Source organism: Crinia signifera, chromosome 7, assembly GCF_055691185.1.
Source record: "Crinia signifera chromosome 7, ASM5569118v1, whole genome shotgun sequence".
NCBI lineage: Eukaryota > Metazoa > Chordata > Amphibia > Anura > Myobatrachidae > Crinia > Crinia signifera.
Genome location: NC_139223.1, coordinates 132,332,146 through 132,476,324, shown reverse-complemented (window position 1 = coordinate 132,476,324; position 144,179 = coordinate 132,332,146). Strand labels below are relative to the sequence as shown.

At 43.6% G+C, this 144,179-nt stretch overlaps 1 protein-coding gene and 2 long non-coding RNA genes across 3 annotated transcripts; 1 reads left to right on the top strand and 2 right to left on the bottom strand.

The window, feature by feature from the left end:
* Window positions 1-10,554: 10,554 nt before the first annotated feature.
* On the bottom strand, window positions 10,555-11,753 carry LOC146019550 (uncharacterized). Its single transcript, XR_014450597.1, has 2 exons — window positions 11,672-11,753; window positions 10,555-10,732 (listed from the first exon to the last, which is right to left on the bottom strand). It is a non-coding gene; the product is annotated as an uncharacterized LOC146019550 (long non-coding RNA).
* Window positions 11,754-32,911: 21,158 nt separating this feature from the next.
* Window positions 32,912-88,527, bottom strand: LOC146020597 (uncharacterized). The gene is made up of 4 exons (XR_014450814.1): window positions 88,476-88,527; window positions 85,437-85,564; window positions 36,916-37,042; window positions 32,912-33,512 (listed from the first exon to the last, which is right to left on the bottom strand). It is a non-coding gene; the product is annotated as an uncharacterized LOC146020597 (long non-coding RNA).
* Window positions 47,163-132,703, top strand: LYPD6 (LY6/PLAUR domain containing 6). The gene is made up of 6 exons (XM_083153840.1): window positions 47,163-47,287; window positions 87,188-87,321; window positions 106,312-106,479; window positions 109,258-109,356; window positions 123,075-123,205; window positions 126,572-132,703. The coding sequence occupies exons 3-6, from the start codon at window positions 106,362-106,364 to the stop codon at window positions 126,740-126,742; spliced, it is 519 nt and encodes a 172-aa protein (XP_083009966.1). The 5' UTR covers window positions 47,163-47,287; window positions 87,188-87,321; window positions 106,312-106,361; the 3' UTR covers window positions 126,743-132,703.
* The last annotated feature ends 11,476 nt before the right edge of the window (window positions 132,704-144,179 follow it).

Here is a 144,179-nt window from a genome sequence, read left to right as displayed (position 1 = left end):
TAGCGGTGAACAGTTTTGGACGGGATTTGGCCGAACTGGTACCGAGTCAAGGCGTGGCACATGCGCGTAGCGTTCTCCACGCATGCGCAGACGTCATAAAGACGCGATCCGTAAGTACGCGGTAAAGTCCGCATCAATCAGAATAAGGGCCTGAGTGACTTGCTTAAAGGGGATAAGGATTTTATCACTTAAATATAACTTCCTACTGAAGAGGGAGACAGACAACAAGACAGGATCATTTCCAGCTGTAGGAAGTCTTTAGAATCTTCCGAATGAAATGCTTGTGGTAGAGTTATCGCATAAAAACTATGATGGTTGTTTTTGAAAAAAGTGATCCAACACAGGAAACACAGAAAACACATACCGCGGGACAATTCTGTAATTACAAACATAATAACATGAAGAAGCACAATAACATCAATCACTAGTACAGTACAAATAGGACCATTTACTAAAATAGGTGTAAAGCTGGCCATACACTTATGTGAGTTCTCGGATGAAGAAGTCACATAACATTTCCCTTGAACCACCCATGCGGCAAGACTGCATGCAATATATCGCAAGCGGTATGCTTGCGATATATATTGTATGTGATGCTATTCACCTCTACCGGAGGTTGTCCGATCCGACAGATCTTATATGTAGTACAATCGATCTCTGACTCCGCTCCAATGTGCACGGGATCACACATTGGAAGGGAATAAGAGACAAAACACTACACAATTTGCTATTTTTCTTTTGGTTTCTTGGCCCTGAATTGGTTTCTGAATTGCTTGAAAAGTGGCCAAATTGCACTCGTGTACAGCCAGCTTTAGGGCCAAATATATCAGGCTTCAAAAAGTGATAAAATGGAAAGTGATAAACAGCCAGCCAATCACCTCCTAACTGTAATCCTACAGAGCTGATTGGCTATTTGTTTATCTCTCTCCACTTTATCACTTTTTGACGCTTGATACATCTGGCCCTCAGTGTGAAACCGGTCAGCAATTAGATTTGTAGAGCTGGGCACACATATGGCAATATTGCTGGGCAAATGGCCCTGTGGTCCAAAAATAAGTGCAGTAAAAAGATGTAACGAGCCGTGGCTCTTCCGTGTGAGTTAGGGGGTAACTGGCTGCATGGCCTACGATAGTACTCAATTCTGAAAGAAAGGAAGGGGAGGTGGAGCGCTTGCTAAATGATGATCAATTGGGTATTACTATTGAAATTTTTATTGAAGGTTTATTAATACAATGACATCGTCTCTAATATTGGGCCTTATTTTGGTTCATTCTTTCTGACAAAATCCTTCTTAGATGGGCAAAACCATGTGCACTGCAGGTGGGGCAGGTGTTACTTGTGCAGAGAGAATTAGATTTGGGTGGGGTTTTACTTCAAAGTGAGATCTATATTGCAGTGTAAAAATAAAGCAGTCAGTATTTTCCCTGCACAGAAACAAAATTACTCACCCAAATCTAATTCTCTCTGCACATGTTACACCTGCCCCCCCTGCAGTGCACATGGTTTTGTCCATCTAAGAAGGATTTTGTCAGAAAGAATGAACCAAAATAAGGCCCATTGTTATGACGATTAGATAACATATAAATTGCTAAATAAAATTAAATAGAATAAAATACAATAGTGCACTTTAAATGGTTAAAGGTAAGGGTTGTTCTCAATAGGACAATGGAAACAGGTATACTTATGGTGGAGTCCCGCTTGTTCCTATAATGCTCTCTGGGTGAAGATAATGCTGGTCCCCATATTAGAATCACAATCTGCTTTATTTGGCCAGGTATACTTGTGTATACTAGGAATTAGATTTGGATTGCTGTGCAAAAGCCAGGGTAGGAACAATTAAGCAATGAGAGTACAGATATATATCGCACAAACAGATATGTTTATCCTGATGAGGGACACGGACATGGGGAACATACATTTGCTGAGCTGCACAGCACCCAGACAGCCATTCAGTGGTGCCATCTTGACTTCGCTATTCACAGATCAGCAGTGAAAGGGCTAACAGGCCATCTCCCCTACAGCACACCATAGCCAACATAAACATAGATGGGTCCTGTTGTGGGGCTGGGTGGTGGGCCAGCATGTCAGGGGCCCTTGCTGGAGCTGCGGCTGGAGGGAGAGCCAGCATGGGGTCGGGGTGAGGGAAGAGAGTCCGTGAGATGGGGGGGGGGAGTCAGTGAGGCCAGGGGCCATAGTTGGGCCCTCTTTGGGCTGAAGTCCATTTCTGCTTCCCCCTGTTGCAGGAGCAGTTACCTCCTCCCTTGGGGGTCCTCCGGGGGGGGGGGGGGAGGATGGGGGTGGGCACTACTAAGTTCTCCTGGTGCAGCCTGGAGCAGGAACATCGATAGGGGGTTCCAGCAGACCTCGGCGGGGGCCTGCAGGATGGAGATTTCTGCCAGCACAGCCGGGTGTCCTGCTGGCCAGGATGCAGCTGGTCATCTTTCCTCTGGGGTTCCCCCGGACTGATGATGCTGCCGGGGGGGGGGGGGGCAACACTGCCCGCCTCCGGTCGGGTGTCGCCACGTCCTGTGCCAGAGGACACTCGGTGCTCGCTTCCTCCAAACTCCTCCCCTCCACTCACCTTCTCCACTCCACTCGCCTCCTCCGCTCGCCTACCGCCACGCTACTCCGTAGGCACCGTGGATGGGAGATCAGAGATCGACATGTATGCAACCATTCACGGCCCCCAACCGGAAAAAGTCCCTCTGCCTAACCGTGGTCTCTCCCAGCATTTGAAAAAAAGTGTATATAGAGAGCGCACTGTATTGATCTATTTTATTTATTCAATATAAAAAACCCTATAGATATATATATATTCAACTGTCTACAGAAGTCTCCCGGAAGACCCGACTACAAAGTTCAATATGGAATTGGACACTCTACTCAGACAGGCTGTTAGCCTAGAGATCATCTCGGACAGCACCCGTAGAGCCTTGTTCCAGGAAAACCCGGTAGCCCCGGTGTTATACACCTTGCCCAAGCTGCACAAGGACCCTGTCCAACCGCCGGGGCGGCCGATCATAGCAGCTAGGGACTCAATCTATTACACTATCTCAAAATATCTTGATTCATTCTTCCAGCCAGTAGTGCAGTCCCAGGCCTCTTACCTCAAGGACACGACCACCCTGATCACCAAACTCCAACAGTTACCATCCTTACCTGATGATTGCTGGTTATGCACTCTGGATGTGGTCAGCCTGTATACCAGTATCCCTCATGATGCTGGTGTGCAGGCGGCACACAGATTGCTGACCAACCATCCCTTGTACAAAGGCCCTAAGATTGAGTTTTTTATACAGTTGTTAGAACTCACACTCAAAAGGAATTATTTCTTTTTCGACAGCAAATGGTACATTCAACTGCAGGGGTGTGCAATGGGATCTTGTGTGGCGCCGGCGTTCGCAAATACGTTCATGTTTGATGTGGAACATGAAATGTTTTTGTCGAGCCCGGACGTCGCCACCAAGATCCCATTCTTCATCCGTTATATAGATGATCTGCTGCTCATCTGGTTGGGCAGCGAGACTGAATTTCGGGACCTCATGGAAAAGGTGAACCCATCGGACACTCCGATTAGGTTCACATATTGCATGAGTAGGACCAGTGTAAACTACCTGGATGTGTGTGTTTCCCTGAGGGAGAACCACATACACACCAGTTTGTATAAAAAAGACACGGATCGCAACACGATTCTTCACTACCAGAGCTCTCACCCGGTATCCACCAAAAAAGGTTTACCATATTCCCAATTTTTAAGGATACACAGAATTTCGGATGATATCTTGAACACCGAAAGAGAAATTGATCTCATGATCGACCAATTTCGGGTACGCGGATATCATCTGAATGATCTGCTTCTGGCCAAAAACAAAGCTTTATCTGTACCCAGAGAACAGGCCCTCAAACCCAAGGGTAGACAGGAAAGCACGGGCAAAAAATTTCCTTTTGTTCAGAAGTTTCACTCGGGCAGTCAAGATATCAATAACAAGATCAAATCCTTTTGGCCCATGGTAACCTCTGATAGGGACATCAGAGGCCTTAGAGAATATAGCATCATGCCCAGCTATGCACGCACCCACAACCTCAAAGATTGGCTTGTGCATAATGATATATCTGCCTACAAAGCCCCCCAGCCCAGTAACTTCCTGACCAAGAAGCCGGGCTGCTACAGGTGCACAGGGTGCACCTGCTGCAGCTTCATGGAAGTGGGTGAGACATTTAACCACCCACACTCGGGCATTAAAATTCCCATCAGGCAGGTGGTGACCTGTACTTCGACGCACGTCGTCTATTTCCTGCACTGTCCTTGTGGTCTATACTACATTGGTAAGACCACAAGGCAGTTTAAGGAGAGGATGGCGATGCATCGCTCTTCGATTCGCCAATCATTAAGTGGCAAGAAAATCGATACCGAACAGCCGGTGGCACGCCACTTTCGTGAGTGTGGCCACGGCTTATCCACTCTACGGTATAAAATTATCGAACAGGTCCCCAAAAAAATCAGAGGAGGGAATAGGCCCAAAACCCTTTTACAACACGAATCAAGGTGGATCTTTAAGTTGAGAACTGTAGCTCCAGAGGGCTTAAATGAGAATTTACCCTTATCGTGTTTTTTGTGACCATGTCTGGGATACATGTTCATGTTTCATTGTGTTGAATTTCCTCTCTGCTGAGGTCCTGTGTTTTTGCTGCTTTTTTGTTTTTCATGTACCTCCATTTATCTACTTTGACTGTAGTTATCGCCTTTGTATGTTTTTGTGTACTTCTCACCTGATTACTGCCAGCTAGGCACATCACGTGTTTCATGGACACGGTTATGCTTTTTCCAGTGGGCACTTTTTGCCTGCATTTTTTGTTAAGTGGACAGTCTCAGTGCTTAGTATACAGGCACTGGGCATTATTTAGATGTTTATGTTGTTGCGCAAGAACACACTGAAACATTTTTTCATCAGTGGTGCTTCTCTGCGCTCTCATAAAAACCGGCCATCCTATCTATTGTTTTGGCCGATTATATAGTTATATCACTGTCCCGCAGTGCAGGTTCCATGTACCGGTCATTGGATGTTTACATGTTTTTTAAATGTATGTATTTACGTATTATTTCTTGTTCACTTGTTGTAGTGTGGTTGCTAGGCAACCCGTCTCCAGATCCCGGAAGTCCCTGGCTGTGCATCAGCACAACAGTGAGTGTCATCACGTGCACCCCACAGTGTGCGTCGCCGGCTGGTGACGTCGATGGACCCGGAAGTAGGAGACGTAGGGTAACACACGGTGTTTGGCATAAAAGGTATGTCTTTTCATTATTTGAACGATCTTGACAAAGGTTAATAAACCGAAACGTTGATCGCACGCTGTTGCTATATTCTGTGTTTACTGAGTCCACCAAGTGCCGCTCCACCACCTCCATTTACCGGATCACCCTGCTATATATATATATATATATATATATATATATATATATATATATATATATATATATATATATATATATATATATATATATATATATATCAATTACATACACATAAAAAGAATTCAAATTTACTATTTAAAAAGTTGCAATTGGTAATACAATGCTTAATATAGGTCAACAGTATCCACTAATATCTGTATATAATGTGATCTGGGTGCCTCAAATTATATACAGATATTAGTGGATACTGTTGACCTATATTAAGCATTGTTTTACCAATTGCAACTTTTTAAACAGTAATTCTGAATTCTTTTTATGTGTATGTAATTGATTTATATATTTATGTTTTTTTATGGTTTTTTATATTGAATAAATAAAATAGATCAATACAGTGCGCTCTCTATTTACACTTTTTGATATTCTTTGGTCCAGATTTGTTTCTGTTCTGGGAGCAGCCATTACAGCTGTGTCTATTAATTATTAAATTTATTTTTATTAATCATCAGTTGAGCCTGATTATACTTTTCAAGTATTTTTTCTTCTTCTCCCAGCATTTGCCCTGCTGCCGATCATTTCTGATCTGTCAACACGACGGGACCCCTGTCCCAGCGGCTGCAGACAATAGCAACCGCTTAGGAAGTGTAAATCCCCCCCCCCCCCCCGGCTGCCCCCTTGTGTATACATGGGGTGGTTATGTTTCCCACCTATATATCAATAACTGAACTTGTGCTGAACTTTATGACTGAAAGCACAACGCTATAGCAAAGTCAATGGAGCATGACGTCCCCAAGTAACAATTGCAGACTGGAGAGGTAATTGAGGAAAAAATATTTTCAGCATTCAAGTAAATTGGTTACGCAAACAGAACATGCCATAGCACAGAAACAGACCACACATCATGCTGACCTCTCCCTCCAAGACGTAAGTCTAGAACCCTGTATTGGAACACTGACATGACAGCCTCGCCACCGCACCTATCTAGCAGAAGCATCTTGTGATCAGTCAGTTAGACGGCGCCCGCCCAGCACTCTGGGTGCTAGTTCGGTAGAGCAGCCGCTCTGTGTTAGAGGAGCAGGAGACAGAGCACCGTGCAGCGGCAGCATCAGGATCTCTCGGCCATTTCAAATATGGCGCTGACTCGTGAGCCAATTGGAGCTCGTGGCCTGGCAGCCAATGGCTGTTGGTACACGAGCTCTGATTGGTTCAGGAGCAACACTGCATCTGAAATGGCTGAGAGCCGCTGGAGGGGTGGGGGAAGACTGCAGTGCTGCACTCCACTGTCCTACTCGCCTCTCAACAGTGGCGGCAGGCGCAGAGTGGTCAAGCGACCCGGAACGCTGCCAGGAGCTACCAGTGGCTTGTGAGCGACGGGTTGGCGACCACTGTTATAGACCTGTTAAATACAGTATCCAATGTATCAAACGACCAATTTTCAGGGCTGTTACCGCTCCCCCCAGACTGTTACCACTCCCCCAGATTCCAATGCGCTGTAGAGAGGGAGATTTTAGATTACATTTGGAAACCCCCTCTAAAAATCGAAATGCTACAATTTATTTTGAAGATTCTGGATTTTAATAACTAAGATGCGAGTTCTATTGAAGATGGGATGTTGTCCATAGCAACAATCATAATCTACGTATTTATTTAGCCCCTTCTAGAAGATATAATGTTGTTGCTTGCCCATAGCAACATCCCTCTTCAGTAGAACACTCTTCTTAGTAGTTAACCTTAGTAAACCCAAGGGTGTAACTACCATAGGTGCAGGGGGTGCAGCTGCTATGGGGCCCAGAGCTGAAGGGGGCCCATCTTTACTGTCTAAGTAATAGGTTTTACATACATTTATCACCATCCGTTGCTAAATAGGGGGCACAAACAAACTTTTGCTATGGGGCCTACGAATATCAAGTTACGCCCCTGAGTAAACCCAAACAAATCCCTATTAGGATGATACAATTTATACTCTAACTTATAACTCTGCTGGATCATTCATCGTGTTTGATAGTTCATCACTATCATTGTGACATGGAAATGAAAACATGTCCAGGACTAGCTAAGTTTCCCACTATTCTAGTGGGGAATGTAGTATAAGACAGTACACTGAGATCTAAGTGTCTGCGGTCAGAGGTTACAGTAGTTCACGTGACAGAAGGACACCTGAGGCTGAAATACTGAGTAACCATAGACCAGATCTGAACTTGAGCTTTAGGACTACAAAGTCTTTAGAACCTGTGTCTTTATACTATAGCAGAGGAGACATGAGGTGAGCTAATGAAAATAGCAGAAAATGCCTGAAAAATTGGCTTGTACTCAACTCTGCAAAAGCCTTATTGGGCCTCATTCTGAGTGGAATGCAGCATGGATGTTGGACGCAGTGAATGTGGCACACTGAGCCTGCGTCCCAATAGTGTTTGTACATAGAGGCAGCACAGACTTGGATGCACGATCTCTGAAATATATTGCTCATTCGTGGTTAATCAATACAATACTAACAAGATACTCCTCCAGACCAGCAATGCAGGAGCTGTCACCTATATTAAATATGCTTCAGCTGGCAGAACCCTTCAATTTTAAAGAAGCTTGTAATTATTCACTGTCAGCTAAAAAATTCCAGAAATGATTTAATGCTCCTAAAAATTACTGTTGGTGTCTACAATGTGGGAGAAATTTCAGTTAATATGATTGGAGTGGTATGGTATGTCGGCATTCATGATGTTAACATGGTTATTCATCATGTTTACACTGATGTCTTGGAGTGGTATGGTATGTCGGCATTCATGATGTTAACATGGTTATTCATCATGTTTACACTGATGTTCTCAAGAGCTGCAGCAGATCCAGCTGAGACTTCCGGGTTCTGGCGGTCATTTGATTGTCTGTACCAGCTGAGTCATTGGACTGAGTTGTGTCCAGTGAGTACACTGGCCCTAACCCCTCCCCCCTACAGGGGTCAGGGCCAGTGTACTCACCGGACACAAACTGAGTTGTGTCCGGTGAGTACACTGGCCCTAGCCCCTCCCCCCTACAGAGCCTAACTTTAAACCCCCTTTTCATAACACCCCTTTCAAATCTCAATCCCAGGTCCAATCCAGCATCAAACTGGTTCAGGCGCTTTCACATTAAACCCGGGTCGCCCACTATACAGAGGGTGACCTGTGTTTAACCTTTCTTATAACCCGGGTCGAAGTGCCAGGTTGGTCAACACATCATCAACTGGCAATTCCCCAAGTCCGTGGTGCAATGTGAAAGGGGTATAAGTTAACCCTCATTTTCCCCTGGTGCCTAACCCTCCCAGCCTGCAAAATACCCGTAAGAATTTCTGAGAATTTCTAAATTTTATATATCGCCATTTCAGTTGTTATTGTGAATATGTCACAATTCTGAGATGTCAGCATCATAACTGTCAACATTGTGAATAAACCTAATGGACGTTCTTCTTTCCTGGCTTCTTGCTACATTTCACAGGCTCCTAGATTTTCTGAGGATGTCATGAATTGTACATTCCATGAATCAGCGATATTGTGATCTATAATGCTCACTTGCACACTGCGCTGTAACTAAAATATACTGTAGAGTTGATCCCAAACTGTCTGTAATTGCTCCTGCATAGCATTCATGGAATGCATGGAATTGTCTGCATGCAGAGAGCTGGAAGCATTATTGCAAGTGGATCACCCCTATGGGCACAGTCTTATCAGAATTAGTGCACACTTGCTCCAGCAATATCTCTGGTGCAAAAGATCCATCTGAACCAGAAAACGGGTGTAAAGTATGGGCAGTGCAAAACCACACAAATGACGCTGCCCGATTGTACTTGAATTGAACACTGCATTAGCTACAATGTATTTCCATTAAACCATCAGCACTTTCTTCCTTCCCTCCCTCTATGTACAGGTACTTGCTGAAACTGAAAGGATTGTCTTACTGCAGTGAAATAACAGGCTTGGCCAGTTGCAATCGCCATGGTTCACTGGGGACATTGAGGTTCCTGTGTTCCTAACAATATGCTGCACATCTTCACTCAAGCAGCAAAGTTATTAAAGACTTTTTGTGATTTGGAGAAGAAAACATTAGTTCTACAGTTTGCCGACACTATTATCCTTTGGCGACAATTCATCACAATAAACCGGATTCAGATGTGGTTGGCAGTGCAATTGTTTACTTGGAAGCTATTTATGATAATGCATATATAAAGATGTAGCCATGCTCATCGTTGCCAGATCACCACAGCTGGTGCCCTTTTGTCACGCCATGCTGTGACATCGACACTCAATCCATCTCTATGAGCCACGGGTGCAACTTAGATGCACGCCAAACACCACACACGTTGCACATGACAATTGGTGCTGCAAGAATGAGCGCGGCTAGATCTGTATGTAGACAGCTCTGTTTTGGAAAATGGCAGCCATTGCCGCCACCTCAATCACTGGGTGGAATTGAAATGTAAGAAAGCGATCGGCTGCCATTGCATGCATTCCAGCATGCACCCCCCATCACATGCATTAGTTTGGGGTCGGGTTGAACCACAATGCAGTGGCCTGGACATTCCAGACAAATTTATGCTATTTTGAGGAATTGAATACAGCACTAAGGCCCTTATTCTGATCGGTGCGGATATTCCCGCATTCTTACGGTGCGGTCCGCACGCCACGGTGTTTTGCCGCGTGCGGCCATCGTCCGTAGAAACGCCCACGTGTCCTCCGCATTCGGACGGACTCACTCTTTAAGAACAGGGCGTGTTTACGGACGACATACAAACCATGCGTGTGCGGGAGAAACACTCCGATTCTGCACGGTATTACTGAGTATTACAGAGTATGCTCGGAAATCCCGCATCCGAACGGGAGCCAAGCGGTGCTACCGCCCGTAAGCGGAGTATTTACGCCAAACAACCCACTATTATGTCAATTCTGCAATACATCACATGACCCACTTATTCAATTACCTATCCTCATAAAAAACAGCTTATTTGGAATTGGAATCAATTAGATGCCAATATATCCTTACAAGCATGGCTTACACATCCATTGCACACATTAACCCTTACAGCAATGTAAGTGCAATGGTTTGTATTACACCCTGTGTAAAAGATTATAAACAATCTACACATATACTGTTTCAAGTGCAAATAAAACCAACAACTGTGAACTTGCATAAAGAATTTATTTTAAATCAACATTAACATAAAAAATAAAATATAAAATATAATAAATCAAAGCAGCAGATCGCGGATGTCCTGCAGGTCTGCTAGAAGGAGCCTTAAATGTTGCTCCGCTCGCAGGACGGCCCCACGCACCCCCTCATCTGCCGGTGTGGTGTCATCTGTGGGCATGTCAAAGGGGCAAAAATTAGTCATGTTATTCATGCATACATTTCACATACTGCGACATAAATTGCACAAATGCTAGGTGACATGTGTGTATATATATATATATATCTATCTATGTAGAGAGATAGAGACACACATAGATAAATAGATATGACACATACATATATACATACATGCTAACTTATTTACTACATACTGTCTTTTTTGGCCTCTACCCTTTACTCTGCAGAAGACATAACAGTCATATTGTTTCTTCTCAGTCACAACCCACCCATGACTAACCAATGACAAGCATGTCATGGCCTCCGTCAATAAGAACTTGTCACAATCTGCTCAGTCTAAGTTCAGTGATGGTTCGTGGCATGGGAGTTATGCAAATGTCAGGAATGCACAGTACACATCCTCAAAATCATAATTCTGTCTAAACCAACCTACAATTCTGTGAGGGCAAAAAAACAATCTGAACTACAGGGGGTGTTTAGGTAGAGGAGGCTCCTGGGACACTGGCAACTTCTGACTCCATTCCAAGGTAGGCCGGCCCATACTCCATTTATAGCATACATCCTATAGTTTAGAAATAACATTCACCCACAATATAGATTCCACTATTTGATGGGTCATAATCAACACTTGCAGCAGGTGAATTTCATCCACAAATGATCCACTCATCCCTTTACTCCAGGATCCTGTTTAACTACTACGGTTATGTGGCAGTCAAAATGGAGCTCCAACCCATCCCACAAACCTGTGTAATTCAGAGGTGTCCTGGATGAAAGGGATGCCTTGGACACCCCATCTAACCCGTACCTGTATCTGTAGCTACCCACTTTGGGGTCTATATGAATAGTATGGGCCAAAAATTTGTTATCACCAGTGCTACATAACAAATACCAGTACAACTACTTCATTAATGATGCATTATGTTAACATACCGATCTGATGGTACTCCGGGGCCTGGCACGCCTCCTCCCCCTCGTCATCAGACTCCTCCGGGGCAACCGTGGCCTCCTCAGCCCCCTCCTCCGCCAGCTCCTCTGCCACAATAACCTCCTCCTCCAACTCCTCCTCCACCTCCTCCTCCTCCACCTCCTCCTCCTCCTCCTCCTCCTCCTCCTCCTCCACCACCACCACCACCTCCTCCACCTCCTCCTCCGCCACCAACACCTCCTCCTCCGCAACCAACTCCGCTTCCACATCCTCCTCCACCACCTCCTCACGCACCTCCTCCTCCTCCACCACCATCTCCTCCTCCTCCACTTCCTCCTCCTCCACCCTTGCCGCCACCTCCTCCTCCGGGTCTTGGGCCTCCTCCTGGCCCAGGGCTGCCTCCGCCTCTTCACGGGCCTGTCGGGCTTGGGCTCGTGCTGTGTGGTAGAAAAAAAAATCATGGTCAATGTCGGGTCATTGGGGCACATGTATTAATCCATAACAAGACATACATGGAAGGGTGATAATGATGGCAAACGATGCAGGAAAGTAGCTCCTAACTGTTCATGGATTCCAAATTGTGACATGTAAATTATTATGTGATTGTTAGTAATTTGTTCACACATTACAACCCAGGCATTTATCAATGTGTAACACATATTAGATCTGGCACATTGTATGCATCAGAATCCTCAATGCTATGGCATTACATATAAAAGCCACATGACTGCATGTTAACCAGGAAGAAGCACACATAACAGTCTATGGACTTTTAAACCCATGGACACCCAGTTATCATGAGACACATTTTATTGTTTATATATGCTATGTTGTAAGTGCGAAATTTCATAGCTAAAATACTCACAATCAGCAATTTCGCTCCTGAGTTGCTGGAGCAGCTGGGGCTGGCGCCTGCGGAGGTCCGACCACCGCCTCTCAAGCTGCCCGAGGGACCTCCGCACCCGAGTGCGGGCGTAAATTCGGCGCCCTGCCGCAGCATAGGCCCTCCGCTTATGGCGGTTTGTGATAAACGGCCCCGCACGGCCCAGCCTTGTCTCCATGACGGAGACAAGAACCCTCAGCTCCGCATGTGTGAAGGGTTCTGCCCTTCGTGTCTCCGCCATGTTGACAATGGCATCTATCAACCAATCAGGTGGTGGCATTGGTTGATCACAGTTATTTGTGTTAATAACTTTATTGTTCATCTTTACATGAACAGCGTGTCTGCGCCAACACAAATGGTGACAAATTCGCATGCCTTCAAAACAGTAGTGTTGATGTATGGCAATGAACAAATCTGATATATATAAAACACAGTGTGTATGCACTTAGCAAATCCAATGACGCCTCGCTCCGCCAAGCAACGCGTGCTATAGCTTAGCAACGCCTAGCTGTACTTAGCATTATTTACTCTATGCATCTATGTGTATGCGTACATTTATGTGTAAAAGACACATACACACACTTGCAGGTATCCTGAGACCAGCATTATACACCAGCCCTGCCTGCCTGCCTGCTTGCCTGCCTGCCTGCCTGCCTGCCTGCCTGCCTGGCTGCCTGCTCCTTGAAATGTTGAAACATGTGAATAAATTCTAATAGCATATATATATATATATATATATATATATATCTGCAAACAAATCAGACATCAACACATGAAAAAATCCCAAACACATTACAGAATAAATCAATGTACTCACCAGTCATCAGGGATAGTATCAACTACAATAATGAAGATATAACAAACACATAAGATCCCTTGAACAAGGTATAATAATTAGCACCTATATTTAACTTCCCCCAAAACTAAGCACATATGATAAATATCTCCTATTTCTTTGCCATTAGGAGGGCAGGCTGGCTAATTTTCGTGTTGTAACACTGACAACTAACACACTGTACTTATTTGAAGGGGTGATTTTTACAATAATTGGTGTGTTCTGTCAACTCGATAACATGTACCTGAAGTATCTTTGCGCCACAGAGTCCCGCATCTGGTATCCCCTCCGGCATTCAGGGGCGCGGGATGGGCGCATGGGCGGATCTTGCGGCTCAGATGGTACCTCCCACTCATCAAAGGGTATCTCACGCCGCACAGCAATGTTGTGGAAAAATATACACAGGCCCACGATCCTCGACACCATTTCAGGCGCATATTGTAAGTCACCACCAGTGCGGTGGAGCACTCTAAATCGACCTTTTAAAAGGCCAATTGAGCGCTCCACCACTTGCCTGGTGGCAACATGCGCCCGATTGAATGCCTCCTGTGGGCCCGGTGCTGGGTAGCTGTACGGCGTAAGTAGCCAGGGCGTACATGGGTAACCGGAGTCACCCAGAACCCACGCATCACGGCCTTCCAGCTCTTGGAGTCTTTGCCATATCCCGGTTTGTCGGATGACATGAGAGTCATGGGCACTTCCGGGAAACTTCGAGTTGAAGGCGAGAATCTCCATGGATGGGCCACATACCACCATCACGTTCAGTGAGTGGAACAATTTGCGGTTCCTATATATCTTCTCACTTCGAGATGGAGGCACAAATGGTACATGGGTGCCATCCACAGCCCCTATCACATTAGGGAAGCCAGCAATTTGATGGAAGGCCTGCTGGCTTCTGCGCAGGGTCTCGGTGGCAAATGTCATGGCCATGAAGTGCCCCTTGCGCCTGAACATGGCCGACGTCACACGCCTCAGGATTCGGCAGAAGGCCGGCTGAGATATTCCAGCAAGTACTGCCACTACTTGTTGGAATGATCCTGAGGCGCAGAAATGCAACACCGCCAGCAGCTGTGTGTGAGGCGGAATTGCTGTCGTGATCCCGTGTAGAGGTTCCAGATCGCTCTGAATTAAGGTGAGCAGATCCAGAATTACATGTGGCGGTAACCGGTACCTAGTAAGTACCTCATCATCGGGCATAGCAAACAGAGTCACCCGTGTGCGATAGATTCTAGCACGTCCTGGCCTCCTTGGCCGACGAGTGGGGAGAGCCGCAAGTGCCCTTAGCCTCCTCTCCATGTAGCGCATAATAGCTTCAGCAACCTATAAAGAAATGAACATAAATACTGATGCACCTATGCACATAATGGCCATATCCCACTACAAATAGATTTGTAGCCTTCAATACGTACAATAGATGGCCGCCCCGTGAAATCCCGCAGATCCATTTGACTCTCTAATGATGACACAATAATATGAACTCAATACACACCGTCCAAAACACACAGATAAAGGTGTCAGCATTTTTTGCCGACATCATGTACTATGACACATTTCATCTATTGCTGGGACATGTTGTCCTGCAATAGATGAACCCACACAGGTTGAAGACCTGTGAGTGAAATAGTGAACATGTGACATGTTGCAATAATGATACACCACTTTGCTGGCCCAACAATCTGTAGTCAGTGAGGCAATGGTGCATACATTCATACACTTACATTGTTAATGGATATCATATCTACAAGGAGCATGGAAGAGCTTACCTTACACCCTGACAAGTCCAGATCTGGAGACAAATGATTCTAGCAGGAAGTCACTATTTATAGGGCTCTCACATGTGTGGTCTATAACAGTAGAGATGAGTATTGCATGACTTGTGGGCTGGATTCTCTAAGGGATTGGGCTACTTTTAGCTTGCACTAAAACGCCACAATACCACAGTAGTCATGAATGAAATGTCATGTCATGCTAGCAAATAGCATGTGTATTGTGCAATAGTCACAGGTGTATCAGAAGATTCTATGCAATGTTAGCATTGGTGACCAGTATTTCATGTAGAACTTTCGCCAGGTTTTACACAATGGAATTTCCGCCACCGTATGCGGCGCGAAAAAACAGCGACGTACGCTCACGCACGGAACGCAGCTGCCGCTGATGTCCGCCAAACAGATTACACAAACAGTATATAAAGGTGTATTAGAAGGTGACAATGTTGTTGCTAACATGTCTGGATCCCAACCAGAGGTGGACCCAGTGCTGCAGCAACTATTTGACCAGATGGACTCCAGCACCACCTATGTGCCACTGCACATGCGGCCAGTGGGTAATGAGGAGGCTGCTGCCCCTTCTACAGCAGGGGAACCTGCACCTGACCATTCTACAGCAGGGCAACCTACACCTGGCCCTTCTGCAGCAGGCCAACCTGCAGCTGGCTCATATCCACCATCAGCAGAATTGTTTGGAACACAACAGGGGACTTCACAAGGTAGTACCATGGCCAGCACTTCAAGTGCAGCGACTGGTGCCAGGGGGCGTGGCCAGGGACGTGGCAAGGGGCGAGCCAGTGCAACAGCGGAACCACCCAAAAAAAATAAGGCATATGAAGCACAGGAGCTGGCCATCCTGGTTCCCCGAGCACGTGATTGGATAGAGTGTCCATCCGAGAAGCTGACACACACACGCAGATGGAAGATTTGGGAACAGATAACGGCAGAGATTAATGAAGTAGCGCCACAAGTTCGTGAGACGGACCATGTGAAGAAGAGGCAAGTTGTTTTGTGATACATGTGGCCAGTAATAGCCAAGTAATGATTGAATTGATGCTTAGATGCATTTAGCAAATGGGCCGTGAGGTTGTTACGATACACATACATTATTGCCATGTTATTTCGTTGAGAGTTAGAGTAGGGTGATTGTGAATGTGTATTGTAACGGTTGATATCATAGTTGCATGTAATATTATATATGGGACATTAATCACATGTTGTAATATGTAGCACAGAGCAATGGCTGCAACAGCTAACATTGGGAGTGACATGTATTAATATGTCAACTTACATTGCAGGTGGCAGGACTTCAAAACCAACCTGAAGAGGAAGATGACCAAGCGGTGGGAACACAGCCAGACATCTGGGGCCGGCCCCATGCCATCAGGGCTAGAGCTCACCCCCCTGGAGGTGATGGCCGAGAGCTGTATATCAGTTGAGGAGATCAGGGGGGTGAGCACGATGGATAGCGAGGCCCCAGCTGAAGTGTTTGCGTCTTTTCTGGAAGGTAAATATTGGTCATGCCATAAACTTGTGCAAGTAATTATCGTAGAATGTCTCCTAATTGTGTTTATCTTTTCCCACAGACACCCCACCGCTTGGTGACGACTCTGTTCAGGAGGTGGAGGAGTCCGTGCCACCTGGCCCCAGAGGTAGGCATGTGCAGCAGCAGGCATCGGGCCAAGCCGATTTGGCCGCCTTGGCCGAGGTGCTTGGGGACATCAACCAGCAGGGAGACTTGGCATCAGAACGGGTGCGTAGGACCGAGGAGATCCTGGCGAGCTTGGTCAGCACCCAGCAGTCCATGGCTGCGAGCATGCAGGCCATGGCTGCAAGTGCTCAGGTGCTGGCCGAGCAAGCCACCCGCCAAAATGATCTCCTCCTCCACCATAATGAGCTTATGGTGGAGCTGGTTACCAGCAACAGGGTCCTAATGGCATCCGTTTCTGGTGCATTACCACCGGCAACACTCCCTGCTGGCAGGAGGGGTAGACCAGCCAACCCCTCCACATCATCTGCTCCACCTGCCCCAGCATCTGGCCGTCCCCGAAGAGCTGCTGCACAGGCCAAGGAGCCTACCAAGGCCAAACGTGGTCGGAAATGAACTTGTGGCTGCATTAATCTCCGCCGTTATGTGTTCCCAAATCTTCCATTGTGCTGTGTGTGTCAGCTTCTTGTGTCCAATCACGTGCTGAGGGTAACCAGCTGAGCCCTTGCTTCATATGTCCTTTGTGGTTCCCCTGTTGCCCTCTTTTGCCTGCCATTACTGTCAGCTGTACTTGAAGTGATGGCCATGGTACTATCTTGTGAAGTCCCCGGTTGTGTTCCAAATGATTCTGCTGATGGTGCATATGAGCCAGCTGCAGGTTGGCCTGCTGCAGAAGGGCCAGGTGTAGGGTGCCCTGCTGTTGAATGGTCAGGTGCAGCTTGCCCTGCTGTAGAAGGGCCAGCAGCCTCCTCATTTCCCACTGGCTGCATGTGCAGTGGCACATAGGAGGTGCTGGAGTCCATCTGTGTGCAATTATATTTGTTTTGTATTATTATTTATTTTGCTGCATTCCTGCCATGTTGTTTATTGTTTGTATGTATTATTTTATGGTCATTGCATCACACTGGCATTGACTGTGACATGAATATAAATAAATGTGTTTACTTTACCCAAAATGTGTGGTTTCATGAGTACATGTCAAATACACATGTGTATTGCTAGTATTAATATTCTGTCATGTCCATTGTTAGCAGTTTAAAAGTGTCTGACAAGTACAGCATATGTGGGGGACTAGTAAGGTTTCCTTGAAGCAGCAATGGTTTCAATTAAAGCACTGACAAGCGGCCTATTAGTGAGTAATGAGTAAAGGAGTAGATTCTATTGGGTTCAGGTGTTAATGGTTGTAGTCATTAGGCGTACGTTCGCCTACCGCATGAACGAGTGGTGTCCGCAAAGCAATAGTACACTTGTGGACACCGCACATTTCTGCCCTTTTTGATCGCGTGCATTCGGAGTGGTTTCCGAATGTACGCCCCCCAACATAAGTGTACTCCCCCGTGTCCGCCCATGTTTCCGCCCCGTTTTGCCCACTTTGAAACTACGCCCATGTGTCATTCCGCATGACGCCCATAATACGCCCCTATTTCCCAAATGATAGCGGTGAACAGTTCTGGACGGGATCTGGCCGAACTGGTACCGAGTCAAGGCGTGGCACATGCGCGTTGCGTTCTCCACGCATGCGCAGACGCCGTAAAGACGCGATCCGAAAGTATGCGGTAAAGTCCGCGTCAATCAGAATAAGGGCCATGTTTAACACTGTGATGTACTAAAGTTCTGTTTGTTGGAGTCTAATTTATGTAATAAACCAGTCGCTAGCCAACCTGTGGCACCTTTTGCCTAAGAGATCCTAACTAGTCCTAGTCACAAAATGTCTTCAGCTCCACCCTAAATACTACCCCTAAACCTAATTGGCTAAAACTCCCTAACTTGCTAACCATATAAACTCCTGCTTCACCAATCCCCTACTCCCTAGGAGTCTATATTTGCACCTGCTCATCCCAGCACTCGCTCATCAAACTATGGGGGCAGTGGCGTAATTATAGAGGGTGCAGGGGATGCAGCTCTTATGGGGCCCGGCGGGTTGGGGGGCCCGAGGACCCAGCACGCACCCTCTTGAACTTGTATTGTGGGTTGTGCAATGAAGGGGGAGGAGGGCCCATTTATCCAGGCTCTCCTGTCCCATTTTCTACACCCTCTGGTGGTGCTGTTGCCCGGGACTCTACATCACGATCTAGGGACCAGCCCTGGCGCGAAACACAAAACATCCTGCTGCCAGGCAAGCCTTGTGACGAGGAGACCAGGTGCTGTGTATGCGGAAGACCTGTAGCTATGTCCACGGGAGACCTGCCGCTACGTCCGCAGAGGATCCAGCCCTGAGGCAGCGGGAGACACAGCCCAAGGCAGCGGGAGACACAGCACTGTGACCTGGAGACCCGGCGGTGCAGGTAGCTAAACTAATGGGGAAATACAAAGGGGAGGGGAGAAGGAGCAAGGAGGTCTTTACCCTGCCTTCTCTCTCTTTTTTTCAGTCCCCTGCACTCTTTTTCCTCTTGCCCCTCTCTTTCTCTCAACCCTCTCTCCCCTCCATCTCTGCACACAGTCTCAATGTCCTTATCTCTCTCCTCCCCACCGTTCCCTTATCTTCCCTCCCTCCCCAGTTTATCTCAACCTGGCACTATCTCCTCCTTTCTCTTCAGGACACCATCTCTCTCTCCCTCGCAGAATGTAATGCCGCACGAGGTCGGTGGATGTGCAGGAAACAGACAAGCGGAAATCGCTTACAACATGGGTCCTCAAACTGCGGCCCTCCAGATGTTGTGAAACTACAAATCCCATCATGCCTGGCCACAGTTTTGCTATAAGGGAGTGTTAAAACTGTGGCAAGGCATGCTGGGATTTGTAGTTTCACAACATCTGGAGGGCCGCAGTTTGAGGACCCATGGCTTACAAGGTAAACCGAAACCATGCCTTGTGATTGTCCCATTAAAAAGAGTAATAGTAATAGTTTGTCCAGAATCCAGCACAGCCACCATTACACTCCCTGTGCCCCCACCCCCAACATCCCCTCCCCTCAAACTGCCATTCTCGCTCACTAGTGCTCACACACCTCCCTTTCTCTCTTGCTCCTCACTACAATGCACCCCACCCTAAGCGACATTGTAATAACAGTAGGGGGGCCCTTTTCAACATTTTGCTATGGGGCCCACAATGTTCTAGTTATGCCCCTGTATGGGGGTTATTCAGACCTGATCGTTGCTATGAAAATTTCACAGCTCGTCGCACAACTGCAAATCCATATGCAACTTGCTCACCATCCATTTTCCACTGTGTGCAGCCTGTGCGCAACTCAGGACCTACTTGCCTGTGCGATAGAAACAGGATGATCGAAGCCAAAGCTGATGTCACACACCCTCCCAAAAAACACTTGCGCACACCTGCATTTTTCCTAATATTCCAAGAAAATGGCCAGACACCACCCCCAAATTGCAACTTCCTGTCAATCAAACTGCAGCCATCTGCGATTTTAAAAAATGCTGATTTTTGTCACTGGATGACATCGCAGCCAAGACACATGGGCAGTCTTCAGTCTCTTAGCAGTAACAATCATGTTGGATTGAGAAGATAATACAAAAGAGATAACTTCTGATGCAAGAAAAAACTGAAATAAAAATACAGTGTTTACACTTGCAATACTGTACAAATATGAAAGAATAAATATATGACTTTCACTGTGGAAATTCAAAAACGAAAAATGTGCATCAAATTTGTAGGACTTTAGGGGGATTTAGGAAGCGCAAAATTCTGCGTCTGCAGAGTAAATTCCATTTTATGATGGTGTGCAATAATGTCTATAACCATAAGTAGTTTCTCCAATATCCAGCACTAACTATGGTATTTGAAACTACAATAACATTTATAAACTCTTTATTGGGCAATCCTGCATATTCAATATTTAGCTATGTTGTAATTATATATAATAAAAATATATAAAACTACAATGACTTAGCGATATATTAACTAATAGAAAAGACACATAACAGTATTTTAGGTACTTGTTTCCTAGCACGGCCACACCGATTTAGATCGGGGTGGTCGTGTCGGAAAAATCGGGTCGATCGCATCGCATGCGATTTGGTCGCATGCGATGCGATCGACGCGACCGACCGATTTTGGACCCGATTTTTTTCATTGAATCCAATGTAAATTGGGTCCCTGGGACCCAATTTTACATTGGATTAAATGAAAAAAATTCCAAACCCCCCCAAATGTAAGCGCGTAAACTCCAGCCCACGATAGACGCCAACCCGAAGCGTGGCGAGCGCAGCGAGCCCGCGAGGGGCGGCGGTACGCGTCCTCCGACCTTTTCATGCCCTACTATCCACTAGGGCGTGGAGTGAGAATAGAATAGTGTGGCGAGCGCAGCGAGCCACCGAGCCCGAAGCGTGGCGAGCGCAGCGAGCCCCGCGAGGGGACGCGGATACCTTCACAGGTAAACGCGTCCCTTCGCGGGCTTCACAGGTGTCCGCGTCGCCACGGACACCTGTGAAGCCCGCAAGGGGACGCGTATAACTGTGAAGGTATCCACGTCCCCTCGCGGGGCTCGCTGCGCTCGCCACGCTTCGGGCTCGGTGGCTCGCTGCGCTCGCCACACTATTATATTCTCACTCCACGCCCTAGTGGATAGTAGGGCATGAAAAGGTCGGAGGACGCGTACCGCCGCCCCTCGCGGGCTCGCTGCGCTCGCCACGCTTCGGGTTGGCGTCTATCGTGGGGTGACGACGGGGACATCTATAATGTGAAATGGGTCATATTGGCCCATTTCACATTTTTTCACAATTTTTCACCATTTCAATGTTAAAAATTTTTTTAACATTGAAGCCTATGCAAAAATCGGGGGCATCGCGTCGCATCGCGTCGGGACCAATGTTAATGGTCCCGACCGACGCGATGCCCCCGATATTTTAACTTTCCCGACAAGATTTCAATGTTAAAATATTTTTTAACATTGAAGCCTATGGAAATATCGGGGGCATCGCGTCGGTCGCGTCGGGACCAATGTTAATGGTCCCGACCGACGCGATGCCCCCTATATTGTATCCTAGCCAGCAAAATGGACCTGATTTCAAAAGAAATCGGGTCCATCGGGGGTAATCGTGTCCCTTAAGTAAGGGACACGATTACTCCAGATTGTGGCCGTGCTAGGAAACAAGTACCGTATTTTATTTAAATTCAGAAATCACAGAATATAGAAACAAAATCATAAAATAAAATCACAAAAACCATTAGGAGCAGGAAATAAAAATAAAGCATAAAATAAAAAATACTAAATCTTACAAACAATGTATTTGCAACGCGTTTCACAGACATGTCTGCTTCCTCAGGCAGTGAATGTAACACTGACCATTTAATCCTTATATAGGCAGAAGCATAGAGCCTAAGTGGTAATTGGAGGGTTGAGTTTGAGGTAGGAAAATGGATGGCAAGGATTGCTAATAGAGAAAAAAATCATTGTCATCCTTTTTCTATTAGCATTCCTTTACGTCCATTTTAATTACGGTTATAGAACTTTGGTGGGGTTGTCAGGAAGTCCCTATATTTTTGTTGTGCAAGTTGTCCTGTGAATCTTGTTTGTATAGTAGCTTTATAATGTAGCTTTCACATCACACTTTTAAAACGGTATATTGCCGTTTTTTTGCCTTTTAAAACGTTTAAGGCTGCAGTGTGAAAGTGTCATAGTTGAAATACCATTTAAAGTTAACTGGTATTTCAACACGTTTAAAAAGCAGAGTCCTACCCATTTTAAAGCCAATTCAGAGCCGTTTTTTGTGCTGTCTGAATGGCACTGAAATGGTATTTAGTAAAAAATAAAGGTTAGAGCACTGTGATAGGCTGTCCCTTGTCTTGTGTCCCTTCCCTGAACCAGGAAATAAGCTGTGGGTGTTCAGAGGTTAAACGGCTTGACTGGTGATGTGAATGGTACTTAAACTGTATTTTTAAATGGTAATCTGCTGCAATATGAACACTAGACCCGTTTAAAATACCATTTAAAATTACAGTTTTTCAAAACGTTTCAAAATGTTTTATGTGATGTGAAGTGTGTCTTATTTTGAGTTTTTGTCATTTTTTATTTGCAGTCTTCAGTCATTGTTTGTGAGTGTGTATATATGTGTGTGTTTGGTAGTGTGTATATATGTGTGTGTGTGTGTGTGTGTGTGTGTGTGTGTGTGTGTGTGTGTGTGCTTAATGGCCTATTACTGTATAAGCACACACTTGTGCATGTGAGTAGTTGAAGGCTAATATGTGAATACTTTCACATGTGAAAATCTACAACATGTGAAAAACTCCTCAAATTTTGTATTTATTTTATGATTTTCTATTGATTGTGTTTGTTTACACATTTTATACACACATTTTTTTAAATATTAATAAATTTCAAGTGATGTAAAATACAAGGCATATTTTTCAATGGCGTATTTATTCGTATACCTACAGGAATATGAATGCAAATGGTATTATCGGCCGTAAAAAGGCAAAATAATAACGTACTTTCACATTAGTAAGTTTCAAAATTACGAATATGTGCCCATATTTCTAATATGACTGAATACAAATATATCAATTCCTACCTTATTTTACTTAGTACATTTCCACCATTGAATTTGACTGCTAAGCAATCATTTTCTTGCACATATCTAGTGCCAGTTACATATAATGTCCAGCGTAGTGCTGTTACAGATTTACCCAGTACAGGTCGAGTATCCCGTATCCGAATATCCGTTATCCGAATTATTCCGAAAACCAGACATTCCAGAAAGTGAAAATTTTTTTTTTTTTGCTAAAAACTCACTGGGGACATTTGTAACAGCCCTACTGAGGATATGATATGTAACTGGCACTATATATGTGCAAGACAATGATTGCTTGGCATTCAAATTGAGTGCTGAGATAGTACACACATTTTGTTTCACGTTTTGAAACCTTGCTTTTTGAACAAATAAAATATATTTGTGTGTATTTTATGTGGTAATAAAATATATTTGTGTGTATATTATGTGTTTATACAGCATAAATGCAAGATACTTCAAAATACATCATTGAAATATTAAAATATTCTGAAATACGGAATAATCCGTTATCCAAAATTCTCCTGGTCCCGAGCATTTTGGATAAGGGATACTCAACCTGTAGTACACTTTACAGTATGATCTTGCAGGGGTAGTTCCTGCTCGTTATGATGGATTAATAATAATAATAATAATAATAATTTTATTTATATAGCGCTCTGCCTGCAAAGGTAAGCTAGCTAAATAAGGATAAATATCTAAAATATTAAATGTTTTTATCTATGTTCTCAGTAAATGAGGACCAAACTATCAAACAAGATACCCATAAAGTATATAGAAAGTAAGTACTCATACATAGATATAACTTATTTATTGTTTGTTTGGTTATTGCATGGCACTGAGATATCTTCTATAATTTGACAGGAAAATTATTCCTCTATTATCACCCTTTAAAATGTTCAAACAAGTAGCTGATTTTGACCTTTTATGAGAAATTCAGTAAGTAAATCCTAATGAGTCTTACATTAAAATGTTGAATTTGTATATATACTATGACATTTCAACTTAGTATTTCATATGACAACTTTTTAAAGGTCATTAATTTAATTTTGTTCTATGACTATATGGTCAATCCATTAAGAACTATTAATTGTCTATCTGGTTCAATTGTCCATTAGGGACACATAAGATTGTTTAAGATTTTTTGTTGAGTTTTTGTTTTTCTTTAATCCATCAAATGCTGGATAAGCTGCCAGTAAGTTTTCATGCCCTAGTGGCGAAATAAGAAATATAATCATTGGTGTTTCCAATACTATGAATATGAACTTATTTTAATGTATTTTTAGATTAAATGTACTCAAAGACTGGTCATTAACCTCTTCGGTGGTATGCCCGGAAATTTCTCGGGCTGAGCTTCACTGCAGGAACGGGCTCTCCCGAGAAATTTCCGGGCATGCCACTGTTTAATAGGGGTGCGCCAGTTTTTCCACCAGCTATTTCCCACTGGAATACCACCATCTGGGAGCACGTTCGGGGGCACTCGGGAGTGCTTGGGAGTTTGGGCGCCCGAACACATGAATGCCCAAGCTCCCCCAAACCTCCCCGAGCGGCTGAGAGAGGGTGTATATAATTAGCACAATATTGAGGGTACCAACATAAACATCAGGTCTATGTTTTTTTCATCACATCCACAAGAGAACCCGGTGAGGCAGCCATGTTTGGCGCACTGAAAAGATTACACTGTTAGAGATAAGCTCTACAAGGACCAAAGGCATATATGGAAAAATTGACACATGTTTAATAGGACATAACCTGTATGAATAGATCAGCATATATCAAAATATGAGAGATGAGCAAACCACAGTGAAAGAAAGGCAATATTGAAGCATTGGATAGGACAGTAGAGAAATGAGTCCAGCATTCCAAAAGATCATAGAGTCCAAAATTCTTACAGTGGGAGCTGATATGGGGAGGTAGGGGTTAAAACAGTAAAAGTAAAGTAAAATAAACAGCATGTTGCAGAAGAAACCGCAAGTCCAAATGTGTCCTGCCGCAGCCTTTACCGTAAGATGCTCGCCCGTGCACTCTGAGGATGACTGAGCTTGATGTCTCGAATGGTGAAACGTTGGAGCATTAGGCTATTGAGATTGCTATACCACTCACACTGCTGAGCAAAACATAAAACAGACCTCTACATTTCTCATATGACGTAGCTACATTCATTATACGCTCTTCAGGTCCTGAGATAATACTCACACCCGTGACCCAGCTGTAGTCATTATTTTGGCAGCTAATCCCACTGCCGGGCCAACTCCTTTCTGATTTTCTGCCTGGCTGTGTTGAAAGCCTATCGCCCCTATTTAAACCACTCATTAGCTTCCTCATTACTTGTCATTCCAGTAAATATAGCAATGGATTCTACCAGCAGTTAATAATTAGGCAACCAGTCTGCCTTTCATGTCCATCATGTTTTCTCTTTGATAGAAAGAAGCTTATGGAAAAATTTAAAATTTCTTTATTCTTTTTAAATCTGTTTTTAATTCCTTCTGCCTGGAGCTAGAATTCCACTCTGGTTTCCAATGCTCCATTTGGGGTTCAGTCTTTACTCATTATCTAAAGCGCAAGTTATTTTGTATGGTGAAGATTCCATTAGCTGTGAATCCACAATTATTTGAGCTTCCAAGTAATCCAACAATGAAGTCTATGTATATATTATATACCGTATATACTCGAGTATAAGTCGACCCGAATATAAGCCGAGGCACCTAATTTTACCCCAAAAACCTGAGAAAAATCATTGACTCGAGTATAGGCCTAGGGGAGGCAGTGGTGGCCCCTGGAAGCTGTCTAAGGGGGACCCTTTTTATACCCCCACTATCCACGTCGGCGTGGAGTTGATTTTATAAAGTGTGGCGAGCCCGAAGCATGGCGAGCCCCGCGAGGGGACGCGGATACCTTCACAGGTATCCGCGTCCCCTCGCGGGCTTCACAGGTATCCGCGTCCCCTCACGGGGCACGCTGCGCTCGCCTCACTTCGGGCTCGGTGGCTCGCTGCGCTCGCCACACTTCATAAAATCAACTCCACGCCGACGTGGATAGTGGGGTATGAAAAGGTCATAGGATGCTTACCGCCGCCCCTCGCGGGCTCGCTGCGCTCGCCACGCTTTGGGTTCACGTTTATCACGGGGGTGGCGTGGGGGTGCATTTAACATTGTAAGCACCCATTAACATCGAGTATAAGCCGAGGTGGGATTTTTCAGCACAAAATATGTGGTGAAAAACTTGGCTTATACTCGAGTATATACGGTAATTGTAGGTTACATATTTTTCTGTGTGTCCTACAGCTCAGCCTTAATGCACATATATTTAGTCAGGAATACCAAGGTGTGTGTGTGTGTGTGTGTGTGGGGGGGTACGAGCTGCACCTGGGTGTCACCTTTCCAGGGATGACATAAAAATGGCTGCTCCTTCACAGTGAGAGGAGCCAGGTATTGCAGTGAGACATTATCCTGCTGACTTGTATCAGTTGAAAATAGCCTGCAGCAGTGATGTGCAGTCAAGGGAGGCAGGTGAGGCACTGCCTCAACTGTCATACTCCAGTATACTCCACAGGGGTCTATTTACTAAGCCTTGGATGGAGATAAAGTGGATGGAGATAAAGTATCAGTCAACCAGCTCCTAGCTGTCATTTTTCAAACACAGCCTGTAATATGGCAATTAGGAGCTGAGTGGCTTGTACTTTATCGAAATTCTCCATCCACTTTATCTCCTCCCATGGCTTAGTAAATAGACTCCTATATTCTGTCCTTGTTATCTCTTTATCTTAAGCTGGCCATACATAAGAACGATATGAGGCCCGAATGCAAGATTTCAACGGGTCGTGCGATCAATTGTGTGGACTTCTTGTGCACATTGTGCAGTATTTCTGTGTTACGCGGTCCCGCGGATCGAAAGGTCACTCAACTGATCATATGTGCTGCACATATCATCAGTCGGGATGGCTTGTGGTCGTAGGCAAATCATATGTGTTTTATAGCACATACGATCGCTCATTTAATCGATCATACAACCTGCATATGATTAGCATCATATGCAGGTCAATCTAATGTAGAGCCAGTTCTAATACTAGATACTGACACTTTGAGTCGAATTCAATGCTGCTGGCGAGGGGGTTTGTACAGCGAGGATGGCTTTTCCTCAACGAAAATAAACTATCATTACCATGTAAGGATCCCCTTACAAGGTAAGGTTTGCCTCAAATGCAAACGCCTCCTCATTTTACTGGCCACACTCGCAGCTTCCAGCTCGCCTCAGGGAACAGGCGAGGAGGCAGACAGCAAGTGAACCTCGCCTCAGGGAACAGGCGAGGAGGCAGACAGCAAGTGAACCTCGCCTCAGGGAACAGGCGAGGAGGCAGACATCGAGTGAACCTCACCTCAGGGAACAGGCGAGGAAGCAGACAGCAAGTGAACCTCGCCTCAGGGAACAGGCGAGGAGGCAGACAGCAAGTGAACCTCTCCTCAGGGAACAGGCGAGGAGGCAGACAGCAAGTGAACCTCGCCTCACGGAACAGGCGAGGAGGCAGACAGCAAGTGAACCTCGCCTCACGGAACAGGCGAGGAGGCAGACAGCAAGTGAAACTCGCCTCAGGGAACAGGCGAGGAGGCAGACAGCAAGTGATCCTCGCCTCAGGGAACAGGTGAGGAGGCAGACAGCAAGTGAACCTCGCCTCAGGGAAGAGGCGAGGAGGCAGACAGCAAGTGAACCTCGCCTCAGGGAACAGGTGAGGAGGCAGACAGCAAGTGAACCTCGCCTCAGGGAACAGGCGAGGAGGCAGACAGCAAGTGAACCTCGCCTCAGGGAACAGGCGAGGAGGCAGACAGCAAGTGAACCTCGCCTCACGGAACAGGCGAGGAGGCAGACAGCAAGTGAACCTCGCCTCAGGGAAGAGGCGAGGAGGCAGACAGCAAGTGAACCTCGCCTCATGGAACAGGCGAGGAGGCAGACAGCAAGTGAACCTCGCCTCACGGAACAGGCGAGGAGGCAGACAGCAAGTGAACCTCACCTCAGGGAACAGGCGAGGAGGCAGACAGCAAGTGAACCTCGCCTCAGGGAACAGCGAGGAGGCAGACAGCAAGTGATCCTCGCCTCAGGGAACAGGCGAGGAGGCAGACAGCAAGTGAACCTCGCCTCAGGGAACAGGCGAGGAGGCAGACATTGGATGAACCTCACCTCAGGGAACAGGCGAGGAGGCAGACAGCAAGTGAACCTCGCCTCACGGAACAGGCGAGGAGGCAGACAGCAAGTGAACCTCGCCTCAGGGAACAGGCGAGGAGGCAGACAGCAAGTGAACCTCGCCTCACGGAACAGGCGAGGAGGCAGACAGCAAGTGAACCTCGCCTCAGGGAACAGGCGAGGAGGCAGACAGCAAGTGATCCTCGCCTCAGGGAACAGGCGAGGAGGCAGACAGCAAGTGAACCTCGCCTCACGGAACAGGCGAGGAGGCAGACAGCAAGTGAACCTCACCTCAGGGAACAGGCGAGGAGGCAGACAGCAAGTGAACCTCGCCTCAGGGAACAGGCGAGGAGGCAGACAGCAAGTGATCCTCGCCTCAGGGAACAGGCGAGGAGGCAGACAGCGAGTGATCCTCGCCTCAGGGAACAGGCGAGGAGGCAGACAGCAAGTGAACCTCGCCTCAGGGAACAGGCGAGGAGGCAGACAGCGAGTGAACCTCGCCTCAGGGAACAGGCGAGGAGGCAGACAGCAAGTGAACCTCACCTCAGGGAGCAGACGAGGAGGCAGACAGCAAGTGAACCTCGCCTCAGGGAACAGGCGAGGAGGCAGACAGCAAGTGAACCTCGCCTCACGGAACAGGCGAGGAGGCAGACAGCAAGTGAACCTCGCCTCAGGGAACAGGCGAGGAGGCAGACAGCAAGTGAACCTCGCCTCAGGGAACAGGCGAGGAGGCAGACAGCAAGTGAACCTCGCCTCAGGGAACAGGCGAGGAGGCAGACAGCAAGTGAACCTCACCTCAGGGAACAGGCGAGGAGGCAGACAGCAAGTGAACCTCGCCTCAGGGAGCAGACGAGGAGGCAGACAGCAAGTGAACCTCGCCTCAGGGAACAGGCGAGGAGGCAGACAGCAAGTGAACCTTGCCTCAGGGAACAGGCGAGGAGGCAGACAGCAAGTGAACCTCGCCTCAGGGAACAGGCGAGGAGGCAGACAGCAAGTGAACCTTGCCTCAGGGAACAGGCGAGGAGGCAGACAGCAAGTGAACCTCGCCTCAGGGAACAGGCGAGGAGGCAGACAGCAAGTGAACCTCATGGAACAGGCGAGGAGGCAGACAGCAAGTGAACCTCAGGGAACAGGCGAGGAGGCAGACAGCAAGTGAACCTCGCCTCAGGGAACAGGCGAGGAGGCAGACAGCAAGTGAACCTCGCCTCACGGAACAGGCGAGGAGGCAGACAGCAAGTGAACCTCACCTCAGGGAACAGGCGAGGAGGCAGACAGCAAGTGAACCTCGCCTCACGGAACAGGCGAGGAGGCAGACAGCAAGTGAACCTCGCCTCACGGAACAGGCGAGGAGGCAGACAGCAAGTGAACCTCGCCTCACGGAACAGGCGAGGAGGCAGACAGCAAGTGATCCTCTCCTCAGGGAACAGGCGAGGATTCATAGAATACCCTGACTACAAGTAATTGGCACTTCTTTGTGCCGATAACTCGCTGTCAGGGCATTGAATACCCCTCTGTGTGCGCATGCACAGTGCCAGATTACCCCTGAGGAGTTTCAGAGCCATTTCAGGGAAACATAACTAGGACATAGCTCAGTGCATGCTTTATTCCAGTAGCTAGCTCAGTAATACATTTAGAAACCCTTAAGAAAAGTACTGAACTAACCTAATTTATTCTTTGTTTTATTTGGGATTTGAAAGGATAGGAAAATCCACATGATCATTTTCCAAAAAAAAAATGTGGATTTGGATAGTGCACTGTGGAAAGAAAAGAAGAAATATGAGCTCTATAGCACCCCCTGTGGTGACATGTCAGAATGGTGCCTGTGGGAGTGCTGTAATATCTGAGATGTCATACAAGCTCAACATCATGTATAGTATAGTGATTAACAGCCCCGGAATTGACTGATTTCTGTGTTTGTAGGTACATTAATGACATGAATTAATGCATTAGCAGATGATGAAGCAATTTCAGTGTTGTGATCCAGGACCATTGATTACAGGAATTCCAACAATCCACTGGCTGTAGGTTTCTTTCATCTCAATACAAGAGTCTTCCAAATGTCACATTTCTTTTAATAATGCAGCAGTTTTCCCTCAGTGATAGAGAGTGTTATTGGTGGCTGCTAAAACGTGACAATAGCAACCCAGACATGAGATAATAGAAGCAGATGCAGCCACAAATCACTACTCCCAGGGAGGTACACCGGCATGTGCAAGCTTTCATTCCTATAAAGAGTAATCACAACAACTAAGGAAGAAAACAAACCCAATATGTGTCTGTAATAAACTCCCTAAAATTTCTTCTCGCAATCTTTACCTATAGTAAGCAATATTTTCTTTAAAGCTTAATATCAGTGGTGCAAGTAGAAAAACTTACTGTGCCGAGTGGCTGAAAAATAGGTGTGGTAAGGGGTGTGGCCGCATGACATGATGGGGAGTGGCTACATGGCAAAAAGGGGCATAACTAAATTTACAGCCCCTTAACCATTAATTATTTAATCCCTCCTAAATGTTGAGTTTTGGGGACTTTATTGCATTACCCAGGACTTCTGAGAAAATCTCTTCCTATTTGCCACCCACTTTACCTTGGAAGTGAGTGGATCTGTGGCAGGATGTGCTTATTCATGGGGGTAAATTTGTGATGCCCCACTCAGGTGATGCCCCTGTATAAGAGTTTAAATTACACAGCAAAGGCGCATGAAAAAGGAGGAGGAGTTACCAGAGACACGAGGAGTGAGGAGTCGAGCCAGAGCAGAGTCCGTGGCATATGAAGAACATAGAGAACGGGGGCAGCCAGAGGCCTGACCGCTCCCAGCCACAGCCGGAGGAGCAGCGTGGTGCGCAGGAATGGGCACTGACTTTGCTGCTGTAAGTGGCAAAAAGACACAGAGAGTGCTCACTGAGCATTTGCAGGTTTGCGCTGCCTGAGATCCACGCTCTCTGGGTCATTTGTTATGGTGGTACGGTGTACTGGCACAATATGTTCTAGTGATACGCTGTACCACCCCGTACCGAAACACTTGTGCCACTGCTTAATATGCTTATTGGAACTTGGGTTCCCAATGGTCTGAAAGTTTCAGATTGAATGAGACTTTTAAATCAGGGTATTGCCAACCAGTGGTACTTAGGTTAACAAAATACTTTTGGTGTAAGAGTATATGTGCCATGTGCAGGATATTGGCAAACAGAAAATGACATATGTTCATAGCACACAGTTCAGTGAACAAGCTAAGGTCAGGGCTGGCTGCACGCAAGGCAAATGTCAGTACACAATATTTAGTCATTGCAAACAATAGGCAAGGCTATGGCCAATATACAATTGGAAGCAGACAAACAGAAGCAGATTTTGTCCCTCAGCACATAACTGACATTTTAAATTTTTAATTTTTACATTTCTCAATAAGAAACTTTTGGCCTAGGGGTGCCAGTTCGAAATTCTGATACTCCAGGGCACAGTGATCCAAAAGGTTTGGAAACCGCTGCTGTAAGGTTTGTGGGCAGTTCTGCAACTTACAACGCAACATTCCCATAACATTGGTCTACAGCAAAAATGCTTCTAAAGCAAATCTAGGTTTTGGTTGTTTTTCTGTGCTAATTCTGGGTCACTGGGAATAAGATCGATGGTTGAAATAGTTGATTAGCTCCACTTCTTCAAAATAAAGTACTGTCAATAAAGCTGATTTGCCTCATAATGGGAATAGTAAGCCATTGATTCCATTGTATTATGCTACCCGGTTTAAATACATTTATGACAGCATAAAGCAGTTGTGGAGGTGCATAAATCAGTGGCAGCTCTGTGGTGATTTGAAGGTTGTTGCACCTGTGATGCATTTACAGGGCGGTTATATGAAGTACTGGTGTTTCCATTCCCGGTATGTCAACAAAAACTGGTCACTACTTTCATGATTGGAGCCTGGGAAGAAAACTGTTCAGCGTCTTCCACATGTTCAATCAAGCAAGATTTTGCTACCAACCTCAAGGCACCAATACACTAGGGTGAGCTACCGCATGCTAACCTCTTGAAATGACCAAACAGCTCTCCGCCTGCTAGTTCGCATATGATACATTGTATGGGATCATTCTGCATACAATGTATTGCTGGCGATCCCATTCACCTCTGTATATGTGTATGTATATATATACTGTATAGTATACGCTGTATACTTGGTGCAGCGGTGATAATCTCCGGATCTGATCCAATTAGCACAAGACCATGCATCGGATGAGAACCATAAGTAAATGACATACAATTTGACACTTTTCACACAAATTATCGACCCTATGCATCGAAATCATGTAAAAAAAAAAAAGGGAGAAATATGGCCACCGTTGCATATAAAACTGGGCCTGATGAAGAACTTTACCACAGCCTTGGACAAAGAAATCAGACTTTCATATACCTTGTGTACCTCACTTCAGAATTATATGATGCTGCAATTTCATCTCAGACAACTTTTCAAAAATTGTTGACCAGTGTAATCTATGAATAGAGCTGGAATAATGACATTCAATTAAGTTTGCTGTATAGTATGATTGGTGTAGGGCTGGGAACACTTCCTTAGAACATCAACATTTCTGGTTATTTATGAATCACTAATGGCAGCATATTCTGACATTTGTTCATTTTCTGACACATGCTACTTACCGTGACAGCAGTTGTTACTGTTTTTTTATTCATTCAGCTAGTGTGATTAAGCCCAAAGCTACATGGGTCTGCGACTCTGGTAAAGCTTTGCAGCGTAGGTCTCATTTGGCATGTATTGTATATGCACTTGCTTGACTTATAGAAATGGCACGTAACTGCTTTCAGTATGTCTTATCCTTTTCATCTTATAAACAATTTCTGGCATTATCATTTTCTAGGAACCCAAAGAATGTCCATTGATTCCCTTAGACTGTCAGCTGTTCTTTAATCTTCCTTGGAATCCAGTGATTTTGTTGACACGCTGACAAACTTGTTCCTGAGCTGGGGTTGAAGCTGTTCCCTTTACCCCTGATTGGAAGAAAGCATTTTGCCTACAGGGGAAGAAGGAGTTAGGTGAGAACCGTAATACAGCTTCCATTGTGTTGCTCAATCCTGACTTTCTTGATTAAGTGAAAAATCCTTTGTTTTCACTGATGACTAATTTACCAAATCAACAAGAATTAATGTAGTTCTTTCGTTGACTTTTAAGGGAAATCTAGATACATTGCTGATAAGATGTCTATAGCTCATTAAGTACTATTTCCTTATTAAATTGCCAATAAAGATAATGCTAGTGTAGCCGTGTAGCCACAATGACATCTGTCAAAGCAACGAATCCAGAAATCTCCCTAATTTAATTTGATTAACTATCTAAATAGATATTTGGGCTTATTTTAACATTGTTCACTTCATTCGGAATGTTAGGGCATTATTTACTAAGATGGGAGTTCTATTGAAGATGAGATGTCGCTATGGGCAACCAATCAACTACTTATTATCTACTTCTTATTTATTTAGCAACTTCTAGAATATAATAGATATTCAGTTGTACTTTCGGCTCATAATAGCTTGATTTGGAAATTCTCTAATTAGCAGTCACGTCTGAATTAGGGCCCAAGTTTGTAAATCTACTGATTGATAATAAAATCAATGAAAATAATAATAATGTATTTTTTGAACATAAAAAAAAATCATCATCAATCATAATAAAGAATTTTAAAAGGTTTCATAGCTGCAATATACATACTGTCATTAAAACTTATGATGTAATGATCTATTCAATTAAACTTCAGACACCCAGGTCTAATTATTTATCATATGTAGAAATCTGTAGCAATGATTGGATTATTCTTGCTAGCGGCTAGCTACTACATGTTCTGTCATTCTATACTAATGTATGTGTCTTTGCATTATGCACCTGTGGCAGATATTCATTTACAACCCTGCTTAATAATGAATCCGTACGTAATGTTTCACACTGTAGATGTAAAGGTTCATACACAGGGTGCAATAACATGAGCTATATTGCTCATTATTGTCATTCATTGTTTACGACTCCTCCATCTGTACATGCAGATCGTTAACGAGGGCCATGCAGAATGCTGCATGGCTCCCACTCTTCTGTCACTGTCGCTCGTCGTCCGCCAGCATCAGCAATTGTGAATGCTGGCACCACGCCGGGTCTCCGCGGCTGCCGATACATCGGTGGAGGCGGGGATCTCAGGTGTATACACACCTTCACATAAGTGCTAATGGTAATTCAAATTGGATCGGTTCCAGAATCCACAGTTCATGATTCAATAAAATAATAAAAATGTATTTTGCAAGTTGTATGATGCCCCAAAACTTTTTAAATCAATGGTTTGCAGTTTAACCTCACTTTGGGCCTTATTTTGGTTCATTCTTTCTGACAAAATCCTTCTTAGATGGGCAAAACCATGTGCACTGCAGGTGGGGCAGATGTAACATGTGCAGAGAGAATTAGATTTGGGAGGGGTTTTACTTCAAAGTGAGATCTATATTGTAGTGTAAAAATAAAGCAGTCAGTATTTTCCCTGCACAGAAACAAAATTACTCACCCAAATCTAATTCTCTCTGCACATGTTACATCTGCCCCCCCTGCAGTGCACATGGTTTTGTCCATCTAAGAAGGATTTTGTCAGAAAGAATGAACCAAAATAAGGCCCTTTGAGATCTGTTCTTATTTCAGTGGCATGTATGAGAAAATGAGATGGAGTAGGAAACTCAGTAGGCATGCTGTGAGTTGAAAGAGTAAATGTGAGAAATGCATGTAATTACAAATGTTAGCTTCTGCTTTATAGCACAGATAGACACAGCATACACAGCTTCTTATACGGCCACAAAATGCACAAGCAACATACAATGCAGGGAAGGATGCTTCTTATGTGTCTATTGCACCTACCATGTGGCATGTGTAAGGGCCAATACTTATCTTGTAAGTGCCAATACTTATTCCCCCCCAACCACCATTAGTACTGAAGCCAAGTATGAGTCTTGGCACCCCTGACTAGCATAAATGTTTAGCGCAGTGTATTTGTTTTGTTTTTTAATTAAATCTTTTGTTCAAATTTTCATAGTAATAAGAAGGGGGTAGACTGGAAGAATAGCTACATGTAGCCCGTTTAAAAGTAGATTACACAAAACATAAATAATTTAAATGGGGAGGTAAGGCCGGCAAACTATTGGCCTACATGGAACATCAACAAACTAGAAGAAAATTAATTCCAAGATTAAAATATGAGGGAAATATTTTAACATCTCATAATGACATTGCAACAAAATTCCATTTGTATTTTTCTAATCTATACTCTGTGGACGCAGATAACACCCACCTTGATAAACCTTTCCCCACATTCAATCTGTCTCCAAATCATGTTACATGCATCTAAAAAACATATCCAAAATACGACCCTATCTCACACAAGACACTACTAAATCTCTTATCCATGCACTCATTATATCCCGCATTGATTATTGCAATAGTCTCCTAACTGGTCTTCCCAAGAACAGACTCTCGCCACTGCAATCCATTTTAAATGCTGCTGCTAGGCTGATCTTCCTAGCAAGATGCTCATCGTCTGCTGATCTGCTCTGCCAGTCCCTCCATTGTTTGCCTGTATCTTAGCGTATTCAATATAAAACACTGCTACTCACATATAAAGCTATTAACCATACTGAACCAGCATACATCTCCTTACTTATCACAAAATATCTCCCATCTCGACCACTCCGCTCTGCACAAGAACTGCGTCTCTCTTCTGCACGGATCACTAGCTCCCATTCACTATTACAGGACTTTTATCGGGCTGCTCCCACCCTATGGAATGCCCTTCCACGCACAATAAGACTCTCCACTAGCCTCCAAACTTTCAAGCATTCCCTGAAAACTCACCTCTTCAGGCAAGCCTATCATATTTAAGTACCACAAGCATAACCCTCTGAGGCACATATGTATTATTTAGCTTTTCTTCTGGACTTGCAACTTGGTGGGACTGCTATGCTATTACTGGTGCCTGTCCTTGTGTTTCCCTCCTATGTCCCTATAGATTGTTAGTTTGCAGCAGGGCCCTCCTACCTCTAAATCTGTCTGTTGTTACCCACTTTGTTTTATCACTTTTTACTATTGTAAAGCGCATCGGAATCTGTTGTGCTATATAAGAAACTGTAAATAAATAAATAAATAAATAAATAATGATGTAGTGTCTTTCTCCAGAAGACTCAAAAACTCATCTGCATAGTAACTCTAGCATGATACTTGTCTTGTAGTAGCAACAACAATTTTTTATCCTTAGAACATCAAGTCTGACTCAATGGTTTTTAATTGACAGATTTTTGTTGTACTTGGCAGAATCCAGCCTTGCCTGAGGTGTGTGACTCCAAGTTCTATTACAAGCCTCTCAAACAGTAGTGTTCCATCACAGCATTCCTGCTTACCTCATTTTGTTTCACATAGTCTACACTTGTCAGACTGGGCCTACTGGGGAACGTAGTTATTGGGGCACATGTTTAGGGGTATGTGCAGCCGCCAGAGGGGGTGTGGCGAGCTGCCACAGAGGTTTGCCTAACCATTAGAGAAAAAATAGTAAAGTACTGTAGAAACATTATAATGTACCAGATTAACAATGCAGTATAATGTAGCATTCACTACCATACAAAACGTCCTTATTTTTTAAATAAAAGAACTGTTTCTGTCAACGAAGATAACATTAGATTAATCAGAAATACACTCTATACATTGTTAATGTGTTAAATGACTATACTGGTTTCAAAGGTCTGGTTTTTAAAGGAGTATCTACATGGGTGTATAGAGACCCATTTCCAGCAACCATCACTCCAGTGTTCTAAGGGTACATTGTGTTTGCTTATTGCATTAGAAGACTAATTGATCATTAGAAAATGCTTATTCAATTATGTTAGCACAGCTAAAAATGAGTTTGCTTCTTAGAAAAGTTATAAAACTGGGCTTTCTTTGAGCTAGTTGAGTATCTGGAGCATCACAATTTTGGGTTCGATTATACACTCAACATGGTCAGAAAAAGAGAACTTCCATGTGAAACTCGACAGTCTATTCTTGTTCTTCGAAATTAAGACTATTCCATGTGAGAAATTGCCAAGAAACTGAACTTTTCATACAACGGTGTGTACTACTCCACTCAGAGAACAATCTCTTCACAAATAGGGTCTAACCAGAGTAGATAGAGTTGGTGCACAACTGAGCAAGAAGACAAGTAAATTTGAGTCTCTAGTTTGAGAAATAGATGCCTCACAGGTCCTCAACTGACAGTTTCATTAAATGGTACCCACAAAACCCCAGTGTTAATGTCTACAGTGAAGAGGTGACTCTGGAATGTTGGCCTTCTAGGCAGAGTGGCAAACAAAAAGCCATTTCTGTGACTGGCCAATAAAAGGAAAAGATGAATATGGGCAAAAGAACACAGACATTGGACAGAGGTAGATTGTAAAGAAGTTTTATGGACAGACAAATCAAAGTTTGAAGTGTTTGGATCACACAGAAAAAAAATTGTGAGACGCCCAAGGGTGGATCGTAGTGGGATAAGGTCATTAGGTCTACAGGCATTAGGTCGACAAGCATTAGGTGGACACCACTAGGTCGACATGCATGAAGGTTGACATGACTGAAGGTCGACATGCAGGAAGGTTGACATGCCTGAAGGTCGATATGGGTTTGGTCGACAGGGTCATTAGATCGACAGTAGTACAATCCTCTCACTTGGGCTCTTTGCAAGCATTAGGTCAACATGGGGAAGGTTGACAGTCAAAAGGTTGACATGGGTTTTTTTTTTGGCCCGAATGTGGACACAGTCAACATGGACACTGAAACGTAGCCTGTTTACCATCCCAGCTGTAGATAGGAACAGTACAGAGTATTGCGGTCCCCAAATTCTCCATTAAGGAGCTGTATACATTGCAAACTTTTCCTTCCACAGGTGTCGCGTGAAATAAACCTTTATACATTTTTTATTTTATGATTTTCTAATTATATATTTGTTTATTTATATTTTTCTCATTTTTATTCCATCACAGGTACCCCACCCTCATTTTCTTACTTCTCTATACTTTATATCATCTAATATTTCCATTTCAGCGCTCAAATTCAAACTCACAATCAAGAAAGACAACCTAATTAATATAGCAGCTCTTTCCTTCCTTTTTTCTTTTCAATTTCTTTTTCATATCCCTCTTTTATTAGAGGAGTTCGCACAGTGTCAAAATCCCCCAATGTAGGACAAGTACAATTTATATAAGCTTGGCTATATCAGCAAATGACACAGAAAATTAAGATAGTTTAAATAAGAGTAGGAAAAGTACTTGAGGGGAGAGGGCCCTGCTTGGGAGAGTTTAAAGTCTTAAGGGAGATGTGGGCAGAGACAGGGGTGACATGGATGGGGTAGACTGTGAGCATGGAACAGGGGGTTAGAATGCAAGATGGCTGGGTTTATTGAAGAAGTCGGTTTTGAGAGCCCATCTGAAGTTTTATAGAGAGGTGGAGAGTGTGGTGGGGAAAGGTAGAGAATTCCAGAGAAAGGGAGCAGCACGTGCAAAATGTTGGAGGTATGAATGGGAGGAGCTAATCAGTAGGCAGGAGAGTCGGTGGGCATTAAAGGGCTAGTGAAAGTGTAAAGTGGAGTAAGGTCAAATGGGAGAGGAGTGGGTGAGAACTTTGTAAGTGAGAAGTTGAATAAGATTTTGAAATGGAAGAAGAGCCATTGTAGGGCTTGTCAGAGAGTGGAGGTGGATGTAGCACATTTAGGGAAAAAAGATAAGGCACGCAGCAGCAGCATTGAGGATAGATTGAAGTATGTCAAGGATGCCAGATAGGAAGATATTACAGTAGCACAGTCTGGAGATGACCAGAGAGTGGCTAAATATCTTAGTAGCATCCAGAGTAAGAGAGTCTGATTCTGGAAATATATTGAGATGAAAATGGCAGGCTTGTCAGAGGTACTAAGGGGTAGATGTATGAAGCAGTGATAAGGAAGAAGTGATCCATAGGAGAAGTGGCTCATGGCAACCAATTAGCTGCTCTGTATAATTTTATAGTATGCAAATTATAGATGTTACTTCAATGCTGATTTGTTGCCATGGACCACTTCTCCTCTAGCTCACTTCTCCTCCGTTATAACTGCTTCCTACATCTACCCCCTAAATTTGTGATTTGAAGGAGAGGGAGGAGTCAAGGATTACAGCGTACTTGGGAGCTAGAGGTGATAGCAGGGATGGACATCAGAAAACACACCATAAAATGAAGGCTAGGCTTCCGCCATCTAATCTTTAGATGCAATGGTAACTGACCATTGCATCAAAATAATTCAATAGAAAAAAAAATGAATATGATTTCTGCATGTGCAAAAGAAAAACTCTTGTTCCCGTGCGCAAATATCTTCAGCATGGCCACGCATGCACAGAAATGCTGCATCATGGCAGGCTGGAGGATCGAATCACCATCAAATGTTTACCATTCGATGGCGGCAAACATCATAATGCTGCCATCGAATGGTAAGAGTAGTACCATCAAAACAAAATCATCGATGGTTTAGAAACATTGCATTGCGATGTCCATCCCTAGGTGATAGTTGTGCCATCAATAGATAATGAAATTGTGGGAGGTGGGGTTATGTGGATGCTGGGAAGTTGTTCAGCTCAGTCTTAAACATCTTAAACTCTATCCACACTCCCTCCCGTCCTCTTCGCTCCATCGCTGACCGCCGACTGACCTCTCACCTAATCACCTCCTCCCACTCCCGTGTCCAAGATTTCTCTCGCGCTGCCCCCCTGCACTGGAACAACCTCCCGCCACCCATCAGGCTATCTGATTCCCTTACCTCCTTCAAGCGCTCCCTCAAAACCCACTTTTTTCGACTAGCCTATCCCTCCTCCTAACCTCTTTTGATCCTCCTATCCTGCCTCCGTTCCCCTCCGTTCCTACTTATCCTATTGTATTTCGTTCGTCCACCCACCTATTTTTAGTATGTTAACTCTTATGAGCAGGGCCCTCCTTCCTCACGTACTCACCCTACCTCATTACCTCACCTGTGCTCCTGTCCTGTTCTTCCCTTCCTCTACTTCATCTTCAGTCTCCTTGACAATTTTGACACCTACTTCTGAACTGATGCTGATTTTAGTTCTACCAGCTATACCCCTATTTATACTGTATCTTTCAACACACCCTGTACGTTACCTTGTAATTTGTTTTTGTTTTTTGTTTGCTATGTACGGCGCTGCGGACACTTTGCGGCGCCTTATAAATAAACGTACTACTACTACTACTACTACTACTAAACATGTTGTTGAGTTTATGAAAGTGCTGGGACATCCAAGAAGAGATAGCAGAGAGTCAGGTATAACCCTTTCTCACCAGCCTAAAATCCCGGCGTCCAGGGTCTGGTCAGCGGCATCCAGGCAGCAGGGTCTGGACAGCCGGGATCCAGCCAGCAGTGGCAGGGAGCTTGTAGCGCTATTTGCCGGGCGGCGGAAAGCGCTGATGAATTTGAAAACATTTCGAAAAGACTGGCCGGACGCTGATTGGCTGAGAAAATTACACAATGTGCTGGCCAAAGCAAACCTAGCTGATAAGGTCTTTTCATGCAAGACATCAAGGTCTTACCTTTTTATGAACATGCACCATTTTTTATAATGTCTATAGGGGATATTTGGCATTTTTTAACTGTTTGCACTGGGAGCCAAATTGCCTAGAAATGGCCCTGTTCGTTGTAACAAAATGCCATGAGGGAAGGGGGTCGGGGTAGCCACAGAAACTTTTTTTTGATCTTTGATAAAGCCGCCAACACACGTGGGCGGGGAAACGCGTCAAAACCCGAATTTCTTCATTCATATCAAAAGGAATTGCCGGCCGGCTCCTTACAACTTGCTGATTGCTGATTTTTTTTGTCTCCAGCTACCCAGGATGTCTTGGTAATTACTGCTGACACAGCACACCACGTAATCCTTATAAAAAGGTCTGTGAACCAAAGTGATATGACTGTTCCATTATCAACCTTGTACATATCACTAATACGATCACTGACTAACCTAACTAATTGGACCAGTGACAGTGCTTAAAACAGCTAACCCAGACCGCTTGCATCTCTGGACTGCTTATGCATTAACCCTCAGGAAGACTGGATGTTCCCATAGCATTAATGCACTTATTCTGACCTAATACTAAGTAGTCTTTTCATTTGGGATTTTTGATTGACATTACCCCTCTGCAATTATGAAGTCTTTATAGTATAATTTTTTTGGTACTTGTGTATTATCACATCGCATCGCATGCCATACACCCGATGCACAGCGATGCGATGCGATTTTAAATTGTATAAGGCCCCTATATGATTTTTAATTGTATAAGCAGCACCCTAATGGGGGCTTAAAATGTTAAATTCACCCCCATGCCACCCCCACTATGAACGCCAACCCGAAGCGTGGCGAGCGGCGGTACGCGTCCTCCGACCTTTTCATACCCCCACTATCCACGTCGGCGTGGAGTTGATTTTATATAGTGTGGCGAGCGCAGCAAGCCACCGAGTCCGAAGCGTGGCGAGCGCAGCAAGCCCCGCGAGGGGACGCATATTACTTTACATATATTATGCATCCCCTCGCGGGTTGCGCTGCACTCGCCGCACTTTGGGCTCGGTGGCTCGCTGCGCTCGCCACACTATATAAAATCAACTCCATGCCAACGTGGATAGTGGGGGTATGAAAAGGTTGGAGGACGCGTACCGCCGACCCTCGCGGGCTTGCTACGCTCGCCACGCTTTGGGTTGGCGTTGATAGTGGGGGTGATGTGGGGGGGCTTTTAACATAATAAGCAAACCATCACGTTTAATTATGTTATAGGGGGCACTTTTAACATTGAAAAACCCATTAGGGTGCTTATACAATTTTAAATCACATACCATTGTATATGTGATAAAATGGCATACAATGCAATACAATGTGATGGTATACAATTTAAAATTTTATAACATCGCCTGCCATCGCGTAACATCGCATCGCATCGCATACCATCACATGCCTTATGGTCTGCGATGCGATGGGCGCCGTGCTAGTACACAAGTACCAATTTTTTAAATTTTTTCTTTATAAATTGTATTTCACATATGTTTGGTATCGGCCAGTACCTGCTAAAATCATTATGCTGTGTGTGATTGTAAGTTAATCTATGTTTTTATTGTGATATAAACTTTAAAAAAAAAAAATTCTCTAACTGCCATTTTTTCTAAAAACACCTGAACCAGTGCACTTTCTTTTTTGTTTGTCTTTGCTGTAATGGGATTGGTAGTCCCAAGTAGTTAGCAGCCGGGTACAGGTTTATTGGTACTTGTGTACTAGCATGGCGCCCATCGCATCGCAGACCATATCGCATTCGATGCGACGCGATATCGGCCGATGTTGTACAATGGCATACAATTTTAAACCCATTAGGGTGCTTATACAATTTAATATCGAATATGAGTTAAAATCGCATCGCATGCCATCGGGTGTATGGCATGCGATGCAATTAAAAAATCGGGCGACTAATTATCGGGGCGCCGTGCTAGTACACAAGTACCGGTTTATTCATTAATAAACTGTCATAAGCACTACTCTGTTTTTTTTTCTTTTTATAATGTCTATAGTGGATAGTTGGCACTTTTTAACTCTTTGTACTGGGAGCCAAATTGCCTAGAAATGGTCCTGTTCGTTTTACCAAAATGCCATGCTCAGCAGCCAACAGGGGGACTCCCAACAGCCCCCACCTTGCCGCGGGACACTGCCAGCCGCGGGAGGGATGCGGGAATGTCCCCGAAAACCCGGACATTCCCGCAGTATTCGGGACTGTTGGGAGGTATGCTTCCCTGATATTTTCCTTCACACTCCCTGGAAACGGCCGAGTGCCACCCCCAAACACCGGCTGCCTGTCAATCTCCCTGCGTACAGCCAGCGATGAAAAGCCAACGCGCTTGTTCATTGTTTCGATAAGTGATCGGGCCAATGGTTTTGTCCATTTGCTAAAAAAGCAGCTTTGCAGTAAGATCTGAATTAGGCACAAGGGGTAAAATTTTATAGGATGAGAGATTCAGAAAGTGAGAGATTTGGTAAGAAATCTCCAGTTTTTTTAAATCATTTACACTGCAAAATCAAACTGGTTTTGCCATGTAAATGATTGCCGCTTTAAAAAAAAACTCACTCACTTTCTGAATCTCTCATCATATTAAATTTCCCCCCATGTTTCCAGTTCGGAAACTTTTTTTGTGAAACTATAGCTTTCTACATTTACAAGCTCCGGTACAAATCCAGATCACTACAGCATGTATCCAAACAAGAGCAATAATTTTATCTTTTTAATTATAATAGTGAACTGTTAGATGCTATACATCAGGGGTGTCAAACTCAAATTCATCGGGGGCCGCATCAGCAGTTTGGTCACCCTCAAAGGGCCGGTTGTATCTGTAGGTCCCCCTGTATAATTATAATGCCATGACACAACAGGCTGCTCCCCCTGTATAATATAAAATGAATGCCATGACACCACAGGCTGCTCCCCCTGTATAATAATAATAATGCAATGACACCACAGACTGCTCCCCCTGTATAATATAATAAAAGTAATGCCGTGACACATAAATGATTATACAGGAGGAGCAGCCTGTGGTGTCATGGCATTATTATTATTATTATTATTATACACGGGGACACCTCAGGAAACAGCAGATATATATATATTTTTTTATTGTGAGTGTGATCCTCATCCTCACTTACTGTTTCTCCGTCTGTCCTGCAGCTGCTGCGGCTTCCAGCTTTTCTTCACTGCTTGCTGCGGCCACACTGTCCCCGACTCCCGGTCCAGCTTCCCTGCCTGCTCCTACTTCTCTACAGACGCATGGGCGGGCGGCGTCATCGTCATGACGTCCCCACCCAGTGTCTGTCACTGCCGGGCATCAGAGGGAACAGGCGGCCGGGCCCTCCTCCACGTAGCTGTGGAGGCCGGCGGCCATGTTTCTGTAGCCAAATACATATGTGCCTACAGGAACATGGCCGCCGACAGTGGAGGAACAGGTAAGGCGGCCGCGGACGTGTACTCCTGTTTTAGACACACTGCCCCTGCGTGCTATCTCCTCACGCGGGCCACATGACGAGGTCTGGCGGGCCGGATTTGGGCCGCAGGCCTTGTGTTTGACACCCGTGCTCTACATCATTGGTGTCAAACTCATGGCCCTACACATCCCAGCATGCCCTGCCACAGTTTTAGCAATCCATTATATCATGGGTCTTCAACCTATGGCCCTCCAGATGTTGTGAAACTACATGTTCCAACATGCATTGCCACATTTTTCCTATAACAGCATGCCAAAACTGTCAGGGCATGCTGGGACATGTAGTTCCACAACATCTGGAGGGCCACAGGTTGAAGACCTGTGCATTATATAAAATCTGTGGCAGGGCATGCTGGAATGTGTAGTCCCACAACAGCTGGAGGGCCATGAGTTTGACACCACTGCTCTACATACATCATTTGTTTCTGGCCAAAGCAAATAATATCGGACCTTTTTGCGGCATTGATGGACATGACTGGTTTAACAATGACTAGACAGCAATGATATAATGTAAAATGGGCAAGCTTGCTGATGTGCACAGCTTCTGCCATCTGGTTTATGAACAACTGGGACCTGCGATTCAATATGGAAAAATTGGAAAACCAGAATTGTATTGCTTCTTTGCGCTTGCCCCCCTATCGGAGCACCGGCAGTCAGGATCCCGACGTTGGGATACTGACTGTCGGAAAACCCACTGTCGGAGGCACATACCAAACCCGTTGGTACTGGAACTGATTTCTCCATACCTTATTTAAATGTTTTTTTTTTTGGCATCCACATTATTTATACCCCTTTCACATTGCCGCTGCAACCCAGGTTATGGGCGGGTTAACCCGGGTCATAGCTAGGTGTGAAAGGGTCCCTGAAAAATGAACCATGTCCAGTGATCTAGGAACCCAGTTCGGGTTGGTCGGGAAGGACCTAGGTTACATTGTGAACAGGTAACCCACAGGGCCTGATTAACAATGGGAATGGGAATGCATCCAGGCCTCCACATAACAATAGGTCCATCACCATGACAGCATGATGATCACTAGACACTAGACCACACATGGTTGGCCACATGAACAGTTATGTTCATATCCGCTCTAGATGATGCACCCCCCCCCCCCCCCTCCGCTGACTTCGCCGATGTCCTGGTCCGGGTCCCCGCCACGGGGCTGACGCATGCATAGTAGCTTCTTCGGTACTGCGTATGCGTTGGTCCCCTACCTCTATGGGCTGCTTTTGTAGCAGTCCACAGAGGCATATTCAGGATGCTGGGTCCGGCGCATGCGCAGTATCGGCCTCGTACTGTGCATGCGTAGAACCCGGTTTTTATGGGCTGCCACTCAGAAGCCCATATAGAGGCATCCCGGAGGAAGTGAACACCTCCCAATGAGACTTCCTTGGGTGAATGGAAGTCACTGCCAGTCACAGTGAAACCAGAGCATTCTCACATACTGCATGTGGCTTCACTTAGGCAGAGAACAGATTTTGCCTCTAGGAGCTGCAGTCCTGCAGCAAATAGGTAAAAACCGCCACTGCCCATAATGGTTAGCCAAGTCAATCTGAGGTGGTTGGCCACACCCCTCTGGTTCTGACCACACTCCTTAAACTTGGGCTTCTACCACTGCATTACCTGGTCGGGCTTTCATGCCCCAGTCCTACAATTGAGTCAGGTACCATTACATCTGATTAAATCAAATGTAACATGGCTATTAAGCATATCTGCCAACTTCTGGAACTGGAAATGTAGAAGAAATGCAACTAGGGACGAAGTCACATTCACAGGGGAGTGTCCACCACTTTTATGTACTGGGTTATCCATTGTCCCATTCCCTTCCACAAAATACACCATTTTGACTGTGCACACATCATGGCTTGTTGCACCAGTTCATGTGCTGACAGTGTTTGACTGGGACATGGGGTGAAGCAGTAGTATGGGCCCATACTTTATCATGTGACCAGTCTCCAGGGTGGGTGTGGCAAGCCATCATAGTGGCCTGGCTAACAATCTGAGTGAATGGTCAGTCATTCGCTGCTTAGTGAGCGGCTTAATGCCGGAAGGGGGCCTGCACATGCGCATTTGCTGGACCCCCCACACCATCAGAACGGGGACAAATTTGCCTCCTTTCGATCCATACTGAATCATCCCCCCCCCCCCCCACACACACACACACAGAGCGAAGGCACCTTTTTTCTATTATTTTGGGGGGTTGCTCTCTTTCTATAATTAAAAGTTAACTTTAACAGCCACTAGCTAACACTACATTCATACAACAAAAATATCCTACAGATAATCTGATCATTGTGTTTAGCAAATATACCCGTCTATCGTTATTTTAGTAGATATAAAGAGACGCATATAAAACACTCTGAGAGTTCTGAGTGCGGGCAGCAAACTTTCCACGAGTTGAAGATGAAACTGATCCCCCTCCCTGATCTCCTCTTTGTCAGAGCACACAGGGAGGGGCAGACTGGTCTTGTCACTGAGCCAATAGCGATGTGACATTGCCTAGATGACCACGCCCGCTGGTCAGAGATTGGCTGCGCTGCTGTAGATGCGGAATGCCTTGTGTCTGCGTGTATGTAATGTATTCTATTCAGCAGTGCGCCAGCAGCAGCCGGGCTACAGCTGCAGCAGCGCTCCCACCATACACACTGTATCCTGCGTGTATGCCCTCTGCCTACTGTAACACTGCAACCTATGGAGTGACAGCAGCAGGGTGAGTGAGACACTGCGGGGGGATGGGCTCTGTGCTGCCACTGAACTATTAGCTGTATTATTATACACTTCTCTGAGTCTTTATGTAACTAATATCTCTTCAGTGTAAAATAAAGTATGTAATTTAGTAAATAGCTTAAAGCGTCTGGGGTCTGCACCCTTGTAGCAGACTGTGTGTATAACGTTTGTGTGCCGGCGGGGGCAGCAACAGGTGGTCCCTGGAGGTATACCATGGGGCAATTTAGTAATATAGATTATTGCCCACTTGGCAGAGGTCTGGGATCGTCCCCAAACCTGGGACTGTGATCATGTGTAATGTAAATGCAGCATCACCTCACTGTAAGATTTCTCACTCAGTTGAAGTTTTGTAGTTTATAAAATAACATTGCAACCTATGCCCAAGTTGGGGCATTTAAACCCGTATATAATGTAATATTCTTCAACTCAATCAGTATGTGTATTTGTTCCATTTAATAGTAGGATGTTATTTAGGTAAATAGTTTTTTTCTGGATAATAGTGACCACAACTGATTCGGATTCTAACTTGGTTGTGAACATATTATAGTAACATTTTTTTTATTGTATACTTCCTGTATAAGATCATCCCTTTTTGTGATCATCCTTTTAGTACATCCCTACTGTATATGTATCTCTATACTAGCCATAAAGGAATTCTGGAATGCTGATCACTTCTGTCCTGCTTGTGACACATATATTATGGCATACCCAGTATCTTGGATAAACATGGAGTTGACATTGGATTTTCTTAATATTAATATATCGTTTTCTGGATGTTAATGAATTATGCTGTGATACATTTTTTTTAGATTACAGTCATCCAAGCTCATTAACTAAAGTACCTAAAGTAGCAAAACATCATCTACAGAATGCACTAAGTATTTTGTGTGTTTATACTGATATATATATATATATATATATATATATATATATATATATATATATATATATATATATATATATATATATATATATATACACACACACACACACAATTCACATTCACAATTCAAGACTGACATTCTGAGAGCTGCTGTATCAGTTTTGCTTAATCGGATAAAATGCTGTCTATTTATTTAGTAAGGTGTGTGTTTGTTAATGTTGTGTTCACATGTTGATAGTTCTCTCTTTTTAGTGTTGTTACCTGTTGTGATGTGTGAGTAGTATTTGTCATTTTTTTAAATGTATTGTTCTGCAATGTTTATCTAAAGAGTTGATGAGCCACAACTTTATACTGTAGATCTAAGACTTTATACATAAGTATTGGATTAGATTGATGGTTTTATGTAACAATACAGTATGTTCTGAGCCTGATAGTTCATTCTGTGAAAAAAAATCCACAACATCTGATTACTTATTGGTAGTGGTGGAGTTCTGATGTATGGTTTTATTCCCAAACATGTCAATAATAAATCGTGTAACTATTATCTTTGTATCGGTGTGATATTTTTGTTTTATATTAAAATGTAATAGCGCTAGGGAATTCTAAACACAATGTAAATAATGATGTGGCAGGTGTAAACAGCCACCACCCCAAGCACTGTCAGATCTATTACATTTATAAAATGCATTGACACCTTTTGCTCTACGTCACCCATCTGACAAAACAAAACATTGTTCATTCAGCCAGCCACAGGCCAAAGGGAGAGCAGTAATACCACTTTCACATCGCCGACACGTTTTAAAAACCGGTATTTAAAACGGTAATTAAAACGGGTCAGAGCCTTACATTGCCGCAGATTACCGTTTTAAATACCGGTTTATACCCCTTTCACATCGCACTTTTAAAACGGTAAATTGCCGTTTTTTTTTCCCTTTTTAAAACGTTTAAGCCTGCACTGTGAATGCATAGCATTGTACACATTCACATTGCACAAAAAATTGCAAGGAACCGTGTAGGACTCTGCTTTTTACACGGTTCGAAATGCCAGTTAACTTTAAACGGTAAATCGGCTGTGGTGCATTCACAGTGCAGGCTTAAACGTTTTAAAAAGGGAAAAAAACGGCAATTTACCGTTTTAAAAGTGCGATGTGAAAGGGGTATTAGAAGTATGACATTCTTTCATTTGCAGTTTGTAATTAAATGTTTTTGTTTTTTTTGTTTTCACTTTAAATTTGTCACAAGTTTCCTAAGAGATGTTTTTGTCATATGGAGAGCACATCAGTGGAAATAAAGTTATGTGAAAAGTGAAACATTCTGATTTTATTGTTGTAGAGAATTTAAAGAATACATTTGTAAGTCTAAATGGTTGCTAGAGGTTACTGCAATGTGTGCAGTTAACTCAATATAGCCACTGCTTTTATTAGTTTTGTCTATGATGTTCCAAGTTTATAACACATACACACACACACACACACACACACACACACACACACACACACACACACACACACACACACACACGTATTTAAAAGATAATGATTTCAATTCAAAGATTACCCTGCTGATTGGAAATGTAAACTGTGTTTAATCAGGGTTCATGCAATAATAAAAAATATGTTTACTACAAGATATTCGTCATGATATTTGAAGGGAGCAATTTGCAATGTTACTGTGGCAATAATATTAGGAGGAGATGAATGTTTATTTTGGGAGCAGTTGAGGAACACCTGCTGCAAGTGAGCAGATGACAGTGTAGAGTTCTCATAGACTGTGGTGTAATTGTCAGCATATCTTTCCTGAATTATATCATACTCTGCCATTAGCGTTCTTTGTGAAGATATTTTGTTGGAGATTATGTTTGACACAGACTGAAGTATATGTATTTTTCGGTACTTGTGAGTTATCCGGGCTGCCGATTTTGTCCTTAAGTTTGGTTAACTTAAGGACACCCGACCGACGCGATGCCCACGATTTAGCTCCAAATCGGGGGCATTGCGTCGGTCGTGGCCGTTATAAGGGGCCGCGACGCGATGCCCCCGATTTCCCATAGACAGTAATGTTAAAAGACACGATATCGGGGGCATCGCGTCGGTCGTGGCCGTTATAAGGGGCCGCGACGCGATGCCCACGATTTCCCATAGACAGTAATGTTAAAAGACACGATGGACCCGATTTCCCATAGACAGTAATGTTAAAAGACGCGATGGACCCGATTTCATATAGACAGCAATGTTAAAATAAAATTACAATGTGAAATTGGCCAATATGTTTTTAAAAAAAATGTTTCATGGCCCCCCACCACCGTTAACGCCACCCCGCTATTGACGCCAACCCGAAGCGTGGCGAGCGCAGCGAGCCCGCGAGGGGCGGCGGTACGCGTCCTCCGACCTTTTCATGCCCTACTATCCACTAGGGCGTGGAGTGAGAATAGAATAGTGTGGCGAGCGCAGCGAGCCACCGAGCCCGAAGCGTGGCGAGCGCAGCGAGCCCCGCGAGGGGACGCGGACACCTGTGAAGCCCGCAAGGGCACGCGGATACCTGTGAAGGTGTCCGCGTCCCCTCGCGGGGCTCGCTGCGCTCGCCACGCTTCGGGCTCGGTGGCTCGCTGCGCTCGCCACACTATTCTATTCTCACTCCACGCCCTAGTGGATAGTAGGGCATGAAAAGGTCGGAGGACGCGTATTGCCGCCCCTCGCGGGCTCGCTGCGCTCGCCACGCTTCGGGTTGGCGTCAATAGCGGGGTGGCGTTAACGGTGGTGGGGGGCCATGAAACATTTTTTTTAAAAACATATTGGCCAATTTCACATTGTAATTTTATTTTAACATTGCTGTCTATGGGAAATCGGGTCCATCGCGTCTTTTAACATTACTGTCTATGGGAAATCGTGTCGGAAATCGGGTCCATCGTGTCTTTTAACATTACTGTCTATGGGAAATCGTGGGCATCGCGTCGCGGCTCCTTATAACGGCCACGACCGACGCGATGCCCACGATTTCGGGCGCGATGAAAAAATCGGCAGCCCGGATAACTCACAAGTACCTATTTTTCTAACAAATAGAGAATTAGGAGCTATGCACTATAGCAGGGGCCTGGAGAAATATTCGGGAATAACCAGAGATTGTTTCCATGCAATCTGATAATGCAAGATCGCAACAGACAATCAGCAATTTACACTGAGAAGAAGAGTATGATAAAGGTGGCCATACACACGCAGATTTATCTTCAGGTCTGGCTGGTTGGAACAAAAATATGGTTATGGATGAGAGCAAACGACAGTTGACCATTTGCTTGGAAATGCTGGAAAACTGACAAACTGTCACTTGTTTTTGTTCCAACCAGCCAGATCTGAAGATAAATCTTACTAGTGTATGGGCACCTTAACACCTGTAACATCTGTAAACAGGGCAGGATTAAGATTTCTGCGGTTTGCTGGGCAACTTTGTTTTAGGGGTCACTGACTTTATAATTGTCAATATGATATGCAGACTGTGTGGTGAAAAAGTACAATACTCCCAGCTCTGCCCATTGTAGATCCCTCTCATTATGCCAAATAGAACCAAAAATGATATAAGACATAGTGCTCCCCTGGCTATGTGTGATGTAGCTATGTGTGTGGGGGCACCTGGCCAACTGCCCGGACCACACTTTTGGTAATCCGGCATTTTGTGAAAAAAAAACCCAGGAAACAAGTTTACGCTCATGTGATGAAGGCTGCTTTGGTTTTTAAGTTCTGTTATTATCGGATTTGTTTTGTAGGGAACTTTAATTACAAAAACGTGTGAGGGCTCAAAACGTGTCATCAGTTATTATAAAAGTTCTGACACATCAATTTAATACAACAGAAACAATCATTTGAGAAAGAACAGTAAACAACAATATTTACAGGTGTACAGAAATCAATTTGAAGAATAAGTATAAATATCATATTTATTTTAAATGTAGAACATGGTGGGTATTATTGCGCAGGACATGACACATTGTAAGTAACTTATATGTCACCTTGTTTTTTTTGCACCAAGGAGCACCACCTGGCCATTAACAGAGACTGAGGTATTATTTATTTATTAACAGTTTCTTATATAGCACAGCATATTCCGTTGCGCTTTACAATTGGAGACAGTGATACAACAAACTGGGTATTTACAGACAGTCAAATGGTATGAGGGCCCTGCTCGCAAGCTTACAAAGGTATTAGATTGAATTAGATTTTTTGAATGGACTGATCCAAACTGTCTGTTTTTAAGAACTAATTCATATTTACATCATCTAAACCGAAGCACTGGCGGTGCATCCCTATTTTGGACTTTTATTTATATTTATTCATCTTATAACCTATTTGTTTTTTGAGAATTTAGTAAAGTGTTTTTTACCTCGGCATGGATTTCTAAAAAGGAAAAAGAAACCTTTGTGTATTTCAGTCACTTTACTAAAGTGTGAGTTGGGTACACATTATTCTATATATAAAAGAAACCGTTACATGTTTCATCTCCTCCCACTTGAAGTGAGTGAGAAGTATGTCAGCTAATCACTCCACTGGGTGAACCTGGTGAAGGTTACAATTAAAAAGATACCACCTTGGTGCACTTGACTTTGTACCCACTTTTTGTGAGTACGGTAAGTCCTAGTATGATGAATACTTAAAATAGACCCTTTTTTCATCAAAAATATCCTTTAATCCAGGGGTTCCCAATCTTTTTCAAATCACGGCACCCTAGAGTAGCAGAATTTGTCCACGGCACCCCTAGGCCCCCAAAAATATATATAAAATTAAGTAGATTGTGTTTGTATGTGCTTCTTAGGTTCAGTTATGAGGTAAAAGGCATGATTTGCTTCTGATTGTACACATTTTATGATTGGCAGCCACCAGCACTGGTTTTATCCATAAATAATTGATCATAAATAATTTGAATTGGTCCTGGACCACCAACCCGAGGCACCCCTGCAAGTAATATATATATATATATATATATATATATATATATATATGTTCATATACAAACAGGGCTCTAAAACATCCCACAATTTTATTTGTTGTAGATGTTACCTTGGCATGGAAGGTTTTTTTATTTTTGTATTTTTTTTTAAGCACAGCAGTATTGCTGATATTTTTCCCTATATCCGTTTCTTGTTTTTATTGCATTCTTGTGGGAAGCTGTCACATAAAAATAAACATATTGTATAATAATATTGCTTTTTGTGTCAATCCCAAAATATACCGGTTATGCAGAGTGCAAAAGATGGCGGCTATATTCAGGTACTGTTCCTTAATTTAGTAGTCGCTTTGTCACATTGGTGTTGTTTAAGAAAAGTGAACAACCCCCCCCCCCCCCCAAACCCTGATTTGTGTATTGTTGTTTAGTTATGTTCTACTTAGCTCTGGTTTAGTCAGATCACTCAACTTAAAAATTAAACTGAATGTTCATCTGAAATTAATTTACTATGCGGCAGAAATGTAGCGTAACTATGACACGTAATATTGCTGGGTATAATTATGTGTGCATAAGTAGGTCATTGTCACATATTGTGCGATTGGTTCCCTTGTATTACAGCACCTGCATTCAGCTAGTTTTAGGGCTTGGGTATATTATGAGTATAGTCTTTATGTTGTTTATTATTTTCTGCCTTCTTCCTCTTTTTGTCCCTGCCTGTTTTTCTGGTTTTCTTTTTTTTCTATGGAAATATCTTTTGACTAAAGGTTACAAATAGAAAATCTCTACACAACTATTACACTTAAACAATTATATAGCAAAGGAAGTAGCAAAAATAGATTGTGTGCAAATGCAACTGGAAAAACTACAGCAAATCCATCACTGGTTCTCAACTCCCTTTTCTGCAATGTATGTACATAAGCAGGTTACAGCGCTGATCATGTCTGTAAATATCACAGCTATGAATTAAATGAATTTTGTGTGACGGACGTAGTGCTGGAATGAATGAAAGTACAGTATCATATTGTACTTGCCGTGTGTGGCTGTGTTACCCTTATCAACAGGATACACTCTGTCCTGTTACATTGAATGCTATGATAACCACACCAGTGTATAGCACCAGTGATTACTATATAATCAGCAGTACATTTATATCATGGGCAAGTTACTCCATGCGTCACCTAAGCCGTCCCTCCTGGGTTATGGTCTAAATGGTATACAGTGCGTAGGTGGGCAGACAATAGGTCAATAACAGTCAACATGCACAATGTCAGCATAGACAAAACCTCAACACAAGCAACAGGTCAATATGAAAATGGTCAACAAATGAAAAAGCTCACATGGGTTTTTTGGTGTCAGTTTGAGCATTTCATAATGTGGACCCCAAATTAGCGTACTGCATACCCTCGCATGGCTCGTTTCGGGACATTCCCATTCAGAGTCCACATGGATGATAAAGTATGAAACAGTCCTCCCAAAAAATGAACCAACCTCATACCGTCCATTGCCATATAGAACTTTTCTCTATTTTGACATTGTGCAATGCCGACCATTTGGTGTCGACCTATAAACTGTCTACCTTTTAACTGCATTCCCCTCCTGAACAGTCCCTACACTGACCCCCAAATCATGAGAAGTGCTCTGCATCCTTTCTCACCAACTATCACACACACATATAGATTTTTTATTTGAGTATACATTGTAAACTTTCTAATTAAGAGGCATGTGGGTGTTGATATTGGTTCAAATGATTTTTTGGGGTATGCAGCCTAAGGGCGGTATTCAATCCGGGATACCGACTGCAGGAACCTCCCAACTGTCAGAATCCTGGGTCATTTTCGCTCAGCTTGACAGAAACTTGACAGCCATAATTCAGTGTTCCGGCTGTCGAGGGTCGGATAGTGGGCAATCTGTGGCCATTTCCAACAAAAAAGATCCGAATTGTTTTAAAGTTGGACCTGTTTTGTCGGAATCTGCCTTTAACGCTGTCGGAAATGGCAGCATTGAATAGGCGGGGGCCACTATTTCCCTTGTCAGAAAAAGCGTCCAGCATTGAATACCCCCCTAAGTATATATTCATTTGCTTTACCTTGATATGTGTTCTATAACAAGAATAATAGTGTGGTGGCTAAAAAATCTCCTTGTCTAGGAATTTCGACAGAACGGTATTGATATCCTGGGTGGTCTAAAAACTCCTTGTCTCCACCAACATCTCTTCAAGTTAAGGGTCCTACACACAGCGAGATTTGCTGAGTGATCTGAGCGATGCTAGATCACTCAGAATGCTAGGCAAGATTGCTCAGCGCACAGCGCTGTGTCAGCGCTGTGTGTTGAGTGATTTTTCAGGGCCAGTGCTCTCCGGTGAAAACACTGGCCCTGCCTGGTGATTAAGTAGATTTATTCAGCATGCTGGATATTAATCCCCAGTCGCTTAAATGTCCTGAAATCGCTCTGTGTGTATGTCGCATTGGAATGGAGCAGGTCTCTACTGCTGTTCTTGATCTGAATGACAGGCAGGTTGATCTGTGTGGTTCCAAACATTTTTGTAAATTAAATTCAGTGATATGAGCGTATACTCTGGCAGGTAGATCATTCATCCATTCGTCAGTGTCAAAGCTCATGGTTGTACAGTGAAGGCGAAAATGTCACTCGTTAATTAAATCCAAATACAACATGTTAGTTGCCTTATGGCAGTCATTCCTAGGGCTAGTCAGGATGTGTTGCCAGAATGTAGTGTAAACAAAGGTGAGATTTTGATATGGTGTAACTATTGTGAAGGATGATCAAGGCATTACTATTAAATGGAATTTGTAAAGTAGTAATGATAATAAATATAAAAGTGATTTTGATTCCTGCAGGATTTTTTGAATCAGGGCACTCTAGAGTATCATCATTTTTTCATGGCACCCCTAGGCCAAACATAAATGTAGATAAAATATTATACAATTAAGGAGATTGTGTTCACTACGCTTAGCACACTATTTTGTTCGCCCTAGTGGATGGTAGGGCATGAAATACCGCCTGTCGGTACATGTTGGCCAAAAAAAAAAAAGTGAAAAACTTGTGTAGACATTTTTGACTATCGACATTCCCATAGTCGACCTTAAGCTTGTGTCGACCTTTTAATCCTGCCGACCATGGGTATGTCGACCATTCATAGGTGTCGACTTACTGGCTGTCGGCCATTGGATGTAGACCTAGGGTCCGGATACCCCTGTGGCATCCCTGCAAGTGTTCCGAAGCATGCCCGGATTCCACAGCACCCAGTTTGGGAAACACTGTAAGGATTTTAGTAATACATTTTGTTGCTGTGATTTGTTGATGCCTTCATAGAAAGTGTATCAAGGAATAAAGGGTTACATCATAATAAACAGTTACAAGTCACACAGGCCTATTTACTACACCTTGGAAGGAGATCTCATTTTTCACACACAGCCAGTGACATCGCAATAAGAAGTTGATTGGCTGCTGCTTTATCTTCGTCCATTGTATCTCTCTCCAAGGCTTAGTAAATAGTCCCCTGTGTTACGATAAAGTGACAGGTGTCTGGGTCGGAAAGCATTTGCTACGGGTCTGGATCATTTGGTCTACAGCATGATGGTCAACAGTCATTAGGTCGACACCATTAGGTCGACATGGGAATAGGTTGACATGGGTCTAGGTCGACATGGTTATAGGTCAAAAGGTCATTAGTTTGACAGGTCGTTAGTTCGACAGATCATTAGTTCGACTATGTGTAGGTCGACAGTCAAAAGGTCGACATGGGGGTTTTTAACTGTTTTTTTTTTACCTGAATGTCAACACAGTAGACATGGACACAGTTTAAAGTGCACCGCATCCCCTCGTTGCGCTCGGCACACTATTTTATTCTCCCACCACGTCCTTGTGGATGGTAGGGCATGAAATACCGGCTGTCGGCACATGTTGGCTCAAAAAAACGGTGAAAACCCTCATGTCGACCTTTTGACTGTCGACCTAGACACTGTCGAACTAATGACCCGTCGAACTAACGACCTGTTGAACTAATGACCTTTCGACCTAGAACCATGTTGACCGTTTCCCATGTCGACCTAATGATTGTCGACTAGCATGCTGTAGAACAAATGACTGCATCCCTTTGCTACAGTGGAAAAATAATCACTGAGAGGAAATAATTAGTAAAAGGTAAAATATGTTGAATGTGGTTACTAAAGACCACCATACATTATGTGACTTTGGTGGAGAAGTCGAGTCCAATTCCCCCGTGAGCCCCCCTGGAAGCTTTCTGGGAGGCTCACATGCGATTTCGGACTTGATGTGCCATTTTGTACATGCGATAAATCACATGTGAGATATCGCATGGAAAGACTCCCATGGAGCTTCAGCAGTGGTGGGGGGCAGGAGAATTACGAAAACTCTAAATGAATGGGTGGCAGCTGATTGGCTAAAAGAGCCAATCTTTTAGCCAATCAGCGGTTGACCATTCTTTTCAATGTTTTTTCCTTTTTCAAATGTCCTGCCTGCAGCTCGGAGGTCAGAAATGTAGATGTGTGTTCTAGTGGTGCGGCACCGCTGGCACACACCTACGGACGGAATAGAACTCGATAAAATGCACCCGCAATGTGCTGCTGATGGACCTGATTCCGATTCATCGGGTCCATCAGTGTGAAATCAGGCCCAAATCGCAAACGGGGCCTTTAGACTAGTGGTGATGGATTGGTGGCTGAGAGAGTAAAGCATTTATAATGTATTTTAATCACGTTTTCAATGAGCTGTCCAGCAGTGCAATATATTGTGCTGTTATCCCTTATTAATCCTTGAGAGAAGAGAGTGTTCTGTGTATTAACATGTTAAACACCTGTAATATGTAATTGGTGGGAGCGCCACTACTCACTGTTATTACCTCTTTTACACCAAAATCCTGGATCCGACCCGGTATTTGGAACACGGTTCCAATCCTGGTTTGGATCTGGAATTTGCCCCGTTTACACTGCGGTGCCGACCCTCAGTGTAAACGGGGTTGGCGCTTGGAGATGACATCACCTCCAAGCGCCAGGACCGCCGATCGCCACGCTCGGGGAAAGTCCAGCACCAAGGTAAGCTGCTGGGCTGCTCCCAGCTTACGTGCACCCTCCCTCTAGCCCCCGTCCGCGAGGTGAATGGATGCCATACACAGGCATCCTTTCACCTCCTTCCTGCCACCGCTGCTGTCTGCACAGTACAGCAGACAGCAGCGGAGGCTGTGTGTGCCCCCCTGCCCAATGTCCATAATGACCACAGGACACTGTGGTCCGGAGGTTGTACTCCCCCATTGCTGTAAACGGGAGCCGGGTCGGATGACCAGGCATACCTAGCATTTACACTGCCCCCACCTGGGTCCTAATTGTGTTCCACCCTGGTCAGGACCTGTGTAGTTTTCACGGGGAAATGGATCCAGGTTTTTTCCAGCTACCCCTTTTACACCGACGCTGACACAGTTCCACAAGGCAAAAACCCGGGTTTTAGCCTCAGTGTAAAAGGGGTATTATTTAACCTATTTCCAATGCACAAATATACCTTTGGTTGTGTTTAGGTGCAATATTCCCATTAAAGTCTGTGTGCTAACATCTCAGGTGCTTTTTATTGATTTAGAAGTGTGTGCCTCAGTAAGTCAGGGGAAATGACTGATCATTAAGATTATTACTTGCAATAAGTACAAATAATGACATAATTATAGTGACATTAGTTTTTTACTTATGATAAATACAGTACTTAATATTAGGTTTAAATATTGGTCTGTTGATTAAAGGCAAAGGAAGGGTGTGTGCCAATTTAAATATGTGTGTTGACCATACTGATAAAGTGATGGGACACAGAGGGGTGCCCAGTCACATTGCATTTAGTCTAGATAACATTCTTTCTTATGATAATAAAACGTAACGGCTAAACCCCAGTTATATGTCACACCTATAATCTAGTAGAGGATTTACAATCCTTTGTGTGGCCTTTGGCAGGTGAGGTGTGGGACAATGGGATCTGGAATGGTGATTACACAAGTTTACTCTAAGAAAGCAATTTAAATATGTGTAGGGTAAATAGACATGGCCATTCATCAAACCAATTGATTGTTATGGTCAGGTTATTTGAAGTGCAGCAGACATAATTCCTGGGGTTCAACTCATTAAAAACAAAGGCACAACAGTGATCTGTGCAACAATTATAATACCTGAGGAGTTTCTTATAATGTATGGCACTAGCTGAGTTCTTGCAAACTTTAATTCAATAACTGATTTATAGGAAAATGTTGTTTTCCATAGAAACATAGAATTTGACAGCAGATAAGAACCATTTGGCCCATCTAGTCTGCCCCTAGATACAACATTAAACATTACAATTCCATTGCCATTTTGCTGGGAAGATATTCAGTGGGATATTCTTTTCAGTGGGTAATGCAGCCATGATATTTAGATGGACACTTATCGGCAATGCCAGCAGAACAAAATGTGCCATTCCAGAATGGCACATGCGGCAATCCAGGGAATTGCATTTCCCCATTGATTTCATTGATTTAATACAATTATATTTTCATAGTACTATAATTTTGATATATTAAGGATATCTTTTTAATTTTCAATATGTTTAAGGCATTAAGCCTTTGAGCGTCAAGTGAATTTGTCAAGCAAACTAATAACAAATAATGCACACGCGCATAATCGCGGATGCACAAACCCTGAACATCGGGGACGAATTCTGACCCAAGCGAATGGATCTGAATGGGCCCCTCAGCGCGTGAGAGGTAAGACACGTTATGGTTACTTTCTTTCAAAATTGAAAGATGTTCAGCAGTGCCATCAGAACTGTCAGAAACAAGTGGGAAGAAGTCTGACCAGACGTGGTCTTCATGGAAGAATTGCAACCAAAAGCCATTTTGATGTAGAAAAAGGGTCAAACGACTCATCTATGCACAAAAACAAAAGCACAGGGTTGCAGGAAAATATCAGCAGGTGACCTGGACTGATGAGTCAAAACCACGATTTACGTAATTCTGCGAATGTGCACATGCCGTAGTGTGAGAGCCCTCAAACTGCGGTTACATTCTGGAAAATACAATCGCAGTCTGAGTGCTGAGGCAGCGTTGGGAGGGTGGCAACGCGGCTTTGGGTGGGTGTGGTCTGGACAATGGAGGCGTATCCGTATGTTTGCTGTGTGGTTCATGGCAGCTGCGTGACATCACAAGCAGCACCAAAACATGGTGGCCCTGCCCCTGCCTTTGCAGCTGGCCTGCACAAGCAGGGGGCTGCCATAATTATGTGAGCCCTTTTCTATTCATGGATGGTTCAGGTATTTGGAATTTTGATCTGTTTGTTTCTTATTTTGTGTTCTAATTTCACCCAGTTTTGTAACTGAGGTAATCTACTACCTGTCTAGAGCACATCTTACAAGTAAATAATATCTTTGATGTACTGATAAGGACTAGGAAACACCCGTCATTGTTTAGCAGAACTTGCAGAATTAGCATCAGAATGCTGATTTTCCCTGTCAGGTTGTTGGGTGAGTTCTGTGCACTCTCCATGTGACCTTGTCTTTTATGTGGACTTTAAACCTCTTGTAATATTGCTAGAAGGATTACAGTGGGGAACATGATGCCTTATTGCCCTGGTATTTGCATATGGATGTCCAAATGAGAAAATGTAGTCTATATTCCCTACCAATAGCTATAAGATTATTACATCATTTATGTAACAAGTGTTCTCCACACCTCTTGGATTGTAAACTGTTTGGGGAAAGGATCTCTTTACCTTGTTTCATATCATTATACACAACTAGTAATATTATACGGGATGCGGTCATTTGGTCTACTGCATTATGGTCGACAGTCATTAGGTCGAATCCATTAGGTCGACATGCTAAAAGGTCGACATGACTCTAGGTCGACATGGGAAAAGGTCGACATGATTCTAGTTCGAAAGGTCATTAGTTCGACAGGTCATTAGTTCGACAAGGTCATTAGTTCGACATTGTCTATGTCGACATTCACAAGGTCGACATGGAGTTTTTCACTGTTTTTTGAGCCAACATGTGCCGACAGGCGGTATTTCATGCCCTACCATCCACTAGGGCGTGGTGGGAGAATAAAATAGTGTGCCGAGCGTAGCGAGGCACCGTGCCCGACGCATAGCGAGCGCAGCGAGCGATGCGAGGGGATGCAGTGCACTTTGAACTGTGTCCATGTCGACTGTGTTGACATTCAGGTAAAAAAACAGTGAAAAACCCCATGTCGACCTTGTGAATGTCGACATAGACAATGTCGAACTAATGACCTTGTCGAACTAATGACTTGTCGAACTAATGACCTTTCGACCTAGAATCATGTCGACCTTTTCCCATGTCGACCTAGAGTCATGTCGACCTTTTAGCATGTCGACCTAATGGATTCGACCTAATGACTTTCGACCATAATGCAATAGACCAAATGATCCCAACCCTATTATACTTGTATGTATAGATATGAGGTAGACGATAGATAGATAGATAGATAGATAGATAGATAGATAGATAGATAGATAGATAGATAGATAGAATTGTGTATGTATAATACTCCTATAACCATGTGGGTTGTGGATTGATAGATCTACAGTGTCTAGATAGACTGTCAGTAGGTCGACAGCAAAATGTCGACATGCAATAAGTTGACAGGTTCAAAATGTCGAAAATCAAAAGTTCGACATTCAATGTCTAAATATTTTTTTTTTTTTTTTTGGAAAAAAGTATGTCGAATTTTGTTGACCTTTTGACCCCTGTCAGAGCCTGCACATTGACAGAGTATTATGGCTCTATATAAGTAACTGTTAATAAATAATATAAGAGATAATTATAAATACATTTTATTTGCAACCCTCTTTAGGAAATGATTTGGAGTATTATGACAAATAATTGCAATAAATAGTTATAAACTGAGTACATAGCTACAACGCGCATGCAGCGCTGCACACAAGTCAGACACATTTGCGATTACATGGTGCACAGAAATAAATGCAATTATTTGCCTGTGTAAAACTGCATGCATCTGGGCGGCTGTACTGCCAGAGGAAGCCACTTGTAGCCATCATTATAAGTGCATACTTGGAAAATGCCTGGGGCAAGAGATCCATGTGCTATCAGATGGATATCTGTGCACTTGCTGTACTGCTGCCATCACTGACCTTAGCCGCTCAGCCACAAGTAAAGTTTTATATATATATATATATATATATATATATATATATATATGTGTATGTCGGAATGAAGCAAGCAGTGGCACTCTTGGGATTTTTCAAAAAAAGTGTAATAGATACAACAGCCAAAAACCAACGTTTTTTGTTATTCACCAGTGCATGCTCTTTTCATTCATAGAACATTGCTCCAACCCACAAGGCCGACCAATCACACCAGTGCCTGGTTAAAGACCTTTCATCCTATCAGGTACCAGCGCAACTGACTTCCTAGTGACGCGTGCGTTCCACACACCAGATGCCTAAGCGCCTGGAACTCATAGGGCAGTATTCAATGAGAAAAGTTCTCCGTGTTTTGTGGAGAACTTGTGCTTTATTCGCCTTGGACGGAGCATTTTGCTCTCCAAAAGCGAGCAACCCTATTCAATGTGAAATTCTCTCCGTCTTTCTAAGTGATGTTCTCCGTGTCTCTCCGTGTAGGAATTCTCCATCTTTTGATGGAGAGCTGGAATGTGAACTTTTAAACTAAAAGGTTTTTTTCTTAAATTTTGGTGTCAAAAAATCAGTTTTTTTTTCTGTGAAGGGGCATGTTATTTTTATTCATGTGCTTATAGCACATGAATATATATTTAATTTTAAAAACAATATATTTTTTTAAATTTTTTTTTTTTTTTTTTTTTACACAGTGCAGCCAGCAGGGGGCCGGAGCGCTCGAGCCGCTCATTACATATTCATATATTCACTGCACCCGATCGATAGTATGCACGAACGGGTGCAGTGAATACTGGGTCCCCCGCTGGCTATAGGGGGGGCAACCTGTGCTGCCTGGGTCCCGGAGAGCCCCCCTCCTCTCCACATTCCTCTGGAGCAGCCAGGGAGACTTTAATCTCTCTGGCTGCTTCCGGCTCCCTGAAAGCTCCCTGCTCCCTGCAGGGGTTAAGACTCTCCGCGAGTGGCGGAGAGTCTTAACCACATTGAATAGAGGGAGCAGGAGTGGCAGAGAGCCCTCCGGAACACGGAGAGTGCATGGAGAGCGAAATAAAACGCTCTCCATGCACGGAGAACTTTGACATTGAATACTGCCCATAGTCTCTCTGGCACACAGCGCCCAGCATTTTACTGACACTTCCGGTTTCCAGACACGGACGCGCCAGTGGGAGGGAGCAACGCAGTTCTGATTGAATGGGGCTCATTATTCACCTCTATTTAAGGTACGCTCAATGTTTTATTCTTGTTACTCACCACACCTTGACAAAGGGGCGTGCCAGCCCCCAATCGTTGGTTTTTGGCTGTTGTATCTATTACACTTTTTTGAAAAATCCCAAGAGTGCCACTGCTTGCTTCATTCCGACTTTATACACCGATCCAAAGGGCACCTGGGTGGCTGCAACGTTGAAAGGAGTGCCAGGCCGCCACGCATATGTATATATATATATATATATATATATATATATATATATATATATATATATACAAAACTTGTGTATGCTCGGCACTCTCACAAACACGACAACTTGATGCGGTGCCCGCTGAACCCCTCAACAGGGAAATGTATGCATGTGGACCTGCAGCACTGTTGATGGTATCAAGCTTTGCTTCCTGTCGTTTTTTCGAGTGACGAGTGCCGCAGGTCCACATGCATATATATGTATATATATATATATATATATGACATGCATAGACATGTATGCTCAGCTATAGAGCATGTACAATATGAACATCTCTATGCATTTCAGGTGCATTTAAACTTGCGACTAAATGGGCATAACTGACCTGCATTGGGGGACTTCATGTAGACAATGCTCTGTGAGTGCGTGTCACCGGAATTGCACACAATGCAGAGTTGTACGGAAGCGTAAATACTCTTGATTTAAGATGGATCTAGTTCACCAAGGAGAGATTATGAACATGCAATGCAAGGCATCCAGTGCTGTATTTTTCACCTTTGGGTAGAAAACTGTGCTGGGGACAGGGCACAGTGGATACACTCTGGCACAGTGGCAGAACTTGTGGGTTGTGAGCCCAAGTGCAAAAATATAATTTGTGCCCCCTCCTCCAACCCATACCAATTTCACAATATCCAACATGGCAGAGGGTGACAGAGATAGGCAAAGGGTGACAGGGATCGACAGATGACAAATCCTTTATTGTGTGGTCTTAAGCTTTAGAACGACCTGCACACAACCTGATTGTATGCAGGTCGTAAGACTGATCAATCGTATGTGCTTTAAAAGCACATACGATCTGCTTCCGACCACAATCAAAGCCGATAGATCATGCGTATAGTACGTATGATCAGAGGACGACCTCTTGACCTACGGGAACGCACATTGTAACGATATACCCTTCGATGACACGACCCTATGAAATTGTATGTTCCGGCCTTATATCGTTCTAGTGTATGGCCACCTTTAAGCTTTGTACACATGGGGTGATTTGGTCAAGAGATTTTGATTAGTCAAAGTCGCCTAGAAGGTTAGCCGGTATTGCCCAGTGTGTACACAATGTTCGGCCCTGCAGCATCGCTATTGCCCGTCCAAATAGACTGTATGGGCAAGTCAATTTTGACTAGCAGCCACACTCTGTACTTGGCTGTACATGCGGGCTGAAGCAGCTGGGGGTGGCAGCCGTATCGCCGGTGGCTTCATATGATTTTGACTAACCCAAATGACTTGGTCCAGCCCGAGCCCCTGTGTACACCTCTTTAGTAAAATATCTAACAACATAATTTAATTTGCGGTGCCTTGCTTTGGTGTATTATGTTTATGATGCATTCAGTAGCCAGGCATTCTGTGTTATACCGCCTGCTCCATCAAATATACAGCTTGATCTAATAGCAAAGTATTAACTACTTGACAAAGGACAAGCAGGTACAGGCCAACTGCAATGATCTATCATTATGGAACCACAAAGGCTTTTATCCTGTGATGACTACTTGTTTAACCTGCTTACGTAAGACATTTGTCTTCTCCACCTGCTCAGTGATGGCCTGAGTGCGATATACCATTATCATTAACATCTGTTTATATTACAGTTCATAATAATATGAGTACATGTGAAACACCCATATACCAGTCCAGCAGTATCTGTGACTTTGCAATACCATGGAGCTTTGCTTTGAAGATCAAAGAGATAGGTCACAGCACCTGTGTGTGTGTGTGTCTCCGTAGACATTTTGAAAACCCCACATAACTGTTTTTAATGTAAGAGCATGGTATCGATGACTCCAACATGACCCTAACATGCATCATTGATACAATCTGGATTAATAAGGAGGATCAAGACTTTCTTTTAAGAAGGGTCTGTTTGAGGGCCAGTTCTGGATGACCCAGAAGCCCCACCTATGGGTGCTGTCCTGCCACTGCCCCTCAGTGTCACCTGAACATCTTAGTGTGGAGCAATGTATCTCTAGGCTTTTACATAATAGCCCAGTGCCCCACCTCCAGCCCATTAGCAGCAGCAGGCAGCATCACAGGTAGAAAAACTGTTTCCCCTAGGTCAGTGGTTCATAAACTTTTTTTTGAATCATGGGGCCCTTGAGCATCAAAACAATTTCACGGCACCCCTAGGCCGAATGTTAATTATTGATAAAATCAGAAAAAAATGATTAAATTAAGTAAATTGTATTTTTATGTCATCCTTAGGGTCCGTTAAATGGCAAGAGACAGGATTTGCTACTGCTTGTCCATGACATTGACAGCACTGCTTTCACCTGTGATATTGATCATAAATAATTTTAATTGGTCCTGGGCACCCCTGCAAGTGTCCTGAGGCACCCCAGGGTTCAACAGCACACAGTTTGAGAACCACTATCCTAGGCAATGATTATCTAGAACAAGGAAAGCTAATACAAGCGGACTTAGGCAGGCGTCGATAAGGTCTATCCAAGGGGTGCAAAATTATTTTTAGCATTGCTTACAGTCTGTGCAGCTGCAAAAGCAGGCACAACGCTGCCATGTTTTGGCCCACATCGTCCCCTTGTGATGTCACATAGCTGCCATGAAAATACCCCACAAAATATCAGGACACGCCTTTATTGTGCAGACCACGGCCACCCAGTGCCGCATAGCTGCCCTCCCAATGGCTTAGGTGCACACATACAGTATATACAGCACTGTTATCAGGAGCCCGACAGTCAGAATACCGACTTACAGGGGCTATTTTTACCTTGTAGGGGACCATGACACCCATAGAGGAAGAATATAATAGGTGGCAAGCCAAGCTCGCCATTAAGTCTGCAGCGTGGCGGGCACAGCAAGCCCACAAGGGGCTTCAATGCGCTCACCCCATGTAGGGCTCCTGACAATTCCGATATCGGAGAAACAATCGTCAGAATCCCGACTGGTGGGGACTTATACAATACCCAAAATCCCAGCAGTCAGGGTCCCAATAGAAGATTAACAGCAGGATCCCGATAGTTAGGAGATCGACAGCAGGATCGCGATGGCCGGAATCCTGGCACATCCTAGTAAATATTTAAATCCCCCTCCTGCAGCCTAGCCCCAACCACCCTCCTTCCCTACGCAGCCTAATTTTATCTGCAACAACTTATCAATATGCATTAATGTTCTGTGACCTGTCATAAACAAAATGTATTGGAGTACAGTATAAGCAGAGTCGCGTGAGAAACTTTCACCTTGGAGCACAGCTCACAACACTAAATTTATGAAAATATTTTTGCTGATTTATGTTTTTTTTTCAATCTGATTTTAGAATCTAAAAATATAGTTACTTTTCCTGGAAACAATGGTGCAGTCTATCACTGTCTGCCCTAAACAGTGACTGGGTGGAAAAGAGCAGAGCCTCGCAAGACTATGTACCCTGCAGCTGCAATTACAGGCTGTCTGACAGCACATCTGATTTGCTGCCAAGGCTGCCTCTCACAGACATCATTGCTACCTGGGACCCACCCTGACAAATGACTGCCGATGACTAAAGCTTTCACCACTACCTGGTGCAGAGTGCATTGCAGCAAATAATAATCTCCTCTCTAGGATGGTGGTCTGAAAGTGGACTGAGAGGTGGAGAGGCCTCATGCAATGAAGCCAAGCACCGCAGCTTTGGTAAAGCAGAGGATTGTATACAGCTGTGGCAATTTCATTGTCATAGCTTGGAAGAGTGTACTATTTGTCATAGAAAGTGTCGGGGGATGTATTTGTTTTTATTATAGTAGAAAAGTCATATAGTTGCTACAGAAAGTTAGAACTGTATTCACCCTTTAGCGATACTGCCTCACAGCACTGAGGTCTTGGCTTATTTTACTACTTTAGTCCAAACAGGGTGGAGTTTGTATTTTCTCCCTGTGCTTGTGTGGGTTTCCCCCAGGTGCTTCGGTTGCCTTCCAGACTGCAAAATATACTGGTAGGCTAATTAACTTCTCATAAAGTAAAAGCCGCACCTGCTACCGATGCAAAGCAGGAGCCAGCTGCCGCCATTGTTGCTAATAACAGACCACTGAGGCAAATGAGCGCTAAAGGTGCCCATACGCGGTGCGTTTGCACAGTGCGATGCGCTGTGCGCTCCTGTGGGCATCTCATCGCACAGTACAAAAAGTATGTGCCGCATACTTTTCTGCCTTCTGATCGCATCGCACGCAAATCACATGCAAAACGCAGTGCGATCCAGCCCATAACTGGTGAGATCATTGCACAGTGTATGGACACCTTGAGTCACCCCACCGGGGGCGGTGCAGGCGGACAGCACAGATACTGGACTCACACTGGGCCAGATGTACTGAGCTTGGAAAATAATAAATTGGAGAGTGATAAATTGCCAGCCAATCAGCTCCTAAATGCCATGTTAAAGGCTGTGTTTGAAAAATTCCAGATAAGAGCTGCTTGGTTGGTAGTTTATCACCCTCCATTTTATCACTTTTCAGGGCTTAGCTTAGTACAGCGGTTCTCAAACTGTGGGTCCTGACCCCAAAGTGGGTCCCGACCTTCTCAGCATTGGGTCAAGACTCCATGTTACTGACCATTAGGCTGATGACTTTTCTAATCTCAGTCAGTGATTCAAGAAGTCTGAAAAAAACTGTTGAATTGTCTGTTATTTTAGACTCCTCCCATCATTCTTGTTGAGAAAACTACATCAGATGAGACTTAAGTTGCAATTACACTGGAGGGACAGCAGGCGGTGCTGTCACATATGTGTTTGTATGTCTTACAGTCTGTGATGTATGTATATACTTGTTTGTTGTTGTTTCCTGTGTCTGAAGGTTACATGAAGGAGAAAGACAGATGCAGTGAGAAGTTATTCATGTACAGTTACCTTGTTCTCATTACAAGTTCATGTTATGACCAGTTCCAGTTTATATAAAACCAATCATACCACAAAGACCTTTCCAATGTGTGTCTACTGAATGAAGCTTGATACAGAAGGTGATCCTGACTGCGTGGGTAAAACTCAGTTGCCAACAGGTTATGGGCCCAGACACAGACAAGAGGATCCCAGTTACCAGGAGTAAAGCTTACAAGGATTAAGGCACCAGAAACATCTCTTAGAGATCTGCAAAGCAACTGTGAGTAAACCCAGTATTACAGTATAACTCAAGGGGAATAGCAGATAAGCAGAAGAGATGGCAAGCAGCACAGATCTTAGACTTGCAGTAACCAAGCTGTCTAATGATAACTACCAACTGTGGAAATTTAAAGTTGAAATGCTGCTGACTAAAGATGATTTGTGGGAAGTCATAACTACAGACAGACCAAGTGATAATTACCAGGAATGGGACAAGAAGAACAGACAAGCACGTGCAACTATAGGCTTATTAGTTGAGGACGATCAATTAGTCCATTTAAATGGAGAAAACACTGCAAAGGGCATGTGGGAGACATTGCAGAAGCTACATGAAAGAAGCAGTTTAAACAGCAAATTATTCCTGCTAAGAAAACTGTACCAGATGAGACTTGGCAAAGGGCAGACTATGCAAGAGCATATAAGTAAATTGCTGGAAATGGTAGCAAAGCTCAGATCTATAGGAGAAGAGCTGAAATGCAGTCACATAGTAGCCATACTCCTGTGCAGTCTTCCAGACACATACAGTGCACTGATAAATGCCTTGGAAACAAGACCTGAAACAGAACTCACACTAGACTTTGTGAAAAATAGGCTTATAGATGAATATCAGCGCAGGAAAGAAATCACACAGGATTGTATGGACAGTGACTCTGAAAAATCTCTCAAAGTTACAGACATCAGGGTGCATAACAAAGAAACAAGAGCATGTTTTAGATGTAAGAAAATCGGGCATTTAAAAAGACAGTGTTCCATATGGAAAGAAGAACAGCAGAAACTACTTTTAAAAGGGTCCAAGCAGAAAGTGAAAGCTGCACTCACAGATATATGCACAGATAAGTGGAATGGAACTTTTAAAGCGACAGTAACACATACAAACTTTAGTTGGTTCATAGATTCAGGAGCAACAAGTCACATGACAAGCGACAGAGATTTCTTCACCGAGATTGACACAAGTCATAGAGAAGCAATCTATCTTGCAGATGGTACCAATATCACTGCAGAAGGTAAAGGGCATGGTATGCTCATATGCTCCAGTACTAATGAAAGTGACAAAACAATACCAATTAAAGATGTACTATATGTTCCCAGATTGGAAGGCGGACTAATATCTGTAAAGTGCTTAACGAATAAAGGACTTACTGTTAAATTCCAAGACAAGATGTGTCTTATCCAGAATGGAACAGAAACAGTAGCCACAGCCAAAGCAGAGAAACACCTGTATCGCCTAGACACGACAGTACAACAGGTGAGATTAAGCACACACGAACACAACGACTGTATTCACATGTGGCACAGACGACTAGGACATAGGCATCCAGACAGCATTAAGGAACTACAAAAGAGAGGTCTAACGAAGGATCTCACAGTATCAGACTGTTCAACAACCATGAGGTGTGAATGCTGTATAAAAGCCAAAGCCACAAGAATGACAGTTCCAAAACAAAGTGAGAACAGAGCCCAGAGACCTCTAGATCTCATACACAGCGACGTGTGTGGCCCAATGCAAGTACATACACCAAGCGGTAACAGATATATAGTGACTTTCACTGATGACTACTCCAGATACACAGTCACTTATCTCATCAAAAGCAAAGATGAAGTACTGGACAAGTTAAAGGATTATATAACAATGGCTACAAATAAATTTCAAAGAAATCCACTAGTGTTTCGTAGCTACAATGGAGGTGAATTCACAGGTCACAGAATAGAACACTTCCTGAGACAGCTCGGTATAGAGCACCACAAGACCGTACCCTATTCACCGGAACAGAATGGGGTAGCTGAAAGGAAGAATAGGACTCTGACAGAAATGATCAGATGCATGTTAACAGATTCAGGACTAGATGATAAATACTGGGGTGAAGCCGTAATGACAGCCACGTACTTACAAAACAGATTATTCTCAAGAACAGTGGAGAAAACACCATATGAGTTGTGGCATGGCAAGAAACCAAATCTGAAACACATAAGAGTCTTTGGATGTAAAGCATTTATGTACATTCCAGCAGAAAAACGAAGTAAACTGCAGAATCGCGCAGTAGAAGGAATCTTCGTTGGATACAGTGAATGTTCCAAAGGATACAGAATTCTGAACCCAAAGACGGATAAGATAACCTTAAGCAACAGCGTGACCTTTGTGGAGGAACTAAGAAATGAAGTAATGATTCCAGCCGATCTGGATAAAGAAGACAACGCTGACTCTAGTGACACCATCACAACAGATACCATCAAAGAGGTTGAAGTCGGTCTGGAACCAATTACCAAAGGTATGGAAGAGTGCACAACAGGTGAAGTAAGGCGCTCGAGCAGAGAGAACAAAGGCAAACCACCAGTGCGTCTCTCATATAAAGCTAGCACCACTAGTATATGTGAACCCACATCCTGGGAAGAAATATCAAACTTACCAGAAAGGGAAGCTGAGAAATGGATAGAAGCAGCAAAAGAAGAAATTAAATCCATGCATGACAATCAGACATGGATACTAACAGAACTGCCATCAGGAAGGAAAACCATAGGCAGCAAATGGACATTCAAAGTTAAATACAACACAGATGGAAAAGTGGAGCGATACAAGGCCAGACTAGTAGCCAAAGGATACTCACAAAAATATGGAGAGGACTATGATGAGACATTTGCTCCAGTAGTAAAGCACACAACCATCAGGACATTGCTTACAGTAGCAGCCGCAAAGGATATGCAAGTAAGACACTTCGATGTAAAGACAGCGTTCTTACATGGCGAGCTAAAAGAGGATATTTACATGGAACAGCCACCGGGTTTCAAAGACCCTGAAAGTCCAGACCTAGTGTGCAAGCTCCAGAAAAGTATATATGGTCTGAAGCAGGCGGCAAGAGCCTGGAACACAAAATTAAACGAAATCCTCATACAGGTAGACTTCGTGAGAAGCAAAGCAGATCCCTGCCTATATGTCAAGAAGATAACTGACAGGTGGATCTACCTGTTAATCTATGTGGACGATCTTCTAGTATGTTTCGAGCAAGAAGGGGATAAAGTGGAATTACTGCAGATCCTGAATAAGGAATTCGAAACAAAAGACCTAGGAAATATAACACACTATTTAGGTATTCAAATATCAAGAGAAGAAAACGGCGACTTCACCTTAAACCAGAAACAAAAGATACAGGAAGCCATTGAAGAGTTTGGGATGCAAGATGCAAAACCGGCAAGTACTCCCATGGAGACCAACTACATAAAGGAAATGTACAATGAAGGTACATCATTACCAGATAATCACCAATACAGAAAGGCAATAGGAAAATTGCTGTACATTGCCACTATTACCAGACCTGACATCGCTACAGCAGTATCAACTCTAAGCAGAAAGGTCTCCAAGCCAAGTCAGATGGACTGGAATGCTGTGAAAAGGGTAATACGTTATTTAAAGGGAACCATTAACTTAGTGCTTAATCTTCCAGCAAGCAGAAATTGGGATCTGATTGGATACGTGGATGCAGATTGGGCTGGAGACTCTAATGACAGAAAGTCTACAAGTGGACACATATTTCTACTTGGTGAAGGACCGATCAGTTGGACAAGTAGGAAGCAATCATGCGTTGCACTTTCTTCAACAGAAGCAGAGTATGTTTCAGCAGCTCAAGCAAGTCAAGAGCTAATATGGCTGAGACAATTGTTAGCTGATTTGGGACAGAAACAAGTAGAATCTACAAAAATCTTTGAAGATAATCAAGGATGTCTCGCATTAGCTCAAACAGAACGGGTAAATCCAAGGACCAAGCACATCGATGTGAAATACCATTTCTTGAAGGATCTACAGGAACAAGGTCTTCTTAACTTGGAATATTGCCCAACAGAAGAGATGACTGCAGACATTCTCACCAAGCCATTGGTTGGAGAAAGACATCACAGACTATGCAGAAAGATGGGTCTCGTGGATCAAGCCTCATCTGTTGAGAAGGGGTGTTGAGAAAACTACATCAGATGAGACTTAAGTTGCAATTACACTGGAGGGACAGCAGGCGGTGCTGTCACATATGTGTTTGTATGTCTTACAGTCTGTGATGTATGTATATACTTGTTTGTTGTTGTTTCCTGTGTCTGAAGGTTACATGAAGGAGAAAGACAGATGCAGTGAGAAGTTATTCATGTACAGTTACCTTGTTCTCATTACAAGTTCATGTTATGACCAGTTCCAGTTTATATAAAACCAATCATACCACAAAGACCTTTCCAATGTGTGTCTACTGAATGAAGCTTGATACAGAAGGTGATCCTGACTGCGTGGGTAAAACTCAGTTGCCAACAATTCTGTGCCTCCACAATGCTGCCATGTATGTGCTGTCTGCTGCCTACACATGTGATGTGATGCATAGGTGCCGATTTATATTTTTGCTGGTGGGTGCTCAAGCCGAAAATATAGAGGAGTGACTTCACGGGGAAGGGGTGTGGCCACAAAATAATACCGATTTATATTACGGAACACAGTTGTCTCCAAAATTCTAATTATGGCAACAGAGTTCCACATACATAAATGCCCCCACAGTGCAGGAACATAAATGCCCCCACAGTGCAGGTACATAAATGACCCCACAGTGCAGGTATTCCATGGACACACCCTGGCAGCCATTGATGATGATGATTACCATGTATGATGGCACAGGCCAGCATTGTATATATTACTGGCATTACTGCCCACCATGGGTTAAATTGAGCCGTAACGGGGCAGAACTGCGTTCCGTGAGTTCATTGTCTGTTTCTGCCTGCATTGTTTCCACCTGCAGAGCGGTGGTAAACCTGGTTGTCTTAGAGCAGGTCCAACCATCCGCTGTGCTGCTATTTTGAATGACTCGCCTGCTTGCAACTCTCGAGCCACCATTGCCTGATTGGCTGCGAGTCGGGGACAGATGGACCAGCTCTGAGACAGTCGGATTTCCCCACCGCTCTGCCCGGCGGTCTCCTTTAGTGATGCAGACAGGGACTGACAGCAGGGCAAGGTGAGTGGAAGGAGGCAGAACCACACAGTGCAGTGCACATAGCATGTTACCCCTGGCACCGTGCATGAAAACCCTACCAATGAGCATGTAGGTAAGCGTCACTTATGTGGCAATATATGTAATGGGCTTTACAGTGTGTGGCATATGTGTAATGGGCATTAAGGTATGTGGTATATGTGTAATGGGCATTGCAGTGTGCATAGTCCCCTGTCCCACAAAGCCATGCCTTACATTTTTTGCAGGCCAGCAATGTATGTTACCACTGCCACTGCCCCCCCAATGTATATTTTGTTATGGTGTAACATATACATTGCTGTCGCTATGCAATGCCGTCCTCCCCCTCCGTCGGCACCGGGCAGGGGGAAAGCCGCTCATTGTGTATGCACTGAGCGGCTTTCCTGGCAGCGATGATTGACATCATCGCTGTCCATACATGACGGACTGTATAAAAAAGGAAAGGGATATAAAAAGATATCCAAGCAATTGAGAATGCCAATCAGCAGAGTTCATACTCTAATTAAGAAGTAGTAAATGAGGGATTCTGTGGAAACCAAATCATGGTCAGGTAGACCAACAAAAATTTCAGCCACAACTGCCAGGAAAATTATTAGGAATGCAAAGAAAAATCCACAAATTACTTCAGCTGAAAGTGGTTGTTTCAAGATGCACAATAAGGAGGCATCTGAAGAAAAATGGGCTGCATGGTTGAGTCGCCAGAAGAAAGCCATTACTACGCAAATGCCATAAAGCATCCCACATACAAGACTCCAAACAGCACAGAGACAAGCCTCAAAACTTCTGGAACAAAGTCATTTTGAGTGATGAGACCAAAATTGAATTTTTTGGCCACAACCATAAACGTTACATTTGGAGAGGAGTCAACAAGGCCCTACCTACTGTGAAACACGGAGGTGGATAGCTGATGTTTTGGGGATGTGTGAGCTACAAAGGCAATGGAAACTTGGTCTAAATTGATGGCAAGATGAATGCAGCATGTTATCAGAAAATACTGGAGGGAATTTTGCACTCATCAGCCCGTAAGCTGCGCATGGGATGTACTTGGACTTCCAACATGACAATGATCCAAAACACAAGGCCAAGTCTACTTGTCATTGGCTACAGCAGAATAAAGTGAAGGTTCTGCAGTGGCCATCTCAGTCTCCTGACCTCAATATCATTGATTCACTCTGGGGAGATCTCAAACGTGCAGTTCATGCAAGACTGCCCAAGAATTTACAGGAACTGGGGGCTTTTTGCCAAGAAGAATGGGCAGCTTTACCATCTGAGACAATAAAGAGCCTCCGCTACAACTACCACAAAAGACTTCAAGCTGTCATTGATGTTAAAGGAGGCAATACACGGTATTAAGAACTGTGGTATGTAAACTTTTGATCAGGGTCATTTGGGTAGTTTCTGTTGTCATTATGATTTAAAAAGAGTAAATACAGTTGTTTGACAATAAATGGCTTTACCCAACCACTAACCATGAGTGAAAGAAAAGTTTGTGAGTTATCATTCATATTCTCTGATGACAAATGTGCAAAAAAAAAACACAAATTCTGCTAGGGTATGTAACCTTATGAGCACAACTGTAAGGTTGGGACAGAGGGGGACAGCCATTGTTGCTTTCACTTGCACATGGAATAAACTTCATTTTCTTCACCTGAATTACGCCTGAGTGCTGGTCTTCATCCTTCTACGGGGGGTAAGTGTACTGTGTATATATATATATATACAGTATATATATATATATATATATATATATATATATATATATATATTTGATATATATAATATTTAAGGCAGGGCTGACCCAGGTTCAGTGTAAATGGTGCAGACCCAGGTCCGACCCAGGTCAAAGTGGCTGTGTAAATGGGGTATAAAGCAGGGTCAGACCCTGGATACTCTAGCGTTCAAAGACCAGGGTCCGACCAGGGTTTTTGGTGTAAAAAGGGTATAAGTCACACAAATCTAACTCTCTCTATAAATGTTACATCTGCCCCACCTGCAGTGTACATGGTTTTGCCCATTTTGAGAACAAATCTGTACTGTGATCAGACCTGAATAAGGGCCATAGAGTAGATGCTGCCTGCACCTTCGGGGGGCAGGCTGCCACTTTACTAGCCTTCCCCTCAAACAAAAAAATGCTGTTGTGATTTGAGGGTCTGGGAGAAGGGATCGGGGTTAAATGATGCAAATTCATATCATTAAGCCCTTCCCCCTTCAAACAGATGAATGTATTCATAACACCACCTCATCCTGTCTGCTTCAGTAGGAATTAGGTTATCCAATCCCGGGATCGGGAACGGCGAGATCCTGGGATTTGGCCTCTAAAATGCGGGGATTTCAGGATTAGACTGCGCATATGGTCCTGGGCAGTGCGGCTCTGCGCAGCGTGCCGACGTCAGAGGTCACACTGCGCAGGCCACACAACAGCCGCCGCCTCCTTCTGTGTGCGGTGTGCACCGCGCTGACCTCCCGCCGCCGCCTCCATGAGACCGCCCACCCACCCAGGCTGTCTGCATTCCGCTCTTCCCGGACCCCCGTACCATCGCCCGACGCCACCTGCCCAGGCTCCATCCTCCCGCCTACCCTCCCAGGCTGCATCCGCGTGGCTCCATCACCCACCCGTCCGGCCACACCGCACCTGTAAGTAAATATGCGTGTGGCCAGGGCGGGTTCTTGTATTTGTATGTTTTTGTATTAGGGAAGCCAATCCCGGGATCAGGCGAATCCTGGGATTGGGCATTTTTCAATCCCAAATTTCGGGACTGAAAAAATGCCCCGGGATTGGCATCCCTATTAGGAATATCTGCAGGATATCTGGCCATTCCTCCAGGGGTGTGGATGACAGCCATAAAAATCAAGAGTCTCCCACAGCTTGCAGGAGAGAAGGTAAGTGTGTCCTCGTTACACTTCTGCTGCTTTCAGAGCGCAATGCCGGGTCAGATCCTGAATCTTGATCCCAAGTTCGACCTGGCTACAATCCAGGTTTGGCACTTTCACACTAAACCCAAGTCCCCCATTATATAGAGGGTGACCCGGGTTTAAACATTCTTATAACCCGGGTTGAATTGCCGAGATGGTCAACCTGGGTTATTAGACTTGGTGCAGCAACCCGCCAATACCCGGGTTATTTTTGCGATCTAAAAGGGGTATATATCAACATCTGAGCACCCCTTTAACAACCAGTTACACTTTTTCAGCAGCAGGGGAAGATTTTATAGCTGGAGCATACGCAATGTAAAAAAAAAAGCACCTGTAGCTTCAGCTCCAGCATCCCTATATAACGATGCAACAAGGTGATATTGTTTGTTATACATTTTATTTGATCTTGATTGAGATCAGCACAATTGGAGAATAACCCTTGATATAAACCTTGAGATTATGCAGGTTATTTTGTTTTGTTACTATGTCTCAGTTGAGGATTTATATACTTCCTCTGGAACACAAGGGAAAGCACACTGCATGTGTTTTTTTCCTGGCAAAACGCTGCCATCAGCCAAATAAGTAGATTTAACATATTTAAACAACGGTAAAATAATATTTTTCAATACAAGGTCAGTTAGAAGGTTAATCTGGTATGGAAGAACACGTACATACATTCAGTGGCAAAAGCAGGATTTTTAGTGGGGGTTTCCATATGAAATCCAAAATCTCACACTCTGCAGCGCGTCTGGGGGAGCGTTGACAGCATTGATAATCTTTTTATACACTGGATACTGTATGGAATACCGTATTGATATTTAACAGTACAGATGGTCTATAGCAGTGATTTTCAACTAAATAAGATTTTAAAATTGGCAAGGCACACCATGAGATCCCCACAGGGCAAAACACATTGGCCCACACAGAAAAAAAAAAACTATTGGCCCCCCATATAAAAAACAATCACACTGGTCCCCACAGGTAACATGAATAAAATACATTGGCCCTTTACATGAAAAGAAGAGACCAGTAAATAACAATTGAACAGGTGGTTGCAGTAAACTGGTTTGGGCATCTCTAAATCTGGGGGCACGCTTGAGAACAGCTCAAGGCACACTAGTGTGCCACGGCACAGTGGTTGAAAAACACTGGTCTATAGTACAGGCTCTTTCAAACATTTAAATAAGAAAAGTGGTCAGGAAAAGGTTAAACATATAATAAATAAATACACAAATATAACAGAACCAGTAGCGCACTTTCACAATCTCCCACTTCATGGTCAGGCTCCTGTCTCTTCCTCCTGGCAGCTACTCCCTTATCCATTGCCATGTTTGAGGGCTCAGATCCACACATACGGTAAATGTGGAAGAAGAAGCTGGTACACTGGGCATGTGCAGCAGCTCTGCTCTGTCCCTTACACTGCATGATGTGGTGGCAGCTCTACTGATCATATTATATACCAGTGCTATAGTTGTCATAATTTAAGGCACTTGCCAAGAGGAGGGGGGTTTCCAGATAACCAGAACCCTCCGTCCTGAACTAAGATTTTAATTAAAACTTCTAATTGCTACATCTACTGTCCACAAATATTGATCAAACTGTTATATAAAGGTTAATAAACAATACAGTCTATAGTACCTCCTCAGTATCTCCTCCTCAGGGCTGCCATCAGTGGGGTCTGCAGGATCCCAGTCCTGGGCCCTGAGAGAAGGGGGGGCGCAGGACTGGAGTCTCTCAAGTGTCATAAGCGAAGTTCACATTTCCCTTGAAGCAATGTAGAGGTTGAGTAGTGCGACCAGTGCTGCGGACACTGGAGGTCTCACCGGGTAAGCTGGGGGTTCAAGATGGGGAACGGGGGCCCTGCCCTGCCTATCTTGTCAGTCCCCGGCCACACAATTTCTGCCGTAAGTCACGAACCTCCTAACCGCAACAGCTGCAGCAAACATTCAGAAATTCTCAACGAGACATTGACAGAACTTAGTGATATGCAATCCAGCCTCCAATGCAACTTTGTTTAGCCAATAAATTGACATTCTAGTAGGTATTTTGGTGTATTCTACCTTCATTCATTGGCAAGTATGTGCTAGCTAACCTATTTTTGATTACTTCATTCATTGCACTAGAGAGCACAGTAAGGGATGCGCATTACCCTTTGTATTACGGTAATTTAATACATTGAATCAACGAAAGACATACCTATCAGTAATAAAATATCAGCAGCTCATCTAAATAAGCATTGCAAGGTACAGACAAATATGACTACAAAGCAGGAAGGTATTGGTGTCTGAAAGTGAATGCTCCAAGGGTCACATGTCGTCATAACTGTTTTATATGATCTAGGCTAGGCAGTTTATCTTTAAGGGCCTTGTATATGAGACAAAACTGTTTAGTTAACCCCTTCCCGACATTGCCTTTTATGCTAATTTTTTTTTTTTTTTTCCTCCTTGCGTTCAAATAAGCGTAACTTTTTTAATTTTCCGGCTATATAGACACATGAGGGCTTTTTTTTTGCGGGACAAGTTGTACTTTGTAATGGTACCATTTACTATACCGTATAATATTCTGGGGAATCAGGAAATAATTCAATGTGGGGTAAAAAAAAAAAAAAACGCCATTCCACAATTTTGCGCTGGTTACGGTTTTTTTGGAGTTCATAGTTCGTTTAAAATGATGGGTTATCTTTATTCTATGGGTCGTTACGATTCTGGTGATACCAAACTTATATAGTTTTCGTTATGTTTTACCACTAAAAAAAAAATCGCAACTTTTACGGTTTTTCTAATTTGCGTTGCGTCGCCATGTTCTGCGGCTTATAACTTTTTTATTTTTCCACCTACGGACCTGGGTGAGGGCTCATTTTTTGCGGGCTGAAGTGTACTTTTTAATTAATTTAATTATGGGATATGGGCGACTTTCTGATCTCTTTTAGTTATTTTTTTTTGGGTACGCGATGCGACCAAAAAACGTAGTTTTGGCGTTTGGAATTATTTTCCGTTTACGCCTTTAACCGTGCGGGATAACTAATGTTATATTTTAATAGATCGGACTTTTAGGAACGCGGCGATACCAAATATGTTTTTTTTTTTTATTTTTTTTTTTTATTTGTGAAATGGGGAAAGGGGGGTGATTTGAACTTTTAATATTTTTTTATTTTTTTTTTATTTTTAAACTTTATTTTTTTTTTTTTTTTACTTTTACTACAAGGCCCCCTAGTGTACTTGACCACTAGGGGGCGCGATCGCCTGTACTAGGTTCAGCCATAGAGCTCTATGGCTGAACGTAGTGATTTTATGCACTTCCTATTACATCCTGCCTGAGGCAGGATGTAATAGGTATGCATACACGGCCAGCACAGGGGTCTACATTAGACCCCTGGCTACCATGGCAACCGATCGGCACCCTCCGATCTCGCTGCGGGGGGCCCCGATCGGCGCCGGAGGGGGGCGCCCCCCCTCCGATCAGCTATTTAAGCACTGCGGTCGCTTTGCCCGCGGTGCTTAAAGGGTTAAACGGCCACGATCGGCGAACTCGCCGCTCGTGGCCGTGAGAGCAGGGACCTGGCTGTAATATACAGCCATTACCTGCTCTCTGTCAAGCCAGCTCACTCCGTGAGCTGGCTTGATTCCCCCGCACCCGACATATGACGTAAATGTACGTCATATGTCGGGAAGGGGTTAATACAATTTCATCAATAACTCAAAGCAGAGCTGACTGGTGTCATATCCAAGAGCAATTAAAATAGACCGTTTTACACAATTCCACAATTCCATAATATAAATTCCTTGAATAAAAACACATTAGCAAGCAACAAAAAAATATTCTAAGGAAATAAACATTTCCAAGACGTCAGTAAAATAAAGCAGTACATTAGATAAAGTTTCCAGGGGCACATATTATTTCCTAAAAATATTAAAGTAACTTGTTGTAACGTTCCTTTGCTCTCCCTGCTAACTCATATTTGTGCTTTGCAATATCTATGCAAATACATTCATTTACTGTGCACTCATCTTCAGAGGAATCTAGCTTCATTTTGGTAAATGCTAAATATATTTTACAATTTGACCTTCCACCTTCCCTGGGGTGGTGCACAGTCTCATTATCTCACAGAAATCTATCACCCACTGTTCCCGCAGCTGCTGTTCTTACATTATTTCATGTTCCTTTGATAATATTTGGAACTTGAGCTGTTTTCCCAGTGGTCAGCACCACATGGAGATGTTGGGTAACCCCTGGGTGTTATGGACAGAGCCACAATTTGGTTCAGATGGATAATATTACTGTGAAATACAGTAGTGAGTTTATTGTTGGTGGGATTAGCTACAGTAATCCTGTTAGTAATGATTATCTTCAAACTGTTTTTCTATGTATTTACCATTTTGTGTCACTTTACTTAATTTCCATTTGCACAACATAAGCAACACCTTTTTTTATATACTGCAGGTAACTGCATTCTTCCCTACTCTTGTTGAATATCTTGGAAACTCCCCTCCCTCCCTTCTGTTCACTTCTGTAGCAAAATGGGCGGGTGAGGACCATGATTACATTATTTTCTGTGATTTGCATCATAGTAATTTGTGCAGTCATTTTACAGCGAGATCGTCATTCTTAGCACTATCACTCATGCAGTTGCCCTTGGGTCCTCCCTGGAGGGGCAAACCACCAAGTTGAAAACTATATGTTAATGCGGTTATGTATTTAAAAAATTCTGTCAAACCACTGTTTCTATCTTGATATTTGGGGATAGATATTAGCCTCTGACAGAAAGCTTTCTTAATACAGTACTTCCATGATGATGTCTGCATAATAGACTCAATTAACAGAGCATGTTACTGCAGAGATAGAGTGCACTGGTCAAGCCCCCACAGCGGCAAAACACGGTTGGGGTCCTATGGGGAGTGCCGAGCCTGGACAGCATGGGCGATGTAATGGTTAGCATTACTGCCTCACAGCACTGAGGTCATGAGTTCAATTACCACCATGGACCTAACTGTGTGGAGTTTGTATATTCTCCCCATGCTTGTGTGGGTTTCTTCTGAGTACTCTGGTTTCCTCCCACAATCCACAAATATATTGGGCAGTCAATTGGCTCCCCCTCAAAAAAATGTAACCCTAGAACAGGGGTTCCCAATCCTAATTTTTAATCATGGCCCCCCCAGAGTAACCCAATTTTTTTGTAGAAACCCTAGACCAAAGGAAAAGGTAGAAAAAAATATAAAATGAAATCGTTTTGTGGTAAAGGGCAGGATTTGCTTCTGCATGTACACACATTTTATGATTGCAAGCCATCAGAACTGGTTTTGTCCATAAATAATTGACCATAAATAATTTGAATTGGTCCTGGACAACCTGGGGTGCCTTGTGGCACCCCTGCAAGTGTCCCGAGGCACCCCAGGGAGCCATGGCATACAGTTTGGAAACCGCTGCCTTAGAATGTGTGTGTGCGAACATGTAAGTAATATAGACTGTAAGCTCCATTGGGGCAGAGACTGATGTGAATGGACAAATATTCTCTGTATAGTGCTACGGAATATGTGTGTGTCTTATATAAATAACTGGTAGTAATAATAATAATATTAATAATATAAGAATGTTTGGAGGTATGATATATAAAATTATTATTATTGTAGCAGTTTATATCAGTCCCATGGCATAATGATTTAAGTCATTATACATTGGAGGGTGAGGCCTTGATATGTTGGCAGCAAACCCATGTTTCTGGGAAAACTCCCAATTGTAAAACACAACAAAATATAAAGGTAAATGTTCATAAAAAAAGCTCCCTAATACATTAAAATAGGTAGAGCATATTGCCAGCAGGGGGCGGTAATGGCGGGGATGGGACCTCCAGCTATTACAAGAGCGGAGAGCAGATTGCAGGAGGAAGATTTTTCCAATGCATAACAGGCTTCCTGTATTTATTAAGGACCTGTTACAAATAAGTTAATCATATATTAAAACCATTATGCCTTAACAATGCCATTCATAATACAGCTTTATTTGCTGGGGTTTTTCTAGGGATTTAAAACTCATATGATGACACCAATTTCCAATTGTAGGGAATGGGGAAGTCCTGCTAATTCCTTCCTACAAAATAATCTATTAGTCACTAAATAAACAGATGTAGACAATCTAATCTTTCATAGACCACAAAACTCACATATTTTATTTTGTAAATTTTACAAGAATTGATTTTACCTTGAGACTGAGGTGCAGTTTGTATCATTAAAGGCTGTCATATGTCGGCAGTCACAAGATTAATTGACATGCTGATTGTGTTTAACTTCTAATTATGTATTTTTAATTGACACTGGTTTGTGAAGACTCTGACTGTTCAGGGTCCAAAGGACAAGGTACACGGAGAGAGACAACCAGTAACAGCTGTCAAGGAACATAAATCTCAAAATCTTTCCCACGATCCCCCTGTAGTCTGGGATCACATTATATTATAAGATTTTTTTAGCTCTCCAGGAATATAAATATTTTATTTTCGCAGCATAGTGTTTATTACTCTATTGTGTAGCAACATTTCTATCTTTATGTGTCCTGTAATATACTGACAAATGACATACATAAGCAGTTTTTGAGGGCATGGTCCTTTCCCTTGATAGCAGAATGTATTTGGATAGAAGGGGTGCATGCTTGTATATTGCAGCATTGGAAAGCCTTTGATCAGTTTAATCTGTTTGATTACTAGAAACCACGCCCCTGACAGGGAACCGTATCATTTTGAGGTCAAATCAAATATTATTCATAGGCATTAGTGGAAGAGTCCCCACTACTAGCCATGTTTTCAAGACCAATATCCCACAAACCGTCCATGTTCGTCAATCACTGTAGGTTGTATATGTGGATAGGCATGTGTAGATTAACTGTTCAAGGCATTTTAACTGATCACAGCTGCCATTAGACTTCCTTATTCTGTTCCAGCAGTGAACTCTACGCAGTACAATAGCTCTTTCCATTAGTATTTGCAGAAGAGTTCATTAAATTGGAGAAAAAACAATATTCCCATACAGGACTTCATAGGGGTTAACATTGGGCATATCTGCAATATCCCCAGTGTTTAATAGTCCTAGTACATAAATATAAGATATTCATGCGGAGAGGGTTTCATAATACTGGCCCTTATTCTGGTTGGTGCGGTAATATCCGCGTGCGTTCGTCCCGCCGATGTTTTGTGTCTGCGCATGTGCAGAGGCGTCTCTGCGCATGTGCGAGCGGGGCGTACGGCCAAATCCCGCATGATATGTGAACACTCCGAACAGGGGGTGGAGAGGGGCGCGAAGGGCTATTTGGGCTCATTACCATATGCATACGCCCCGCGTTTCATGGGCGTTCCCATGCAAACGCTGGGCGTACGCATGGTAATGCGGCCGTGACACACGTGTAGGGGGCGGACATATGACATCGCCGGATGTCAGCTGCCCGCCCAGATCCCTGCTTTTGCACGGAGAAATGTCCGTGTGGTCTGAGGTTGCGGGAGCTGGTGGAGCACTCGGTCCTGCATTCGATGGTCTACGACCATCGAATGTTGGGGGAGGTTCCCTGAGATGGAGGAGGCGTATTCCGTGAAAAATACATGTGCGGTCCGTTCGGCCAGCTTCTTACTGCGTACGGACGGAGTTGGCGATCCGTATGGAAGGCGGGGTTTCGCACGCACGGTCCTGGCCGCATATTCGGATCCGGCCGCACCGATCAGAATAAGGGCCACTGACAGGAAGAGGGATTAATACTCGAAAACTCTTAATGAACTTGATTTGACATACAGTAACAAAACAATGTATTTGAAATGTGTTGGTTACATTTCTGATGGCCTGTATCTGCCCCCTCCGCCCCCGCCCATTTTCTCCCACCACCTGACTCCTAAGATTCATTTTGTTTCTTTATTTACGTGTCATCATACTGATTGCCTTCGATCTACTCATAAACATAGATGATTCAAAGAAAGAAACCCAATGTAATTACTAAATGACTGCAGGGCAGAGGCAGGGCGATGGTTTGATTATTTATTATATCAATTACACTGTCGTGTAATGGATTTAATTGGAGGCTATATACTGTACCATTGATGCCCGTAACTGAAATATTCATCATGCTGGGTTAACAAGGGATAGGAGGGAAACATTCTTCAAAGGAAGAAATGTAATAAAACACAAGGATATGTACTGAGAATGGAGGGAGGAAGGTTCAGGAGAATTTTGAGGAAAAATTATTTCACAGAAAGGGTAGTGGAGAAGTGGAATAGCCTCCCATAAGAGGTGCAGAGGCTGAGACAGTAGAGTAATTTAAACACGCTTGGGATAGACATAAGGATATACCTACAAAGAATTACAGAGGAAATAGGGGTTGATGTTACCATAAGGTTAAGAAAGGGGCAGGCTCGATTGGCTGAGTGGTTCTTATCTGATGTTTCTCAGCTATGTAACTAGCGTTCGCAGCACCCTGTGCCGGCCCTGCCCCCTTTGTATGTGACATCACGCACAGGGGTGAGGCCACCAGAACCCGGAAACCACAGCGGTCTTCAGAGTCGGGCTGCTGTGGGGGGCACTACTGGAGAGCTCCTGGCTTGCAGGGTACCGTTCCAAGGACTCTGTAAGCCAGAAGCATGGGCAGTGGGCAGTCAATGGTGCGCCTACGGAGCCACTGTGCTCAGTGTGGCGCACCACTCACCTACGTGTAGTTACGGCCCAGCAGTTTCTATGCACCAAAATTAATCTGTATTGTTGCACTTACCTCTGCTGGAGCTCGGTGTGCAGTGTAACCTCTGTCTGGGTTTATGTGGATTATATCTTGGTGCTCCAGTTTCTGCATCTGCACCTTCCAAACATATTAGTAGATAGGCAAGTTGACTTTTGGGAATCCTAGTATAAAATTTACACTGTAAGCTACAATAGTGCAGGGACTGATGGAATGTGCTTTATTATATGTGTAGACGGGATGCAGTTAAAATCCCGGCGGTCGGGATCCCGGCGTTCAGAATCCTGACGCCGGAATCCCGACCGCCGAAATGCCGACACATTCTCCCTCCTGGGGTGTCCACGACACCCCAGGAGGGAGAATAAATTAGTGTGCCGAGCGTAGCGAGGCACTGGGCCCGCTGCGTGGCGAGCGCAGCGAGCCCGCAAGGGGGGGGGGGCGATCCACGTCCCCCCCTTGTCGGCATTTCGTCTGTTGGGGTACCGGCGTCGGGATTCTGAACGCCGGGATCCCGACCGCCAGGATTCAATACTGAATCCGTGTAGACCAGTGGTTCACAAACGTTATGCCTTTGCACCCTGGGGTGCCTTGGGTTGGTGGCCCAGGACCAAATCAAATTATTTATGGTCAAAGTGATAGGCAAAACCAGTGCTAGTGGCTGCCAATCATTAAACATGTAGAAAATCATAAGCACATCTATAGACCACACATAACTGACACTATGGATGACAGTTAGGGGCAATTTACTTAATTTAATGTATTTTTTTTTCTAAATTTATCAATAATACTCTTGCCGTGAAGAAAATGCTGATAGTCTAGGATGCCATGATTAAAGAAAGTTTGGAAACCACTGGTGTAGACACTATATAAATAAATCTTCCTAGCAACTCCTATAACTATATAGGGAAACTTTTGTTTTACTGGATCACTCCTTTAATGCCCTGTGAATTAGTAGGGATGTCAGCTGCCCCAGAAACAAAGACATCAGCATTTCCACCCTGAGTGATCTGCTGACTGAGCTCTTGGCAACACTGAGCCACGTCTGCGGAGAGCATTGTGCGATAGGTCAGCATCAGGGGGCTCCTTGCTTAATCCCATAACTAGCAATGTGGTGAACTAAACATTCAGATTCAACTTTGTGGATTGAAAATGAGCTAAGCGTTTGATAGAACAGATGTAATACGTTTTAATTATCTTGACTGCCTTCACGCTAATGAGACCACCAGAATTGTACAGCAAATGGGAATTCAGTGGGTTGCAGATCTTAAAGGGCCACACGTCCGAATATGCCACTTGGGTATTGGAAAGGAATTCCTAATAATATTTGCCAGTATATATGTAATGTATTGGAACTAAAGATATTCTCACTTGCGGGCGAATGGATGTCTGTCTATCTAATGTACATCATGCTTCATAAGACCACTGATGATATTAATACATCTTTGTGCTGTTATGTTGAGGTTGTGTTGATTAGCAAATAGTGCCATATATACAATAATTGTAACACATATCATAACACATTTCAAGACTTCTGTACATTAACATATATCGTAAAGCATTTCATGGCTTCCCAATATTAACATAGTTGTGAATGTAGGCAATGTTTGTATTTTAATATACAGTAGGGTTATCTAGTTCCTTTAATTTACCCTTCTTGTGGGTTGTGAACTAATATATACAGTTCTTTATGTCACTGCCCCAGAGATGACTAATTATTTCCCGCTGTATAATATCTGATCACGTACATTAGGATGTAGATATTATAAATGCCTTTATCTGTATTCCAGGCTATGGATGGACTTTCAGAGTTAGACTATAATGAGAATATTTTGCCATCCAGAGGATTAAAAACGTGAATGCAGTAAAATCTGAACTACATGTATGGTAGGGAGCCATACAGGATTTCCTGTTCATTGAACTGGTGAGTAACACTTAAGATGCTACTTGTTGACTAACATCAAGGCTCTTGTATGGTGTTAAAAGTATAATGGCTCTTATTCTGGTTCACGCGCAAAGGCAAATTCCTTCTCAAATGGACAAAACCATGTGCACTGCAGGGGGGGGGGGGGGGTGGCAGATGTAACATGTGCAGAGTGTTTAGTCTCTTGCTAAGCCGCTTGGCAAATTTAAAACTTGCAGCATAACCCTCCTCTACTTTCCAATGATCGAGCTTGATACAATGGGGCAGATGTATCAATAATGTTTTAACGTTTGTTAAATAACGAGTCCCGCTTCTCCTGCATAACGAGGAGAAGCGGGCACTCGTTATGGGGAGATGTATTAACATCCCCCAAGCCGATAAGGAGAGCCGTTATGCCCAGCGTTAACGGCTCTCCTTATCGGCTCCCTCGCCGCCCCGCACATGCGCACTCGCCGTCGCCCCCCCCCCCTGCCCGGCTTACTGGGCATGCGCGAGATCTCGCAAAAAACGCGAGATTTCCAGCGCAGCCCTAGCCAGAAGCAGGGCTAGCGTTGTCCCCACAGTGGGGGATAGGACAACGCTAGCCCTGAGCTGGCGAAGCGGCCGGGGCGAATTAACGCCTTGAAGGCTGTTAATACATCGCCCCGGCCGTTAATCCCTGGGGGATTGCAGGGACAGCCCCGCCGAGCGTAACTCGGCGGGCTGTCACTAGCGCACGTTAGGTGCGCTAGTAATACATTAGGGTCAGACGTAATCCCCCCCAGTTAACCAGCGTTAAGTGCATTTTTGCACTTAACGCTGGTTAATACATCTGCCCCAATGTCTGAAGAACGGTGTTTATTGTTCAGTAAAGGGATCACGTATATAATATGCGATGATTGATTAGATGGTATAATAAGCATAACATTGCATAGACTTGAAATTGATATATTGATGTGAAGTTGCATATACAAGTGAAGTGCGGTAAAACTGTAAACAAAACATAAACATGCAATTACAATTTGTACATAGGAAAATGCAAGGTAAACATGCAGTACACATAACATTGTGCATACCACCTGACATTATGGGTAAAGGACATGCTTCAGTCTAATACAGCTGGCATGCCTGTCTAATTAGGTTGATGGTGACACAGTTTTGAGTTATAAACTCACCATCGAATGCTGCATCAGATTGGACCATGTGAAGTATGTCTGCCTGAGTCCATGTGGAGAATTAACATGGCTACTAGCAGCATCTTTAGCCCAGAATGCATTGCTAGCTAGCTACAGAAAGCTAAGCGGGACAAACTACTTCTGGTATAGATCTGTGCTGACCACAGGAGGGAGTGGATTATGCAAATCACATAAACAATTGAACGCAACAGAAATTTATGCTGAAAGGCATGACACAGAGATTTGGGTGAGTTATTTTGTTTCTGTGCAGGCAAAATACTGACTTCTTTATTTTTACACTGCAATATAGATCTCCCCCACCCAAATCTAAATCTCTTCGCACATGTTACATCTGCCCAACCTGCAGTGCACATGGTTTTGTCCATTTGAGAAGGAATTTGCCTTAGGGGTGAATTCAATTAATTGCAGTATGTGCCCAAAATAATGGGGTATTAACGTTTACCATTTTTTTCCTTTTGGCAATTCAATTTTTCACATGAAAACACAGGGATTTTAAAAGTTATCCTGGATCTTTGTGTTTGTGATCACAGGCTTAAAAACATGGCACTTATTGGGGATTTTGTTTCACATACCTTCAGCCAGGTGTAACAACAGCTATTAGGGATAACTGAATAATTCCCCGCTTCATACACACACATACACACACACACACACACACACACAAATTACCACTGCATGCTTTTTTATTGTAAATTGCGGGAGCAACTCTGCAACGTGTCCTTAATGTGCCCTTGAAAAGCTGTAGGATTTTGATAACATTTGTATTGGGCTTTAAATCTAGATTTCACTTTTCACGTTTTGCAGTATGTCAGTTTGGAATTGACACATAAAAATGTACCATATGTAAGGTGTGCCGGTATCTGTGTACATGACATGGAAAAGCCCTAAGGGTTGTTTTAAAAAAGGGAATAATTTTACTTAAATACCACCGGCAAAGCTGGTGCTTTAATGATCATTTATCTGCAGTGACCATTAAATAGGCTTAGGAGGAATCAGTTTGTGGATGCACAAAAAGTATTTGATTTAGAAACAAAGGGAGTATTACATTTTCAGTCAGAGGAATCTATACAGTGATACATACGCTCAGACCACATGGTGAAGCAGTTGGGTCAGTCAGATGCAGATATGTCTTCTACATGCTGGATGAAGGTCTCCACTGAAGCTTCAGGTGCCTCCTAATAAATCCTACACATCTTGCGTTTGATTTGTGGGAAGTCACATGGGGCCAGGGGCTGGACTGTACAGCAAATAATCAGGCACCTGGATGCGTTCTTGGCCTGAAAACTTTCTTGGAAATGTGGGCAGGCGCATTGTTATTATCGAGAAGTGTGGCTTCCAGCACATTCAGCAGGTACTGTATACCATTCCCCAGTAAAGGTGCACTGCTGTACGAGTGGTACGGTAGCTACATGACCAGTCTTGACCATAAAGTGGATGGATCCCGATGAGATGCCTGTCTCCTTCTCTAACTGGGCTAGGATTACCCTGGTGTCCATCTCAACCATGGCACTTTGTGCTCAGTGAGGTCAGCCGCAGCGCTCTTTGTGTACCAGTGACCATTTCCATCGACGAAATTCTGCAAACCACTCAAACATAGAAGTTTGGCACAGTTTATACTCCACAAAGTCAGCTCACAGCAGGTCAAAAATCTTGTGCTGTTGCAGAGCACTCTTAAGGCCCCCATACACTTATCTGGTTTAGGCCGGTTTCCCTCAATTCAAACTTATCGGGCCGAGAAATCGGGCCAATTTGGATGTGTTTGACACCCCATCCAACCCGATGCACGGTCCCGTGCACATTGGGTCAGACCCTACAGATTGAACCTGCTGCATGTTCAATCTGTTGGATCGGACCCATCAAAGGCACATTGCGGGTACTTTTTAGCACCCACGATGTGTTGGGTCCGATCCGGAGATGTTTGTCAGTGGTAAAGCACCGCTGGCACACACCTATGTGAAGGGGTGGGGGGGGGGGGTGTCCAGCATGAGGGCTGTGGGTGCAGCATTGTGCGGGTAGTCCGCAGTGTCCAGGAAGCACTGAGCACACACTGTGGACAGCGGCGGCCGAGCGTGAACAAAAATTCAAAAGATAGGCCTGCCGCTGATTGGCTGAGAGGGTTCTCTCAGCCAATCAACAGTCTCGCTGTCTCACCGCTGATTGGCTGAGAGAGCCCTCTCAGCCAATCAGCGGCAGGCCTATTTTTTTTTTTTTAATTTCACATTCTCCCGCCGCTGTCTTTAGTGTCCGCTCAGTGCTTCCCGGACACTGTGGTCCGCCCGCCTCACCGCTGCACCCACAACTCACAGGCGCTTCACACATCCCAAAACTCCTGCCCCCGCAGCTCCCCAGGAATTACATGGGATAAATCACATGCGATTTATCCTATGTAAAAAATGGCACATCAAGTGCCAAATCATAGTGAGTTCTCCCGTGCAGCTGCAAGGGAAGCTCAGGGGAAATTAGGTCCGACGAGTAGGCCTAATGTATGGGGACCATTATAGTCATAGAAGATCATGGCTGTCCAATGGCCTCTGTTGAGCTTGGTGTGCAGTGCTGCTTAAATACGGTTCTGTTCCTTGATATTTCACAATAACTTTAATCAGAGATTACAGTTCACAACCTATTGCTGCAAATCTGGGATCTTATTGCACATTCCAAGTATTCACAACTCTCCACTGTTAATACTCCACCATTTTTAAATAGAAGTGGTGAAATATTGACAAGTAATATTTACTGTTTTTTTTCTGATAGTTTACATTTTTTAATAATAAATATTTAACATATTTTCAGTTAATAAAATAAGTGAAATAAAAGTGAAGTAATCAGATGCCAATGGAACAGTGCCACCTAGAGTTCATATTATCATGAGGAATAGCAAAATACTTGCAGACATTGATAATGGGGACCTTTTAATTAAACTAATGCACATGTAACACATAGCAACAATCAAATATCTGCTTTCATTGCTTTCTTTATGCTAGATGGCTGACAGTGAGAACCTGATTGGTAACTATGGATTGTGGCTGCAATAACCAGCGCTCTGCTTTTTAGAACTATAACAATGAGCTTAGAACAATGCATCTGTCACTCACGGTAGTGCACTTGCTTTATTTTCGTTACCTTTCAGTACAGTGTCCCTTTAAGACAGACCATTTTAGTAATAACTGTGGACACTACAGAAAGGTTATCGGTCAGTAGAGCAGTGGCTCTTGCATAAACAAACATCATAATTGGATCTTGTGTTTTGTCAGGACTTTTTTTGGGTGGACTAAATGTGGAAAAACATCCTGCGAAACTGTGCCAAGCTAAACATTGCTGACGGCTTTAATTCAGAGATTAAACTTTATTTTTATTATATGAGTTCTTTAGGTACAATGCACATGTCCAGGCTAACATAAACATTTGTTATAAAAAAATGTGTGTGTGTGTGTGTGTGTGTGTATATATATATATATATATATATATATATATATATTAGTAAGCCTGCCCGAAGCAAATGCTTCAAAAGCTAGTAAGGTAGCTAATGTGTGAGAGAGAGAAAGAGGTGTCGTTTCACTTGCTGCCAACAGATGGCAGTGTTCTGGTGACACACAGACACTAGACATATTTATAGATGATATATCATCTATTTATATATATTTATATATATACAGTACAGCAGCTCACCAACAAGCAGGGGCGTCACTCGGAGACTTCAAACAGTGATTTCTTTATTCAGCAAAGCATGAACAATCCAACAATTGTTTCGAGCCTACAAGCTCGTCCTCAGGATGGCACCGGAGCGAGTACCGAATTACAGTGGGAGTGCCGGATCTATCTGGATATATATATATAGGAAAAAACGTGGAGAAAGAGGCGCTTCATGGTGCATTAAACGAGTAACAGTTTAATGTAAAAGAGGAATTCTCCAAGGTAAAACAGAGTCCAAGACTCGTACCATAAAACAAAGCACTGTGGACTGGATACCACACGATTTAATATATAAAACCAAAGGCAAACTGCTCACGATCAACCAGGCACGGGTGTCAACAAACGACCTGCAGAAAGCTGCACCGCTGGCTTGCCATACAACGATCAGGGACGTCACGGACCACCGGTGGTAGAAGGCAGGAGCAGGATCAGCTGGAAAGGCACGTCGTAGGCCACGCCCTGACGCGTTTCGTCGTAAGACTTCGTCAGAGGGCGTGGCTACTACGCGTGCACGACCAGCCTATAACCACACTGGACCTGTCAATCAAGACCGGCCGGTGGATGGGGACCGCCCCTATGTAACAGCACGGACTAAGTCAGCACTTCTACCCATGTAAAAGATAGTATACAACTGCCGTTGGGCAAACAATCCACTTGACTACAAAACAAGTGAACTAAGTCCATATGTATAAATATAAACAAAGTGGACACCACCACAGACTAGCTGTGGAGTAATTTTAGGATAAATATCCACATAGTAAATTAACTAATGGACTCCCGTGAGTAGGTGAAGTTGAGCAATTTTTTACAATAGAAGACACACATACACTTATATGCTATAAAGCCTATACAAAGCCATAAAGATACATATACATCTCAATAGCGTACAAATACAAAAAAGAAATAATTAATTATAAAAATTAACTATAAAAAAACATGATAAAAAAATATATATAAAATATATATCTATATTTGCTACTCAGTACTATGAAAAATGCACATATACATACACCATTTATAGTAATATTTCAGGCGCATTAGAAGAAAGTCACCACTATGGACCAAACAACCCATAAACAACCCAAAATACTAAAGCAAAAATTTATTTTGGGGGGTCAGTTAATAAATGGGGTAATCTCATAACCCTCATTGAGACCCAGCGGGGTCAGGGTATTTAATCGCAGGATCCAAGTGGTTTCCCTCTTGAGTAAAAACTTCTCATGATCACCACCTCTTTTCCCATGTTTCACTAGTTCAATACCTTTAAACGATAGACTGGATGGGTCAGAGAAAAATTGGGTCTCAATGAGGGTTATGAGATTACCCCATTTATTAACTGACCCCCCAAAATAAATTTTTGCTTTAGTATTTTGGGTTGTTTATGGGTTGTTTGGTCCATAGTGGTGACTTTCTTCTAATGCGCCTGAAATATTACTATAAATGGTGTATGTATATGTGCATTTTTCATAGTACTGAGTAGCAAATATAGATATATATTTTATATATATTTTTTTATCATGTTTTTTTATAGTTCATTTTTATAATTAATTATTTCTTTTTTGTATTTGTACGCTATTGAGATGTATATGTATCTTTATGGCTTTGTATAGGCTTTATAGCATATAAGTGTATGTGTGTCTTCTATTGTAAAAAATTGCTCAACTTCACCTACTCACGGGAGTCCATTAGTTAATTTACTATGTGGATATTTATCCTAAAATTACTCCACAGCTAGTCTGTGGTGGTGTCCACTTTGTTTATATTTATACATATGGACTTAGTTCACTTGTTTTGTAGTCGAGTGGATTGTTTGCCCAACGGCAGTTGTATACTATCTTTTACATGGGTAGAAGTGCTGACTTAGTCCGTGCTGTTACATAGGGGCGGTCCCCATCCACCGGCCGGTCTTGATTGACAGGTCTGGTGTGGTTATAGGCTGGTCGTGCACGCGTAGTAGCCACGCCCTCTGACGAAGTCTTACGACGAAACGCGTCAGGGTGTGGCCTACGACGTGCCTTTCCAGCTGATCCTGCTCCTGCCTTCTACCACCGGTGGTCCGTGACGTCCCTGATCGTTGTATGGCAAGCCAGCGGTGCAGCTTTCTGCAGGTCGTTTGTGGACACCTGTGCCTGGTTGATCGTGAGCAGTTTGCCTTTGGTTTTATATATTAAATCGTGTGGTATCCAGTCCACAGTGCTTTGTTTTATGGTACAAGTCTTGGACTCTGTTTTACCTTGGAGAATTCCTCTTTTACATTAAACTGTTACTCGTTTAATGCACCATGAAGCGCCTCTTTGTCCACGTTTTTTCCTAGATCTACATCCTCTGTGGGTTCCAGAGGCTCCATTATAGAGAGAGTGCGGCATTCCTACCTTGGTCTTTGGTGCCCATTTCCCTTGAAAAAGGGCCATCTATTCACTGGTGACTTTGGACTATAATATAGCGCATGGTCTTACATCTTTGTCTCCCAATATATATATATATATATATATATATATATATATATACATACATGCATGTCTAGTGTCTGTGTGTCTCCAAAACACTGCCATCTGTTGGTAGCGAGTGAAAGGGTCTTATCTGCTGTTAAATTCTATGTTTCTATGTTTCTAAGGTAGCAGACTAGCTTTTGAAGCATTTGCTTTGAGCGGGCTTACTAATATCTATCTATCATTTTATATATATATATATATATATATATATATATATATATATATATACTGTGGATGGCAATAAGGCGTCACTCGGAGACTGGATACAACTTCAAAATTTATTGTGTGGTGACCGACACCAGTGTTTCGAGACAACAGCTCGTCCTCAGGGTTCAACTCACAAACATCAAATGACAGAGTTAAATACCCTACAAAGATTCCCGCGCCCACCAATGCTTAATTAAACTTACCTGGATCAGGTGTGCCCTCTGCGCGTGTTGCGTGTAGTCAGATCACTCCTATGCCACTGCGTGCTTCCTGGTGATGTCATCACCCCGCGTCCCCGCCTCTGGAACGCACGCCGGCGGTTGGAGCTCTCCTGACTTCCGCATAACTGACACGCAGGAGCTAACCCGTCCAGGATTGATCTATGAGCACAATGCAAAGATGTGCAATAAAGTGTCAAATGCTTACACATTAAATATAAACAACAATGTTGATACAATATTAATATATATAAAAAAAGTGACAAAAAAGAATACAAAAAAAATTTACATAAATTAGACGGACAATATTAAAAAGTGTAGTAACCCTTTGTAGGTCAGAGTCAGCCTATTATGAGGATCTAACATACAAAAGTCCCCTTAAAGGGGAAGTAATAATTTTATTTTTATCAATATTAAAAATAATAGTCTGACCTATATTGGGCAGGTGGCCTACACAAGTTGGAAACAATCCAAATGCAGAATAAGTTGATAACAATTAATTAATAAACCTTGTAACCAAATATGTATTAACTGGTATACAGACCAGTATGTGCTATAATGCACAAAAACTGTTTTCTTTGCAAAAACAGTTACAAACACATTTATTACAATTACCCAAGATAATAAACACAAGATAACACACCAGGGTTCGAGCACTACCCGTTATAAGAAACTTTGTAGGCCATGTTGTTCATTCAGCCCCCTGGGCGCGATGGTATCCAACACATGGATCCATCGTGCCTCAGCCTGAAGGAGCTTTTTACCTCTGTTACCACCCCTATAATGTATTGGAATATGATCAATGATTTTTGACCTCACACTGGCAACACTGTGTCCCTTCTGAACGCAATGTCGTGCAAAAGGTTGATCACTATTGCCGCTAGCCAGGGCTTGTCTGATAGCGTGACGATGATTCGCCATCCTAGTTTTGAACTGACATTCTGTCTTGCCCACGTAATAAAGACCACATGGACAAGACAGAACATAAACCACGAATTTGGTAGAACACGTGACCGCGAATTTGATAGGGATACTACGGCCCGTGTGAGGATGATTGATGAACCTCCCTGCCAGTAAAGAACCGCAGGTCGTGCAACCCACACATTTGTAACAGCCCGCCGGTCGGGTCAAGAAATGTGTGGGTGCAGCTTTTTTAGTAAGCTCACTAATGTCTAACTTCACTACCAGATCGCTTAAATTCCTCCCCCGTTTGTATGAAGGCATAATTTGCATTTTATTCAGCCCGGGCAGTTCCTTGTCCGTAGTGATAAGGGACCAATGCTGTTTTACCTTTCTAGTTACCACCTGGCTGTCAGTAGCAAATTCATTAACCCAGGGAATCTTGGACTTAATCTGCTCAGCCCTGTCGGGGGGATTCAATGCTGCCTCTCTCGAGGTCAGCAAAACCTTCTCTTTAGCTTTCATAAGAGGACCCCTTCTATAACCTCGGGCTTCAAATTTTTCTTGCATTAAGTCCAGTTGCTTGCAGGTTTCTACAGGATCACTAGTGATCCTGCGCACCCGCAACATCTGGGAAAAAGGGAGACCTTCCCGTAAAGGAAGGGGATGGCAGCTTTCATGGCGTAAAAGAGTATTTCTGTCTGTCTCTTTAACAAAGATGGAAGTAGAGAGCCTCCCACTGTTAAGCATAATTTTCACGTCCAGAAAATTCACATAGTTATCACTGATGGTAAATGTAAACTTAACAGGACTTTCTGAACGATTGTGAGACTCAAACATCTCTGTCAAGGACTCGGCGGACCCCTGCCAAAAAATCAACAAATCGTCGATGTATCGAAGATAAAGTAGTATCTTATCACTATTAGGGCCCTGAAAGAATAATTGGTTATCTATCAAGCACATAAAAGCATTGGCGTACGACGGGGCCACAGGGGACCCCATCGCACAGCCAAGCTTCTGCCTGTACATCTCTCCATTAAAGGTGAAATAATTTCTATGCAGGACCAAAGATAACATTCTCATAAAGGTCTGTGCATTAGGACCACAGTAGGCGTCATTATTCTCAATCAAAAAACTCACAGCATCCATCCCCTGTATGTGGGGGATGCATGTATAAAGACTGGTAACATCAGCACTACAAAGTAACATATTATCTGGCCAGCTATCCACCTCCTGCAGGCGTTTAATCAACATATTTGTATCTTTTAAATACGCCTTAGTTTGTTGTATGCAGGGATTAAGATAGGCATCCAGATAAGTAGAAACAGTATGATACAAAGATCCCCTGGCAGAGATAATTGGTCTGCCAGGGGGATCTACCAGACCTTTGTGCACCTTAGGCAAGGTGTAAAAAAGGGGCACAATAGGAAAATCTGTTTTCAAAGCTGCACAAACTTTATCTGTAATCGAACCTTCATTGAAAGCTACAGCAAGGATACCGTCCAATTCCCTTTTATATTCATCAGAGGGATCACAACTCAAATGTTCATAAACATCACCATCAGATAGCTGACGCTGGCATTCCTGTACATATTTATCAAGATCTTGTACCACCACTGAGCCCCCTTTATCAGCCTTACGGATGATTATATCAGTCCTTTTTTGTAACGACTGAAGGGCCTTGCGTTCTTGGATGGATAAATTATTGGCAATAAGTAAGGAGGGCTCAACGGTGTGGATAGAGTTCTCCATCATTCTTGTAAAGGAGCGTATGGACGGGTTGTAAGATTGTGGGTCAAATTGCGATCTAGCTTGTAATTTTCTCAATTGTAGTGGTATGGGGGGGGTGGTTAGGGATTCAGGCTCACAATTAGCGCTAGAGCTGGGGATGGCAGTGTTTTTATCAAAATGTTCTCGGAGTCTTAAAGAACGACCAAATCTGTAAGTGTCCACTTTCCATTGGAAGCTATCTCTCTTAAAGGTCGGCACAAAGGATAACCCCTTGGAAAGTAAAAGTGTCTCGGTTACATCTAGAGGGGTACTTGACAAATTAAACACCAAGTCCTTACCTAGCGTACGACCTTCCGTCCTTTTCTGGCGCTCGTTCTGCTTGGAGCGCCGCGTCCTGCGCCTCGACCTGCTGGTGGCTTGTGGGAGGCTTGCAAAGGTACGCCTAAAGGGCCGACACCAGATGCTGAGGAGGAAGGTGTTTGTAGATCCGTATCACTAGCCGAGGTGCTGGTACCTTCATAGTCTAGATGATGCCGACTCCTATATCTTCTCACGTAAGGTTTCTTATTCCCCTTGGGACCGTCAGTGCTGAGCCATAAATAAACATGATTTTGCTCATAGTCTAATTGCACCTTACGCTTCTTTTCACGTTTAAAGCGTATGAGCTCGCGTCGATAGGTCTCAATCTGTTGGTTGAGCTTGGTTACCCAATCCATCTGGAGATCTTGCGTAAGTGCAGGTTTATGTGTGGACTCAAAGACGGCCAATTTACTTCTAACCAAGGCGAGTTCCTTAGTGGATTCATCCACCACAAGGAGTACAAGGTCCATGGAACACTTATTAAGAATGCTCACCCAGCGTTTGCAAAACGGGATGCTCTGTCTGCCAATTGTGGGCATATTAGTTACTCTGAAACCTCGCGGTATTTGCTTGTCTTTATAATATTCAGACAATGTTGAAGCGTGCATCATATAGTCGATTTCCCGTTTTTTTAGGGCAAACCAATCCTTGTATAGGTCCTCATTTTCAATGGCCGCTGTATGCGCTGTAGAGGCACCTGCTTTGATGATTTTACAAGGATTGGTTTGCCCTAAAAAAACGGGAAATCGACTATATGATGCACGCTTCAACATTGTCTGAATATTATAAAGACAAGCAAATACCGCGAGGTTTCAGAGTAACTAATATGCCCACAATTGGCAGACAGAGCATCCCGTTTTGCAAACGCTGGGTGAGCATTCTTAATAAGTGTTCCATGGACCTTGTACTCCTTGTGGTGGATGAATCCACTAAGGAACTCGCCTTGGTTAGAAGTAAATTGGCCGTCTTTGAGTCCACACATAAACCTGCACTTACGCAAGATCTCCAGATGGATTGGGTAACCAAGCTCAACCAACAGATTGAGACCTATCGACGCGAGCTCATACGCTTTAAACGTGAAAAGAAGCGTAAGGTGCAATTAGACTATGAGCAAAATCATGTTTATTTATGGCTCAGCACTGACGGTCCCAAGGGGAATAAGAAACCTTACGTGAGAAGATATAGGAGTCGGCATCATCTAGACTATGAAGGTACCAGCACCTCGGCTAGTGATACGGATCTACAAACACCTTCCTCCTCAGCATCTGGTGTCGGCCCTTTAGGCGTACCTTTGCAAGCCTCCCACAAGCCACCAGCAGGTCGAGGCGCAGGACGCTGCGCTCCAAGCAGAACGAGCGCCAGAAAAGGACGGAAGGTCGTACGCTAGGTAAGGACTTGGTGTTTAATTTGTCAAGTACCCCTCTAGATGTAACCGAGACACTTTTACTTTCCAAGGGGTTATCCTTTGTGCCGACCTTTAAGAGAGATAGCTTCCAATGGAAAGTGGACACTTACAGATTTGGTCGTTCTTTAAGACTCCGAGAACATTTTGATAAAAACACTGCCATCCCCAGCTCTAGCGCTAATTGTGAGCCTGAATCCCTAACCACCCCCCCCATACCACTACAATTGAGAAAATTACAAGCTAGATCGCAATTTGACCCACAATCTTACAACCCGTCCATACGCTCCTTTACAAGAATGATGGAGAACTCTATCCACACCGTTGAGCCCTCCTTACTTATTGCCAATAATTTATCCATCCAAGAACGCAAGGCCCTTCAGTCGTTACAAAAAAGGACTGATATAATCATCCGTAAGGCTGATAAAGGGGGCTCAGTGGTGGTACAAGATCTTGATAAATATGTACAGGAATGCCAGCGTCAGCTATCTGATGGTGATGTTTATGAACATTTGAGTTGTGATCCCTCTGATGAATATAAAAGGGAATTGGACGGTATCCTTGCTGTAGCTTTCAATGAAGGTTCGATTACAGATAAAGTTTGTGCAGCTTTGAAAACAGATTTTCCTATTGTGCCCCTTTTTTACACCTTGCCTAAGGTGCACAAAGGTCTGGTAGATCCCCCTGGCAGACCAATTATCTCTGCCAGGGGATCTTTGTATCATACTGTTTCTACTTATCTGGATGCCTATCTTAATCCCTGCATACAACAAACTAAGGCGTATTTAAAAGATACAAATATGTTGATTAAACGCCTGCAGGAGGTGGATAGCTGGCCAGATAATATGTTACTTTGTAGTGCTGATGTTACCAGTCTTTATACATGCATCCCCCACATACAGGGGATGGATGCTGTGAGTTTTTTGATTGAGAATAATGACGCCTACTGTGGTCCTAATGCACAGACCTTTATGAGAATGTTATCTTTGGTCCTGCATAGAAATTATTTCACCTTTAATGGAGAGATGTACAGGCAGAAGCTTGGCTGTGCGATGGGGTCCCCTGTGGCCCCGTCGTACGCCAATGCTTTTATGTGCTTGATAGATAACCAATTATTCTTTCAGGGCCCTAATAGTGATAAGATACTACTTTATCTTCGATACATCGACGATTTGTTGATTTTTTGGCAGGGGTCCGCCGAGTCCTTGACAGAGATGTTTGAGTCTCACAATCGTTCAGAAAGTCCTGTTAAGTTTACATTTACCATCAGTGATAACTATGTGAATTTTCTGGACGTGAAAATTATGCTTAACAGTGGGAGGCTCTCTACTTCCATCTTTGTTAAAGAGACAGACAGAAATACTCTTTTACGCCATGAAAGCTGCCATCCCCTTCCTTTACGGGAAGGTCTCCCTTTTTCCCAGATGTTGCGGGTGCGCAGGATCACTAGTGATCCTGTAGAAACCTGCAAGCAACTGGACTTAATGCAAGAAAAATTTGAAGCCCGAGGTTATAGAAGGGGTCCTCTTATGAAAGCTAAAGAGAAGGTTTTGCTGACCTCGAGAGAGGCAGCATTGAATCCCCCCGACAGGGCTGAGCAGATTAAGTCCAAGATTCCCTGGGTTAATGAATTTGCTACTGACAGCCAGGTGGTAACTAGAAAGGTAAAACAGCATTGGTCCCTTATCACTACGGACAAGGAACTGCCCGGGCTGAATAAAATGCAAATTATGCCTTCATACAAACGGGGGAGGAATTTAAGCGATCTGGTAGTGAAGTTAGACATTAGTGAGCTTACTAAAAAAGCTGCACCCACACATTTCTTGACCCGACCGGCGGGCTGTTACAAATGTGTGGGTTGCACGACCTGCGGTTCTTTACTGGCAGGGAGGTTCATCAATCATCCTCACACGGGCCGTAGTATCCCTATCAAATTCGCGGTCACGTGTTCTACCAAATTCGTGGTTTATGTTCTGTCTTGTCCATGTGGTCTTTATTACGTGGGCAAGACAGAATGTCAGTTCAAAACTAGGATGGCGAATCATCGTCACGCTATCAGACAAGCCCTGGCTAGCGGCAATAGTGATCAACCTTTTGCACGACATTGCGTTCAGAAGGGACACAGTGTTGCCAGTGTGAGGTCAAAAATCATTGATCATATTCCAATACATTATAGGGGTGGTAACAGAGGTAAAAAGCTCCTTCAGGCTGAGGCACGATGGATCCATGTGTTGGATACCATCGCGCCCAGGGGGCTGAATGAACAACATGGCCTACAAAGTTTCTTATAACGGGTAGTGCTCGAACCCTGGTGTGTTATCTTGTGTTTATTATCTTGGGTAATTGTAATAAATGTGTTTGTAACTGTTTTTGCAAAGAAAACAGTTTTTGTGCATTATAGCACATACTGGTCTGTATACCAGTTAATACATATTTGGTTACAAGGTTTATTAATTAATTGTTATCAACTTATTCTGCATTTGGATTGTTTCCAACTTGTGTAGGCCACCTGCCCAATATAGGTCAGACTATTATTTTTAATATTGATAAAAATAAAATTATTACTTCCCCTTTAAGGGGACTTTTGTATGTTAGATCCTCATAATAGGCTGACTCTGACCTACAAAGGGTTACTACACTTTTTAATATTGTCCGTCTAATTTATGTAAATTTTTTTTGTATTCTTTTTTGTCACTTTTTTTATATATATTAATATTGTATCAACATTGTTGTTTATATTTAATGTGTAAGCATTTGACACTTTATTGCACATCTTTGCATTGTGCTCATAGATCAATCCTGGACGGGTTAGCTCCTGCGTGTCAGTTATGCGGAAGTCAGGAGAGCTCCAACCGCCGGCGTGCGTTCCAGAGGCGGGGACGCGGGGTGATGACATCACCAGGAAGCACGCAGTGGCATAGGAGTGATCTGACTACACGCAACACGCGCAGAGGGCACACCTGATCCAGGTAAGTTTAATTAAGCATTGGTGGGCGCGGGAATCTTTGTAGGGTATTTAACTCTGTCATTTGATGTTTGTGAGTTGAACCCTGAGGACGAGCTGTTGTCTCGAAACACTGGTGTCGGTCACCACACAATAAATTTTGAAGTTGTATCCAGTCTCCGAGTGACGCCTTATTGCCATCCACAGTACTTTTGGTCGCTGACCTGGGAAGGCACCGGAGCAAGTATTATCTAAGTTAAGTTGTGGAGTGCCGGATTCTTTGCTTGCTTATATATATATATATATATATATATACAACGGAGTATGATGGCGGCACTCGGCGGGTTTCACACAACCAATAAACAGCCCACACCAAGGGTCAATAAGTTTAAGCTTTCGGATTTATTTCAATCCTTCATCAGAAAAGGATTGAAATAAATCCGAAAGCTTAAACTTATTGACCCTTGGTGTGGGCTGTTTATTGGTTGTGTGAAACCCGCCAAGTGCCGCCATCATACTCCGTTATTACTCTCCATTCCTTGGACTTGGAAGGCACCCCGGTTGCTGTGAAGCTTTATTGGATGCGAGTGCCGGTTCTCCTCGTATTATATATATATACAGATATATATATATATATATATATCTCTATATATATATATATATAATGCCAGAGTCTACTACACCAATTCAGAGAGAGGGCCCAATCAGAGACTGCATACTGGCCACCTCCTCTCTAAGCTAATCTACATATCACACATTAGCGGTTCAGCTCAAAGTTTCAGCCCTTTCATACTTTCATCAATAATGTTTCAAATTTAGGAAAAGGTACATAATCTAGATTAAAAAGGCAAAATACAGGTCTGCTATAAAAAAAAAGACTTGTGCCATAATTATTATCTATATATTAAAAGCAGAAGGACAGCTTTTATGAGTGATATATGATACCGTTGTCTGAGCCGGGCACATCATATACCAAATAAAAGCTCTTGATCCTACAATGTATCACCATTGTGATCTGGAACATATCACAGTTGGGGAGCTCTCCCTGTGCACCTGCCGGGTGCCCTGGAAATGGCGACAGTTATTTGAAGTCACCCGCTAAGCACACATTTTTTGAAATTTGATTCCCAACGAGCTGAAAAGGGGTAGAATGTTCTTCCCAGTAAATCTTTGCCCAGTTTCAACCGGGCACATCCACTATGTGGGACCACAAGGGTTCTGAATTTTTTACATAAACAGTAAAAACTAAAGGAAAGGGGGAAAAGAGGATGCAAAGGGCTTATATGTGTGTGTGTGTGGTGGGGGGGGGGGGGTAAGCTTGGGTGAGGTCTTTCTAAGTGAGTGTGAAGGGTTATATTGGATTCTGAAGAGAAAGAAAAGCGAGTGAATAACCTAGTGAAGGGAATAGGCGGATGTTTGGAGAGGAGGTTGAGTTAAGCAGAAGCATTAAGGACACATTGGAGTCCAAAGGTGGATGCCAAGGAAGTCAGATAATATGAGTTTTCTGAAGTCTTGTCTAGAAATGACCAATGAAAGGATGATGGTCTTGTTGCCTCTAGAGTGAGATATGGTTTGATCCTGGAGATATTACAATGGTGTGGTGTTCACCCTAGGCTTTTTGGCATCCCACAGCACCCTGCATATTTTTTAAATATGAGTTCAAGTTCGCTGGATGCTGTCCGAACAAGGATGTTTAATTAAAGTGGCAATCATTTACAAGGTATGGTTTTGCCTTGTAAATTATTGCAGCTTTAAAATAAGGACTAGGACTCTATTACATATTCCCCATGGAGAGCCATCATAGTAGAACATAAGGTGTGTGTGTAGCAGGCCCAGCTGTCCAGCCCACAAGAGACAAATAACAATACCAGATACCAATGCGAAACTCTCAACGTCCCGAACGGCCCACAAATACTCTGTGTGTAATGTGTGGGTGATTGGCTGCACATAGAAAATTGTTGCATCATCTGTATGTGATGTGTGGGTGATTGGCAGGCACATGGCTTCCCTTGTAAACTGTTCAATATGTACAGAATGGAAATGGCGCAAAAAAAGGATAGGAGTATGAAAATACATCTGTATATGAATATAGTGTGCTTTATCATTGTTTAGTGTCTGCTTCTTTATTAAATGTATTGTTTTTAGCTCATTTATTTGTTTTTCTTTTATAGGATGGTCAATCTCTCCCAAATAGACTGCTTCTGTCATTTGTATTTCCTTGCTGTGGATGTCTACAATAACACCACTAATTAGTGATCTATAGAACATGTATTTTTGCATATGAGTTAAAAAAACAACTGGATGTACCAGAAAAGAATAATAATAATAAATAACAATCAAAATACATTTTTATCATAAAGGACTGGTATGTTTTTCTTATTGTTCATACTCACAGCAATAGATATTTAAATCAGCCGCAACCTTTGTACTATATGCAGTACCTTCTGAAACGGATGTCACTTGTGAATTGACAGGACGCTTTCTCATGGCCATTGGATCAGCCCATACTTTTGCCCCCTCCATTGTGTACAGGCTACAGGAACACATTGAATGAGATTGATTGACACCAAAGGAGGCTGAAAGATGGTCTCACAAGGTTGCTTTCTGTCTATGGGTGATCATGTGATGTGGCAGTATCTGGCTCTGAATGCTGCTGGACTACTAACACTGCTGCCAGACAAGAGTGGGCTGCCATTCCTAATCACACAATTACAGAGAAAACCATTGTGAAATCTGTCTCTCACATATCTAATAGTGAGAAAACGTGTCATTGGGTTACTTTTAAGCGTCACAAAGGCAGTTCCCATGTACCTGTAGCAATATAGACACAATCCAGGCATTGGCACTCTATGGTTGTATTAACAAGAATGTTGTGGTGGTGCACAATACAAGACATCCTCAGTAATATCAGCAAATGGAGAAGGCACTCAGCGGGCTTGTAGTTTCAACGAAAAACTACGGACACACCGGTCTCTTAGGTTAGCAACGTTTTGAGAATTTATTGCTTGTCATCAGGCTCAACCAGACACAAAATAAGAACCGACCTATATACAACCCCTGCCACCATGATGAGGCTGCCATGCTGACCTTCCCCGTCCCGGTTGTGTGATGTCACTGTCCGCGACGCACATCGGCCGGTGCTATCGGGCATACTTTGTGGTAGTCATGGCAACCCCTAAACAATATAAATGTGAAATACACTGACTGGTGTGTCCATAGTTTTTTTTTGCACGTACAAGCCTGCTGAGTGCCTTCTCCATTTGCTGATATACTGTATATAGATATATATAACAAAACAATATGACCTCTGTTCTGCGCTAATCCTGTTAAGTAGCCAGCTGCTCCTCCGATAGAGCACTCCTGTTAGTGAGAGCCCAAGTACAAAAGATAGAACAAATGGCGAAACGCGTTGAGGTCCATATTCAATTTGATGATCACATTGCTGTCAATTTGTAAAATCAACTTGATTGTTAATCTTAATAGGCTGATTGTATGATAGCACACACACATATATACTTAACAGTGAAGTCATATTTTAAATGTGAGAAATCTTTTTATATAAAAAATTGAAAAGTGTTTCAATATTAGGTTGAAATAATTGAGAGAGAGAGAGAGAGAGAGAGAGAGAGAGAGAGAGATGCACACACAGGTTAACACCACATATAATTGTATGTGTGTTGTGTGTAGATTTCTTGAATCGAGACTTTTACCTGTTTGGCCATATTACCAGTCTGCCAGATAATTGGTGAACTTGTAAATGGTAAATCTAGTATAGATGTTACTATAGCATATATGCTGTTTACAGTGTTGAATTACATACTATGCATTTACTAGCTGGTTTAATGTATCTTTATGTTATTTACATATTCAGGAATTAAGAGGGGCTGACTGATGGCTGTATGAATTGGACCCTGTACTGCGATGGAAACGTGGCCGGCAGTGGCCTGGTTCCTGTTGTTAAGTCACATAGCTGACTGGTTGAAAACGGTCCACTCGCGAGACTTTACAGTGCAAGACATAGTATTTCTCTATCCATCAAGTAAGATTACTACATCGTCTGTAATTTATTGCATTGGTTATTATACCAGAGGATACACTGGAACTGTCAGTTACATTATTCAATATATTCTCATGTTACATAAAGTTAGAACTTACAACTGGTCCAGCAGGGAAAAGCAAACAAGCTACGATTGGGACCCATTGAAAACTAATAAAGAATCAGGGCTAATGTTTGCTCAGACCTATCAGTAGACTACCAGCTAATGAAGATGCTGTAAATAGAGATTTCGGTGCAGACATAAGACCTTTTTTGGAAGATCAGAATTTGACCGTTCAAGTGAGTTGGTTAACCAAGGTGATACTAAGGCTTACTATAACAATGTATTTAAATGAATGTTAATTAAATAGTTGTATAGCCTTAAAAAATAAAATAATGAATTAGATCTGAATTTAACCCACACATTTTAAGCTCCCCATCAACCATTAGCTCCACCCACTCATTTGCATTAGCTGTGATGCTGCAGAACTCTTACTATTTGTCTTGTCAATGCTCTGTCGTGCTCCCTCTCACCCTGTTGCAGTATAGGGACCAGGAGTTGAGCGAGCAATTAGACTATGATAATTGAGGATACCCCTGATTCCATGAACAACACTGAAGTCTTGCGCAATGGATGGAAACAGCTTTGTTTGTGCATATGATGAGAGGACAAGTAGTAAAAGATATCTAGGCTGATGTACAGTTAATAATAAATACATTTAAAGTTCATATGTGCACCTGGGAAAACCATCCCAATTTAAAACTGTAACTGTGACATGTTCCTGCCCAACTCTTGTGTAAAGGTGTATAAACAGTATTTTTTCCCAGTGTGAACGCTGAGCGATGATGTAAAAATCACTGGCCGATAAATCGCTCAGTGCATAGACTTAGCGATGTTCACGTGACCCTGCGATGTTCACGTGGCCCTGCGATGTTCACTGAGGGTGAACCACTTTCCACAGTAGGAGACTGTGGAAAGTGGTTCACTCGAACAGATTATGCGGGATTATGCGGGATGCTCACCGCTCATTTGCATGCCCACGTACAATTTTGAGCTGAAAGAAGCTCAAATGCCAAAAGTGAGCTCAGAATTGCCTAGTGTGTATGCCTTAACCCTTTCAAGTCCAACGTCTAGTCAGGCTCAACAGCCCTAGCGCTAGTAGCAGATCCAATGGTGAGTCACTTTAAAATAAGAACATTAATATGTTCAATATTCAATATAGACCATTTTTTAAATTAAATAAAAAAAATATACAATTAATTTAAACATTTAAATAAATAAAAAAATTGACTGCAAAAGGGTCAGTGTAGAGCCACAATGGGGTACATTTACTAAGATGGGAGTTCTATTGATGAAGAGATGTCTCCCATAGCATCCAATAAGATTCTACTTATTTATGTAGTACCTTCTAAAAGTTAATAGATAGAATCTGATTGGTTACTTTGGGCAACATCCCATCTTCAATAGAACTCCCATCTTACCAGGTCTTCTTTGAGAACATCACACAAAACAAGCTGCACAAGTGGAAACAGAAAGAAATCAGATGGTGTTGGTCTAGCAAGGCTTTTGTGATATACAGTGGGGATACAGCTACGTGCACAGAATGATGGGCCCACTCCTATACTCTGTGCCTTGGGCCCACCAGTGCTTTAGACCGTCATTGAATGCGGCTGTGTGGACATAGGCAGGGCTGAGTTATCCACCTAGTTCTGTCTGACTGAATTCTAGCTAATGAAAACTGAGCCCGGACCTTTCACTTTCTGTGGTCTTACGGAATAAAAGCTGTATATTAGATATGTCACACACAGATTGTATGCTTAACCGCACACTGCTACATGCAATCAGTCCTTGTGGTTGGCGGATATTGTTCCGGAGAGTAACTCACACAGCTGTACACACTGAGAGAGCCTGTGATCCCCGGCCAAGTAATAAGCACTCACAGCCGGGGTACAGAGTACGGATCTTTTTGCCTTTAGAATTGCTTTGAAGGATCGGAAAGACAATTCCACATCCTCTAAGAAACATATACGGTACTGTCCCTTTAACACAGGAATGGGGAACCTTCAGCTCTCCAGCTGTTGTTGAACGACACATCCCAGCATGCCCTGCAATAGTTTTAGCATGGCCAAATAACAACACTGTAGCAGGGTATGCTGGGATGTGTAGTTCAACAACAGCTGGAAGGATCCCCATCCCTGCTTTAACACCTTGTCCCAGTATCAGTTTCCAATATTCATGTGTCTGAAGCTTCTGTGCAGCTCTGTATGTGTATAGAAATAATAAATAAAGCAAAGATAAAGCATTTAGGGGGGTGAATCAACTTTGATCGGATGGGGCTGAATTTGGCCCCGTTCGGGGGGTCTGCGCATGCGTGTATTTGCGCATGTGCAGACCCCAGGAGTGAACGGCTTCGTCAAGTCTCACACTCGCTGAGCTGTTCGTTCCAGAGGGGGCGGGGGATGGATACCGAGCCGTAACAGGGAAACACTGTGCATTTATGGGCGTTCCCATAAAAACTCTGGGAGTTCCCCTGGGGTTGCAGATGGGCCGATTCCTGTTTGGGGCGGGCAGCTGACTTCACATAACAGAAGTCAGAAACAGCAGAAACAGTGGAACAGATTGAATTCACCCCCCCCCCCCCATAATGTCACAAAATAATTGGTTTCATTTAAAATATAACTTCTACATTTCTATAGAAAAGTAAAACGTAGGAGCCACAACATCAATCACTATGGTGACGAACCTGCATTTTCTAACTGTTGGGCGCATTGTTTCCGTAGCAACGCCATACCCCGGGGGATTCAAATGCTTCACCTGTGAAAAGGCAAAAGATAATTACGAGTGCAATCGCTGGGCCCCAGATGTCTACTGCCCAAGAGGTAAGTGCTATCATGCATGAAATCATATTCTCTAATCCTTTAACGACTGTCACACAATGAACTTTTGCCTTTATGATAAAAGCACATTTCTTATAGGTGTGCAATGTGTTGGTTTAGAAAATTGGCTGTTTGTCACCTTAAATCCGTTCCTCCCTGACTTTGTTTACATGGTTAATTATAGGCATTCTTTTTGAAGGATTTTAATCTGTTACTCGGGAGGTTTTGAAGTTCAGATAGTTGTGGAATTCCTTAACTTTAACGTGTTGGAAGGTAGAGCATTCGCGTAGACTTTAAATATAGATGGAAATCCACATTTATTCTAGAGTGCATAAAGCAGTCCAGTCGCAACTCTCACTCAGGGAGTCTCTATTGTAGATGGGATGTTGCCTACGGCAACCAATCAGATTCTACTTCCTCTTTATTTAGCCCCTTCTAGAAGATAATAGATACAATCTGATTGGTTGCTATGTGTGGAATATAGTATTAAAGAGCAAGTAACATTACTAGACAAAGTTTCGCTGCTGCTGCATACTTACTGACTTTTTTTGTCTTCTCTCCAGGAGAAGCCTGGAGAGGAGACACTAGTGGGCGCTCACGTAATTTAACCTTGCCCCCTCCGTATGGTGCCAAAATTTCCGGTATCTGTACATCCTACCAACTTGACTTGGAAAGAGGCATGATAGAGCTACTGTAAATCTGCCTACTCTTTTCGGGATGGTGGGGAACTACCTCTAATATTGGAAGTCTCCTGCAACCTCTGGGAGAGTAGGCAAGTATGCTGAAGGGCAGGGATGGGGAACCTTTGGCCTTCCAGCTGTTGTTGAACTACACTTCCCAGCATGACCTGCTACAGTTTTGCCATTGTAATCGCCCGGTGACGCGGCCGACGGGGGCGGGCAGCTGACATATCCGGATGTCAGCTGCCAGCCCACTTTCTTTTGAATGTGCACACATATCTAAGGTTGCTCAGAGCAACCTTAGTTATGTGTGCGCATTCCGCATCATTCGATGGTGAGCAACCATCGAATGATGTGGGTGTTCCCCCACAGGCTGCGAATGGATGTTTATGTAAAACATCCATTCGCAGCCAGTGCATGCGAACATATACCAGGCCACCATTCCCAAGAAGAGGGTTTGGTTGACTTGCAAAGCTGCGAATTCGCAGCCTTGTGAATCAACCAGAATAACCCCCAGAGAGTGGCATTTTGCTGCGTCTTCAATGTATTTACTGTAAGATGCAAAAGTTAAAGAAGAATTTGGTTCACTAGAGACCTCGGGGCTGATGTGAGTCAGTTAGTACACTCTAATCAGACATCAATCTGCACAGCAAAATATTCTGATATCCACTTAATGTCTCCGATCAGATAACACATTTCTTATATTACATGAGGTTTACTCAAGGGTAGGACAGATGAACTCCGCTTAGAATGGTACACAGTTATAGTGTATCATTCCCTTACATATCCTCATATCCCACTGTTGCCTTACTGTCCATAGACACTGTCTGGGTATTTTAGTCCCATGGCCAGAACCCAGCATTTTTTTTTTAAATCAACCGCAAAATCCAATAAATAGACATGGGGCAGGCTCACTAACACTTCTAAAGAGGCTAAAAAGAAAGAATGGAAGTGTGGCAAATAGCAAGTGACCGGATTCTAGTTATCATCATTTATTTAGTTTAGGAAATGATAGCTACAGTCATTTTAGGCGTTTCAGTAAATCTATTCCAGTGTCTCCTGCTTGTTCATAGCAGATACACAGGAATTTAATGCGCTGTTAAGGGGTCTGTATATCAGCAATTAGTTGGGGAAATTCCTTATTTTGCTTATGCAAAATCCAACATGTTGGACAATCCTGATTTGCAGATCCCAACCCAAAAATTATTTGCATCTGCATGTCAAGTTTTTTTCAAGTAGTATTTTACCGACCGATCACTGATTATCGGAGTTCGCCGGTTGGCAAATCCGATCGATAATTGATGGATTGGATAGGCATGTATGGTCCGTATTACTTGGCAATCATTTAATTAAACTTCAGTGTTCTTACACCCGGAAGCTCTAATTCAGGGGTCCTCAAACTATTTTGCTCTGGGACTGCATCAGACATAAAAAATAATTACAGGATCCCAGCAAATCAGGGCTGAGCTATGCGTCTCCATGGATACGCATCGACTAACCACACTAGTAGCCTCTATAGCACTGGGAGAGCACTATAGAAGCTGTGATCAGCGCCGGAGGAAGCCGGTTCACCCCGCTGTCAGTGGCTCTGGAGGAGGGAGGTAGCTCTGGACCCTGGTTTGTTAAGTATGTTGGTGTAAAAGTGAGGCATGTGTGTAATAAAGTTGTACTTTTCTGTGTGTGTGTGTTTTATGTTAACATTCTTTTTACAGGTGGACTGTCCCAGCGGGCACATTAATGCCCCCCATGCTGGGACTTGTGGTTCGCCAAGTCCAAGCATGCGGGGGAGGCCTGCTGGCACTTGTAGTTCACCTGTATAAAGAAATGTTATGTATGAATGATTTAACACTATCAGGCCAGTGTCCAATGGCCATAGACGCAGATGACAGCCCCGGGCTTCAGCCCTGGACAGGTGAAGCCTGGGGGGAGACCCCTTTATTGGGGGAGTCCCCCCTCCCCAGGTACCCCATCCAAGGCTGACCAGCCACGGTGCTCATGGTACGGCCGGGGGACCTTATGTAAAAAGTGTCCCCCGGCTGTGGCATGACACCGCGGGCTGTTGGAGCCTGGTGCTGGTTTCAAAATAGGGGGACCCCATGATTTATTGTCCCCCGTATTTTTGGAACCAGGACCAGTCCAAGAGTACGGGGCAGGTTTCAGAAATATGGAGGACCCCTACACTGTTGGCCCCGTATTTTTGGAACCAGGTCCTGCTCAATGAGCCCGGGCTGGTTATGCTTAGGAGGGGGACCTCACTTTTTTTTTAAGACAGGACCATGCACAGATCTCAATGATTGAATGTGCATGGTTCTGGCAAATTCTCCTGTCAGAACCTGGTCCCGTTTTCGCATCTCATTAAATATGCTATTTGTATATTTTATAATGGGAAAACATCTGGATGCGAGATGTCTAGTACTAAGGCTGCCGCTTGAAATCCTCCACCACAGGGAGCGAAAGACTCCTTAGCGAGAGAGGCCATCCAGACCATCTTCTGCCACAAGATTCACCAAAGCTTTCCTCTGGGAACTGGATCTTCACTTGCTCAGAAGTTAGAAACCTCTCACAACTTGGGGAGAGGTGTACACACACACTAACTACTAGCACTTCTTGGGGAGAGGTGTATACATATACACACACACACACACACACACAAACACACTGACTAGCACTTCTTGGGGAGAGGTGTGTGACACACTGACTAGCACTAGTTGTGGAGAGGTGTATTCACATACACTGACTAGCATTACTTCGGGAGAGGTGTGTGACACACTGACTAGTAACAATACTTCGGGAGAGGTGTGTGACACACTGACTAGCACTACTTGGGGAGAGGTGTATTCACATACACTGACTAGCATTACTTTGGGAGAGGTGTGTGACACACTGACTAGTAACAATACTTGGGAGAACATATACATATACAATATTTGATCATTTGAAGAGAGGCTGAAAAGTGATGAACAGCTGTTACTGCATCTTCATTTCATACAAGTATGTGCATTTTGTCAGACATCCCAATACAGCCAATACTTGTAATTAAAGTAGATGTAATATGTAATTCGCCAAATTAAGGGAAACTAGAGGCTTAAATACCCAAAAAAAAATATTTTTGGGCAACAGAAACTCTGGAGGAACAAACAAGCAGTTAAACCGAATGATGATGCGCTACATTCAAATATATTTCACCCCATACAGAAGTTGTTGCTTGTACATGTATAGAGCTGTGACTGACATGTAACTAGATATCCATTTATGTTTTATTGACCCAGGACACGCTATGAAATATGTATGCAGCAAAACAAACCCAAGGGAAGAGAAGACTTTTTTTTATTTATGGCGTTTCAGTGAAAGTTCAGGATCTGATTTTCCTTCTACCTTTAGGGCACAAAACAGCCTGTGCTTGATTTATCCAACATTCGCCGTAAATCTTCAGTAAATGATGCGGGGAAAGTACAGGGAAAGCAAATGTCCATCTGTGCTGTTTGCTACGTTAGATGCGACTACTAAATATACGCTGCAGGTTATTGCAGTGATTTAGATCTTGTCCTAATTCCCAGTGATGGTATGGAGCAATTATTCATATGCTGACTACACTGGAAGCCAAGATCACCTTACCTAAACTAAGCCCTATGAACGTGTCTTCTGTGATGACCTAATAATGCTGCAAATCTTATAATCCTGATTCTGATGCTATTGTAATGCCAACACAGCAGCAATCTTGGTGGAAGGCATCGCAAGTGTAACACACACAAAAGCCATCCCAACATGCTCAGAAACTGCGTACTCCATCGCAAACGCCACGCATATGTGAGAAACATTAAAGCATTGTCTTTTGAATGCCTCCATGGCTACACACAAAAGCTACAGCGACTGCGATGCTGGTGCCAAGTTTTATGCATATATGATCACAATCGAACGCCAATATACCTCCCCAAAATAATATCTTTCTGGTTCAACTGATTCCTCATTGTGAGTGGCATTGTACATGTACTGTAGCGCGTGTGCACAATGCATACACAGTCATAGAAACATAGAATTTGATGGCAGATAAGAACCACTTGGCCCATCTAGTCTGCCCTAGTCAACCATGGCAGATACGAACCACTTGGCCCATCTAGTCTGCCCTAGTCAACCATGGCAGATAAGAACCACTTGGCCCATCTAGTCTGCCCCTAGTCAACCACGGCAGATAAGAACCACTTGGCCCATCTAGTCTGCCCCTAGTCAACCATGGCCGATAAGAACCACTTGGCCCATCTAGTCTGCTCTAGTCAACCATGGCAGATAAGAACCACTTGGCCCATCTATTCTGCTCTAGTCAACCACTGTGTGGTTTCACACCATAAAAGTAGTGACCGCTTCTGACTGTGCTGCTGGTGTCCTGTGCAAGGGAGTTGCAGCTTTTATGGCAAAACAAGGCCTCCATAAAATACAGATCTCATTTCTGTACTTAATGTAATGTTTAGTTATTTAGTAACCCTGCACTGGTGAAGGACAAGATGACAATGTCATTTGACACCTGTTCAATATCATGGAGAACAGTTTGTGGAACATTTAGTTCTTCTTTATCTTGGATCCTGAGGAACTTGTCGCATGGCTGATGGGAATATGTGAACATGGCAGGTTTCATGTATAAACTCAATACATAAATAGACCTAATCCACAGGGTTGTACTACAATGATAAAACCAAATATCTCTGATTGTGACAGGAGGAAACACATGGTGATCAAATCAAATAGTTGCGGAAGTGGCAAATTACCACTGCATAAGGTCTAATAAGATATGTGCAACTCAAAACACAGACATGGCAATGGCCCTTATTCAGATCTGTGCGGCCGGAGCCGCACACGGTGCTCCGGCCGCACAAACCAATCCCCGCCCACGATACGGATCGCCACGGCCGTCCGTACACGGACGGCTGGCGATCCGCAAGAAAATGGTGGGGCGTACGCCTCCACCATGGTGGGAGCTGCCCCCTGCATTCGATGGTCGGCGACCATCGAAGGCAGGGCCGCACGCCCCACCAGGTCCCGCAAGCTGAGACCACACGGACAATCGTCCGTGTGATAGCTTGTATGGGGGCTGAGAGCTGACATCCGGCGACGTCAGCTTCCCGCCCCCATCACTGGCGTCATACCCGCATTAGCATGCATACGCCCCGCGTTTGCATGGGAACGCCCATGAAACGCGGGGCGTATGCATAGGGAAATGAGGGTATGAAGCCCCTCACGCCCCTATACGCCCCCTTTGCGGCGGACGAACTACGTCTGCGGCGAATTGGGCTGCACATGCGCAGATTGACCTCTGCGCATGTGCAGACTGAAAACATCGGCGGTACGGCCGCACGCGGGCCGTACCGCACGATTCAGAATAAGGGCCAATGTATGGTGGAGATGTATCTTTGATCATACACTGGTTGGCCATCTTTACATTTGTCTCTAAATCAGGAAGGATGTGATTGGATGTCTTCTAACCAGCATGACTATCTATCCATGCCTGGATTATCATGTTCTAATATTCTGAAATCATCTGATGCTTCTTCACAAAGGTAACGTGTGGCCCCTTGTAGATGCAAAACAGACATCTCTTCTGTTCCAACTTTGGTCACATTCATTTCTGCACAAGAGGCAAGAGATTTAGGGTTATGGCTCAACAAATCACAGGTGTGACTGGAATGGGGAATGCACAGAGCATGTGTGAGGCACCTGAACCATTGTTACATGTCCCTGTGTTATACATGGTAGAACTTTTCAACTTGGAAGGACTTGTCAGCCCCATTCACCCCACCACTGAGGCATACTATTTGTTATTAGTATTTATTAACTGGTTGAAAGAGCTGTTACATAACTGTTGGTAATTTGAAGATAAACTCTTTCCCCTCTGGTGATTTACCTTCCTTTAGTACTATTCTCCAGCCATATTCATGCCCACAGCCTGCTGACAGCTCCAGTGATGTATACCCCACCTGCTGCATATCTCTCATCACCTCACCTGGCGGCTGCTACTAGTGAGGAGACAACGTTTCAGCACGGCCTCTGAGGTTTCTTTACGTCCAGGAAGAAAGTGTTTTCTTCCATTGTAAACCTGTATTTACCAAACATCAACATCTGCAAGGAATGTGTTTTCTCCGCATGATAAAGTGTGTCTGGAAACCACAGTAATTAATCAATGCACAATAGTTTTCCATTCAGAGCAGATAACGTTTGTAAACTATGGTAATACTCAATTGCTTCATTTTAAGTGAACTTGACAGCAGATTATAATCACTAGTAGAGTGATGAGAGAAAAACTAGGTTTGATGGCTGAACATGTGTCCCATGGAGTATCACCCTCAGGGGCGCTTCTAGAGAAGAAGAGCCTTGTGTACAGACTCCATCTGGCCCCCCTCCTCTCTAACCGGCAGCGCTGCAGTCTCTGGGCACTAGGGGACCCTAGTGCTTTACCACAGTCTATTGCGCATGTGCAGGTCTTCGGGAAAATGGCGCAGCCAACATTGTGCTGCTAAAATGGAGGGTTATGTTAAACGGGGTACAGTTAGGATGTGGGGATAATGGTTATGTTTAGGCACTGAGGGCCAGATGTATCAAGCTCAAAAAGTGATAAAGTAGACAGTGATAAGCTTCAGCCAATCACTTCCTACCTTTCATTTTTCAAACCCAGCCTGTAACATGACAGGAAGGAGCTGATTCGCTGGCAGTTTATCACTCTCCATTTTATCATTTTGTGAAGTATGGTACATTTGGCCCTAAGGGGGTTGGTTAGGGTTAGGCTATGAAGGGAGGATTAGAGTTAGGGGGGTAATGGAAGATGGTTAGAATATTCACCAAGCAGGTGCCGGGATTGGGTGCATCGTTGTGCCACTGTTGGTCTTCTGACCCCATAATACCAAGCACCCGCATCCTGTACCCAATCCCTGCACGAAGCTGAATATCGTAGCGTACACCTGCAGAACTGCTGGCAACTCTGAATCAGCCTTTTAGGGTAATGCTCATTTCTTGTAAAAGCATCAGCAGAAAATATTTACTAGTGTTGGCAATGTTGGTGTGAGCACATCCTTCCAGCATATATTGTATAGAAATCACTTATCAGCCTCGCACGCTGCCAGAATGCTGACGTCTTCTGTTGTCCTACTTACCCCAGTAAATATTTCTGTGTGAATGGTAGTTGTGTCATACATGAGAGATTTGTCATGCAGCTTGTAATAACACCACTCTGTCCTATGGGTTCTATGCTACTTTGTAAGTAAGGCTTTGAATTGCATTGTTTGGTTGTCATTGTGGGTTGAAATATCAGAGTTGATGGGCCTAATTCATGTTTGTATGCAATGTTGATGTTCACACAGTGGAGCGATTATTGGCAGACTGCACATGTGGCAAGGTGCCATTGAGATCTCACTGAAATTTTGATTGCAGACTGATTGACGGAAAGGGACCATTTGGGGGTGACGGGCCAATTTTGGGGTGTGTATATGTCTTCAGCTGTGTCGCTACTGTGTCGTTTCTGTATAGTCATAGGACGAGTCTAGCAGTAGATGTTATTGCAAATAAGCTGCATATGTGTATGCAGTTGCGAATGAGTTTGCGGTGACTCTGGTGGGTCTCTATCTTCTTTTCTGGGTGACAGCGTCGCTTGCGATGATTAGAAATTTTGTAGCCTAAACATTTGCAGCTGCAAAGATAAGTCCGTACAAACATGAATACAGCCTGATGACTCTATATTTGCAGCAATGCGCAATAGGCGGTCCTCCGAGCCTTCTCTTAAGGTCCCAAACTCCAACTCCATTACTGTCGTATTTGTTTGTTCTAGCTGATACATTATTACAGATCAATGTCTTAAATCAGTGGTAGCTAACTCCAGTCCTCGAGAGCTACCAACAGTTAACGTTTTCCATGTCTCCACACAGAATCACAGGTGAAGTTTTTAGCGCCACCTGTGGATCTTTTAAAAATAGCAAGGTGAGCTGGAAAACGTGAACTGTTGGTAGCTCTCGAGGACTGAAGTTGGCTACTCCTGTCTTAAATCAATTGAATTAACAATACTGATAAAAATAATAATTTGTAGCCGATTTGAAAGTGAGAGAGCTTCCCACGCACCTCCCAAGGAGCATCAGTTTGCCTATCAGCGATATGAAGACATCAAAGTTATTTATTCATTTTTCCACATATTTCACAAGTAATTGAAGATTGGGATGATCTTTTCTGAAGCCTGTGTGAGTAGGGGGCTATAGATATAGACACCCTGCAGCTTCTAGACATCATTGACACTTCGTTAGTCAGTGCTTTCCAACATGGTGGCCAGGAAATTTGGGGAAGGGTGTTTTCGCATCACGGAGGCAGACAAACTATTTTTATGTGAGTTGAACTCAGTATCAGCCTGGTTTCTGAAAGTTTGGTTTAATAATTGCTCATTGTCTTCACCATCTGTGCCATCCTGCCCTGTCTGCCCAACCCCTGTAGAATGTAAGCTTTTTCTTCTTTAACTTAGTGTATAATCTACTGAATGCTCAGTACGGGTGTGGTATAGGGTACCGACGACAGTCGGGTTCCCGTCAGTCATTAGCCCGACGTTGGGATCCCGAGTGGCCGGATTTAGACAGCGTGGCCAGCGCAACAAAGCCCCTTGCGGGCTCGCTGTGCTCACCACCCATTCTATTCTCCCTCTATGTGGGCCCCATACCAAACTCTTGATTAGCACAACCCCCCCCCCCCCCCCCCCGGGCAGGATAGAGGGATAGAGGGTGTTGGGGAGAGGAAACAGAGGGGTCAGAGGGAAAGAGTGTTTCCTGGGAAAAAAAGAGTGAATTAGAGAGCGACAGGGTGTCCGGGAGAAAGGGGTGAGAAGGGAGAGAGAGAGAGAGAAGAAATCAAGGAGACAGATGGTGTCAGATCGAGAGTGGAAGGTGCAAGAGAGAGGGAGGGATGCAAGTAAAAGTGAGTGAAAATGTCATGCAGGAGAGGGGGGGGGTGTGGGGGCTAAACAAGAACTACTGTAGGTAGCGCAGCACCTCCAGGTACCGGGTCGCCCACCTATCCACCCTACCCAGATCCATGCACAGGTGACAGACAGTGGGCCAGCAGCCATCCGACTTTCTGCTGCACTGGGTATTGCCGCTCTCCGTCTGACGTCCCGGCACAGCGTATACATACATGAGACTGCTCCTCTTAAGAAGGAGCCGCCGGGCGCCCGCTTGTAACAATATCTCAGCGAGTGCCCGGCAAAAGAGAACAGCTGCAGCTCCCCTAGTTTCCACACAGTGGAGCTGACCCTACAGAACTATGTGCCAGGCCCCTAGTGCAGAACCGCACTGCCTAAATAAAAAAAGATGGCTAAATATTCAAAAGACTGCAGGCAGGGCCATAACTATAGAGGTTTTAGGGGATTGCCTGTTGGGTCCTCGGGCCCCCCCTAGTGGCCGGGCCCCATAGCAGTTGCATCCCCTGCACCCTCTATAGTTAACCCACTGATCTGGAGACCGTCTTGTACTGTAAAGGCCCCCATACATCAAGGCAATTTGGTCCGATTTCGGCCGATTGCGACCAATCGGCCCGTTAAATCGGACCAAATCGCCTCTCCCTGACATGCCGTCGGGTCCGATGCGCGGTCCCGTGCGCATCGGACCCGACCAGGTGGTCGTCCGACCACCCGTTCCTCCAGGCGGCGAGACGGGCGGTAAGCAATCCATCACAATGGATCGCATGCGTCCCTGCCGCCGGGAAGGTCCCGGCGGCTCGCAGGGTATCAGGTGTCCGTACACTGCTGCGAGACATTGCAGGCAGTGTATGGGCACCATTAGTCGCTGTTTTTTTGTTTTGCATTTATTTATGTACTATGTTAGGTGATGCAAAGCCTACATAAGCCATAAACATAAAGGATGATGCTAATAATAATAATAATAATGTAATAGATATCAGTGCGAAGGGGATGGGTTCTGATGCAGCATTATTGTTTTCTGCCTGCATTATGGTGGTATTACATAGTAACATAAGATAGATTAACCCCTTCCCGACATTTGACGTACATGTACGTCATGGTCGGGAAGTACTTCCCGACATTTGACGTACATGTACGTCATGGCTTCTAACTGTCACTGCGTCTATAGACGCGGTGACAGTTAGGAGATGTCTGCTGTCCCTGACAGCAGACATCCCCCCTCGCCGCCCAGGGGGGGCAGGGGTGCCCCCCCCCGGTCGGCGATCGCTGTGATTGGCTGTTCAAATCTGAACAGCCATTCACAGCGTTTCCTGTGTTACCGGCGGCTAAGCCGCTCGGTAACACAGGGATCGGTGGTGATCGGTGCTGTTAAGTACAGCACCGATCACCACCGATGAGCAGCACCCCCCTCCCACCCACCCGGCACTCACCCGGCCCGGCAGCAGGCTCACCCGGCAGGCAGGAGCGCACGCACCCCCCTCCCCCTCCCCCCCCCCCCTGCCAGCCGCAGCAGCAGCATGAGCTGCATAAAAAGTTAAAAAAAACAATGATAATGAACTGAATTATATATATATATATGTATATATGTGTGTGTATATATATATATATGTGTGTATATATATATATATACACATATATATATATATGTATATATATATATATATATACATACACATATATATATATATATATATATATACACACACACATACATACATATATATATATATATATATATATATATATAAAGATATTCCCGACATATGACGTATATATACGTCATGGTCGGGAGGTACTTCCCGACCGAAGACGTATATATACGTCATGGTCGGGAGGTACTTCCCGACCGAAGACGTATATATACGTCATGGTTTTAAACTGTCACCGCGTCTATAGACGCGGTGACAGTTTGGAGATGTCTGCTGTCCCTGACAGCAGACATCCCCCCTCGCGGCGATCGCTGCGATTGGCTGTTCAAATGTGAACAGCCAATTGCAGCGTTTTCTGTGTTACCGGCGGCTAAGCCGCTCGGTAACACAGTGATCGGTGGTGATCGGTGCTGTTAAGTACAGCACCGATCACCACCGATCGCCAGCCCCCCCCCCCCTCCCACCCGGCAGCCCCCCTCCCTCCCACCCACCCGGCTGCCGCAGCGCCAGCACCCCTCCCACCCCCCCGCCAGCCGCAGCGCCAGCCCCCCTCCCAAAGCTGGTGACCAAAATGGGGTCACTTGTGGGGGGGTTCCACTGTATTGGTGCTTCGGGGGTCTTGCTAATGCGACATAGCACCCACCATTCATTCCACCACCAAATATCACTCCTTCCCTTCTGAGTCCTGCCATGCACCCAACTGGTATTTTTTGGTCACATGTGAGGCATTGCCGTACTCGGGAGAAATTGGGGCACAGATTTTGGGGTGCTTTGTCTCCTTCATTCCTTGTGAAAATGAAAAATTTTGAGCCAGAACTGCATTTTTCTGTAAAAAATTACATTTTTTTACACAAAAATGCAGATCTGGCTCAAAATTTTTCATTTTCACAAGGAATGAAGGAGACAAAGCACCCCAAAATCTGTGCCCCAATTTCTCCCGAGTACGGCAATGCCTCACATGTGACCAAAAAATACCAGTTGGGTGCATGGCAGGACTCAGAAGGGATGGAGTGATATTTGGATTTTGCAGCACAGATTCTGGTTGAATGACCCCCGAAACACCCATACAGTGGAACCCCCCCACAAGTGACCCCATTTTGCAAACTACACCCTTCAGGGAATTCATCAAGGGGTATAGTGTACATTTCAAACCCCCAGGGGTTTCACCAATTTTGATACAACTGAGCTGTGAAAATGAAAAATTTATTTTTTTCATTTTCACTGCCCAGTTGTACCACAATTGGTGAAACCCCTGGGGGTTTGAAATGTACACTATACCCCTAGATGAATTCCCTGAAGGGTGTAGTTTGCAAAATGGGGTCACTTGTGGGGGGGTTCCTAACTTTTAGCATCTTATGGTGCCTAGAAACCTACATGGTGCCTAAAAAATAATCTCATAAAAAGGAGGCTCCAAAATCAAGTAGGTGCTCCTTCTATTATGAAGCCTGTGGTTTGGTCACCGTGCACACTAGGGCCACATATAGGATATTTATGAAAACCAAAGAATTGGGGGAATCAATTTTTAGTCACATTTCTCTAGTAAAATCTGCTGTGTTCCTTAGAAAAATGTATTAAAATTGAAAATCTGCAAAAAAAAATAAATTTTGAAATTTCACCTACACTTTGTTTTAATTCCTGTGAAACACCTAAAGGGTTAACAAACTTCCAAAATGCTGTTTTGAATACTGTGAGGGGTGCAGTTTTTGAAATGGCATCATTTATGGGGGTGTCTCACATACAAGTCCCTCAAAGTCACATCAGAACTGAACTGGTCCCTAAAAAAATCAGTGTTTGAAATTTTCTTGAAAATTTGAGAATTTGCTATTCATATTTTAAGCCTCCTAGTGTCCAAAAAAATGAAAATGAGGTTGAAATAATGATGGCAACATAAAGTATACATATGGTCTATGTTAGTTATTAACTATTTTGAGTGGTAAGATTATTTGTCTCACAAGCAGAAAATTTAACATTTTGCAAATCGCAAAATTTTCCATTTTTTTACGACATTTTGGTATTTTTCACAAAAAAACACAGACTGTATCGACCAAAATTTACCACTAACTTGAAGTACAATGTGTCACGAGAAAACAATCTCAAAATCACTGGGATAAGTAAAAGCAAAAAAAAGTTATACCCACTTAAGTGATACATGTCAGATTTGAAAAAAAGGGCTCTGTCAGGAACGCAAAAACTGTCTCTGTCAGGAAGGGGTTAAGGTTGAAAAGAGACTTAAGTCCATCGAGTCCATTGTATATGTAATAATAATATGAGATAGATAATAAAGATCATGTATGATAATAATAATAATAATCATGTAATAGATATCATTGCGAAGAGGATGGGATGTGATGCAGCTTTATTGTTTTCTGCCTGCATTATGGTGGTATTGTATATGTAATAATAATATGAGATATATACTGGATGTACGATAATTAAAAATATAATGTTTTTCTTTAAAAGATACAAGATATTGTTACTCTCAGCACGTCATGGATGCCTTGGGGGAGAGTTTGTTGGTGACTAAGCGCTGTGCCTCGGTGGGGCACTGTCTGAGCACAGGATGCAGAGAAGATGGGCATAACGGGCACAAGGTATGATTTTCCATCACTATTATAATTATAAATGACAGTTCCCAGACCCGCTCTCTTCCAAAATCACCACTGAGCAACTTTTGTTTTCCTGTAGATGAAATGGATACTCCCAGCAACTCCTGATTGTAGTAATAACTTTACAATGCACTTGTACAGTATGTCTATTCCGAAAATAAAATGTTTTCACCCCTTTGAGATTGGCTGTATTCTAATGTAGCATCAATATCAGTAATTTGTGTATGAAGCGTCCACACTATGATGCTGCACTAGATCTCCCCTCCCATGCCTGCATATATAAGTGTTCCTCTGTTACTGAACGGCATCAGGGATTCATTGTATAAAGAATCATAATCATCTATGCTCTGCCAACTTACAGATCTTACTGTATCATCTGTGTGGTAAGGTCCTATCCTCATGGGGCCTAATTTATTTATATATTTGTACACAAACCTGGTAGTTTACAGTGGTGTGTGGCCTGTGCAGGAATAAGACCATGTTCTGCACATTACTTGCAGACCCCTGTCAGCCGCAGCTTTGTTGACATGCTGCGTCATTTTTTAAAATGTGGAACCTCTAATAGTAGGGGGAACTAACTAGTTCCACCTTCCACCTCCACCACAGCCCTGCACAGTAATTCTAACAGAAAAGACTGTCCCAGCAGCTTTGTTTTCTGACACAGCATATGTGATTTCAAGCTGTCACAAGGTACTATTGCTGTGGACATTATGTGTAAGGGGCAGTACTACTGTGGGCATTTTGTATAAGCAATGCTACTGTGTTGTATACATGTATGTGGTGTAATGTGAATGAGATTGTGCTACTGTCTGAATTAATTTAAATTGGGGGTACAATTGTATGACCACTGTCCTATGGGAGGTAGGGCATAAACTTATAGTTTGCAGGGGGTGCCAGAAACCCTAGCACTTGTCCAGGTTAGCCTAATGGGGGATGAGGGGGGGGGGGGTGTCAATGGCAGGGGAAATAAGTTCCACCACCTCTCCATGACCACTTTAAGCTCTGGCCATCAGACACAGACTTACTGATCCCAGGTGCATGTATCTGATGGCCAGCCTTATACTAGGGTCAAGACGGGTCTTAAATCCCAGCACTCTGACTCAGCTCTTGACCAGGGTCGGAGTGCCGGGATTTAAGACCCGTGTTGACCCATTCACGTCAAAGAAAAACCTGAGTTTTTAATCAAATTCCTGGGATGAAACGCTTTAACCCTGGAAATTGCTTCTGGTGGGATATGGGGTCTGGCTTCACCCGGCAAAATGACCTGGCACTCAAATATTCCGGGTAATTGCCAGGTGGCTGTTGTAAAAGGGGTACAGTATAAGTAAGCCTCAGCATATGAAGTCTGACAGAAATGCAAAACGCAATTTTATTTATTAACAGTTTATTAGATAGTGCACATATATTCCGCAGCGCTTTACAGAGAATATTTGAACATTCCCTAACACATTTACACACACACAGACAGTCATTCTAGGGTTAATTTTGTTAGGAGCCAATGAACCTACTAGTATATTTTTGGATTGTGGGAGGAAACCGGAGTACCCGGAGGAAACCCATGCAAGTACGTGGAGAATATACAAACTCTGCACAGTTGGTGGGAATCGATCCCATGACCTCAGTACTGTGAGGCAGTAATGCTAACCATTACACCATCATCAGACACAACACTCTTATCTTGCAAATGCAAACAGGAGGAGTTTATCTCCTACAAACCTCTCCTACTACATATGAATTTTAATAACACGGTATTGCACAGCAGCTTCCTTGTGGCTTCCTTTCATGCAATCATGGATTAGGACTATAGTCTCTTGCGCATCATGGATGTGTAAAAAATTGGAGTTTCTCTTTTGCTGGAATTGTGCAATTCTGGGCCCAACATTACAAAAAGGACATTTTGGAACTGGAAAAAAGTTCAGAGAAGAGCAACCAAATAAATAAAAGTGATAGAGTCCTTAAGCTACGAAGACAGACTGGCCGAATTAGGAATGTTTACATTAGAAAAGAGACATTTAAGGGGAGACACGCTTATCACATACATATATATTAGGGGCAATATTCTAAACCTATCAGGAACCTCTGTACTCTGAGGTCGGAAACTAGGACAAGGTCGAGCAAGAATATTCTTGCCTCCTTGTCTGTTTGGCCTGGGCAATAGCGACGTTGTGGGGCCATGCATAGCTGCTTCCTGTTGTGGACACACGGAGCAATTCAGACAAACCTTCTCAGCTATTTGGACGATGTAGTCAAGAATATCCCCATGCGTAAACCTTTTTGTACTCAGGGCGTTTTGATCTTCTCTTGAATACCAGTGCTGTGCTATATAAGAAACTGTACATAAATAAATACTATTTCAGATCACTATGGGCCTTATTTTGGTTCATTCTTTCTGACAAAATCCTTCTTAGATGGGCAAAACCATGTGCACTGCAGGTGGGGCAGATGTAACATGTGCAGAGAGAATTAGATTTGGGTGAGTAATTTTGTTTTTGTGCAGGGAAAATACTGACTGCTTTATTTGTACACTGCAATATAGATCTCACTTTGAAGTAAAACCCCACCCAAATCTAATTCTCTCTGCACATGTTACATCTGCCCCACCTGCAGTGCACATGGTTTTGCCCATCTAAGAAGGATTTTGTCAGAAAGAATGAACCAAAATAAGGCCCAATATGACTGTGTGGTGTGAACATCCATATTTACTCAAATCCCACCTACCAGCAGTCCACGTTTTCCAGATCTCCAGAATCAAAGATGAAATATAAAAGTAGCTTTTGTGGATCTTTAAGAATTTATGTTTGTGTGGGGTTTGCTATGATATGCCGGCACTCAGCATGCACAGACATAATCCTGACACTGGAATCCGGACATTTAAAATCCCAATTTATTTTGACAAGAAATGTGATTTTAACCCATCACTCCCACAGCCTAACCCTAACTGTTACCTTCAGCTGCAGAACCGTAACCCTCACTCTGGTGCCTAACCCTAAATCCTTTATTTAACGTTGGCATTTTTAGCATTGGGATTCTGCTGCCGGGATTCTGACCGTTGGCATGCTGAGCTGCAGGATATTAATTACAATACAAACCTGTTTGTGGGCTTCATAAGACATTTGAAAAATGTAAACTTTTGATGGATTGTAACTGATCACGTAAGATCTCTCATGTACATACACTTCAAGCCAACCACACAGAAATTTCAGTGGTTTAGTTCTTACACAATATTACTCCTATTTTTTGTCAACATCATCATGAAATGTAATCAATTTTTTATTAAAAGAAATTGCACCAATTAAACTTATAAAGTATAAGAAAAGTAAAAATAACATGGAACTCACTTTGTTCCCACAGATGTGCACATCGTGTTGTGAAGGGAATATCTGTAACCTGGCGCTGCCCAGGAACGAGACGGATGCCATCTTCGCAACAACATCCCCCCTCAGTAACTCACAGAGACATTCAGTCCACATCTTCAGCCTTCTGTTATGTTTTTTATACACTTTGTGGATTCTGATAACGTAGACTTCAAAACCATCAACAAGTGGGGCCAATCATTGAACTGTATATATGTTTTATTTATACTAATGTCTGAATAATGTAGTTTGTACATTTTGTAGATAATCTTTTTGTATGTTCTGTTCACTTAAAAAAAAAAAATCACTTGTTGGTTTTGCCAGAACAATGTATTATTGTTTAGTGGTTAAATAATGTTTAGATAAGTTCCATGCAACTAGGACAGTGGCTGTCTCAAGAGTCTTTTTCTGATTGACATATGAAGAAATATAATTACTTTTGGGTAGGCTATGTCTGTAAGCGCTCATGTTGTCTACACAGGGGGCCTGATTCTGGTTCACTCACAAAAGCAAATTCTCTTTATGCTGCCCATACACTTGTGCGATTGCATTCAACGCAATATTGGGTTCTATTCACCTTGAAGCTCACCCTCCGATAAATTGCATCAAAAATGCCTTTTTTGGCGTACAGTTGTGCATACAATCATCGAATGACCCTTGCGATAAAAAATCGGTGCGGGATTGCATGATCGAATGCGATTGCATCGAATGTTGTAAAAAACACAACAGATTATCATACAGATCTGTGACAGTGGGTGGAAAAAGAGTGGCCAGGAAGGGAGATTAAATCTTTAGGAATCGAACATCGCAGTTAGAAAAATCGAATGTGCACAAAACAGCATTCGATCACACGTACAATTTGATATATATTATGTGCAGAACAATAGATCATGGGACGCGAGATTCGACCGGTGGGCCCGCGCATCGCGTTGAATGGTACACAAAATGTGCATTGTATTGTATGCAATATACAAGTGTATGGACAGCGTAATGGACAAAACCATGTGCATTGCAGGGGGGAGGGGGGGCAGATGTAACATGTACAGAAAGAGTTAGATTTGGGTGAGTTTTGTTTCTGTGCAGAGTATATACTGGCTGTTTTATTTTTACACTGCAATATAGATTGAAGTACAGAGATTAATGGTGCCCACAGAAACTACAATAATCGAATGCGTTTTGTACTTTTTAAGTACAAAACGCATCCTCTGTACAATGATCGGGTGCAGTTTAAGTGCCTCTGCGACGCGATGCGCGTCCCCGGCACCCCGATATTGTATGTCCAAAAAAGTATGTGCAGCACATACTTTTTTGGACATTATCGCACAGCATCGGGCCTGCTGTGTAGTGGCATACGATTAGTATGCTGTCCGTGCTTTTTTTTTTTTTTAAACATGCCCCCTCCGCTGTCAGTCATCTGCTGCGTCGCGAAGAGGGCTGTCACGTGGAGGCAGTACAGGCGGCAGCACAGGTCGGAGCGGAGCGGCAAGACAAGGCGGCTATCAGGTAAGGTTTTTTTTTTACAGGTGCCCGCAAAATTACATAGGAGCAGAGGCGTAGCTATAATATTGGCCGCCCGCTCGCCTCAAGCCCGCCCGCCCGCTTCAATCCCGCCCGCAGCCCCCGCACACTCAGCGCAGGAACGCCAGCACTCCCCCGCAGCCAGGTAGACGCTGCACGGCCGCCCGGACCCCCCCCACAGGGTAATTTTGCTGTGGGTAGGGGGTATTGCTGGGGCTGAAGAGGCTGCAGGAAATTAACATTACAAAACTAAGATCAAATCGCATCGCATCGCACGTACATCGTACGTGCTAAGTGCAAATCGCATCGCATGCTAAAAGAAAATTGTATAGAACAATTGTAAAGTCAAAAACGCATAGCACAGTACAATTGTAGTGTCTGTGGGCACCATAACTCTCGCTGCACATGTTACATCTGCCCCAACTGCAGTGCACATAGTTTTGTCCATTAAAGAGAGAATTTGCTTTTGTGAACCAGAATCAGGCCCATAGTGTAGAAGGCTTTTTGTCAGCTGAGAGTTGTTATTGACGGTGCAGAATTTCTGCACTCATGTCATGGTTCCTAGTGAAAGAGAGGCTGTATACTGAGTGATTAATTTCTGGGGAATGGTTAGGTTGCATTCCCAGTGATGTCACTGGTTTGTTGTGAATGGATAAGCTGCATTCTCAGTGATGTCACTGGTGTGTTGTGAATGGATAAGCTACATTCTCAGTGATGTCACTGGTTTGTTGTGAGCGTATAGTGTGCATTCTCAGTGATGCCACTGGTCTGTTGTGGATTGGCCGAATTCTCAGTGATATCACTGGTGTCTGGTGAACAAATAGAATGTATTTTGATTGAAGTCACTGGCTCCTGGGGTGCATGCTCATGAAAATTGCTTTATTGCACAAAGTGCCTTCTTCCAGTGTTTTTAGGGCATTGGGTCACTTTAAATGAAATAAAACTAGTTTTTGTACAAATTAGAGAATGACCGCTAGAAACTTTGCTTGCATGAAACATTCATTTATGGTCAGTAAATACAATCCAGTGTTCTCCCAATGGACTTTTTGATGCGCAATAAACCTAGAATTTGTAGAAAAGTCAGAGTAGGTGCCAAGTTCTGTGGAGCAGTGGCAATATTGGCGAGCAGGATTATTGACAGGTGGAGTGGAAACCTTTTAGGGTTTCCACTTGCTATGATGATGGCTGCCCAACCTTTTCTGTTTTACCAGCTGGATTTTTGCAGCAGATGAGGCAGAAATTGGGCCTCACCCCACATTGGACATATTTTGCACCTTCCATTGGAACTTTGGCAATATACACATTTGCACAATGTGAAAATAATCCTCTCAACCACCCACAGAAGCAGATGTAAAAGAGCCAATGCCAATGTACCCTCACTCTTATGATTAATTACAGACATAAATGAGGGTGAACGGTAAAGTATTGTGAGTAAAAATGGAAACAATTGATCTAATGAAATGAGAATCTGGGGCAGATAGTGCATCACTATATATGTGTCCTTATCCCAAGTAGTGGTTGTGTACCGTCATCTACTAAAGCATTTTCTGATGCACATTAACTATGCTTTATCACCTGTTCTAAGTGAATTGTTAGGTAGAATAGTGCTTTAATCCCCCAATGGCTTTGCCTGCATTACGTAGTCGCACAGGATATACACGCTGCGCATGCTGTTTTACTATCCTTGTTGAAACAAATAAGGAAAGATGGGGCAGATGTATTAAGCTTTAACAAAAGATAAATGCAAGGGTGATAAAGGGAGATAAAGTCCAGCCAATCAGCTCCTTACTGACTTTTTTCAAACAGAGCCTGTGATATGGCAGTTAGGAGGTGATTGGTTGGACGTTTATCTCTCTTTATCACCCTTGAATTTATCTCTTGTTAAGGCTTAATACATCTGCCCCACTGTGTGTTATTCCGCATGTAACATTGTACTACATGCTTTATAGGAACTGTCCATTTTTCCCTCAACATTCTCATGGTCCTACAGCAAGCTCTGTATGCTCTCAAACTTACAGGATTGTTACAAAGAAGAAAGCATTTTACAACATGATACAACTTCAGCTAACAGGGCTATATAACAATATATTGCAATTACTAATATGATTCCATCACCCCCATTGGGCCATAGATATGCTGCTGACGCTCGAAACTCAGTAACTGAGATTTGTAAATGAGGTCACATGACCTGGACCAGTACCATTGCGTGGGTCTATGATAAAGATAGAACATTTTATACTTGCATATAAGTTTGTACTATAGGCTTTTGCTACTGTGAAATTTCATATATATGTAGTGTCCATGTGTCACCGAAACACTGCCATCTGTTAGCAGCAAGTGAAACTGCATTAAGCTTTCGAAGCATTTGCTGGAGCAGGCATACACTGCCATCTGTTGGTAGCAAGTGAAACTACATCTAGATTTCGAATCATATGCTTCAGGGGGGCTTACTAGTTTATTACTTATACACTGTACGTTATTCTGCCAGTATATGGTTTTCTGAAAATTATTTAAAAAAAAGACCGGTATTCAGTGCCCTGGCGGCAAGCTATCGTCACAAAGAAGTGCCGATAGCTCGCCATCAGGGTATTCTATGATTCCTCACCACTTGCCGTTTGCCTCCTCGTCTGTTCCCTGAGGCGAGGTGGAAACGGCGAGTGTGGCCACTAAAACGGCGGGGCTTTCCCCAAAATGCGGTGGACTCACTGCATTTGCAGCATACCTCGCCATTAAAGGGGATCCTCACTAGCCTCTCACAGCGAAGTTTTTGCCCAAATCTTGAATACAGCAAGGGGGTTTGAAGGCAAGGATGGCTTATTTTTGCCGTACAAACCCCCTCGCCGGCCGCATTGATTACCCCTCATGTTTTTATATTTTCTTCTGTTACCATTTAAAACCTGCTTACACAATGAAGAAATTATTATATGCACTTAATAAATACACTGACCTAAATACAGAAATATTTTGACTTTATCACAAAAGGGAAAAGATGTCATTATAACAAACATTCTTAAGTGCTTTCATTTTCTAATCTGGACCAGTAAAAGCCCATTGTTTTTAGACTGTAATTGGCTAATATGTAATAATTTGTTGTCTTGATAACTGTAATATAGGGATTCCATTTGGTTTATCTAAAGACCTCATTTGTCTCAAGGAAGGTTAATCTATACAGATAAAAAACACAAAGAAAAAAGTGTATATCAGTAATTAAATCAAATTGACATTAATGTTCTGCATAAAAAAATGCAAAACCCAGTCGACCTGTAGCTCTTCAGCTGCTGTTAAATTACAGATCCCAGCATGCCCTGCCACAGTTTTACCATTTTCTAATAGCAAAGGGGCATGCTGGGGCTCATAGTTTTGCCACAGCTGAAGAGCCAGGTTGGCCAGGCCGTTTTGTCTCGGGGCAAGGTTCTGCATTACACCTCATACATTCTCATTGGTGCTTCTTCCAGATGAATGAAGTAGTTTGCTCGTAGCTCCTATTTTCTTCCTTGCCTCTTATTTCATTGATACTTTTTTTTCCCACATGCTACTTAATATCTTCGGATATCTATTCATTTTTATATTTTATTGTTTATTTTTTCTGCTATAAATGTATGTTTTAAACTTCCTTTGGTTTCCCTTTGTTTTTTTTTTTTTTTTATATATATTATTATTTGCTGAGACAACCTAGGTTTATTTGATTAGTGTTATGCACTTTTATTCTTTGTGTTTTTTTTACTCTGTGTGGATGGATTGGTCACTATTGTATTTTAGGCTGCTTTCTGCTTCATAGGGGACATATATCTTAAATGAACTTACTAGTTTAAATGACTGTTCTTTACTTTTAGTTATACAGAGATACCCATACTACTAATTATTCAAGCATTATTACAATGAATACATAAAAGTCTACTTTGTTTATAGCCATTAACGCTTTGAGTGCCAACGAGAGATCTGCAAAATATCCTCTAAAAATGGCAACGCCACTCACAGCAATATGAACTAAACTTCAATGAACTGACTTGGCTGTATTTGTATTTATTTATACTAAAAGAACAGTCGCTGTGAGCGGCGCTGGCATTTTTAGTGGATATTTTGAGGATCGCACACAGAAACGTTGGCACTCAATTAAATTTGGCACAATGGCCGTGAATGCCACCTGAAAGGGTCGGGCGAATGGACTTAGCGGCTAATAACAATGTTCATTTTGCCCCTTATGCCGCATACAGATGCACAGGAGAATTAGCAATGTTTGGCTACCGTATTAAGCGTTAATGTGCGCAGCTGCACATTGTGACTGTACAGTGAGCTGTATTCTCCCCCATGTTGTCACCTAGTGTAGAAGGGTGGATAGATGCTGTTATGTCTAACATATATTGTACAGTGTTATAGCGATGTACCTATTGCCACCAAAAAAGGATGTATTTATTAAATAAGTTAATTGAACGTTAAATAGACTATGCTAGGAATGCAGTGATGTAGATACATAACATCTAACATAGTTGTATTATTCATGTAATGTACAAAAACATATTTATTGGTGTAAAACTGTATATATTGTAAAGCTTTGTATTTTTGTTAAAACTAGTTGCTACAAATGTTAAAATGCAAAATAAACTTCCACCCATATTTAAAGGGCATTGTATTTTTTACGGAGGCTCTTTCTTGCTTGAGGGTTCTACTTATAGAGGAATTTATCTGTCTACTGCATTTGGAGAAATTGAGAAAGAAAACTGAAACATTGAACACGTTAAAGGGAAAACTATTTGGGGACAATTGGAGAAAAAAATGGGGATTTATTATATGATTATCGGATTGCTATAAACAGTATTTATAATAGCAAGGTATATACACAGTATGCATAGTATATTTATTGTCAGGAATGGTGTATATAGTTATTAAAATGTTAAATACATTTATAGAAGGACTGTAACGCACTGTATACCTTATGTTATAGCAGGAGTGATGTATACAATGTGTGTTATAGCAAAGGGAATATGTATTGTGTATGTTACAGTAGGGAGAATATAATGCAGTATATGTTATAGCAATTAAAATAGTATATTTTGTAACAATGATGATAAATAGGTAGTTTATGGTAGTTGATGTAGGTAGTTTATGGTACAACAGAAGTGATGTTTATACTAGATAATAACACCATAAACTGCACCTGACTTTTATTAGATAATCAGAGCCAATCATTGTGCGTGGTTCTACAACGACTGGACCCGTTCCGATGGTTGGGGGCCTGCGTATGCAGACTACAGAACCAAGCAGCTTTAGTGAGTTATACACTCACTGGCCCGTTCGTTGCGGGGAGGGAGGGCCGGGGGGCGGAAACGGCGCTGGACCATGGGAACGCCCACCATTTTATGGGCGTCCCCATGAAAACGCTGGGCGTTCCCATGGGAACGCAGGCAGGCTGATGCTTGCCGGGGGTGGGCGGCTGACCTCACAGGACGTCAGCGCCCACCATCTCTTCCGCAGACACCGAAGGAAATACAAATCAGTTCAGACTGACTTTTATTTCCGATGGCAGTTGAAATCATTTGATGGTGGGCAACCATCGAATGATTTCTCCTGCTAGCGGATGCATGCGAGGTGGTTCAGCGCTCGGTAAACAGAGAACTTTGTCAACAAGAATCAGGCCCTATTATTATTTTTAATTCCCTTAAGTGCTTTTCATTGCTCAGGAAACATAACACCACTATATTATTTTGTCTACAGAATCGTTCTAGTAGGAGTCGCTCTGAGATAACCATTTGCACCTGCACAAGTAATATTTATGGATTTAACGACACTCTTTGATCTGGGGAGTATCTAGTAGGAAGACTGATGAGATCTCTATATAATGTTTCTTGCAACTGTCAGACTGAAGCTATAGGTGCGTTCCAGATACATTCGCTACAAATATGACAGCACGCTTTCCATCTTGTTATCCGTCCAGCTATCTTCTCTGTGATCAAGCGAAACTGAGCTGGGAAACATTTGCTTGACGCGATGGCCGGATGAAATTTGTGATTCATTCTTTTTTACATGTCTCCTGATTATTAGATATATGTTTTAGTTTGTCCCAGAAATAGGTAGATCAAGAGCTTTTCATAACGTTAGAAGTTTAGCTGTGAATGACACCTAAAAGGATACAGAGCGGAAGACATTTATTATTGGATTAATGGGTTACTCAGAGGATATTAAAGTCACTATTTACTCAAGTGTTGTGTTAGAACTGAGGTTATGCAGACTTGTTGCTACATTTACAAGTTATTTTTACTCCCTAGACTTGAACCTAGGTATAATTAAACTGCATTTACTGCGTTCTAAGTGAATCTGTTCTAGCTCCAGAGTAGAAGCAGCCATTTTATGAACTAGAAAACACATAGCAGTAATATCTCTCCTGTGACAACACCATAGGCATTAATGCTAACTTTTATTGTCTATGTGAAATGTTTATTTCTCTCCTCACTGTATATATAACAGAGCTGCGACCATTAGGCAAGTAGAATAAATCTGACATGGAAAGTTAGGTATCACAAAAGAATTTTCCTTCTCCTCCTTAAAAGCTAACATCTATATGTATAACGTGATAACTCATGTGAAGACTGTAACTGTGGGAATTCCAGTTATGTTTTGCCTACATTACTTTAAATGATATTTATTCTATAGAATACAGTGGTGGTTATTACCTATGGGCTGCAGCCCTCCCAGGTAAAATCCCCAACTGTCTGTGTGAATCCGTTTCCACAATTAACGGACAGGAACTAAGCAGGAGCCAGAAATCAGCAGCAGACTTCCCCAGATCATACAGAGTTGGGAGCCTCCAAACCTTCCCTGATGTACTGGAGACCAATTCACTCTATGGGGTGTACATACAATATTTTATTTATGAGATTACATATCATCGCAGCAGATTAGCCCCCTTTCCTACACTTACATGCCATCTCCCCACCCCTCCATGAAAATCCAGCCCCTACTATATCTTCAGAATGACTAAAATTCTATACTGGGCGCAGAGATTGTGTGTGTGTGTGTGTGTGTGTGTGTGTGTGTGTGTGTGTGTGTGGGAGGAAACCATTAGCAGCAGGTCTCCATCAGTACCGTACCACACTGATGTAGTGCTGAATACCCAGATGGGTATGGGTCATTAGGTCAACCACAAAAGGACAACATGGCTTAGGTCAACACATCAAAAATAGGTCTTCATGCTTAAGGTCAACATGGGTGGACGGTCGACAGTGTCTACGTCGACAGTCAAAAGGTCGACATGGGGTTTTCCCTTTTTTAGTCCCGAATGTGACATGGACACCGTATCAGAGAAATGTGACATGCGCTCGCCATGCTTCGGGCACGGTGCCTCGCTATGCTTGGCACACTATTCTATCCTCCCTCCACGCCCTAGTGGGTGGTAGGGCATGAAATACCGTCTGTCGGCACATGTCGGCTCAAAATATAAATCAAAAACCATTTGACTGTCGACCTAGACACTGCCAACTTAATGCTTGTGTCACCCTTACAACCATGCCGACATTAAGCATGTCAACCTATTTCAGGTGTGGACCTTCAGTGGTCGATCCAATGCATGTCAACCTTTTGTGTGCCGACCCAATGACCGTATACCACCCAGAAGGAAAAAACTGTTTTTTGGTATTATTTCAAACTTTTTGCTCGTTTTCTACCCTACTAGCAGTCTTGAAAAAACAGACAAAACCAGCAGAGAAATGACATAAGAAAGTGGTGATAGAAGGGTACTGAATAGCAAAGATAGAGATGGTAAGGGGGCAGATGTGTATTACATGATCGGTGTATAATAGGACGTGGTGGTATTATAGAGGAATAAAAACATCACACATCACTAGAGATAGATATAGCTTTTCCTTTAAGGACTGTAGAACACAAATGAGGATGTGTGGTGACGTCATAATGGTACTGCCTACAGTATACCAATGCTTTGCTGTTGCTGCCTCTCTCATCCACCTACTGTAGGACATGACACAGTACAACCATTGCTGTCATTACCATCCTCCATATACGTCTTCTGCAACTTGATGTTTCCTTATTTAGATTGTAAGCTTGCAGCAGGGCCCTCCTACCTCCAAGTCTGTCTGTTGTTACCCAGTTTATTGTACCACTGTCTACTATTGTAAAGCGCAACGGAATCTGCTGCGCTATATAAGAAACTGTAAATAAATAAATATATATACCTAGCCTTCTTGGGGCGAGTTCCCCACGGGAGGTAAGTATCTTGTCACAGACAAGGTGCCTAACCTGCATGTGCCTGCAGACTTGGAGCCTGACTAGCCTAAAAAAAAAAAAGACCTTGATTTTGTTTACTACCACTGGAGGTTCTAGCACAAAACCGCAGCTATGGTGACATTGTCACCCTTCGGGAATATTTGGTGCTTCTCAAAAGGGGATGAGCATCCTCTTCAAAAAATTGCGCAGCTTTGTGAGGAATGGGAATTGGGTACTATCAGGAGACGTGGACAGGAGCGATATTAATGATGTCAGCCAATGTTAGCTATTAGGGTATAATGTCTATTTCAATCTGCAATGTTCATACAGTATTTCATTAATTATGTTAATGTAACTCTGCATAGCCTCCTAATGCCCAGAGGGACGGGTAGTCCTTCAGCCACGGGTCCAGTGCCATCTTTCCCATTGGGCACGATGGGCAGTTGCCCGGGGGCCCTAGGACCTAGGGGCCCCCGGCCCAGCCCAATGGGAAAGATGGTGGCCGGGGTCCGGGAATCCGCTCACCCTCGCTGGGGGATCCGGGCAGGGGGATCAGGGCGGTGGCGGCAGAGGCGTAGCGAGGGCGGTGCCGGTGGAGCACCAGCTCCGGGCGATGGAAGCTATCCTGGCGCCGGAGCCGTCCCAGCACCGCCAGCTCGCCCGCTCCATCTCCCCCGCTAGCTCCCACCGCGGCTCGCTGTGTGCGGGAGACGTGATGCTATTTAAAATTCACGTCTCCCTCTGGACCGCCAGCCAATAGGCGCTTGCGGTCCAGCAGCCAATCAACTGGTGGCTGCTGGACCGCGAGCGCCTATTGGCTAGCGCAGTCCAGCGGGATATGTGAATCTTAAATAGCAGGCGCAGCAGCACACACTAGTGCACTGTTACAGCGGGGACTGGGAGCGCCTGGGCAGCGGACAGCTGGGGGGTCCCCACTGTCAGATGTCGCGCGCAGGGGCGATCCGCGGCACTGCTCCCCTCTCGTTACAGCCATCACAGCCGCCGCAGCTAACATCATCATCCCGCCCACCCGGCTCCCAATGTGCTGGTAAGTTGTGGCCATCAGAAGGGGGACCATGCTCGAGCTCCAGTAAAACAAACCTAAAAGAGGTCCAGACTCACCACCCTGGTGTTGGATGGTATGGGTATGTTGGGGACAGTGAAAGAGTAGGGTGTGTAATTGGGAGTGGTGTAGAGGAATAGGGAGTGAATGTGGCACAAACAGGGGGACTAGGGTGTATATGTGAGTAAAGCTTTATAGGGGGTCTGTGGGTGGAACAGGGTGTTTGTGGTGGGGATAGAGGGTTATGGGGTGTATGTTGGGGGACAGGGTGTTTGTGGTGGGGATAGAGGGACGTGGCAATGAGGTCTCTCCTCTTATATGGAATCAGTATGGGAATTCTGTAAGGGGCAGTAATATGGGCAATGTTTAAGGGGCACTACGAGGGGAATTATGTGTAAGGGACATTACGCTGTAAGCTGACTGGCTGCCGCACGGAGCCAGAGAGGTGAGGGTTGGGGAGGTGACTGTGGGCTCCTGGGCAAACTAATTTGGGGGGGTCCAGTGAACTAGGTTGCCCAGGGGCCCTTCCTAATGTTAAGACGGCCCTGCACGGGTCCCCAAAGATTTCCCCCAGAGGGGTTTTTTCTTCTCCTGAGTGCTGAAGGAGGATTTTTTGTGAGTCAGGAGGCTACCACCAGCTAGGTCCTTCTATAAAACAAGCTTGAAAAGAGCCACTGGTCAGTCTTGGTCAATCATTTTGTAATATCTGTCTGTGATATATAAATGTATCGTCTCCGTAGGTGAAGAGGCTGTCAGGTCTAGCGTGGCCAATGAGACCAGAATGGATTATGGGAAATAATACCATAGCTGGGGAGCTGAGTAAGCTATGCTATATACACTACAAAGCATGGGAAAAGGCGTACAGTTGGATGGTAATAAATATGAGGATGCTAATGGAAAAATTCTGACAGTGAATGGAGGCTGCTGATAGGTGGTCAAGAATTAGGTAGATAAAATTTTATTTGTATGTAAGAGATACATGAAAGGTAATAATAATAATAATAATGACCTTATAACTAAGTGATAAACGCTAAGTACATCTGCTGCAGCATCATCAAGAAGAGGATCCAGTGACATTTTGCACACGAAGAAAGACAAAGAAGAGAGAAAAACTAAAAAAGACAAAGAAGAAAGAAACCAAAAAATTAAAAAACTATCATTTTTAGCAAAACTGTGCCAAGACTTGATGGGATTTGTAGTATCACAACATCTGGCGAGCCACAGGTTGGCCAGGCCTGTTATATAGACTACTTAGGACATACTGAAATGGTTCCGTATGAACACAGCTAAGGTCCTAACAATACCATAGAAGAGAATGAAAGCGATGTAGGTCTGGTGTGTAGACAGGTTAATCTCTGGTTGTACATAGATAACAGCCATGGCCAGACACCCATTCTTTCTGCTTGTCACAAACTAATTGTTGTGTCTGGGTCCTGCAGTCTGAATTTACTGCCACTGGGGCAGTGCTGAGTAATACCCCTTTTACACCGCCGAAAAATCTGGGTCATCGGCGGGTCAGACCCGGATCATCGGCAGTGTAAATGGGGTATATCCGTTGTCCATTTACACGGGTCCTCTACCCAGGTCCTGACCCGCATAGGACCCGTGTAAATGCCGGTGTAAATGGTCCCGCTGCGGGTAAGGCAGGTTGGACACCTTCATGGAGGCTTTGTAGGACCTGAGTGTTGTAACGTAACAAATTAAGTGCCAGGCAGTATTTATGGACATCTCACCAAGGCTTTGTGTTGGTGGCCTAGTCCTGGTCAGAAAGGAATAATGTTTCAGTGGTTCCTCATCGGGCAAAGGGGAGTTTTGGTTTACATGTACACTGTCTGCTTCCTATTATATTATTTTTGAATTAGCTACAGCGCATGCATTGGTCACACAACCGCGACGGTTGTCAGGATCGGCAGCAGGGACCAGCAGGCAGCAGCGGAGATCCGTGGCACCAGCAGTGGAGACCAGCAGTGGTGGGAGCGGAGGGGGGGGGAAGCATTGCAGCAGCCCCCCTTCTCCACAGAGGTAAGTGCCGCCACTGAGAATAACCTATGGAAATGCTCACTAGATAAAATTAAGATTACTTATGTTAAGTGCCAAATAAAAGTGCACCTCTTCTATATAGAATTGCTGTAACTTATTTAGGGCATAGGGCCTGATTCAGACCTGTTTGCTGCCTAGTGAACAAGTAAATGCCATCTGGCTGAACTCCCGCCCCCGAGACATGAATCCCCACATTAGCATATGGATGTGTGCGCTTACACATCCACCCACATGCGACTGCACGGGAGGACAATCATTCGATGATCGCTCACCATCAAATATTTTTTTTCCCTTTGCATAAAAAATTCAGTCTACACTGACTTATTCTGGCTGGAGATGGACGAATTTGGGGTGGATGCTGATATCATGTGATGTCAGCCACCTGCCCCAAGCACCCATACAAATCTGGGCATTCCCCTGCTTCCACCCCCTGCCTGCCCCCTGCCCTCCCATACTGGAGCAAACGCATTCACTCTGGAGGTTTGCACATGCGACCATCGGGGGCGGTTCCGAATTCAGAGCTGAGCAATCAGGCCTGATTCGGCCTCATAGTCAAGTGTCCTGTTATCCTTTTTTCAAGTGCAATAAATAATCTGAGTTGGTCCTGGACCAGTGATTCGTTACCACCCCTGCAAGTGCCCCGCAGCACAGTAGAGTGCCACTGCACCAAGTTTGGGAACCATCATTACTTTTAATGCTTACACCGGAAGCTACTACTAATTACTAATTGTCTCTTCTTTTGGGGAGTGGGGGAAGATGCTCCACAGTCTTTATTTAAAAAACGTTGACAGTTAATTATAAAGGAAACATAGCCTGGAAAAGACAACTGTGACGTGTGGCATTATGGCCTCAACAGACTTCTAAGCAGCCCAAACATTTCCAAGAAAGGGTTATGCGGCATAGATTAGAAACATCATAACAGAGCGGAATCCACAGAATATACAGAAGTAATCTCTTAGGTATGTTCAGCAGTTGGCGAGTTACACAGCACAGTGAGTGGGGCTGTAATTTGTACAGGTGTTTATCATAGTGTCAGCTATTTCCCCATTCATACACTGCGTAAAATCAGCGCCTTAAGTATTTACTTGCAGCAAAGATTCATTTTTCACCTGTAATCAATTTGTGCAGTCAGGAATGTCACCTCTGACCTCCATAGCTCTTACACTTCACACCTCGTAAATGGTTCCTGTCAGGCAACTCCCCGGCCCGCGGGTGCTGCCTACAGCTCAACATCCACAGCTAATGTTCTTACAAATATCTCTTTTATTGCCTGAACCCCATCCCTCATTTTGCTGCATTTTATGGCAGAAGACACACTCCATACATGCAATGAACAAAACCCTTTAACATGCTTCTCACAAACACTTTCATATGCACATTATTGGACAGTATTACACACTTTCTATATAATTTAATCATGCTCTAAATCAGGCATGCCCAAAGTCAGGCCCGGGGGTCAATTGCGGCCCGTGCTGTCATTTCAAGTGGCCCATAGCTTCCAGCTGGAAGCGGGCAGAGCATCAGATGTGGGAAGCACAGCACAGGACACTAAAGGTGGGGCCCCGGCGAGCGCGCCTTTACCTTGCTGTCTGCTGCAGTGAGGAGGTGCTGACCACCACAGTCAGATGTGTTTGGCATCCTACCCCTGCTTCTGCAATCGTATATATCCCCCTACTCCACATTCACAGTGACAGCAGTGTTTGGGGAGGGGGCAGCAAGGGGGAAGCTTGCTCCCATAACATGCAGAGTGGAGGAGGGCAGCAGCAGTAGCCCAAGCATCTCCTGTCCTCACACAAGGGGCTGGGAAACATACAGAGAAGGGAGGGGGCAGAGTGGGGGACATACAGTGAAGGCGGGTCAGGCTGTGGGACATACAGTGAATGGAGGCACTGATGGACATTAAGAGAAGGGGGGCAGGCTGTGGGACAGAGTGAATGGGTGCAGAGTGGGGAACATACAGTGAATGTGGGACATAGAGTTAAGGGGCAGGCTGGGGGACATAGAGTGAATGGAGGCAGAGTGGGGGACCATTCTGATGTGATTAATGATTCAAAGAATGTCAGGCTGAATGGTCGGCCCCCACATTTTCACCTCCTCAAATCTGGCCCTCGTCGCAAAAAGTTTGGACACCCCTGCTCTAAATGATCGTTGTTATTATTATCTCTACGCTTTGTGAGATACAGTATGGGGTTGATTTAATATTCTAGGAGATACCGATGGACAGATTCCTAATGGTAAGTAGTTGGGGGATAGGGTTAGGCTGTGTGGGTGGGGGTGGTTAGGGACGGGTTAGGCTACGGGAAGGGTTTAGGGTCAGGCTGCCAGAGGTGGTGGTTAAGGTTAGGCAGCGGGAGTGATGGAGAAAGATGAGTGTTATAGGTAAAGGACTATTGCTCTCTGCACAATAGCTTGCAGCCATGATCTGCCCAAACCACCCCCAGATCTGCCCAGAAAATGAAATGCCCATATGAACTAAACTGTGACAACATTCTCCCCATACCATGGCCCTGTGTCAGATCCTGGAAAATTGGGATTGTTTGGATATGTGCATAGAGGAAAACAAGTTTCAGCAATATATTCTCTTGCAGAATCATGGCAACTAGCAGTTATTTACATAGCGCACATATTCCGCAGCGCTGTACAGAGTATAGTTGCCTATTGACATGGAGCTTACAATCTACAAGGTATATTCCCTAACATATGTACATACACAGACATTCTAAGGTAAATTTTTTGCTGAAAGCCAATTAACTTACCAGTATATTGTTATTTCACACCAGATATTATTAAATATAATTAAAATGATACAGTAGGTGTAGGGGCAACCCAGCTATCTGGAGCCTGTAGGGTTTCACACAATTTACATCCTTTATGGAAAATTTGCATTTTCAGTCCTCTGTATCTCAAGATAGGTTCAGCATAAGATGCTGCAGCCGACCCCGATTTTGGATCTTTATTAATTTACTGTTTTGGTTCTAATTTTGCAAAACCAACTTCACTTGTGGGAGGGGAGGTTAGGTTTAGGATACAGGGGGGACGTTACGGTTAGGCACCTTGGTGATGGTTAGGGTTAGACACCAGGATAGTAAGACATTTCACGCAATAGCTAGGGTAAAGTTTTCAGACAGGTGATATTCCATATACAGTAGCAAAGTATACACACTGTATATTCCATATACAGTAGGTCCATACACACTGGGCGACTTTGAGCTGAAAGTCGCTCAAAGCAGAATGTTTAAGCGGCTTTCAGCTCAAAGCCGCCTAGTGTTTGTGCCCCGGGGTTGAGTGGTGAGTGCTGCTGAGCTCTCCCGCATCATCGCCGGGAAAGCCATTCATCTGCTGGCTATACCAGCTGATGAGCGGCTTTGAGGACAGCTTTGCATAGCACTGCACTATACAAAGCCGCCCTCTCCCTGCTGACGCCACTGGGCAGGGGGAAAACCGCTCAGTGTGTATGCACTGAGTGGCTTTCCCCCCAGCGATGATAGCGATCATCACTGTCCATACACGCTGGGCATAGTCGCCCAGTGTGAATATCACAAACAAAGATTATTGGCAATGATCTGCGCTCACACGGACCAGCTGCTGGAGATCACACAAGAATAGGGCTACCAAACCCAAAAACACATGTATACAACAAAGGAAGTGGATCCCTTCAGCGCTGTTCACAGGATTCTTTCTGAAATATTTTTTCAATAAGCCATTCCCATCCAAGGTACTCAGGCCACCAGGAAAAGAAAGAGAAATCTCTTGGTTACTATCCGCATATAGTTATACTCCAACTAGATGGTCAAACACCACTGACACTCACCCAGACTAGCTAGGAGAGGTTCACTTCAAGGTTTCTTTTTACACGATCACCAAAACATATACTTTTGGAACTGGACTCACCTAGGGCGAATGCCCTATATGTATCCAAAGGTTTCTTTTGTTGAGAAGAAGTGGACTCTGGGACACTTGCAAGCTTTTCCACCAATTTCACTTTCAGAGACTCCAACATACTCCCTCCCTCTTGTTAGAACTCAACTTTATCTGTTGTCTATTTCACGTATTCAACCATGATTTTTGGGGGGACAAAGGGGCTAAAAGTTCGAGATTTGTTTTTCTTTACTTGCGGGCGTTTTACAACAGATCCTGACCCTACAAAGTGTAAAAAGCCGAAACTGCTATGCGACTGCTTCCACCACTAATCAGGCCCTTGATTACTTCAAGGGCCTGATTAGTGGTGGAAGCAGTCGCATAGCAGTTTCGGCTTTTTACACTTTGTAGGGTCAGGATCTGTTGTAAAACGCCCGCAAGTAAAGAAAAACAAATCTCGAACTTTTAGCCCCTTTGTCCCCCCAAAAATCATGGTTGAATACGTGAAATAGACAACAGATAAAGTTGAGTTCTAACAAGAGGGAGGGAGTATGTTGGAGTCTCTGAAAGTGAAATTGGTGGAAAAGCTTGCAAGTGTCCCAGAGTCCACTTCTTCTCAACAAAAGAAACCTTTGGATACATATAGGGCATTCGCCCTAGGTGAGTCCAGTTCCAAAAGTATATGTTTTGGTGATCGTGTAAAAAGAAACCTTGAAGTGAACCTCTCCTAGCTAGTCTGGGTGAGTGTCAGTGGTGTTTGACCATCTAGTTGGAGTATAACTATATGCGGATAGTAACCAAGAGATTTCTCTTTCTTTTCCTGGTGGCCTGAGTACCTTGGATGGGAATGGCTTATTGAAAAAATATTTCAGAAAGAATCCTGTGAACAGCGCTGAAGGGATCCACTTCCTTT

Coding starts and splice junctions, on each gene's coding strand:
- LYPD6 (XM_083153840.1), top strand. CDS start 106,362: ATGGAAACGTGGCCGGCAGTGGCCTGGTTCCTGTTGTTAAGTCACATA. Junction 109,357..123,074: donor AGATGTCTACTGCCCAAGAG/GTAAGTGCTATC, acceptor TTTCTTTAAAAG/ATACAAGATATTGTTACTCT. Junction 123,206..126,571: donor ATGGGCATAACGGGCACAAG/GTATGATTTTCC, acceptor TTGTTCCCACAG/ATGTGCACATCGTGTTGTGA.